The sequence below is a fragment of the Excalfactoria chinensis genome, chromosome 3 (assembly GCF_039878825.1).
Source record: "Excalfactoria chinensis isolate bCotChi1 chromosome 3, bCotChi1.hap2, whole genome shotgun sequence".
Taxonomy (NCBI): Eukaryota; Metazoa; Chordata; class Aves; order Galliformes; family Phasianidae; genus Excalfactoria; species Excalfactoria chinensis.
In genome coordinates, this window is record NC_092827.1 from 75,041,090 (window position 1) to 75,185,268 (window position 144,179).

The window sequence follows — 144,179 nt, forward strand, 5'->3', positions numbered from 1 at the left end:
TTGTTGTGTTTTTTTTTACTGCCTTTTATTCAATTGCTTTTTATAAATGTGAATACTCCTTTGGTCATCCACCCTGCAGACTAAACAAACCAAATTCCTCCATTTTTCACACACAAGACAACGTTGTCTAGCCCTCTCATCTCTCTTGTCTATCTCCACTGGACTCTTTCCAATTAGCCCCTAGCCTCCCTGAAGTGTGATGCATAAAACTACATAGTATTCCATCTCTGACCTCATTAGGCCTTATTAGTGGAAAAGGTTACTTCATGTTTGTTTAACGTGGAATTCTTATTTATTCACTTTATAAAGCAATCTGCTTTTCCACCAAAACATGACATTACTAACCCATGGTTAGCTGACCACTCACTGGAACTGGTACACAGAACTACTACCATTTACCAGATCTCCTCTAACAATGCAGACCTCCTACATCCCCATGAATAAAAAGACTCCTACTTATATCACCTAATTTCTCCAATTAATTTAAATAAATTTCTACTAATCTATTCCTTCAACACATTTTTAGGCTTAATCAGTAATTATTCCTCATAAATGAGGCATTTATTGCATAATCAAATCTATTTTTATATTTATAAAATCAAATTATATAAGCAAAGGCCCAATTTACTACATCCTCATAGGCAACAGTGACCGACTAACAACAGCTCTAAGCACCAATTGCTGTAATAGATCCACTTAGACTAGGCTTCCTGCTTTGGCTGTGATAATGTAAAATACAGATTTTATCCAAAGCCCCTTGCCAAACTCAAGATAAACCGCATTTACAGCTTCTCTTTTCACACGTCATTTATTAAGAAACAGAAGGAACTATTTGATAGAGTCTGAAATTGTATGAAAAAAAAATCAAAGAACTCTGTGATTGAAAAAGTAGTATAGTAAACAATTTCCCCTGTAATGAACAATGCAAATAACTAAAACGATTACGTCAATTTGTGAAGATCCTCAGGATAACAAAAACCATGAAGGTAACAGTGGCAACTCAGAAGCAGTTCCAAGCTTTCAGAATTGGTCCGGAGTTGCCACAGTAAGTCCTCCATTTTGGAAAATGTAGTTTTAATCAACATGCTTTTAAAAGGACAGCCCTGTTTTAGGAAAACCTTGTAAAACCTCTGTGCTTCATAAGGAGTCAAGCATTCAGGCTAAATTCAGTACAACTCTATATGGTCTTTTTCCAGGTTACTGCACCTATTACCCTCCAATTGTTAGAAGTTAGAGCTCACTCTATGAACTGACTACGAGATGCTTTGGTCATATGTATATACACATATTTCTTCACTCTTGCCTGATTTTTAGATCTTTGTGGATACCACTATAAGGTAATGTCACTGTCCTAAACTAACTGCCCGATTATTAATTCTATGTATCAGTGCCTTATCAGTCCTCCTTGTCTTAGCTATGAGATAGCCCATGTCATCTTACACATCAATGAAGTCAAGGGATTGTGAAGTTGTCCTTATTCAATTTTATTTCCTTCATTTCTGTTAACAGAAATACTTACTCCTTTCAGATAAACTTCCCACATCCAGTCCAAGCCTCTAAACTGAAAGCCAATGAAAGTTGGTCTTTTATTTTTCTTCACAGTTGGGTAAATCATGGATCAGTCCATTTGTGAACAAAATTATCTCCCTGTCTGATACATTTTATTGGAAACACTGTTGTCCTACATGCTCAAAGTGTGTGTTTTTATGTACAGGTTTTGTTATGCAGATGATACAAGGTTAATAGCAGTCACACACTAAGCTTTGTTTTCAGCACCACACTTGGCAGCTGTTCAAACAGAATGATCCAGGATTCACAAACATGATGGAGATCTTGTAATAAAGCCATTAAATATCACAGCTGTCATAGATGCATCTAAAACACTGGATTTCACCAGTCTGATTTTTAATATTGTACCCACTGATTTTACAAATAAAATACAGCTTTTATATTTAATTTATAAAGTTTTCACATTCCTGTGTAAAACCAGTAGGAGGTTTAAAGTAAGAAGTGTTTTGCGGAAGCAACAGCTTTCTCTTTAGCAAGATTCTAATTATTTAACAGTACCGTGTAAACATAAACATTTTTTATCTCCTTTTGTACGTACCTGCACATATATTAATTGATATAAATATAATTTACTATGGAAACATTTTTGCTTTCGACTTTGCTGCATGCAGTTTTATGCTGGCATCACATATTAGCTGATCAATCTTTCAGAGTAAGATTTATGTATTTTGCATTCTAATCCCCATTATGTCCATTGCCAGCAGTGGACTTATTGTTCAGAGAATTGAACTCACAGTGTCAGCAATCTAAAATTAATCTTCAATATTGGATTATAAATAATCAATCAAAAATGAAAGCATCATTTTCATGACATAATTGCCAGATGCCTGAAGGCCATTCCCACCCACTCAGCTGGAATTCACTTGCCATACACAACCACTTCCAGTGAACTTTAACATTTTCAGTTTTATCGCAGCATGAAGAGTTAAAAAGCGCACAGTATCACAGCTTCAGTGTGAGAAGTAAATCCTCTAAGTCTTTCTGGGCCTCTTTGTCCTGAAAGAAACAGACAATCATGCATCAACTTAGATAGGATAAATCCCTTGATTTGCTAAGACGTGCCTATCCACATTTCTTTACTAACAACAGACACAACACACAACTGTAATAGCCACAGAACGTACAAGACAGCATACAAAGTTAATTTATCAGTGATTGCAAAAATAAAGCATGGAGTGAAAACAAGAGCCAGATGGCAGCCCTCCCTTTATAGCTCTGCTAAAGCACTTAAATATTAGCCACAAATAGCCTTCTCAGCACACCAGCAAGCTTTCAGCTTAGGCCATAACTTTTATTGGTATGCCTTGCATAAAGTACTGCCTTGCCCTATACTTTAGGTAGGCTTGCAAATCAATTATGTGCAGTTTATCCAAGGATACTTCTGGAATACCTGGAAAGGAGTTAACAAAAGGAGACCAAAAAAAAAAAGGGAAATGTAATTAATGGCATAGGTTAAGATAGTGGTTTCAGCATACAGCCATACATACCAGTAATAACCACCACAGGCTCAGTAACCTCCATACCATGGTTGCTGGATGCTTACTATGCTACTGGGCTCACAGCAGAGCAGACAGTGAGCAAGAGGCGAGTAACCTATGATCAGAGCCAATACTATATTACAAATCCTAGGACAGAAGGGAATGGCTCCTTTTAGGCTGATGCTCATGTGTACTGTTTATGTGGTGCACTAAACCATGCCCAGCCCAACAAACTCAGGATTGGCCAGTGATGCATATTTTGGCTATTTCCATATAAAACCAATGAGAAAAGAGGTACAGCCAGTGCAAAAACCTCCACTATTCCATTTATTTTTGAAATGCCTCCTAATTATAATCCATTTGTTTTGCTTGCTGCTGCAAAACTTGCAAATGCACTTTTGTTTAAGTTTACATGGTTCTAAAAGTTCTAAAAAGCACCTCACACCCACAGTGTGGTAAGCCTTGGCCCAATTAACCAATAATGGCACTCACAGGTATTTAGTAATGCAAAGTCAAAAGCACATGCACATCACCAAATTTGTGTAAGTATTCCTAATGACAGAGACCAGTACTTCTCTCCCAGATAATGCCACAGGCAATTCTGAAAGAAAATACTACAGACAGACAGCGAAGTAATCACTGAATTTCAGGATCACTTCATTATCTAATCAACCAAGAAGTTGGAACAAAGTATAGGACATTTTAAAATACATTTTACGGGTGAAGAAATTCCTGCTTCTCTTTATTTTGGTTAGTTGTCCGTAATGTCATGGAGGAACAGAGAAGAATATTGAGATGATAGAAACCATATGCCAGACACGTCAAACTACATTATATTACTGGTCTGGATTAAGGCATTAATACATTAGCTGGATGCTTCTCTTGGAGTCACTGCCTTGCTCCCACTGGCAACAACAGGCTAAACTATCTGCCTAATCATTTATCAGAGGCCTCAAAAGGCACATACTGCAAAGCCAGTAAGCTCTTGCCAAAATACTCTAACAGAAGGAAATGTCACACTGAATTCAGCACCCCTTAAACTCCACGTCACTACAGGCTGCCTGGAGCACCAACCCACGGCTTTCATTACAAACTGAGAAACTCTAAATCTGTACCAATACATCGGTTAATTCAGAGAAGATACGCTCATTTCTGTACTGACCATAGTCAGCTTGTGAAAATTATTCTGTGCTCCATTAAGCAACAAAGTAAAAACATTGCCCCATGCTACAAAAAAAAAGATAAAGGTTTTGTTGTATCTGGTCCACCTCTTTTTACAGTTTTCTAAGCCAGAACCAATAAAGATGTATTTTTTTCACATCCAAGTAGCGCTCAGCATTTCATGAGTTTATAGATTTATTTACTCACTTTGAATGATGATTTAAAAGAAATAAAAATCTGTCTCCAATTAACTGTGTATAATTGTCTCCTTCCTTACAAGCAGAGGACAGCACTGGGCACGGAGGAGCTTTAGTGAGTTGCAAGGTACCAAAACCATTGGGCAATCTTTCCTGAATCTTCCTCACGGCTTAGGAAAAAGAATAAAACAAAACCACAATTGTTCTAAGAACTAGCTGGAGAAGAAACTGCAAATGTGCAGAACTTTATACCTCTGGGTTGCCAGTTCTAAACAAGACTATATCAGACACAGGAATTATTGTTAGAAACTATTTAATGGACTGTGCTAATTGAGCCAGTGACTTCCAGTTGATAATAATAACCCAAATGGTAATAACATGTTAAAAATCAGTAATGACATTTAAAAAACATAGCTGAGAATAGGCAGTGAAGGGAACTATTATGTCACACTTGGATAGGGTCCTTCTAGACCAAGAGTTGCATTACACTAGAAAAAAAGAGAATCCCAGAAGACTGTTCTTTGTGCCAGTCTCCATCTCAGGGATGAAAACGTCTTTAATGCCCAGACTTTACAGTTAATTGGAACAAACCCCTAAGTTGTACACCTGGAGAGCATTTCTCCTCACTGATTTCTGGATCTGCAGCTTTCTAAAAACAGTCAGGTTTTATTTATTTTATTTAAAGATAGTCGAGTTTAAACTCCCTCTAGAATGCAGTACGGAGATAAGGAGGTGCAAGTCATACTAGGAATGCAATTTATTTGCATCAGTCCCATTTGTTCACCACGAGGCTTAGCTCAGTGCCATTTTCAACTTTGATTTTCTACTGTCAAGGTTTACATTCATTAAACACTTTTTGTATCATTTTCAGAGTTGAACACAAGTTCAAATGTTCTGCAAACTGCTACACAAGTTAGAGAGTCAGTGACTGTATTTCCCCTACTCCTGCTTAGCTGCCTTTCTTTTCTGTTTCATCACTCACAGGGGATATGCACAGAAAAAAAAGATCCAGGAGGCCAGAGGCAGAACAAGGGAAGAGAGGGAGCTGAAAACAAGAGCAAGACAGAAGAAATAACTGATGGGAAAAAGGGAATGCTGGCCTAACTGGATATAGATCACATTTTTACAATTAATTTCTTCTAAAAGAAATTACCAATAAGCATACGTACAGACGCATACCTATAAATATGCATATAAAAATTAAATAGCAATTAGACATGGGAGAGAAATATAATGATTTTACCTTCCATCTAAGCTAATTATTCCCTTATGGGCTGAACGCTCTCAGCCCAGGCACAACACATGCGTGCACTTGCTGACAAAGTCCCAACTGTCAACAAAGAACAGATACATCCCCAAGACCACAGCCAAAATGGTAACTTCAGCCAACTACAACATAACTGTGCGCAAACAGTGCCAAATCCCAAGCTGACATGCATCCTGTAGGGTTTCACTGAAGTCAGTGTGGCTGCATGGTATATTAAATGAGCTTGGCTGCGAGGGTGGTCCCGAGCTGTACTCTGATAAGTGGTAACAGCTACGAGGTGCTGAGAGCCACTTCTGCTTTGGGTACAGCTGCATCATTCCTTCACAGCTCCAGGAGAAATCCTGGACTGTAAAAGAAAAGACTTCCAAACATGCACAAGGATTGTTAATGACAGTCATAGGTCTTGTGGACAATATAAATCACATAAAGATATATGCTATCCATTCTCCATTTCTTGACAGAGTCTCACAAATTATGTTACCGTAGTAGCTGTTAACTAGCACTCAACTGCATAGTTCTGTTTGTCCCCTTAAATATTTCTATAAACCAATGCAATCATCCACTTGTAGCTTTCTGTGTGACTGCTGTGTGTCCCAAGTCAGAGCACTTTATGTTCTTTTATATTTTTACTATCTTCCTCTGGGGATGAACCATAACTTCTCGAGGCTTTACAAATCAAGGTAAGCACAGCCCTGAAATACAAGGCCAATAATAATTCAACATGTCCTGATTATACTTTGAGCAGACAGAAGAAAACCCTTTCACACCCAGCTGACTGGGGATTAATAGTTTAGTTAGTTCTAGGATTAGTTTAATTAGTTCTAGGATTGCTGCTGAAAAGTTATTCAAAATCGAAATACGCTATTTTGTAACTGATGGCTGTATAAAATCTTTATCCACCAGCAGATTCTTTTGTGACTGAAATCCCAAATTGCACCCAAATTCTGGTTTCCTTTTATTATTGTACTCAGCATGGAGCATTTGGTCTCCAAGACTTTTCCCTTTTCTCTCCAGCTGCTGTACCCCTACTGTGGAACACACAGCCCCTTCAGAAGGGTGCCTGCTGAGGCTCTCCCTCCACCCTCTCTATTGGCTCTGAGACAATGTATTTCAAAGTCCTGGAAGCTTGACTTCCCTTGGCCACTTTTCCAAAACAGGAAACAAACTACACACCTCTTCATCTTGTAATGCTTCCGCGAATCCGCCTCCGTGAATCCTTCTCCTGCTCTCACCCGGCATCCCCAGAGGAGGAGACATGCTCCATGTGTTGAGAAACTGGCTGTCCATCAGCTGCTGCACTAACAATGCTGCTAAAACCATGCTGCCTTCCACAGCATTTTGTCACAGATACTGCAGTATCTGTATTTAATAACAAATACGATAAGCTCAGGACAGACTTAATCCTTGCCTGTGAAATTACTATACTTAAAACAAAACAAAACAAAAAAACAACAATAAAACACAACCCTTAGTATTTTGGGGGATAGTTTTTGGAGGGGGAAAAAGAATAAGCAGACAATGCAAACAATCCTTCTGACCATATCGCTAAGAGAAACACTGACAGCATCCTCCAAAGTGCAAGATAATTAAAGTAGGTCTCTACTTCTTTATGATGACCTTTTACAATTGTCTCATTTTTAGCACCATTTTACAGTCTGACGTGTGATCTCCTTATATTGTTTCTCAAAGGCTTGTTCTCTGGGCTTGAAGCACGCATGTTCAGTGTAAACAGAACCACAAATTAAGGAATAGTTTTTAATTTATTTATATATTTTTATCAGTTTGTGCAATTTTTGGCAAAATGTATATTCACAAGAGCCTCTAATTTTGGGCTGCTGGTAGCTGTCAAGAAGCTCTTGTTCAACTCCAGAAACAGCATTAGTAGGAAGACAATAGTCCTGCACTCAAATATGAAAGTTTCCATTCTTTTGTACATGAAATGTTATGGACTTTTGGACAAAAAAAAAAAAAGTACAAAAAATCTAAAGAAACAAGTATCCTCTGAGGATGATGTTTTGCATTGAACAATATGTGTCATTTGGCATATCTTGGAACAGGGGAAAAAGCAGAAAGATGCAGAGAAAAGGAATTTTTCATTTCATGAAAAAAAAACCACAAAACCATTTGTGTGATGTGACACATGGTTTAAATGGGTAGTTTTTCACAAATAGGTCATAATTTGTACCTAAAGCAGAAATAGATCACCCTCCCCAAATCTGTACTCGGAAGTACAGATTACAGCAGCAGCTTCAGATGAGTTCTATTGGAAATATCACAGCAACATCTGCTACACGGCGTCAATCAGTGGTGACTGGCTGAAATGGGAATTTCTTGGTAAACCTTTCTGGAAAGTTCAAGATATACAAATGGTCTGTTGCAACAGGAACCGGTAGGTGCTGAAGTTTATCCTCTGCCCTCTCTTCTACCTTCTTCTTTAAAAAAAAACTCCCACTCTTTCCTTTATCAACACAATCTGAAAACATAACTTATGAGCTGGCAGGTTAATCATGATAACGTAGAAGCCTCGTGAAACTTTCACGGGCATTATTTCTTCTCAGTAGCTGCCCTCTTGTTTAAACAGCCAGCCACTGTTCTTGCCCATTATTACATCTACCTCCACTTCCTTCTCCTCCACATGGGTTTTTCCTGCTTTTCAAGTGTCATTCTTGCTGAAAGCAGCCCTTGCCATCCATTACAATTCCTCCCATGCTTTGGCATTAAGCAACAAAGGTCACAATGAAAAATTTCTGTAATATCCAAAACTCTTCCTTGTTACTTCCAACTCTGAATTGCCTTCATTGGGAAAAAGGGATTCTTTTTTAAATTATTATTATTATTATTTTAAATCACTGATGTATTTATAAAGTACATTCTTGGCTTCAGGAAAGTTTTTACCTGCATTTAAGTGCAACTTTTCAGTGCAAATAAGAGTTGCTGCGCACTTTCTGCTTTTCTATCTTCAGCTCTTCCAAAATAGAATTTCTGGTAACATAACTGATGCGCTGCAGATTCATTTTCAGGAAGAAAAAAACAAATGTTGGAGACACGAGGACTTTGAGTTTTTAGTGAAGCAATCCACTACGCCTCTTACTCTGCCAGGCTGAGGTTAATACCTCTGTGGCAAGCTTACTGGTCCTAAAAGCACACAGGGAGGGTTAATCCCCACTTTCATGCTCACTTCCAGACAAGAAAAAATAATTTCATTTCTTTTATACTTTATAATTCTAACATTTATTCATAATTTTTCTACAAGTTTCTCCCTTGAAAGTGCCAAGCAATTTTTGTCATAAAAAAAGAAATTGATGTCTTCTGCATATCTAGCTCTGACAAATCACCCTATTCCCTGTAGGTAAAAAGCAATATGTGTTTGATCAAGCACACACATCTACACACTCATTTCATCTTTCTGAATGAAAGACGAAGGTTCATGTTTTCAAATTTGAATTATATTTTTTCTCCAAATTCAAAAAAGGCATTTTTTTCCATCACAGTAGTCCACCACATCTGGTTTCAACAGCCCTTTATGTAGCCACACTCAACACGGCTCTGAATGCTTTACAAATAATGAGTTTCAGTAAGGGTATTGCAAGTTCAATGAGATAAACAGAGCAGCTGTTATCCACTTTGTAATAACTCACAGCAGCTCTAACCATTAGGATCACTTTTCCTGAAGGGGTAAACGTTTCCCAGGACCTTGGGGTTATCCACCTGGACAGCAACCAGAGAAAAGCAGGACAATTTAATGTCCCCATGCACCTCCAGTCATGTAGTACCACTCCACAGTATGACAGTATTTATGGCCAAGGAAGGACCACACAATTCATCAGAGGTTTCTGTTTAGAGTACAGAGGATAGAGAGAAAGGTCTATAATATAGTACTGTAACACAAGTTTCATTTTCCAGACCTAATTTGCATTAAATCTACTGAATTCCCTTTCAAAAGGAAAAAATAAAAATAAAAAATAAAAAAATCTATGAGTGATTGGATGAAAATGAGCCAAATTGACAAAGGGGAAAAAATAAAAATAAAATAATAAAAAAAAAAAAAGAACATAAAAGCAAACAAAACCACATTCATTCTAGGATTTATAGGAATCATCAGCTTGGAAGCCCCTCTCACCCTTGAATTAAAACGATATTCTGTAAGTGGTAGAACAGACACAGATATTTGGATGTGATACAGCATTCAAGACAAAAATCATCTCACTTAACTTGAAATGCTACATGGAATGAATCCTAGACAAAGTGTCAAAGAAGTACCCTGAGTCAGACCAGCTGAGAGTTTGACTTCAGGGTCAAAATGAGTGATGGGCCATTTTGCTGATGCTGAGTACCTCTAGTTTCCACTCAGCTCAACAGAAATCAGGGATGCTCAAAAGAACTAACAAATTAAACCATTATCTACTATTACTTTTTCATAGTTATGCTGCAGGGTGATTTGTTACCATGAAATATTACACATTTCCTCAATGTGGCACCTTTCCAGCAAGTTTGTCTCATGGTCTACAACTGTTTTTATGCCTTTATACATATACATGTTTCTCAGCAGAAGCCAACATTTAGAAACAATAAAGGAATTTCCCTGCCTGAAGAAAGAAAGGTTTAAAGCTCCACATGAGAAACTATGATCACTGATGAGTTTCACATGACTGTGACAGCATCCTACACTGCTGACAACCATGAGATCCTGTGCTACGGCTAACTGAATGAAATCCTCAGACTGCTGCTGAGCTATTTTCTATTTTAGTCCATGAATCCTATCTTCTACAGGGCTTAGTCAATTCAATTTTTTCAGCTCCTCCCTTAAACTAACCTGACTAAAGATTATCCACACATATAGCTCTAAGCCCCGAACCACTTTAGTTCCAGCACATTTCCCCCAAAACTAGTAACAATTTTTTAGCACCATAACCACAACCCAAAATAAGACATAATAATTCAGATCGGACTTGAGGTAGCAGAGGTTGTGTTCAAGATCTCAATTTTATCATAATTATTTTCAGCATGAAGTTGGTGTTACCTTGTGCTTACTGATTTAGGGGAAGAAAAAAAGATTTACACATTATTACTCTCAGTCCTGTGTATTCCTTTATTGCTAAATCTAACTCAAATCACACTACAAGTGAATGTGCCAGAGCAGATAACTCCATTCCATCAGAAGAACTAGACTAAACAGAATAGGACTTGTCTTACCATCTTCTTCAGATGGACAAAAGATTTTTATGACTCACCTGCTGTTTTTCCTTCAGCTTACAAACCAATATAATTCTAATTTCATCACTACTCTGCTTGTCAGAATACACACACACACACCTCACATTACTCCCAAATTCCTGCTCTCAAGGTGCTGGCGCTTCAGAAACACACTGAAGCATTCCTGTTTGAAGGGGATAACCCCCAGTCCCCTGACGTGGCCCAGGACGCACTGAACTCTGAGGACTGCACTGAGCTCACCTTTAGAGTGATGACTCTGGCCTTTACAGGCAGAACTCACCTCACATTAACAATGCAATCTGGAGTACCAGATATGTGTTCTAGACTCATCTGCACACCCAGTCTTTCTCTGCCTCTCTCTTTCTCCACTGAGTGTATGGGGAGCCTCAACAACTACCTGTGACTTGACACCAAGACTTTCTCCAGCCCTTGCTGTGAAAGAGAAACCTCATCCTAGGTTATCTCTACACTTTTTTCAAAGGAGTCTCTATGAATATGCTGAATGACTTTTAATTTACTAAATACGCGTAGCCTTCTGTACACCAGAAATTTATGTGATATGCATGCTTTTTTGCAATTTTATTGGCTAGCTCAGAGTTCATTGCAATAAAACTTGTTGTGTAGTAGGTTGAATACAGAAAAATGAATAAATAAATAAATAAATAGATTAGGAGAAGACCCAAAGCAGACATAAATAAAACAAGCTGAGTTCAAGCAATTTCAGTTGCATGCCTATACTACTTGTCCTATGTTTCATGCAGCAGTTAATGTACAAAAAAAACCCCACAGTTAATGTATAGGAGACTTTCCATTGTTCCTTCAAAACAGGAAACCTGAAGGTACATTTCAACAATAAGTAAAGAATAAGGCAGAGTTAAGATATTATGTCATATCTGTATCAAGACATACTAAACGAAACACTGAACAGAAACACCGAACTTAAGCAATGACTGCTTAATTTATGTTTGATACATACTCTAATTTGGACTAAAAATAAGGCCACACAGGAGCAGCTGCTGGTGAGGCATGCAGTGGTCTTTCTTCTCAGTGAGAACTTCTGACATAAACATGTTAGTGCTCCACATACAGCGTTAGTTGTCAATCAAATTACAAAGCTATTGAATGGTCTTTTCCCTTAACTTCAAAGAATTAAATGGGATAGGGCCAATTTGTCACTGGAATCACCCCTCTCTTTCCTACCACATCTGCTGTGCTCAAAGGGGGTCCCTTAGGCTGACAAAGCTCAAGTTTGAACTTGTCATGCTCTAGATGGTAACATGTTTTCAGTCATAGGCCGGTAATTATGGAACTTGCTTCTACATGAGGTGAGATAGCAAGAGTGAACCTTCTTGCCATGACTAGGCTTACATTTGAGAAATCAGATTATGTAAAAATTTCACAAATATCTCTAGAGTTATTGCACCCACATACTAAAATACTCTAATGGGCCTAAAATAGAATCTAATTATCTCTTAGAATAAACAACATTATATCAGATGCAACAGAAATAAATGTGTCTCCGTAACCACACTGTGGTTGAAGACAAATACAAGCTTGAAACAGTTAATCCACCTCTGCTACAGCTAGCAACAGGCAGCGCCCTGGGGGCCTCTGCAGGGATCAGAAAACAGAGACTTTAAGGCAGGAGCAGAACAGGAACTTGAGACAAAAATCCCAAGTACTTTCAATTGAGAAAAAATAGGTAGAGACAAAATTTCAGAATATCGATGTGCACAACTGCTTATGCTTAAGATAGTCCAATGAAATGAACTGAATTATAAAGAGGACATTTTAATTTCTGACAGCCTCTGACACAAACTATTTCCTGATAATTGCTCAAATACACACACACACACACACACACACACACATATCTATATATACATATATATATACATGCAGAGGACACAAACAAATGCAATAAGTCAACCTACAGCGGAGGAAAAAGGAAGACTATGTGTTTAGACGAAAAAGCATAACGCTATATTATTACTGACAGAGCAATAATGGGTGCTAAAGCAGACAATGGTCATAAGAGAGCAAGTAATTAATCTCAGTACCCACCTCATTAGTAACTGGGAGAACTGACTGTGCAGATTCACAGTACTTCAGTGCATTGGTTTTCTGGCCAAGATCTTTATAGCACTGAGAAGAGAAAAACATTTTGTTTCCAATCATACCGCTGAAAGAATATCAGAATCTACAAATCATTATCCTTAAGAGAACTTGGTTACCTTTGCCAAATACACGTAGTTGCATTTAGAATATCCTGGATGCATTTCTTCTGCCTAAAGGAGAACAAAAAACAAGAAACAAAACATAAAGACAAACGTCACGTGAGGAGATTTATCTGGTCCATATATCACTTTCCACAACACAGTAAGCTTTCTAAAACAGACTGAATCATCCTCACAGTGTGCACCACAATGTTTAGCATTTCAAAATCAAACAAACAAGAAAACAAACTCTAATCCAGGCACACAAGTTGCTGACATGGAATACACTGAAACATTCTGTACTTCTTGTCTTCCTCTCTCACCAACTACTTAGAACAGATACCAGCTTATTCTATAGAACATCTACTGGATTTCTTCACTCCCACAATAGGCTGAAAGACACTTCTCTCACTAAATTATTAATATTTATTACCTATTTGCATGTTGAATAATGGATACTGAACTGTATTTGTCAATGTGATAACTGTTTGTCTTTCACATATTCATATTTTCCAGCTAGGCATTCACCCTTCTTTTCAGATTATTATCTTCTAAATTCAGGTAGTGTTAAAAATTCAAGATCATTGTCCTTTCAAAACATGTCAAGGATGTAAAACTTTGATTGCTGACTACAAATAGCTTTTGGGAAAGAAAGATTACATCCGTGAAACACACCGTAGCTGCAGTTCTTGAACCAAAGCAATGCTGCTGTCACTAGAACAGTATATTATCAAATAATTGAAAAATATACAGTTGTCTTTTAGAAGACAATTTAATTTTTGTTAAAGAATTTGACTTAAAATCACAGCTACTCTGCAGCCCCCTACAAAATGCCCTGAACCTGAAGTGAATATTTCAAATTATTTCTATCACCTCTGGATTTTAACCTTGCAGATAAAACTTAAGCACTGAGAAGATGGCAATGTATTGTATTCTCCAAAATTCCAAGAGTCATTCAACCTTTAAATAGACTAAGAACACAGAAAATAACTATTTTTGACAGTGAGAAAAATATACTTGTCCAATTCCTTTGGGAAACTATCTGAGAGGAACTGTAATGATGGAAGTTTATGCTTTGAATTCAGCCAAGTGAAAAACTTATATTTTCCAGTGCTAGAAGTAGAAATTTTTTCTATAAATGACACCAAAAGATAGCTTTATTTATTTATTTATTTGTTTTTGCATGTTGTATTCTCTAATAACTGCACTCTCAAGTAGAATGTCCAGGAACAAAGACTTATGTGACAGTCTTCTACTGCACTGTAAAGGCCTTTCCTTGGCATCAGGTTCACCTCCAGAAACAAGAAAGGCTTTTACTGAAATGTGAAGAGCTTGAGATAAGGAGAATGGAAGTGTCACAGTGTCAAAGGTTTCCTTGCCTATGTTAACCTTCTTGCAAAAGGGGTCAAATAACCATCATAGTTATACATACTTTACTAATCTGTATTTATTTCCCTTTAAATTCAGTAACTATTAACATGGCAAGTAATTAAAGATTTCTGCAGAATGAAGTGCAATTCGTTCATCTCCAACTATTTTTAAAATAGAGAAGAAAAAAACATTTTATTGTAGAGCTTTGAGGTATTTAGTAGATCCCTGGATTTACAGCTATAGAATACAATCTCTTCAGCAGACTTCCTGACTACAGTCACATACAGCAGCTGGTCAACAGTCAAGGAAAACCCTTGAGTAGGACCTACCTTAAGAAAATTCTGCAGTGCTTCTTCTACTGTTGAAGTTGGTGGAGTCCCAAAAAGAGCAGTAGCTACTTTCTTTTCAAGCCAAGACAATTGAGCTACCTATAATAAAAAAATACATACATAAAAATCAGAAATTTAGGATTGCTCCTCTGTTTTGCAGAAAATATTTCACTGTACTGCTGTACTACTTATGCAACTTATTTTTAGGGGAAAAAAAAACAACAAAAATAAACAAAAAAAAAACAACCAAACCAATCAAGACAGAAAAACCCACAACACAAAGGAATGTTGTCAGTTTTCCAACTCAATGAACAGTCATATCATATTCCACTAAGTGGGAAAAGTACACATTAAAAAACACACTACAAAACACCAACATTACGGATACGAGAGTCCTCCAATATATGAAGTTTAACGTACAGTTTGGTATCATAAGACCTTGCAATTTTTCTAAGGCTAGAAACCTAGTGCTTCAAGTCTGTTAATGTTTAATAACAGACAGTTTAATACTGTAGTGCACGTGCAGACTGCTTTTCAATATTATGAAAAGAAAGCTGTTGTTACAGTCAAACTGTCACTGCTTTTGGCCCCTGTAAAACAAATCCATTTACTGAAGCTGGTCACAATCACTGTTAAGAAAGTGCTTTCATTTTCTCTCTTCAGATCTGAAAAATAGCACTTAAAGACCTCTTTCAAGAAAGATAGGCAGCTATGAAAGGGGCTTTAGAGGACTGTCATACTGAAACACAATGGACATGACTGCTTCCCTTTGTTATACTGACACCTGACAGAAACTGCTCTGGTTACTGCCATAAAGTACTTTTCTCCACCACCCAACCTAGAGAAACACACTTCACATCTCTAATGAAGGACAGAGCTAAGAAGTGTAATGTAAGACTGGACCCTGTTCAAGCAGAGAAGTCAAGCCACCGTCATTTGGCCACATCTACTACGCCTCTAAAATAAAGTCAGAACTTTATTCCCTCCCATCTATACAAACAAAGAATTGATTGCTCCAGTCACAAAGTACGGTTGAGTTAAAAACAACAAAAACAACAAGGTTCTGTGTTTTCCTAACAACTCCTAGCCTGATCTATGCAGAAGCAATGTAGAGAAGGGTCACATGCAGTCAAAGAAAGAGAGCTTTCCATTGGAGAACCAGGAGGTGAAACACAAGTCACCCATGGACATCTCTGTTTCATTTGCAGATGCAGTTCACATCTTCACAAGAATCTGCCCTACTGCTGTAAAAACTGAAATTGTTTTGGATAGCTTCAGATTATTCCCACCTCATTCCCTGGCTTCCCAATCTCTTCAGGGCTATTGCTGCTTTCCCTTGTCCCTCTCCTGATGTGTTCAGCAATTATCCAGTACAACAGTTAATCACGGTAAAATATAAGAATCCACCTGCACCATAAGAAGTAGCTATTTAAAGCAGTCAATCAGAACATTACTCTTCTGAATGGGCAACAAGCTCTACGTATCTCTTGCTGCAAACTGCCTGAAAATACCATTTCAAAGAATACAAGCACAGACCAGCATGCAACAGGAAAACACATTTGACCATGCTTTCTTGTCTGGCCCCATTTACTCAGGCTCCACAACAGCAACATTTGAAGACAGAGGCATCCTGAACAAGACTTTCTAGTTGTTTGACGGGGCTCAACACCTTATTTGCTAAATAATATCAGTAAGTCTCACACAGACTCACTAAAATATTTCAGAGAGAAGCAATAATAAGAAATTAAAGCTTTTTTCATTCTCCCTCTCTTATCTCTCACTCTTGAAGCATCTTCTAAAAGAATAAAAAAAGCTCTCTGGCAATCTCTGAGCTCTCATTCACCGAAACAACACGACATCTCTCCCATCTTTACTGCAGAGCTTTTACACTGTTAGAAACTGCAGCATGCTGGTTAAAACTTCACGTTGTAGGCATGTGTATAATTCTTTCCCACACTACACTTTCCTGGCAGCTCTCTAGTTTCTAAATCATATTCTGTGAGAAGCAGTAATATGATTTCTTGCACATATATATTTTTTCTTCTGTTGCAGAGTTCTGTATTCTCTTGGAGGAGGAAGGGGTTTTTCTATATGTCTAAGTTCTTCTTACCAAGGAGTGAGCTACAGAGGGCTGATAAGTGGAAAACAATAAAGCAAACGATGCTCATGCTGCTCTCTGCAAGACTACCCAACACCCTAGAGGTATATATACAACACACAGGCACAACTACCACGCATGTGTCTGCTGTTATGCAATAACCAGGGAACAAAATTGCTGTTTTTACATGTGGATTTATAATTGCATATTGAAAACACAAGTCCTTCCTGGCAGTCGTTTTATTTTCTTAGAAGATTTCATCAGAACTGATCTACTGAGGTTTTAGTCATTATTTTGTCTGGCCTGGGTGCTGCTTTGCACTATTCAAACTTCTAAAAAAACATACACTTGGCCATTTTTATATAATAACCTCCACCAACCTAAGGCCATCTTGAAAAGCACAATGCACATGTGCACAACAGTGATTTATATTCCATGCACACTGGAGTCAAAGTTATCCTTTTTGACTATTAAATGGATAGACTGATAGTTGTGTAATGCTTGGAGTATCCTGATTGGTAAGCTGCAGGCTTGATAAACTCATTACAGCTAGCTATAGCCATCTATGAATGAACTGTCTGGTTTACACCTGCTGTCCACACTCCTCGCACAGTCAATAGCAGCATCTCTATTAGGCATCTGCTCTTATATCAACTACAGTACTCCTGGATGAACAGTCCCCTCTTTCCCTTCATTCTTTCCTTCACCTACAGAAGGAGCACAGACAACCATGACTTGTGGATTGTTAAAGATAGGTGGATGGATTCCATCAGGACACCCTAACCTCATCCCACCCGAGTCAGTCAGTACCCCCATGTGACTGAGGTGGTTAAAGAGCTGTTTTATGCAAGACACAGAATTGTGTCATGGAGTAATAACTATGAACAGGAAATACTACTCTTTCTCTAGCCAAAAAAAAAAGCACAGTTTCTAATTTGAAATAACTTTATTAAAGTAAAGCTTCATGCCATGTTCAGTGAAATGGAAACATTACTCTTAGTACATCAATTAACTTTATTAAGTATTCTCTTTGCGTAAGCAAGCACAGGCAACAGATACTCTGGTGGAACAAGCCCTAGTGTGGAGAAAATTTAACTTCTACAGTCAAAGTTATTCCATATAGTGCAGTGCATATCTAAAGGTCCACAGAAAATGAAGTACAAAGAGACTGTAAGGAGTGAGATCATAACTATCATCAATTTCAGCTTTATTTAATATGTGTCACAAGACTGGTAATAGACAGAAGAAAGTAATAAGAAAAACAGCTACTGCAGCAAGTAATTACTAGTAAAACAACAGTAAAACAAATTAAAGAAGGAAATGTCCTACAGATGATTTCCATATCTTAAGAGAGCCCTGACGTAAGTCCCATTCCAGCAGCCTGAAAAGTCTCAAAAGCGCTGCAAGAACACTGGGCTTCCAAAGAATATTTCATTTTGATGTATCAGGTTACTCTGAAGAGGAATACTGCTCCCCTGCTGCCCTACACAAGGAGAGCTAGTCCTACTCACTCATAAAGAGAAGAAAAAGAAAAAAAAGAAGGGGCATGAGGGACCAGCAGCCACTCCCTGAACTTCCCTAGGGTAGGAGGAGTGTGAGTCACCACAACAGCCTGGTTGCTGGCAAAGAGGGAAGGCCATTCTCCTGTTCCAAAGCTTAGAGAGGTGACCATTTTGAAAGACCTCTCCTATAGATGTGTCAAAAGAACAACTTCTTATCAGCTTATTCTACCCAGATCTCTCCTAATACTGAGAAGGGAGCTGCCCATGGAGTTAAACTACAGCTGACTGTAAAGCTGCACTTTCTGATCAGACCTCTAATTCCACTGAAGATTAAGGCAGAAAATATGGTTCTCTCCTAAATACTCTGTAAAGGAATTCCTTAACGTCTTTCTCCTCCATAGAAAAGATTCAGCAAAACTCACATAGAAACTAAAGCACTTACTCACTGAAGCTCATTTTTTTTGTTTTGTTTTTTGCCTCCTGCTTGGTTTTGAGAAGCAAACCCTTTCCTTTCACATCTCTTAACAAACTCCAGAATGTTGGCACCAATAAAATTAATTCTTTTGGATTGAAAATTCAGCCAGGACTGACCCATGACCTTAAACATTTTCCTCCTCCAATGTTAAATGGTAACAGCTCACTGATGACAAATCACACAGTTGTCCTCCACAAAGGAAAACAATCCCATTGATCCAGCTTCAATAAAATATCGATGGAATCTACTAAAATATCCCCAGAGGATTTTATTTTTTTTAAATGATGATATATTAATATGAAATTGCATGAAATAATTGTACAATGTTTTTATTTCTGGAAGAAATTAAATAACTAAACAGCAGTTTTAAAATACTGGCTTCCAACACAAATATTCTCCTTCTCTCCAGCTGAGGATCCACTACAGTTTGTACAGTCATTTAGTCAATTATCCAACTTCAATTCCCTGGGCTTTCACTTTCCTGTAAGAGGAGCATACTCACAGAGCACTCATACAGATGAACTCGATCTGTTTGTTCCCCAGCGTAACCCAAACAGATTACACTGGGATACACCACATGAGTCTAACACATTGCATCTAACCTGCAAAAACAAACTTCCAAGAAATCCAGTTTTTAACACCTCACTAGCATTTACCAAAGGCTCCAATACAGTTTCACAAGCATATACTAACCACCCTGAGTCTGTTCTGCCATGGCAAGTAAGTAGCCATAAATCTTAACTAGATATGATAGATCTGCTCTAAATGCTAGCATAAATTAAAATGAAACATTGAATTATTAAGGGTTATCGGATAACTGCTTGCAAAACTCCAGTCACAAGTCACAAGAAAATAATTCCTCTACTGCATGTATCACAGATAAGTTAACTTCCAATAGATGCTTCTTGTTGACCTGAAGGTCAAAGGTAATTTTCACTCTCTTAATAAGAAGAAAGCTATAACTTAGTGGGCTCTAAACACTGTATTTACTTTAAATAACATTCATCTACTCAAGCAGATATTTAAAAGATCTAAACAGTGTTCTTGTGTTCTTTGTAGCTGTTGTAGTTTCCATAGAAACAAACAAGAGGCACTACTTTCAGAGTGACCTACATAATATGGATTTCAGCAAGTTCTAGTTGGGGTGAGCTAGGATTAAGTTCCTTAATAGACCCATGTGTAGAAACCCAAACTACGGTCTCATCCTGCTACTGAAATCATGCAAATTACAGACAGTATTTAAGAGCTGACTGCAGTAGAATTTATCACCCAATGTTACTCTGTCCTGTACTCACATTTATCCGAGCTATATAAATCTATCCTTAGTCCATCAGGTTAGTATTTTGTCATGGCCAGCAAGGAAGTCACAGAAGAGTTAAAAAAGAAAATATATATATATGTCAACCCTGGGTATTACAGTGGCTAAATCAGTTTAGGTGGATAGTTTCACTTAACAGAAGGCAGGTCAGGTCACACCCTAAGGCAATGCTCATCTGTGGATTTATTGTTCCTGAAGGGAGCACTGCATAGATGCTACAAGTGTGGAACTTTAATTTGTAATGATACAGTGTAACAAACCACATGCATCAGCCAGTAAGTGGTAATTACCACTTTAAAAACCCCAGCACAGCATAAACGAAATGAGGTATATTTAGATCACACTTAAAGCTTCCAAAAGCAATAGTTCAAGTGAGAAATAAGCCACAAGAAACATCTGGGAGTGTTTGACATAAATGGGAGCTACAGTCAGTTGTTGGTCATAGCATGGTATAAAAATGCTTAAGGAATGACTGACAAGAGAGATACTCTTCAAAGGCAGAAGGACAGAAAACATGCTAATGGGCAATCTTTAGCAATTCGCTTTTTCATGGCCAGTGCTGACATTAAAGAACAACTGTGATGAAAAGCAAAATGAAAAGCTATTTTAAAAAGTTGCTGTCATTCTTTATTTTGATCAAGGGAGAAAAAAAAACAACTAGTTATGTATCTGATCTGAAAGTACTGCTGAAAGATTACCTGGCATTAAGCCTTGCTGTACATAAAGTCAGTGGCTGTGGTTCACAGCAACTCCCTCCTTCCAGTTCGCAGGCACTACACAGTAACAAGCGCTGAAGAAGACTCTGAGAAGTCTCTCAATGGTCTTTTACATCCTGCCCTTTGCAAGAACATTTCCTTTTGACAAAAGATCCAGGTTCTAGCTGGACTTGATGATCTTTAAGGTCTCTTCCTACCTGAGCAACACTATGATTCTAATATTCCTCACAGCACAGAAGGTGAGCCACAAAACAGGTGGCCCTAAGAATAAAGCAACTCTTTACTATAAGCACAAGAATATGCTAAAAATTTATATATAAATAAAAATACATAAAAACGATCAGCAACTAAACTGTCAAACCAGTGAATTCTTTTTTTTTCATATGAGTACTTAAAACTATATAATTAACACAATTTTTACAAGCTCTTGTATTGGCATAATTGTATTGGCATATTCTTGCAAAACATTTTAGTGAATAACAGATTTTATATCTGAATCTTTGTTGTGACATTCTCCAGGAACTTCCCAAGCCATTATGACAGCCCAGGAACATCACACGTGGAAGGTAATTCAGAAAACATACGTGCCTTGCTTCATTTCGCTCAAAATAGCTTCTTCAAGAAACACCTATTTTGTTTTAAGTCCCATTACTTGACTTTAAATGCATTTTCAATACAATAAATATTAGATTAAAAAAAAAACACCAAAAACCAAAAAACTTACTGAATAGCACCATCTTCCATTCAGGTAATATAACAGAGGATCTTGAGGCTTAAGTTCAATTGCTTTATCTAGATGCTCCTATTGGAAAGAAAATAACCAGTGTCACTTCAGACATCACATTCTAAGGAGCTTGATGCAAATCATATTAAGAAAAATCAGAAATTCTTCTCTGCTGTAATTATTTTCTATTGTCCTAAAAATATTAATGATTGAACCCCTTTCCTACAAAGGAAAATGACAATCAATGTTATGTAACAACTCTGCACACAATACAACAAGACCATGAATAAGCAGCTCAAAATCTCAAAGAGCTCAAGAACTTTTGTCTTAAAAAGGCAACAACTTCCATTATATTTTTAGATACAGCAAGCATTAAACTGACTCACATCAAATCAGTGGGAAAGCAACCACTCTTTTTGACAGCTCAGACATGTCAGTGCTCACCGCTGAAGTCTCTGTTACCCTGGAATATGACTGCCCCAATGAAATGACACAACAAAGTGCTATTGTAACATAAACTTCAGGAACAAAATGGTTGTGTTGCAGTGAAACAGTAGAAACTAGAAAGTTGCTAATCTGGTGATTCCTCTGATTCTGGTCTATTTATTTCTCTCTTTAGTTCACTGAAGAAAGCTCTAATTGCTCAACTTGAACTAAAAAAATAAATAGAAAACACATTATTTCACCCCAAGTGCTGCTTGCCTCTCAAAATAAATACATACAGGCTTTATTTTTTTTCTCCCAGATACCACTGTTCTTTTAATTAAACCAGTGACTAGGATTTCTGAATTACAAGGATATGTCAGTCTATTATTCTATCATTTTGTCCACAAAGTAATCAGGAAGGAGCTCTATTTTTATGCTATTATTTTCCTCAAATCCCTCATTTTCCCAATGATTCTCATGGGTTTCAGAAACTACCCCTGAAGAGGAAGGTACCTCACTTAAAGGGCTACTAATGCTATGTGGTCTTTTAAAACTCCATCCTTAACCAACCGCTGCACTCCTCTGTTGTCACCTTCCCCTTCTGACACAGCCTGTTGCTCAGCCGGGGCTTAGCTCACTTGGCACAACTCAGATGGATTCAGCGCTCATTCACAAGAAAGCCCTGCAACACTCTGCCATGTGTGGGATGTGACAGGGACCTGCCCCAGGTATTCTCTGGGAAGGGGAAGATGCCTGCTGCCTCCTGCTGGTACCCACAAAGGGGCACTGGGTTGGACAGCAGTGGGAGCACAGAGCCACAGCAGCGCTGAGGATGAGTGGGGAGGGAGCACATGTAACAGAACTGCTGACTCTGGAATACAGAGTTACCTTTGAGAGGACGTTGTTAAAACAAACATTGCTAATTACAGGTAGTGTGAAGCACGACTGCTCAAGGGTGTTAATTCATCAGCTCCCCTTTCTTATCTTTTTCTATTATCTAAACAGAATTGTTAGTCCTTTGACTACAAAATGAAACAGAAATCTTGATGCTGCTCCAGAACCCTTATCTCAACCTTTATTTTTCAAAAGCATATAATTTGCACACACAAAAACAGCTTCGCTTTAACATCAGCACCAAGATAAACCGTGAGGCTGAATTACTGCGCTCAAAAAATCTCTCTTTGACACTACGCAGGGAAATAATTCAAAGGAATAGCTTTAAAAAACGAAACAAAACCAAACAAAACCTACAAAACATACCTTAAAGAGATAACCATTCCTGATTTTGTTTTGTACACTGTCAAACTGAGACATATAGCCACACATAATTGCAAACCTGAGAGGGGAAAAGAAAAACACACACACATACTTTTGGTGATTTAAATAAACCTTTGATCAAATTACAAAATATTTCAGTATCTAATTCACAGACTAAACACCGCTTTTTTTCCATTTGGACAGCTGGAGCAAAGTTCAGCATGAGCTGTACAGATTCAGGAGCAGACAACAGAACGGTACAAAACAAAGCAATAAATGGAAACAAGAAGTTTAAGTGACGCTGTTGATAAAGTGAAAAAGCAGGGAGCTTTTTCCTCCAACGTTTCTACCACTCAGCTCACAGCTCAGTGCTTCCCCAACGGCCCCAACCCTACCAAGCAGCTCAGCCCAACCCGCTGCGCTCTGCACTGTGGTGCTCCTGTGAAGGCAAATCCCCTAGGTGTGCTCATAGGGAGCAGCAAGCCTCAGAAACAGCAGTTGTATTTTGCAAGCATCTCTGTGTGTTCCTGCACTTCCTGTAATCTTTTAACACCTTTACAATTATAGAATAAACACACGTGCGCATTTTGCTCTTACAAAATCATGACTGCTACTACAGCTGCCTATTACTAAGATTTCCTTTTTGAAAATCTCAGAAATCAGGTACTGTGCCCACAGATAGAAGAAATGTAAGGTTATTTCTATTACATTTATTTCACTTAGTGGGTAAATCTGAAAAGGTTTCCGAGCTCTCTCACTTTTTAGAGGCTGATTTTCTCAGTGATGCTTATCTGACACTTCACTCAACTTTCATTCCTTGGTCCTCATAAGTTCAACAGCAACTGCTGTTCATAAGGCAGCTTTCCTGCATATATCAGTCCAACCTTCCTTGGACCTATTCTCATTAAGACGACTTCACTTTTCTTCCTAAAAGCAATGGAATCACCTAAGCTACACTTGAGCACCACAAACTAATACTGATGACTCAACAATTTTTTTAGAATGATTTTTATTTCATATTAAATATTTTACAAGGTAATGCTGAATTAAAGCAAAGAATAATTCTAGAAGTGGGAAATCAAGTTGAAGAACAGAGCAAAAGATGGGAGTTGTGGAAGCAGCTTGTGAAGTCAGTGGTGGTAACACGACTGCAATCTGTATGGCACAGAGTTTTTAAAGGATTACTAAACCTCCTCAGCCTTCTTTAATTTCTTTATATAATGTAATTATTCAAGCTTCAATGAATCCTCATTAAAATGTCACTGCCAGCGTAACTAAATAAATCATTGTATCGCTTAGAGCCATACCGAGTGGTTTTAATTTAGCAATATTCATGCTGCAAGTTATTGCTCTTTTGGTCGGCTGACATTCCCAGGTACAGCACAGCAGTTAGCACAGAACAGGAATGATTTGTGAGAGCTCCAAGCAGCTGTCAAGCCCCTCTGAGAGGATATGTGCTGCCACTGGGGAGCACTGAGCAGAGCCTCGCTCATGGCACCACCGCCTCTGACAGCAGGAGCTGCACAGAGAGTGTTTCCTATGGGAAAGAGTGGGGAGGGTGGGAACCAGCAAGGCGGGGTCAGGAAAGTTCAGGTATTTAGAAAGAGGGGGAAGGTACCGAAACATTTATTAGGCTTAAGTAACTCGGGCAACATTTCCCCTATTCCCTTTACTCATTAAGTGCTAATCAGATAAACTCAGCATACCATAGCTAAACGGATTGCTGCTACAAAAGAAAACAATGAAAAGCGAACAGCTAATCCAGCACCTTGCAGTATTTCCCTGTCTGTGCGTGACAAGAAAGAGGGCCTTAGTTAAACCAGTTCAAAGAAAAACTTCTACTTACAGCTCAAATCTCCGGGGAGGGAAATCCATGGAACATTCACAGTGAATGAAAAATAAGCTGACCTACCCACATTAAAAGTGTAAAAATTTGTTTCACATATATTCGTGGCCTTTTTTTTTTCCTCTCATTTTTATCTATTGTATACTTTTAAACTGGAATAGACAATAAATTAGTATTAAACAATTATTAATTGTTTCGAGTTGAGATTTGACTGTATTTCAGAGATCCATTTTGGGAGGGGGGGGGAGGTCATTTTTTGCCGGGGAAGAATTCTTTTGGCACTTAAATAAATTTCAGAGTTTAAGAAAGCAAGCGTAGAGAAAGCAAAATTTTTATCTCACTGGTCCAACAAGCAATGACAGCACTAAGACACCGGCCAGTGAAAACTAGGAACTGACTACATTCGCATTGGTGTATTCCTTACCATTCAGCCCCGAGCATCGGCTTTCAGGCCCCCAGGAGCCGAGGCCCCCCGCTGCAGCCGATGGTCGCCGAGCCTTCAGCGCCGGCCCCACCTGGTGGAGACACGCGGAACAGCGCGCGGATAACACCAGGCCCGCGGGTACGACCAGCCCTGGGCATCCTGCCACGGCTGCTTTTGTAAGATTCACGGGGAAAAATAATACTAACTTCTTTTAAATCACATAATGATGAGCAAATATGATACGAAATGAACGAAACATGTCTTCTGCTAGCAAGTGCTGTTCTGTTTGCTGGCAATCACATGAACTTTAAGACGATTAAGGATGGGGCAACCATGAATCTATGCACAGACGGGGATGAGAGGTTGGAGAGCCCTCCAAAGGAGGGCTACAAAGATAGTGAAGGGTCTGGAGGGATAAGTGTGTGAGGAGAAGTTGGGTTTGCTCAGGCCAGAGCAGAGGAGCTGAGGGGAGGCCTCATGCAGCACCTCACAGGGAGCGTTGAGCTCTGCTCTGTGTGACAGCTGCGTCAGGGGAGTGTTCTCCACCAGTAGGTGGTGGGCATGTAACAGGCTGCCCGTGGCACTGGGCACAGCCAGATCAAGATGAATTTGCATTTTCCTTTCTATCATTCCAAAATTTCTATACCTACTCAGACAAAATAAAACTGTATAGTGCATGCCTGCTGCAAAAGGAGCAGCAGGAGGCAGATCCAGCAAGTTTTTTCAAGCATGTTTATAAAGATAATACAGAGAACTGATACCAGCAGTTTGGCTCTGGCAACCACTATTCCAAATGAAACAGATATACGTAGCAAAGGTTAAAGGTCTTGAGTCAAAAGGCACATCAGGGCACTCAAAGTCCTATCTTACTCCTTAGCCACAGTCTTCCTGCCACACTTGCTTTGCTCACTGACATACATACTCTGACCATCTGCAACCAAGCCAGACCCAAGGGCTAACTTTTTAATCTGACTTCAACATGGTATCACATCCCATTGAATTGCATGGCATTTTTCTGCAACTTTTATTACTGCTTGCCATTCCTGTTCTTCCATTACTCCTCCAGTGATCATAGCTTGGCATCACTTTCCTACAGTGATACATCATTGTAAAAATGTATATTTTCATCTTTAAAGGAAGAAAAAAAATATTTCAGTTTGCCTTCTGTTCCCTAATGGGAGAGGTAAAGATACAGAAGTAGAGTTAAGAATGTGAAAGACCAACGTACAAAGAAAAACGTTCCAAGGTAGTAAGTGAAGTGCTTAGGTTCTCAGTTGCTGGGTGTTGGGATTTTTGTACATTTTTTTTGGTTGCATTGTTGGTTGTTTTTGTGATTTTCTTTTCCCCCCATTTGTTTGTTTTTAACTTGGAATGCAACTAAGCCTTGCAAAAATTGGCAGAAACATAGTTTTCATATTAAAAATTTACCAGAGCATTGAAGCTGAGCTCCAGGAAAATATCAAATACTGCACATGCTGGGATAAAGTGGCACTTGAAAATACATGGGAAACAAATCTATGCTTTGGTAAAAGAAAAGGAAAAAAAATAATAAAGAGGAAAAAAAAAACACATGAACATAAGAATATTTAAGAATTCGGGCTTCATAAATTACCACAACACGTACAACATTATTCAAGCAAGGAAAAATGTTGCTGCCATGGGATATTTGCAGAAGTTCATCAATAGAACACGGCTATGCCATGCTTTGCATTTTTGAGGCTGCGGAACCCACAACTGAACCACGTTCCAGAAATTTAACTTCTGCTTTTGTAACTGACACTACTATTCCTTGTAGTTGCAAGTATGATCTTGAAAAAATCAGCAGGGTCTTCACGAGTCTGGAAATAAAGTGAAGCAATAGCTTTCTTGGGTAGTAATACAACCATCCTTGACAGAAAGGTAATAGGCATTGCTTAGTTGCCAGTATTATTTTCCCTCTGTCTGTTGGGGCAAGAAGCTTCCAGTAAATAGGCAGTTCAAGCTCACCTCATTTGCACTGGCTGCAGCATTTCACCTAGGCACCACTACTTCAAGACCCTTATCCCACGAGACTCATCACGCTCCTCCTCACAGGCTAGAGACTTAGGAAAAGACTCAGTGACCTGCAATGGGCCTGTGCCAACTTCTTCATTCACATTCCTCCACAACTTGAGTAATCAATACAGGCTGAACAACAAACAAGCCATGAACGATATTTACTCTATCTCTCTTTGGGGTGGTCAAACAAATACTAACACCTCACAGCTAGTTTTTCTTTTCCAGTGTAACTATTCAAGTTTTTTGTTGCTGTTTTGTTTTATTTATTAAGCAGTGACCATTTGAAAAAGGTTTTATGATCTCGCTAGCAACCACAATATGAAGAGTGATCACGTTTTCTAAAATCTGGACTCAGATATGAAAATTATTTGCATCTGGAGAAGTTCCTTACCTAAACTGACTGTTTAGAGATACGTTGCTCTTTTTGTTCTGCTAACGTTTTATAAAATCTAGTTTAAACATGATATTTGTCATTTGTCAGTGTTCTGATCAGCAAGCCGGATGTTCTAATTTCTGATATATTTTATGATATAGTTTCATGACACAATGCAGATGACCTGCTAAGAAGATAGACAACATTACCTATTTTTATCCAAAGCATGTCAGAAAAGTAAGGAGGGACAGCAGAACTCTGGGCAAACATGAGCAAGAGTTTATTGATAAAACCATTACAATAAATTTCCCTGGTAAAGACAAAAAAAAAGAGATATTTTGTTTTCCAGACAGTTGATAGCAGCTCCACAGCACAAGAAAAACCCTGCTCCAGATAAGGGATGCTTTTAGCAGCATAGCTCTGCCTACACTGGGTCTTTACTGAGCAGTTATGTCAGTCAGGGTGTGACTAAAACATCTTTATGCTGTAAAGGGAGCTTTCAAGCAACAGGAGCAAGTTTTCAAAACAAACCTTCTGAGAGGTCTATTGTCCTCCCTCTTGCTACAGCATAAAAAGAGTGCCACGCTATATGAATTTCTATGGAAGAGTTATTATGAAACGATGTTCAAGAGCACAGCAGATGATCCTTACTGATGTAGAGGAAAGGAAGGAAGTAATTTTAAGGACTAATTCAGTTCCAGCAAGATCTTCACTGAATTAAAAATCAAAAAGGAACTGGCCCTAGGAGTTAAAAGAGCTCACAGCTGAAGAGGGGATATGGGATGGGTATTAGAGAATAGCACACAATTACAGACATATATGAGAAATTCTGAATACAAACTGAATTTCAACTTGAAAGATACACAGAAAACAAAATAGCTGAAGGAAAAGAAACATAAGAAAGAAAATACAAAACAATTAGCAATGAGGAAAAAAAAAAAAAGACAAAAGATGAAACTAATATTGCTGAATTCAACAGCTTCTTTGCTCACATTCCACTCGCCCCTCCAGGAGTTAACTGTAAGCAGAGAACAGGACCAGGAGAAGAATAGGTCTAGCATTTAATTCTCATTTAGTGAGCCATAATATATTAAACAGTTTAAGAGAACGTCTGTAATAATGCATGAGTTAACGATTTGGAGATCATCTATACCAAACATGAATTGAAACCTCAGTTGTGCTGATAGAAAATATCAAAGCCCCTCAGAAGTAAGTATACATTAGTAAAGGATCAGTTAAAACTTTCCTTACGCAAAGTGAGGAACCCAGTTTCTGCACCAGCAGTCAATACAGAAACAAGGAACTTTACACAAAAAGGGAGAAAATTCTGTCTGACTAACAGATAGGCTCATCTTACACAGGCTAAGAAAATGTTACATTGCCAGTAAGATGAAAAGGAAGGGTTTTGGTCTGAGGCAGTATTGCTTTCACACTGAGTATTTATTTGTGCTGAGTTTCTCATCATGCAGACTGCCCAAGCTCTCCCTGTATATCTGATCTTCTGCTTCAGTCAACAGAGCCCCTGAATTGAATTGAGTTCAATTCACAGGATTCCTGCCTGGGCTCAAATACCTACTGCCACAGGAGATGCCCTAGGTTTTCCTATCACCTCCAGTTATTGGCTGAGAAAGGTACAGACTCCAGAAGACCACATGTATTACATACGACATCATACAAGTATCCTAGAATATCAAATGTATGCAATAGTTCTCCAACCCATATATGGGGAGGACAAGTCCCACACTCACCTGTAGACACATATAATGTACATACAAGTATAATACATCTGGAGATGAGTAGTGCCCTTCAAGAGTGAACCGGTAAGTACTTCCTAATTGACCACCTGTTAGTGATCCTAGTGCTTTTCTGTTAATATTTTTAAGATGTCACTTCCTTGTTATTTCTTCATACAGCCTTCAAGTATTTAAAAGGGGATTATAAAAAGGAGTGGAATCAAATTTTTACTCGGGTCGATAGTCACAGGACAAGGGGGATGGTTTTAAGCTCAAGGAGGGAAGGTTTAGATTGGATGTCAGAGGGCAGTTCTTTACCGAGAGAGTGGTGAGGTGCTGAATAGGCTGCCTAGAGGGGCTAGAGATGCTCTGTCCCTGGAGATGTTAAAGGCCAGGCTGGATGGGGCCCTGAGTAACGTGTTCTAGCACCAGATCTGAAGGTTGGTGGCCCTGCCTCTGGCAGCGGAGTTGGAACTTGAAGAGCCATGAGGTCTATTCCAACCTAAGCCATTTTATGACTCTACTGTCTTAATTGTACTGCAGTGTTTTCTGTTCATGCGTTGTCTTGCCTATTTATTATTTTAGGCAAAATTCTGTTTGCATACAATTTTGAGAGCCCAGTTCATTCTGGAAAGATTTCTTGAGCTCTCCTTTCCTGTTCATGGTGTTTAATGTGTAAAATGCTGTTTATATAAATTTGTATCAGCCAGATCCAACCAAAACAGAACTCACATGGCTGACAATTGAGTTCTCTTGAGTAATGAGGAAAATCCCAGCAGAAGGAAAAAAGGAAAATCAGTTCTTATTCAGAAAGAAGCGGACAGGACAGAGGTCACAAACAAGCAAGCAAACATACTAACTTTTTTCCATAAGTCAAAAGCACACAAAGCAGTAACACAAGTTTGTAATGAATAAAGAGTATTAAACAAAACCACTTCTATATTTTATTTTTTCCTGACAAGATAAACCATTCTTAGAGGAATGCAACAAATGGGATTTGGCTTCACCTCAGTATAGCCTTTGACTTTGTCCCACATGACATTCCTCACAATATGGCCATGGAAATATTGTTTAAATAGTTGCAGAATCATTGATTAAGTAGTTGCACAGTTATTAAAGCTGCTCCACAGGACTTTGTCCTGGACCCATTACCTTCCAATAATTTCATTCATGAAAAATATAACTTATTTTAAAAGTTTGTAATCTGAGAGAGGACGATGCAAGCATTTGCATCCCCAGCAGCTCAATAAAGCAGAGAAATGGGCTGAAATCAACATGAAATCTATGAAACTTGCTGAAAGCACTCTACTGAGGAAGAAAAGAAACACACGGTTACAAAACAAACTCATTGCTGGTTAAGTGGTGGCACAGAAGAGAATATACAGGGACCAGAGTCTGAGAGTTAGCAGGCTAGACAACAACATACAACTGTCTTTCTGGAACATATCAGCAGGAAAGTTCACACCATTCAGGGCTTCAACCAGAGCCATATATCCCGTATGGATACTACACTTTAAATATATATATATATTATGTCTCTAATCAGAGAGACTTCAGGAAACAAGAAATAAGCTGATAATGCGTGGGGGAAAGAAATTACACTAAGCTATTTAAATTTGCAATGTCCACATATCACTAAAACTACAAGTACTAAAATCTCCCCATCTATTTGCAATCTATGTACAAAAAGTATGATAACTTTAAACCATACCAAAATCCCTTGCCTCTAACAAAAAGCAGTAGTTTACAAAACAGAAAATACTCAAGTAAAGACTCTTAAATAGGCTTTCTCAACTAACCTCTGTAACATATCTCTTTACACTCATAATTCTTCCCTTGCTTGATGTGCCTGCCAGTACAGGATCTCACATCTGAAGTCAACGGACCACCTACATCTCTCTCAACAACATGCAAGCTTTTGTCAGCATAGTTTCTGCCAGTGAAGTTGAGTTTATACATCCTGTCAGTCCCTCAGTATGGTGGAGAGAAATGGGCAATCATACATTCATGAGATTTTATGGTTGTTTATATGCATAACTCTAGCTGAGAGGAGTACAGCATCGTTACTCTGAGCAAGTGTCCATGGCTGTGGTCAGCCTACCAGCAGAAATGGCTGAAAATTATTGTCAGCAGGTGTTCGAGCTACAGCAGCTTAGTATCACCTTGCGCTAAACAGTGATGCTCAAATTATACACCATGAAGGTGAAGCCTGCCCAGAATTCCCACAGCGCACCACTTCCAGCACCCCATTGTTACATAGCGGATATTTTGGTCACTAGTTGCTATAAATCAAAAGGGAGAAAAAAGAATCATAGAAATACAGCAGTGCTCACAGCAACACAGCACAGAGCCATAACACAGCCATCTCTGAAGCTCAGGGAGAATGAGACACCAAGCCCAAGAGTCACCTACTTAAATGAAACCATCTCTATCTAACCAAGTAGTTAACAACACGAGGAGAAATTAATGTCACTCTAACTCAGGTGGGTAAAAGGAACTCTGATAAACTGTGCTCCACAAGTGGCAACGTCTTTTTAGACAGCCAGATATAACAGGCTTAGGTTTAGATACTTGAAAGATAAGTGAATTCCCAAACTAAGTATGTGAGGATAGCATTAATTGCAAACATAGAAGCTAAAATGGAAAGGAAAGCTAAGAACACTAGAAAAGAAAGCAGGAGTTCAGGGAAACTGATTAACAAAACAGCAGTGTGAGACCTATTGTCAGAACTCAATAGAATAATCTTTTACCTGATAATGATGATCAGATAAGAATAATTCACATTTGCAAAGATTTTTTAATTACAGGAAAGGTCTTTGAAATTAATCCAAGTGCCCAGCTCGGAGGAAAATTATACAGTAAGGCAAAACTCTCATAATACTATTATTGTCTATTTCTAATTATTGGAGTTTAGCTTCTCGCAATTTTGGAGAATGCTTACTTTTCATAATGGCAAAGACTAAGGCCAAATGGCACTATTTGGAGGAATGCTGAGAAAGTAAATAGAAGACCATAGTTTTTCTGAGCAATAATATACTGACTGAAGCAAATACTCCCACCTACGTTTCACAGCAGCCATTAAAGAACAGTTAGTGAGTTGCCTCACATGCTATAATAAATGCTTCACGGAATATTTCAATGCAGTTATATAGCTACGCCTAATAATAAATGATTTCCATAGAACTATGAAAAATATTAAAGAATATTTTACGAAATTGATATCCAGCTCCATCATAATGTGGGCACTTCTTTATAGTGAAAGACAGCTGTCTCTTGTGTTGGATTTGATAAATGCATATAATGATGCAAAAATTAGTTTTCTAAACTTACCACTGGTGACTCTCGGCACTCATGGCATCCAACTGGACAGCCTTTTCAGCTTTAGCCTTTCCTGTAAAAGGAATACAACATATTGAAAGATGTATTATACCCTTCTACATCCTTGGCAAGTACTGAGAACTAAGCATTCAGATATATTCTGGCTGTAAGGAAATTCAAAATTCTCTTGCACATATAGATGGACAATCATGGCTTTACATCATTTGCATTTCTATACGTGCACTCAACCACAATAAAATGGATACAACTTATTTTTTCTTATTCCATTTTATCAAGTCTGATGCAACTGAATCCAAGGACTAGACTGGACTACTGAAGGAGGCAGTATTATTTGTAAGACCTTTAAAAGCAGGTTAGATAAGCACCTGTCAGAATAAGCAGCAGAGCTGCTTCCTTTCTTGGGTACTGGGATTAGCTAGTTGAAGTTCCTTTCCAGTACAGTCTTCCATTCGGTTCTGCTTTTAACTGAATAAAGATGACAGAAGGTGGCCTGATCAAACCCACGCACACAGATGAGATGCTTGCTGTTTGCACAGTTTCAGCTGCAACCAATTAAGCCACATTGACATTTCTGTATTACAAGTTAACTTCATAAAAACAAAGAGCAGCTTACACAGTCCTCTAACCCAATGGAATGAAGAAACACAAAACTACTGCCAGCTCTCCTGCAGTCTCAATCCCTATGCATCACTTCCAAAAACTGAGATGAAAAGGGCTGCTACCACCCACCCCTTCACAAGAATGAGCAGAAGGAGGCTGATTACCCAAGACCTAATCCCTCTGTCATTCCTTCTCACTCCCTGTCTTTTGCTATGCCATTATCTTCCATCAGGAGAGGCTACAACTAGACACTGCTAAAAGCAAAAATCCAACAACAGAGATGCCTGCTGTAAAGTAGTTTGTAATACAATCCTCGCAGAAATTCCCACATAATGAAGCCAAACTGCTACTAAACCAAAGACATTGACAATTAAGTAGTTCAGAAAGCACGAGTCTTTGTGATGAAATGACAGGAACAAACAGATAAGGTCAGGGACCTTGGCATATGCCTAAGTTGGCTACAGAGTAAGTAATAACAGCCCAGGAGCACGACACTGCCTTTAAGGATGACAAATTGCAGCCAAAGTTGTTTTTTCAGTGTTGTCCTTCCTTCTGACAGAAAAAAAAATTAAACCCCTACAAAATGTTATAAGAGTCACAAAATTACACAATTACATGAACTTGTAATACACTTACAAAACCTCACTTTGGTGCAGCAGAAAGGGAGGGGCAATGGAAAAATAAAGTATAGAGAGGCATTCCCAGATACAGACAAAGAGATTACCATGAGAACAATGTGTTTGGAAAGACTGGAGGAGGGTGATACAGGGAGAAAAGAAGTAGGTTTTATTATAGTCAAGAGAAGAATGTCCAAAACAAGAAGGGATACATATACTGTCCTTCTAGCCAATATGAAACTAGACTGTAAAAGAAAGGGAAATGCTCTTAAAAGCACTGAAGAAAAAGGAAAAAGCTGTGAAGAAGATCATTGGAACATTGGTAAGGCTAAGCTATCAAACAGGATACATGGGGAAAGATACCTGAAAGCAGCATCTTAAATTGTCATACGTGTGAATCTTGAAAAAACATCACAAGAAACAGTTCTATCCCCAGTAGAATCATAAAAGAAACTGCTGATTTGCAGGAGTGCTACTTTGCCTCAGAAACACAAATCTTCAGTTTGCTTTTCTTCTCTCTCTCCCAAAGGTGTAATTAAGAAACTGTGCTACAATATTTTTTATATTCTTTCATTTTAAAGTTATTATTTTATATTCTGTTTCCATCTGATTCTTATCAAAATGAAGATTTTTAAGGCATCATCCATAGCCAACAGACTTACATTGTGACCAACAAGACTTTTTAAAGACCACGTTTTTATATCTCCAGAGACGAAAAAATGGACTGGAGTTGTACAACATGATAGGTCTTGTGCAAAATATTACAGTACAAACACTCCCATTTACTAGATTGGATAGGAAAACCTTACCGAAGTTCAAAGCATGTTTCACTACATTCAGAAGACATAGTACATAAGCATTTTTCATCTACTTACCGTCAGAAACATATTTTTTCTTTTCCTCAGCATCAGTAGCCATCTCAAACATATCTCCATAAGCGCGTGCAAGTCTCCAAAGGAAGTCCACATGGTTTTCATACTGAAAGTAGAGAACAACTTAGAATCAGATCAGACTGTGATTTACACAGTTTGCTTTAATAATACTTAAACACGGCATAAATATTTGTTATTTTACATCCTTTTATACTACTTTAAATTCACATGAGAGCCAGATATCAATTTCTCACTGCCAAAGGAGAAAAATGGTTTGGAAATACCTCAGACAAGCTAAAGAGGCTTCATTTAAGAAATCGGTTTTAAAGATCCTTTTTTTTTTTTTTTTTTAAATTAAAAATATAAAGGTAACCCCATAAAATCCAACAGATTCCTGAATGATGTGATGTATACTTTCGTTAGATTTGAAACAAGCATCAAATTCACCTTGCAAGTAGCATTTCATCAAGTTGCCTGGGTATTCCAGTACATAAATGAAAATGTAATCAGAACTAATTATGTTTGTCAAAGAAGAAGAAACTGATCCACCGAATGGAGTGCTGACTGTCAAACACTTCAGAATTTTATCAAGAGTTAAACAAGTGCACAGTAAAATCATCAAAGAAAAAGTGCACATGAAGATTACCATAAAGGTATAAGCAGACTACAGGCTCATAGTTTGATTTCTTCAGAACACTTGGTCTGGTTAGTAACTTATTCTACTGGACTTTCTCATACAGGCCATTCTAAAACCAGCAAAATAAGTTTCATTTACTTAGGAAAAAAAGCCCACAGTATCTTTCTTTATTGCACACAAAAATACAAAACCAAACAAAATCTCTAAATTTTTGAGTCTAGATGGGATATAATAGAACAAACTTTCACACCCACCCAACGTGAATAGTGGTGCCACCTTGAGATATTTATTTTCCAATATATTTTAAAAATGAGTATGAAATTGCACTTTCATACTGTGTTCCTGTGTGCATCTTAATGCTTATATTGTTCACAGAGGTGGTGATAAACGTTAATAGCAACACAATACTAATACCTTGGCTTCTTTCTCAAGTAGCAGTTTGAAGCTCTCCTGTTTATCATCCTCTGAACCCTTGTGCAAACTGTCCACCTCCTGTAGAAGATTAAATAATTCATCTTCTGGCTGCACAGTGGTATCAGGTGACTTCTTGCACCCCTTCTCTTCCTCAGAGTCTCCTTCAGTATCAGTATGAGCTGTAAGGTAACTAAAAATCACAGAAAACAATAACTATCTTTTCTAAAAATACTGGCAAATCACCGCGAAATTAAAATGCAAAAAATTCAGCGCAGTTTATTCCTTTTATCCAAACCGAAAAGGTTTTATTTCTGAAATCAAGCTTATCATTATTACAGAACCTTTATCTTCAAAAGGATAGCACAACTATAATTTCAAACTGTCCTGCCTAATCCCACATCCAAAAAATTTAGAGACATATTAGAAATGTGTGTCCTTGTGCTTCAAATGCAGAATACTTTAAAACACTAATGTGTACTAAGACATTCTCTGCAACCCTGAACACTTTGCAGACCTGAACTTTTTCAGCTCTTTACTTCAATTTCTCTACATTTTGAAATGGGAAAGAGCTTACTAACCACACCAGAAGTGCTGTAAGAATCACTTATACAATATTCTCTTAAACACTTTCAAGATCTAAGTGTAAGCGATAATACACGTAAACAAACTGATAACAGCGATCCTCTGTACATTCTGAAGGTTAGAATATCTGAAACTGGGAAAGATCTTATAGTAATTAATTACGCTCCATGCAGAAGTGCTCAGCACAAGGCAGTCAAGGACAAGGAAATATTTATGAAAGTCATAAATACCACACAGAGATAAGCAGTTGGCCTTACTGTCCGAAGAGCTGAGCATACATTAGGGTCCTCCAGTTTCACACTGGAGCAGTTGAATAGCATTATATTTTAAAAGTAACCATCTATTATGAGTCCCCACCTCACGAGTCAGGCAACCCAGGCAAACTCCTACATTGCTCAGGAGTCACAGGGATAAAATAAGAACAAGATAATTTAGTTAAGTATTAAACATCATTTCAGCATTTTGGCAAACAAGAAACAAGTAAATTATTTTCTGTTCTGCTTCTGATTGCATTAATTTTCTTACTAGATCTCTGTTCAATCCTTGTCATGGTTGAAATATTTTAAGCACAAAACCATAACACATTAAGAAGTCTATAGAGACCTCTGAAAAATAAATAGCTCGGATTTTCCCTATCAATGTGGGTAAACTGTTCGAACTGAAGGAAGTTTATTTTGAGACAGGAAGACCCTCCAGCCACTTATGTACAAAATAGGAGATACTACTGATATAAAACTTATAAAAAGAGCTTCATAACTGATTTCAAAAACCAGCTAGCAGATTTACACATCTGTTCATATCAGAAGAGCAAGCTGCATGTTATGAAGAGCTATACTAAGTGTATATAAATACAGAAGCAAAGCAAAGATTTATTTCAACACAGTCCAAAATCTCCTAGAGTTTAAGGGATAATGAAAGTAAACCAAGAAGGAAATTAAGAAAGAAAGGAAGAAGAGTCATTATGGCTTTCTTTTCAAATTTTTTCTGTAACTACTCTAACATCTGCTATTTCACCTGGTGTTTTACCAGATGATAAACAGAAAATGGTAAATGGCTGGATGTGATTGGATTGAGATCAGCCTTGAGGAGAAGGACTTTATAGTGTTGGTTGATAAGAAGTTCAACATGGGCCAAAAGTGTGGACTTGCAGCCCAGAAAGCCAAGTGTATCTTGTGGTACACCAAATAAGAGGTGGCCAGCAGGACAGGGGAGGTGATCGTGCCTCTGTACTTGTGAGGCCCCACCTAAAGTACTATACTATGTCCCGGCAAGGGCCCTCAGCACAACAAAGACATAGGGTTGCTGGAGTGGAGGAAGACCATGAAGATGATCAGAGGGCTGAAACACATCCCCTACAAAGACAGGCTGATGGAGCTGTGCTTGTTTGGTCTGGAGAAGAGAAGGCTCTGTGGAGATCCCACTTCCTTCCACTGCCACCTAGTGGTAGCCTTCCACTACCTAAAGAAGGCCTACAAGAAACTTGGAAAGAAACTCTTTGCCAGCAAGTGTAGCAATAGGTCAAGGAGTGATGGATTTAAACTGAAAGAGGGTAGGTTTAGATTAGACATTAAGAAGAAATCATTCATGATGAGGGTGGTGAGGCACCAGAACCGGCTGCCCAAAGAAGCTGTGGACACCTGATCTCTGGAAGTGTTCTCGTCCACAGAAAGAGAAGCTGGAACCAAATGACCTTTAGGGTCTCTTCCAACCCAAATCATTCTGTGGCTGTACAGCCTTGAAAGACTCTTCCAACCTAGATGATTCTATGAAAAGTGAATATTTACATGTGAAAAACACATTAACCAATACCTGAAAAACTGGAATAACTTTAAAAATATCTACACTCAATGCCAACTGTTTCAATCTTTACTACCAATAGTTCTTTTTTAGAAGAGAAGAACAGTGAGTGATAAAAATGTGAGGAGCAATGGTCTGTGAGCAGGACTCAGACCGCAGAAGGCTGTTTAAAGTCCAAAAAGCAAACAGAAACCATGCTGTAGACTCACCACACTGTGGTTAAGCTGTTATAAAATCTGGACACACGGTATCGCATTAAAAACAAAACAAAACATAAAAATAAAAATAGAAAAATGTGATTGAGCTATCCAGTATAAAACACTACTGCGGTGTAAACTCGCTCTGCTGCTTCAACAGACTGGATCAACTAGTTGGATTGCCCTCTGACCGAGCCCAACCAGGCACCATCTGTTTACAACACTCCAACTTTGAGATAGATCAAAAATGGTTTGTTATCTCCCTAGCAACTTGAAAAATATTCACCTGACACATATAATGCCCCATCTGCTCCAGCTAATTCAGTAGAATGGTGATTATATGCCACGGATTCATCTACATCGAATTGGCATGGACAAACAAGTAGAGTATACACAACCACCAGTAATGACAAACAGCCTTTGAGGAAACCTTTGCCAAACCTGAGTCAGGTCAGCTGAAGACTGCACTGGAAAGAAATGGGCAGCAATAATAGGTGAAGAAATAAGGGAAGTAATTCTTAGAAGCAGGCAAAGAAAATGTTTTAAGAAAGGAGTTATGCATAAGACATAGGAAGGAAAAGGATTTACTGATGTAAACCTTTCTGGTGACTGACATCAAATGTGATTTGAAAAGCCTGGGTGACAGGCTTGCTGAAGCCTGGTGCCAAACGTTACTCTGGTTTCAATGGTTCATCAACACTGCAAAAGGGATGAAACCTCATTAAAATGACAAGTGAGATAGGATTAGGGGAAATCTTCCAACATAGGTGATCATCTAGACACAGTGTGTTGTTATACTTCCTCAAATGGCAAAGACTAAGTCTTACTTAGTGAAAAATAGAAACTGAAACATTTAAAAACAGAATGTAGAACAGTCTAGAGGTGGTGAGCTCTTGAGTATTCAGTCAACATCTCATTAATTCAGCATATCTTCCAATCAGGGTAGCTTTTATTATGTGAAAATAAATACAATTTTCTTCATAGAAAGTGTTATTTTTCCATATATAATTTTTGAAAGGCAATAATGCAAAGCTTCTCTCTCCAAGGTGTTGAATATCAGCAGTGACATTGGGAACAGACCAGAATAGATCAAAGCAGTGAAGGCCACAGCAGGGACTGCCAGCATCAAATGTTTGGGGGGAGAGGGGGAAGAATAAAAAAAGAAAAAAAAAGTAATGTTAAAAGCTGGTGTAGTCATTTGGAACAATTCATGTATCATTTAAAACCAGAGTTGCTTAACACAAGCAAAACCCTATCTTCTGGATCATAAGAACATCGCTGGGGCTGTGAAACACGTTGCATGTACTTTATCCTAGATAGAAAACCAAAAGTGAAAAAAGGAAGTTTAATCTGTAACTAAGAACGTTATTTCTCTAGTGCACAAGCCAGTAGCTGAATGCATTGCCATGCACAGACTTACCACAGGACAGCATAAAGCAGAGCCCGTGGCATTTACACACTTAATGCACATGAAGGAGTGAAGCATATCAACTCAAAAAATTTATGTGTCCTACTGTTTCTTATAAAAAACACCCCTATAATGTGCATCACTGCCATTGAAGTTAGATATGACCTCAGAGAAACCTATATACATCTCAGCTGTATGCAAACCAAGACTATTAACCTATCTCTGTTTACAGGAAGAAAAAGAAACTTACTGAAATGAAATAAACTTATTTTAATTATAGAGAAGATACGTGAAACAAGCACATTGAGTGAAAGGTGTCAGGAAAAAAATATCTTCCTCTTTTCAAAATACATTAAAAAACATCATTGAAAAAATGACATACCCAAATGACTAATGCTATCTACAACCTTGAATTATCATCCTTCCATCCAGCTGTACGCAAATACTCATCAGAGAAGGCCTCTCCTAAGGACATACTCAGTACTCTTGCACACTATAATCACTTGTGTTGGATCATCTCATCAGTTCCTTCGTCACAAAGAACCTGAACAGACAAGTTTCCTTGGTTAGTTTCCTAACAGCAATGCATCACTCCTGACAAGAAGTGCCATGATCTCAGTGTCAGGTGTGGAATGACAACTGCACTGTGTGTGTGAACCTGACTGTTTGTTAACTGGTACTTTAGACTCATTTACAACTCCAAATATTTTATGCTCAGTATAAAGGCCTCTGCAAACCAAGCAAATTATCAAACAACATGAGAAACTCAGTTTATGGGCATCGTGCTGCCTATGCTACAGATGTTAAACACTGAGGAGATGTTAACCAGAAAACAGCTGCTATAAACACACTCTGAATATACTACATGTAAATTTCTAATCTATTATAGCAAAACAAAGATGTAATTACGGGGGAGTAATGTCATCACCGTTTCCACATTACTACTGTAGGGGGTATTAGGCAACAGATGAAATTACAGAACTACAGTTCATCTCCTGAACTCCAGGTACATCTCATCCTTCAGCATGTTCCCCAGCTGAAGCCTACAGAAGACTTCATTAGCAGCAATTGGACTATGAGCTGTGACCAAAACCAGGAACTTTGAACCTTAGTACCCTAAATCACTCATGGTTAATATTAAGGCACTGGGAACCATATACAGTAGCAAATATATATAAACAAGGCTGCCACGTGTACATGCCTTGCATTCAGAGATAACTTCCAAAGCATGCAGCACCTTTTGGCAGAGCACTGTAGTAACTCATCTTTAAAGCTCACAGGAAACAGTTACTAAAAGTATTCCTAAAGTCTGAACCAGCTCTGTCAGAGACTTAAATGAGCCTACTGCATTGCTGAAAGAGACTATAAATCACACCATTATCCTGAACTTTGCTTCTCACTGCACAGCTATGTAGCAATATTGCAGCAATCACAAGTGCAGCAGTCTGTACTGGACTTCATGTTGGACCAACTTCACCACAGTGCAGATTTACAGAGGGGTCACACAGAGTTTTCTCTGATCTGAAAACAACTAATCTGATCTTCTGAAAAGAGGAATATAAAATATACATGAAACTTTAAAAGGACTACTGTTTAGAATGCAAAGCTTCACTTACATAATGATGCAATTTGCACTGCATATGAACCATAGCAGAAACAAAATGTGACCAACTCACCCTCCTTCACTTTCCGCCTCCTCAGAGCTGGTAGCTTCCGTTGCACCAGGTGCTGCCTCCACTTTCCTCCGCCTTGCTGCTCTGTGTGATGGGCTAGCTCTCTGTGCATCCCCTCTCCCCTGCAGCTCATCTCGAACGAGATCTTCCAGCTTTGGAATAGCTTCTTTCAGAAATTTCACTTCTCTCTTCAGTTCATCCACACTCATTAGCAAACCGTTCAGTTTTTCAAGTATCTGTAGTTGCCTTCCATGTAAAACCATGACTGCTCCTTGTTCATTATGAGCTTCATGTTCCAAACCCACAGAATGAAGCTTGTTACCTACATCTGTGAATACGGGCATGTGCACAGCTGCACTGGGTTTTCGGGTCTTGTGGTACCAAACCAGGACCAGGCTTATTCCAGCAGTCCCTGCCATTATGCCCAGTATCAATCCTTTATTTTCAAAGTGAGACATTTCTGCGCTGTCCTAAGACTGTGAGACAACAATAACAGGCAGAGTTAAAGACGTTTTCCCACTCTACCCAAACCACCCACTTTGCTTTTAAATCACAAAATGTTAAGGCTACAATAATCGGTGCACACTGCAGACGTGAAGCCACAGCACAACTCCAGCAGCTCCTGCAATAGCAGGCGATGTGCAGCGACAGCCAAACCGAGACAGCTGTGATCTGTTGTTGGCGACAAGGACGCACTTTTGTACCTGCACAGCATCACAGCCTTCACTTACGACACTCCCCTCACTTTGCGTTGAGTATCGTACTGTTTTCAAAGGTGAGAAACTCGCGGCAACCCGGTTTCCCCCCCGCTCGGCGGCGGGCAGCTGTCAGGCCGCAGCGCAGCCCGCCCCGCCCGCCTCGGACCGAAGCCCCGCGCTCCTCACCGCCCCCCCGCCCCGCGGCCGCCCGACCCGGAAGGGGGAAAGCGTCAGTGGCAGCGCCAGCCCCGGGCCCGTCGCCCCGCTACGTACCGACGGGCCTCTCCGGCTGCGGGACCTCTCCCCGCAGCTCTCCCGCCGCGGCCCAGGGGGCGGCGATACCCGGATCGAGGGGGACGGGCCTCCGCCGCGAACGCCGGCCTGGCCGCCGGGGTGACAGCCGCTTCTCCGCGGAGGAAGGCGCCGGGCCCGCCCTGCGGCTTGCGGCGGCACCGGCACGGCGCGTAGGGAGACGGGCGGCTCTCCGTCCGGCCGAGGCCTCCCTGTGCGAACGCGGCCGAGCCGCTGCTGTCTGAGTGCCCCGAGGGGCGCTGGGGGAGAAGCCCGCTGCACCTGCTTTGGTGCTCAGGTGGGGCTGCTGGAGAGCAAACGTACCTGTGCGCGTGTCTCTGTCCGGTCTGCCGGCTGCTGATTGCTACTGAATTAACCTTTGTTACTTCTAGGAACTAGAGAGGCAGTATTTCCTCTGTGCCTAGCGCTGCAAATCACGGGGGAACCCTGACCAGCTGCGGCAAGAGGAGCGGCCCTGGCACAACAGCGTAATAGTAACTTGGCTGTCTGAGAGCCCAGAGCTGGCGCTGTAGTTTGCTTAGAATCACTGAAGAACTGGGATTTATTGGGGAGCACGATGTACTGCTCCTGTGGCCCATCTTTTATTTGTGACATAAGACCTTGGTTTCTCCCTCACGGCAATGTTTCTGGTTCTGCCTCCTGCTCCTGGTTTTGGAAGAAGACCTGCCGCAGACAGCCTGCTGTGCCCATACATCTTCCCCAGTGCCTCTGGAGGCCCTTGCACAACATCCTGCCGCAAGTGTGAAAACACAAAACTCCTGTTCTTCTGTGTGAGGGCCCTGGAAACCCTTAAGGAAACTATTAAGACTTGCACATAAGGAAAGTAACAGCTGGTCAACTGCTGGAATTTTCCTCAGTCCCATCACTCAGAAACAAAGGAATACAATGTAGTTCTGAAGAAAAAACCAACCCCCCAAAACATGCTAATACCTTCATAAGAATGAACAAGGGATTATATATAAAAAACAATAAAAAGCTCACCCATGCAAATACTGTAGTCTGATAGTCTTGTATCTATTTCTCTTTACAAAGATTGCCCTTAAAACAACCATACCTACTATCTAATTCTCCGTTTAGAGAAGACAAAACGAGCCTTCCGTGAGGCCAAACTACAACCCTGAAAAAGACAAGAGATCTTTTAAAGCAGAAATGTTAATCCTATTTCGATATTCTGCAATTTCCCAAGTTATAAACAAGTATAACCTGTTCATAAGTCTTGTAAACAGCTCAATTTTGTGAAATCCTTGCTAACATAATTTTCCAAAGCACGGCTTTCTTTGTGATGGGAATAGTAGTTTTGGGTTGTGTAAGCCATCAGTATTTAAAAATGGGACCAGATGACATGAACCTTCATGTTGATCATATTTCAGATGTTCGGGAATGGTCATAACGTTTTGTTGGATAACCTTTCTTTGTATTTTCTCTTCTCAACATCATTTTGCCAAAAATCTTTCTCTAAGCCAAGTAAAACAGGAAAGGTTATTATAAAGAGAATTAATGGGAGGACAAACACAGCTGAAGCAGATTATAGATGCAGAAAACAACACGAGTGTTTCCAAAGATTTTCTATCGTGGCTCTCTAAGGCCTGTGCCCCGTGTCCTTAGAGTAGTCCTTTTCTTTCCAAACACGGCAGCCAATAAGAGCTGCTGTCTACAGCTGCCATTAGTTTCTCTGGATGCATCATGACTGTCAAAATCGAGTCACGGATCATGTCCCAGATTCCTAAATTGCATTGCACCCGAGGCCACCTTACCCAGACATACCAATCAGAAATCATTGCACACGTGTAGAAGCCTGCCAGAATACAGCAGCTTTCCAAGCTAGGATCTAAACACTAATTTACTTAGATGTGGTATGTTAAATCAGACTAAATCATACAATTGGCCTTAGCAAATAGCAAGAAACTGATAGTAGAGAAGCGCTGTTCTTCTGCATGTGGATTTTTTCCCATCAGTCAAAATTTGCACCTGAAGTGCTAGTAAACATCCAAGTCCAGACCACAGCTCTTATAAAACGGCTACCCCATGGCAGTCAGTGTGTTTTTAGCCTTCCTAAGAAGTCAGAGCTTATGCTTCCAGCTTGTCTGTACACCGTCCTGTCCAGCAGTACTACGGTACTTTCTTCACACGGTAGTTCCTGAACCTGTATGTTTGCTTCAGCCAGTTTTGACAGAAGAAAGAAGTCACAATCCTGAAGTTTCAGCAATGTTAGAAGCTCAGAGGTGTAGAGAGCCTGTTACCATCCCACTTTCCTCCCACCTGCCCTGGGCAGATGTCCCTGGGTGAGCTCTGCACACCAGCACCCAGGCACACCTATATAAACAGAGCACTGTTAGTGTAAAACCAGGCCATGCAGCAGCCTGGTCTTTTGGGACATTTTGAGCTTGGACAGCATTTTCTGTGTGATATTAGAAAAGTTAGTTTATTATTGAGCAACTGCATCCAAAGGGTGAAAGAACCATTACGTCACAAGTAACCAGTGCACGCCATTTCCAGCTAAGATGTGTATTAATTGACCAGTGTTCTAACTTCGGTATAAAAGCCATTTGTATTTTCTTCATCACATTTGTGTGCTATTTCATGTTTGTGTTTGTTTCTTAAAGCTCTCTCCCCAACAGAGAATAACCCGCTGCTTGTAGCAAAGGCAGAAACTTGTAACGTGTTGGTGACATTACTCATTATTTCAGCAGTTGTAAGCACATAATGAAACCTTGTTAATAAATCACCAAATATTGTGAAAGCTTAAATACCTTTGACCAGTCTTGCCAGCAGCCTGGCAGAAATCCTGCTGCTCTGTTAACTTGTATTCAACTCTTCCCAAACCATTTGCTATAAGGAATAGCCAAAATTTTACCTTCCATCAAAGGGATGGGAAGCATTCATTGTCAGACTTCACAACATTCTCTGTTGCTCTTGCCATCAACAGTTGTCCAGTGCTCTCAATAAAAAATAATGAATTGGAGGTCAAAGGGGCTCAGAAATAGCACACTGCTATTTTCTGTTTTCTACAAATACAGATACAGTGCTTAGCATAGTTCCCAGAGGAGCCAAGATGTTGTAATTGCACTTTCTGAATGCCTCTGTGTTTTGCAGGCCTTTGTAAAAAGTCCCTCTTCAGCTTTCCTGTAGGTGTTCTCAGGTACTGTGAGGTTACTATAAGGGTTCCACTGGAGCTACCTCTTCTCCAGGCTGAAGGGCCCCAGTTCCCTCAGCCTGTCCCTGTAGAAGGGGTGTTCCAGCCCCCTTATCATCCTCATGGCCCACCTCCAGGCCCACTCCAACAGTTCAATGTCCTTCTTGTGCCGGGGGCTCCAGAACTGGACACAGTACTCCAAGTGGGGTCACATGAGAGCAGAGTAAAAGGGCAGAGTCACATCCCTCAACCTGCTAGTCACACTTCTCTTGATGCAACCCAGGATGTACTTGGCCTTCTGGGCTGCAAGCACACACTGCTGGCTCGTGTTGAGCCTTTCATCAGCTGACACTCTCCAATCCTTCTCCTCAGGGCTGTTCTCAAGCCATTCTCCTTCCCAGCTTGAGATTGCTGTGACCTAAGTGCAGGGCCTTACACTTAAGTATAAATATATACCTATGAGAATGAGGTTATTTTTCACAGTTAATTTGCTTCCTGTTCAAATGATTCTCCTTTAAGTCAGGATCTGTCCGCTCATGGAATAATTTACCTTTTGTTAACCCACATCATGTGTTGTGTCCTACGAGATGAGCACAACTTCATCCCAGATCAGGTACTCAGGCAGGACAGGGTGAGAACATTGTGAAGAGGTCACCTCTTCCATGTGCTGCTCTGTGACTGCAAATGGGATCCCTTTTCATCTTAGGATCCTGTTTGGACAGTGACAATGGATGAACGCAGCTAAAAGCGTGAGGAAAAATGCAGAAGACAGAGAGTTATGGCGAAGTGATTCCAGCTGTGGTTTGCACCCAATTCTGGCGTTTAAGAAGCTTTTCCCACACGAATCCGAGCTATAGGCTCCTAAGGACTAGAACGTGGCTCAGCTGGGCAGTGTTCCCGAGCGAGGTGAGGCGGCGGAGCGGCCTTGTGCTCATGCGGCGTTCTCGTGCTGCCACCGCGTGGGGAACAGCCCCGGCCCGTCACCCCGCGTGGAGGTGGGCGCTGAGGTCAGCTGTCCGGAGACGGGAAACGAGCCTTTCGTGTCCCCACGTTTCCTTTTGTTTGTTTGTATTTTTCTTCTAAACGTAGATATATTTCATCCAAGCGGGACGAGTGTGATTAAATCCGCAAGACATTATGGGGAGTCAGCGTTCCCACAGCTCCCTCCGAGGCTCTCCCCACACACAGCCCGCCGGTGCAAACAATCAGGACCCCGGCCCGGACATGGCGGCCGGGCCGCCCCTCACAGAACCGCGCTCCCCGCTCCTCCCTCAGAGCGACCCGGCCGCGCTCCAACGGCCCCACGCGGGGTCGCGCGAGAGCCGCAGCTCAACGTCTGTCGGTCGCGGCCGCGGGGAGCCTGGCTGGTTTCACACATCTAATAACAGCGGGGAGTTTAGTTTCAGCCTTTGGCACATTGTCCTGAAATCTATTTGGAACTGAAACAGGAGGATGAGCAGAAAATCGTGAAGCATAATTAGCGTTTAACGGTAAAGCATAAAAGCTAGCTCAGGCTAAGCTGCAAAATAGCATGATTATAGGCACTTCAGTAGAAAAAATCAAGTCACTGCTCTGGTCCCAGTTCATTTTCTTTGTATTACGTACTTTTAAGTACCATGAGAAGATGAAAAACAAGCATTTAACACAAGCTTCACATTTCCATTGTGTTTCACTTTCTAATACATGGAAAAGAATGACACATGGAGAGTGGCAGTGTAAAGAAATAGCACCAAAATGGATTTGTTGCTTAAGCTGAGAGAGCAAAGTCACTGTAATACTTCAACAATGCTACTTATCAGTGGCAACATCCTGATTCATTTCAAAAGCTCAGCTTCGATGGTAGCAATTTTGGTAGTTCTGTGCACTTCAGAGAGATACTATTGTTCATGTGTGCTATAAATGCATCTCGGTCAGCTCAGATAACAAGTGCAAGTTATTAAATGGCCGAGTGCTTAATAAAAGAAGCATATGCTTCTATTTGGGGAAAAAATAGCACAGTGGTGGCAACAAAGAGCAGAGCTGGCCGAAAATCTCTAACAGAGCGTATCTCTACCAGGGAAAATAACAAATTGTAATTGACAGGTTTCTGAGCAGTGCGTTGGCTCTGTCAGAAGCCAGGCAGGATCCCAAGCCGTGTTCTTCCCCTTCAGGCTTCCTTGGCTTTCTCTGTCAGCAGCTTGCACACTTTCTGGGCTCCTTGTCAGCTCTCTAAGGAAGCTGCCATGGGTCAGAAAGCCTGCAACCTGAGAGGTAGGACCAGGATCAAATGCACATTTCCATTGCTATCTCCCTTTCGAATATTTTCTGGAGAAGATAAAGAGAAATTCTAGTTCTCCAGTGCTCTGATGACTGAGGAGACAGACTCCTTTTTCAGAGTACTGGAGGTGATGACAGTAGCAGAAAGAGCATCTGTCCTCCCCCAGCTCAGAATCGGCAGCAACAGTAAGGGGCTACAAGAGAAAAGAGGTGACCCCTCATCCCTTTATGAGCTGCAGAGGTGGAAAGAACCTATCAGCTCCATGGGGCTCTGGCTGCTGTGCTTTTCCATTCCTGGCGTGTAACATTTTCTACGGAGACAGAGTTATTGAACATTATAGTCCATACCAGTGAGTGAGGGAAGTAGACATAGGGCAATTTATATCTCTCAGCTACTGTTTCCAGGTAGATAAAGGCACCAGCACACCTTGGCTGCTATGTCAGTGATGCTTGGATACCGTCTGAAACCCTCCTTCATAACTGCTGGGCAATTACAGTTTTTAAGCAAGCAGTGAAATGCTGAACAAATGAAAAGACATGAATGGCTTTAGGCTACCTGTAAGTAGCCATTCTTCAGTATAGCTCCAAGCATGTATATTTCCTTTGCAATAAATGCTATCTAATAAATTAGCCCAACAACATATGGCAATTCTGCTTCTCTTCATTGTAGGTCAGGGACTGTTCTATAGAAAGTTTAATTCAAACCCCAAACGCCCTGTGTCATGTAGACTCCAGAACTGTGCAAATCCTGATGTCTTTATTCAGGCTTTGTTTAAACTAAATGCACCAGCATAAATCCAACTAACATGACAGTTTGCTGAATCTAGGTCCCAAATCTAACTCAAGCAAATTATTCAAGGACGTCAAAACTGGGATGTAGCTTTTAATGTCATTCACATCTGAATCCTTACACCTGTGAATAAAGCCTATTATCACTTTCTGTTTCCATACCTTTCAGTTTTATTTAGCTTTTCGCAGTCATCTGTAAGTTATTTTCCCAGCTGGAGGTATCTGTAGAAGCAAATAGTGCAGGACAGTCTTGTAAGACATCTGGTCAAAAGGCAGCATTGAAATTATCACAACTAAGTGATTCGTCATAAAACACTGACAAGCATATTAATCTTTCACTGGTTCCATTTTAGGTTGTAAGAAGAGAGGTGAATATATATATATTTTAAATGTGTCTTCCGTACACAATTCCAGAAGTTTAAGTGTGTTTTATTCTTCATATGCAAGTCCATGCTTCTGGCTAAAGACCAGCAGACATTTCTCTTTGTCCATTAAGGCAATCTCCTACGCAGTTTACTAAGGGAGGATGAAATTCCTCAAGCTGTGTTATAAACATTCATCACTGAAGTCACACTACTAATAGCACAAACGAAACACAAAATTTAAGAGAGATCTGTGCTGGGTGTGTTTTACACAGACTGTTGAATCCGGGCTGAGCCAGTAAAACCAAAGACTGACCCGTGAAAAGCTTAAACAAGACAATTTCCACCACCAGGACTTTTGAGGTTCATTGAAAGTAGGAGTTGTTCTTTTCCCTTCCTCTTGCTCAAGTTCATTCCTCTTGAATAAGACTTCTTACAGATTAAATACGGGCCCTGTCAAAACTTCCCCTTCTATGAGCAGCACGGACTTTAACTTGGCCTGCCGTTCACCACGGGTCTGAAAGCAGTCAGCACTGACAGCACCACCCACAGGCTTCTGGCCAGAGAGATCTCTTTATCAGCTCACCTTCCTGTCTTCCTTTTCAGCTGCAATTCAACTCCCTTCTCTGCCAGCCTCACTAATTAGTTCAGGGGATTTGTTTGTGCATAGCCCTAATAAAGAGGAATCACCTCAGATACACAGCTTCCCCAGTCTCTGACCTTCTGCTCTTTGTGTATGTCCTGTGCCAAGTACTGGGTGGAAGGACTGGGCTAGGATTTCCTATGTACTTCCATTGCCAGCAACGGAGAACTCGGACTTTCCTCCCTCATTTAGCCTGTGCTAAAGGCTACCACCATTAACAAATGATTTCCTTTATGAAAGCATTTCACAAACCTGAAGTGGATAAAAACAAACAAACAAAAAAAAGCTATCAAGAAATTGAACAAACTACTACACGGCTTCTAAATCATTTTTAAAGATGAAAACTTCTTATGTCCATATTTTTGTGAAAAGAACTGTGCAACTCCATGAAAGGCATATTTTTCTAGAAAAGTAATGCATTGTAGGGGGCTTCAAAAAGGTCTGATAAGATGCTGATGGCAAGAGGCTGCTGGGGTGAGACATGCTGGTCATACTGTGAGTGTAGGAACACCAGCCTTCCTGTCGCAGCAGCCTGCACGTGGTTTTTGAGTTACATTTTCAATGATGCTGTTCTGGCAAGATTCTGATGCATGAACATAAAGAATCTGGGAGCCCCACTGGACTATAACTTACACAGAAGGCTGCACTGAAGCCTTACGAGCCTAGTTCTCTAGAATTCAATGGTGCAAAGGAAGGAAACATGCTAGACCATCTACCTGAACTACTATTCCCTCAACACATTCCTCCGTGGTGTATCTTGGCTGGCTGCTTGATTGTTCAGCTTTAGAACTATTAAAAAATCAGTGCTTAGAATTACATTCCTCACAATTCTTCACATAGATTACATGGCAGCAATACCCCAGAATACTATAAAAGCTCCATTTCCCAAAAGTAAACGCAAAGCCCAAGAAATAATGGTATGTTCCTAATACCATTAGGTAGGCAGACTTTCAGCTGATACTCAAAGGTAGCAAAGTAACTCTGATAAATTTAGATATAGGTCTACAAAAATGAGAGGTGCATCTGGAAACATATGGGTTTTCAAAATTAAAGTGGGGTATTGCAAAATCAAGAAGGGGAATGAATTGCATTTTAAAGAAATTTGAATTGAAAAATACTATTTGGGCTAACACTACGGTTTATCCTCTTTCATCACAACTGATCTCAGATCCGTCTTCTCTGTGGATGATTTGGCCAAAATTCCATTAGCTGCAATGTTCCCCTCTTCCTCTCCATGGCGGATAATTTAGGTACACAATAAGGGCAAAATGTGGCCCTATGGAAACAGAAGAGCTTAGTATAGGAAAAGATCTAGCATACAACTATTTAATTTGTGTTTTTATAGTTCACTTGTGTAGATGATTACAGTGTCTGCTGTAGAAATCAGCGAGGTTTCAGTGTTTGCCTGTCCTGCTGTACCACAAGGAGGCAATATGGGTTAGTTAGGTCATGAAAGTCAGTCATGTCAGTCAATAGGAAAACGCAGCTCAGCTTTCCTGGAAGTGGTGGATCTGATATTTTTTGTGGATTGTGGAGTACTTCAGGTTTAGAGTGTATGGAATTGTGGTGTATTTATAATTCTTTTATTAGTACCTACCACAGATACTGAAGATTGTTTCTAGCTGAAGTAATGCTTAATGTATTTCTCAGCTATATACTTGCTATATACAGAGCAGTGAGTTTTAACAGCACAGCAGTCACACTACAATGGCCTTTAGGCACAGTGTGCTGTTGTACTTTATGCACGTACTGTATAAAGAGCAGCTCAGTAAGCAAAGACAGGAATTTGGAGTAATTTTCTGCTGTATATTTGTGGTCACTTTCCGTTTTCTTGACCAGACGAAAAGAGCAAGGAATCTTATTAGCATTCAGATAATGAATGCCACTGGTCACTTATGCTGTGACACACATTTATGTGAAAACAGCCTCACATACACAAAATTCTGGCCCACTGTCATTGTTGTCTATACAGAGGATACTCCTTCCAAATGTCCTGTCTCCAAATGACCATGGTATGCTGTAAAATTTCAGTTACAATTCTCTATATTTCCCTCTGATACTGGGGAGTCCTATTGGAGTTCAGGAGTCCTTTTGCTGACTTCAACAAGCTTTGGACCAGACTCTGACTTGCTCAGCCCATTTCTGGGAGAATTCAGCAACTCTTCTTGACTTCACTTTCTCTTCCTTTTGGAACACAGCCTTGTGGAATCTCAGTTATTGCCTTAGGAGAGAGTTTGTTGTTTTTTGTTTGTTTGAAATGATGGTGTTAGACTGTGGGTTGGTCACAGACTAAGAAGAGCCTCATATTTATAGATCTCCTGAGAAAACTGAATCACAAGTACTCAATAAAAAAACAATCAGCAATTTAAATTACTCACAGATATAAAAGTTTAACTAAACACAGAAAATAGCCTGGTGTTCCACCCCACAGGTTCTTATTGTGGTCAGCTTGGCTTCTATACTACAAAAACATCCTCAGCACTTCAAATATGCCAGTAAACTTCCCCTGTAAGGTAGACCTCAGCAAATAAGGTACCCCGCTCATGCACCAGTGTTTGCTTGCTAGACTTAGGATAAAAGAATCAAAAATGTCTCCACTAAGCCAACAAGCTGCTGGAGGGGTTCAAATAAGACGGGAAAACAGAAAAGTTGAAACCATAGAGATAGGATTTGGGGCAAGGTGACGTCATCACCTAGAGTGCAACAATTTAGTACATGGACAGCAGAATGTTCAAACTTGAGAATCCTTCCAGTTCTGTAATATGGGTGCCACAGGAGAGGTTTTCAATGGGCTGCACTGAGCCAAACTGAGGTCTTCAGAAAGCTCTGGGAGAAGCGAAACATGCACATATGGGAAGTAAACCAAGCCAACACTGTACTTTAACAAGGCTTTTGCTTGCTATCACATATAAAGAAGGCTGAGCATTTAAAAAATTCTTTTTAAAAGTTCACATTGATTCTCCAGACAATCATATTATGAATGGATATATGAATAAAAAGCTTCATTGATGGCTATCAGATTATAACATCAATAACTAGAAGAAAAGAGAGTTATTTCCTGAGGTAAGATGTTATTTTACTTTGAATAAGAGTAAGTTAAAGAAAGCAGTGTGTTACCAACTGCAGTGATGAAAAGAGGATAGCCTACAACCCTAGAGATTGAATGCATCCACAGTGTAATGCTGTTCAGATGGGATGCTGGGAAGTGGGATTGGCCAGGAAGGAGCAATTAGTTCAAATAAAGGAAACATGAAATGATGTCAGATACACAGAGAACATTTTACAAACTGTATTTAAAAAAAGAAATTACCTTGAGAAAAAAAATGTTCTCATTTTCAAAGCAATTTATCCAGAACTGATTAAGCAACACTTCAGTCTAAGGACAGCAACTATTAACTTTCCAGGAAGGCATAGTAGCAAAGGCATATCTGCTATTAGATGCTATAGAAAAATAAGGGTATGGCAGTAGCAACCAACTGATGTTTCCAGGCAAGAAGAATGTGGGGTCCTCACAGTTCTGGGAGAACTTCTGAGACAAACTGTGCCCCCTGTGCTGGGCATGGCACAACTGACACGCTGCCATTACTTCCTGTTAATAAATAATCATTTAGAAATGAAACCATCTTTGGTTTATTATTCAAAATTAAAGTAGATGGTGTTTGAAGATCCCTCTCAGCCTAAATCTATAATTTCACAACAGATTTTAGTTATATAATATGAGGAATGTCTGTATCGGTGGTGTCAATGGAATAATGAGCTCAGGGCTGCATTTAGTGCAAGCACTTTGCTAAGGCTTCCCGGACAGCCTGTCACCAACACAGGCAGCTGCTTGTACGTGTGCACAGCTGTTCCTGAAGCACACAGCGTCACATCCCCAGGGAAGGGCCTCTCACAGTTCCTCCAGCCCAGGAGGAGCTGTAACAGTCAGTGCTAACACAGAGTTTAACACAGAAGTGTTTTCCCAGGCAGCAACAGAGAGAGGCAGCATATCACAGCTCTTCTGCTGTGGAGGAAAATCCTCACCTTTCTCATTGTCAAGATAAAATCAGGAGTTTCTTTCCTCCTCCTGTATCATCTTTTGGAACAAACTCAAGCATTTGAGATATTTGGGTCCTGAAGGATAGTTCGGGACATCCTGAGAGGATAATCTGCTTCTCATAGAAGAACTTGTTTAGCTGAGAGGGTATAAGGGCCAATTTCCTATCTCAGCTGAATTCTCCTCTGTCCGCTTCTGCATTCTGGAGTTATACCATTTTTCCTGAAAAGAAACTGTTTTCCTTCCAAGTGGCCTGCAATGCGTGTGACTTGAGTGTGCACAGCATTCAGCACTGACACACAAGTCAGGAGCCTCTGGTGGTTGCTTGAGCACACACTGAACCCATCCACACCTGGAGAGTATTTTTCATGCTCAGGATGGACATGTGTGTTTCTGCAAAACCTGGCCTTTCATCTTATTCAGACTAGCCAAACTAAGCATCAAAAGATTTAACCTGTGTTCACTGAGCTACCATCCCTCCCGCAAGTGATCTGTAGGTCAGTTTATATACCTTCCATGCAGTCTTTGGGCTTTACAGCTGGAAGTAACCCCGGCCCTGCCAACGGGTGTTATATTACCTGGTGGTTTTGTGATGTTGGATTAACCTTCAAAGAAACTGGACCGAAATCATGTAACTATTTTCATTACAGCCTACACCTGGACTGACATCACAGTCTCACATAATAAACAAGAGCCCTGTCCACTAAACCCTTTCAAGCTGTACTCTTTAATGAAGTTTTCAGTTTATGTAAAGATTTTGGTGAAAATCCCACTTTGAAAAAATGGCGCTGTGAGTGCCTTTATGTTTGTGGATTTCCCCTTCCCTTGATCCTATTTTATTTTCTTCTGTTTTCTTTACTAATTTTGCCAAAACCAACTTCTGCAGGCTGAGGTTTGCTTTACTCACAGCTTTCTACTTCCAACATTTGACTTCTAAAGGTTTTAAGATTTGGACTCAGTAATAAATGTTTCAGATTTCCAAAGCCAGAGTAATTTGCTTTAGCAAGCCGGTGTATTGCACCTGTATCAGCTTAGCGGCACAAAAACCTCTTCGGGGAATTTTTCATTAGAGATTTCTCATTTTATTTTCATTCAGACTTGAGAACAAGAGCCCAGCCAAGACTGATTAAACTTTAAATGGTTTTACTTGTAACAGGGAAAAGAAACGGGCTGCATAAAGAATTTGCTTGCTGTGCTCTTGGCCCGTGCAAATGCTATACCAGTATTGCTGAGATTATCCATACTTGTGTTCAGCACTGAGCATGTGCAGAAGAATAACATATCAGAAGTTTTAGCAGATAAGACGTGGGTTCAGACCGTGGCCTGAGGGGAATTATTTTGCTTTATTAAAGTTGCATAACTGGCTCATATGCCTGAGAATTGTAGACAATTACCAGCATTTTAAAACACAGCCATATTTGGCAATATGTGCCAATCCTGTTATGTGCAGTTTAGATGATTTACGTGCATTATTCTGTATGCCCATAGTGAGAGATCTGTCCTTCTTACTGCACTTCAGTTTCCGCTCATGGCCTCAGCGCTGTTTCATTCAGGCAAAGGTTAGTATTTGCCCTGTTGCTGCCCTTATACTTGTCTGAGGCTGGTTACAGGCATGTCTATTAATGGAAGCTGGGGTAAGTATGGAGAATGTGCCCAAGCACTGCACACCTTCTTGCTGGAGGTATACAGCTCTCAGCTAGTTAAGCTGGAAGCTGCAGATAGCTAGGTGTCTGGCAATGCAGTATCTCACACAGTTCTTTAAGCTGCCAAATGGGAAGGTCCTGTGGGTGATGTGTGTTAGCCCCATCTAGTCTTTTTTTCTGCAGACCTCTGTGGGGCTCTTTGCTGGCAGAGAGACCCAAAATAAACAAAGGAGATGGATTTACTTCAGTCTATTCTTCTGTCATCACTATGTTAAGTTGTATTTCATTCCAAAGCTACCCTTGCTGGATTCATACCAGGAGCAGGCATCTCTGTATACAACTGTGACAGAATGTAACACTTATTTATTCAACTTCTAAAAACCCCCCTGAATAGCACCAAAACCATCTGGAGTATCAAGCATCCCTTCCTCATACTGCACCATTTGCAAACCTGATGAGGGCACAGTGTGCTGCACTGTCTAGATCACTATTGTGCAAGTTCTCTAACTGAAGAGCAATCAGATACATCAAATGCTGCTGGCTTTTATCCACTGGCAGCTCACTTGCTCATTTTCTCACGTTATTTATGAACATTCTGAATATTCTGGAAAGTCCAACAATTCTTCAGTATTCACCTCCATATTTTTAAGTGGAACAGAAAGTCATGAGGTCATTAAGTGAATCTTAACATAATGAAATCTGTGACAGAGTACTTCCAGTAGTACAGTTTTGTTTTTCAGAATGAATCCAATAGAACAGCATTTAGAAGGCCACTGAAACCTATTTTTTACTAAGGATTTGGTACAGAAACTGTCAGTTTTCTAAGGAGGGTTTTGTGGTTAGAACACAGAACACATGCTGAAAAAGAACAAAGGGTACTTCCTCCCTAGCCCTGGTTAAAAGCTAAAAACACTTGAAAGAAGGTGTTCCTGTACAAAGCAAATAAGTACATAAATAAATCTATGTATATATGGATGGATATTCCTGTAAAACAAAACAACAAAAAACCCCAACCATATATATATATAATATATAATTCTAGTACATAAAAATGAAAGTTATATTTTCACTCTCCATCCAGCACAAACATAATCCGGATTTGACAGCAGCAGGATGTTGTACATGTTTTTATGCTAGCACAGGTTCCTTCTGTTACTGCAAGCTTGCATGCGAAAGACTAGACACAGATCTAAGTTGGGGAAGTTACAGATGCATATACAGCTTGTAAAGCTCTCCTATGTAAGAAGTGGAATGGCAGCCAGAATTTGCACAAGGTCAACAGTCCCCATCCTCTTTCCTAGCAATAAATAAAGCCCCACAATGTTTTTGATAAACTGATGTTTTCTTCTGTCCCAGAGCTGTGCCTTTCGTTTTTGTCCAGTGTGCTGCCACAGTAACCCTATCATTCTTTCTCCTGAGAGATAATGGGGCAAAACGTAACTGCTGTTTGTTCCTTTTGTGTTCTCAGGCTGTGTTCCTGTTTGATTAGTGGTGTTTCCTCTTTCCTGTTCTTTGTTTATTACTCTAACACAGTTCCTGTTTATCAGTTTACAGTAAGCAGACAAAAATAAAGTTGTTTAGAGCTTCATGAGACCTCTGTCTTGAAGTAATGGAGGTTCAGTCACACAATACATTTGATTACTCCACTCCTTCCTGATCTCTCAGCTTCTTTCTCTTCTCCTTCTCCCTTCTTTCTTATCTGTCCTCTCTTTGCTGTCTCTCAGAGTACTTTTTGCTCCCCACCAAATCCTTCACTCACCCATTCTTCTCATTTCAGATCCTGGAAACTTAAGTATTTGTCCAGAAAGAGGGTAAGAAACATGTAATGGGGCCACGGTGCAGCCAGTGTAAATGTGAGCTTTGCGATGCTGGTAAGAGAAACACGGTTGGATGCTGCTTGTCAGTGATAGGATGTGTGAAAGCCAAACAATTGAGTGAAACCAAGCCCATTGCTGAGCACCCAACCAAGGCCTGGATTAAAAATTCCAAATCTTAAAAAAACAAAATAGTGTTGCTTTTTATTTTTAATTCATGACCTGGGGATATTTAGGGCTTACATTCCCAAGCATCTCTCTACTGTATTGAAGACTATTGTTCTTATATTACTGTTTTCCTTTCTGACAAAAGCTCACGTTCACAGATAACAACCTGACAACAGCACCTAGAACTTTAAGAAGACAATACAGATACTACTCAAATATCATCATAAAGCCCTTCCAGCAGAGACCTCTTTGCCTGCTGACTGTATCTACAATCACAGTGATTTGCTAGCAATTTGGTAGCTTCCTTCATATATCAGCCTCTGCATCTGCCAGCTGCACCAACATGGCATCCCTTAAATGTACACATGCAGAGAAACTGGAGATGCTCATTGGAGATATCGTATACAAATATTTAGGGCACAGTTGCCTTAAGAGTGGCTGTAATCATGCAGATTACACCTTCATATCCAACCCCAACAGGACAGTGAATTACAGGAAAACAAATGTAACTCTTCATCCCCAACATGAGAGAGTTGCACCCCGGGGTGCATAGTGCAGAGAAGCAAGCTGGGGCATCACAGCTGCAGAGCTCTTGGTGATCCCTGACAAGTAGCTGTTCACTCCTCCTCACCTTCTCAGGCTGCTCCCAGCTGCTGTGGAGACCTGGAGAGCTGCCTCCAATATACCCCCTCTTGCTCCTACTTCCCTCCTGGCTCCTTCCTGATAGTGCAGTCCTACATGCTCTGGAAGTTTTACTGTGGGGTTTTGCAACTTTGAGGTTGGAACTGGAGGGTAATATAACATCTAGTTCGCTGCAATAAATAAGACCTCAAAATCAGGAGGCTTTGGTCACAAAGTGGTGTCAAGAGCCATAATTTTGATTTTTTGGTGGCTGTAAAACTAGCTCTGCTTGTTGGCCTCTCAAAGTCTGCATAAACAATCTTATTTGCAGCTGGGAGCTCCTTAATGAAAAGAAATAATGTCTGTCCAGAAGCTGGAGGAGATGCCCTAAAGAGTGAACTAGATCTTGTGAGACCCGGAATGACCATACCAAGGAAAAGACTCACCCTTCCAGGATGTTATTTAAACTACCAAGGAAATACTTAAAAAGAGCTTGGAGAAACAAACTGCTTGGAACAATGCTTGCTGCAAGTCCAATAGGGAAGTCACAGCAAAGGGCCAAAAACTATTTCTTAGTTAATAACCAGCCTACAGCACCCAGAGTTTTACTGTGACAAAAACATAACTGTAGCATGAGATATCACATAACTAATCAAATTTAACGCTCTGTCCTACTACGGTAACTGAAAGCAAGAGGCATTTATAGGCAGTAGATCAAGCCTTGGTGCTTGTAAATAATCAACACAAGCAACTTCACTAGCATTTCTAATGAAGTTTTCCATTCATATTTCCAGTTCATACCAGTGAAGATGATGATGCTGCCTGTTTAGATACTTAATAGGAGACTCAAGGGTCCTGTCTGAGGTACAAGTTTCAAAATGCTGCCCTGAGTTCCTCATCAGTGCTCACAGTCAATCACTGAAAGAAGGGTGACTGTGTTCCAGAGCGCTGCATTCCTACCACTTGACTGGATGTTGGACAACAGAATAAAAAAATACTTGTAGGGTAATAAATTCTTGCCTTGAATGTTTTCATTTTCATAGGCATTCTCATTTTGAGTGCTTTTGCAGGCATTGATTTCCCCCAGGTAAAAATACATGCACCAGAGTCGCATTTACATTTTTGTCTAAGTGTTGCCGCCCTCTGCTTTCCAATAAGTTTTTATGCCTATGTTTAAAGACATGTAATTTGTAACAAGTTTTATGCTGCAAGAGAAACACATAAAATTCTGTTTATTATCCCATTCTTTATTTGTCTCTGAGTTCAGCCTGTCCCCCTGTGGCACTGAACAGCCATTTGCTAACGACTTAGACAGTAGATAATCACCAGTTTTGTCTCCAGGGCTTAAAATAACTCAGGGTGGTGTTTGTGAGCTTTTGCGTACACACACGCACCCATCCCCTGCCCTCAACAGCCACAGCCAACCACAGACGTATTTCCAGATATCTAAATATCATTTTTCCTTGTGCAACAGTGGGAATATGTCCTGAGTCACCCCAGCTCACTCTTTTTCTTTGGAACCATACAATTAGCATCTGTTTTTAGTACTTTGTGTTCAGGCAGAAGGGGATAAGAGAGAAGTCCCTGTTGTTGTTGCCGCTGCTGCCCCAGTTGCTATGGTCTAGTTGGTAGCAGAGTGAAAAATTTTAGCAAGCAGAATGAGCCAGATCACTCTCCCAGGTGCATCCCCACACATTTTACCTATTAGCCTCCCTCTCCCTGTGCATTAATAAAATCTTTTGGAGACAAGAGGGTTAGGAGTCTCAGCAGAGGGCCGAGCAGTGCTGCTTCTGGGTACGTGATGAGCTGTGTTGGGAAGAGAGAATGGAGGAGATGTAAGAAGATACAATATTTATATGCAGCTCTCCTCCGTGGTCAGTTATTACAAACTCAAGACTTGGGTGCGCAGAATGGTGTTGCTCCATCCCGGCACACAGGAAATGCGCTTCACTGAAATACTCAGGTTTCTTTCTTAATATTTTCTTCTCCGCTCTCATTTGTAATGCACCTGAGCATCACTGCAGGCAGGGCAATGCAAGGGCTCTGATCTGGCAGTGTTTTGCTATTTGGATCCTAAATTCTTGTAAAAGTAGTTCATGGGGCACCACGGACGACACAGAGAAAGATAAGCAGAAAAACAGCAAGATGTTAAGAAGGAGAAACATCTCACCCCATTTAGCGTCAATAATTTGATGTTTGCCACAAAGGTCTCAAAAATAAAAGGTCTCTCTAACATTGCATCTAACTTCACTTAAAGCTCAAGTTTGTGGTGATCGTTAGTTGTAAGCACCAGATTAAACAGCTTAACTGCTGGTGTCCTCACTGCTTTACAGCTAGGTCCTTTGAACAAGTACAACTCAGACTGCTTCAACGTTTGTGTACCTCATTTCTTTACCAAATCAAGTATATCAAGCAAGCCGGAGACACGGTTACAAACACTGTGCAACCTGGATCACTGCAGCTCCACAGGCAGTTTCTGTGGAAAAAGGTGAAGAGTTGAGCCAAGCCCAGAAGGAAAGTGTGTGAGTATGGCTGTAAAAGGGGAGAGACAGCAGAGGTGTGGAGAGCAAGGAGCTGGATGTTACTCTGTGCAAAGTTTCCCTGGCGCTGCAGGCAGACACAGAAGTGCTTTGTAACATCATAACCTGGTTCTTTTCAGTTGTAGGCCTAAATCTCAGTTGCCTGTATTTTCAAAGACGTTATCAGCTATTTTGGGTATTACTTGTGTATTATGTCACTGCCCAGTCAGCCATTTTCTTATTGGCCATAAGATTTCATGTGAAGCTAAGTTTTTATTATCTCTGAATAATTTCTATCAAAGCAGTTACAGAGGCAGTGATAAATAGCCCAATATGTTACACATTTTTTTTCATGAGTGGAGAGCCAAATTCTTTCTCATTATATCAAGCATATGTTGGATTGTGCTAGCAGGAAGTGTTTGTGTATTTGCCTACACATCATTTTCAAGAGGATGAGCTCCTCCATTGCCAAACCACATTAGCAGTCAGACAAGATGTCTGTGATTTTCTGAATATTCGGCCCTGAAAACAATAAAACTGCAGTTCTAATCCTAATGACCTAATTCTAATCCCATGGACCATATATCAAATACATGTGCAAATTGACACAGTCTGTTCTTCTACATGCCTTGTAGCAGAGAGAGACACAGTCTCAGACCTGGAACTTCTAATGCTCGTTGCCATGTGACAATAAGGAGAAATCAAAGTAATTTCCCATTCCTTCTATGAATAGGTCACTTTGACTTTCAATTAAAAACCAGTGCATTTTTATATGATGTCAACAAAAGATGTTGCCTGTAAATCTTATGACCCACATTTAAATTAGAGGTGAGACTTGTTCCAGTTTACTGATGAATTCTGAGGAAGTGGAATCAGAAATGCTACTCTGGAAACTGATGAAAATCAGATCTAGAACATAACTGTGGGCCCAGTGTTTAACTCTTGCCATGTGGTTTGACATTAGGCTTTGGGATTTAGCCCCAAACCACTCTGGATTGGAGACCAGCCTCAGGGTCTGGTACTGCAAACCATCCTGGGGTACAACCACATGAGCACCACGGTAACACTTTACAGTTTATTCAGTGAGCTCACTGAAAGCTCTTCAATTCAAACCAATGGTACAAGACTGGAATGCTGTTTAACAGCAGTGTTTCAGCAGTCTTGGAGCTGTAACAGCATGGCTTTTATGTTGCAGATGGGATTTGACACGGCTGATAAACATTCACATGGCAATCAGTAACTGCAATCTCAGTTGCGATATCAGCCACCTCAGTATGACTCGAACCCATTTAATCTAAGATTTCAAACAATCCAGTCCTCGCGGTTGTCTATAAAATCTCTCCTCTATCTACCATGGGCATGGTCTAACTTCTAAACCATTTATACTAAGGTAATTTTGTTGTCCTATTTGTCTGAAGAATCCTTCCCAGAGATAGTTTGCAAAGCAGAACTACAACAAACTGTCTATTATCTGGGCGGTTCAGAAGAGCATTGTTTCCAATAGAAGGCTTGGCTTTGACAATTAATTAATAGCCATCTTTCAAAGATCAAAGAATAGAACCTGATCAGGACCAGATGCTGCCATGCGTGGTTATTTACATTTTCCTGTCTGGTATCCTAACAAGTTTTTCATTATTTTTCTCCCCTCTGCAATGGATAATTCCACAGTTTTATGAAATAAAATTGATGCATCTGTTCTTGGCAGATGACAGCATACCTAAGATTGCGCTGCCCTTGATCTGTACATGGAATATTTCCCAGCATGAATGGGAGTTTCACATACATGTGACCACAGTCCAGAAAGGGAAAAATCCTTCCATCCTCAGGGAGTTTTTCCTGGGAGTGATATTTTTTCCTAGCAGTGATATATCACTGAGCAAAAGGGCTGCAGGCTCAGATGTAAAGACTGGAGAGTGCTCATAACACACAGGCTTCTGTCTTTCCCTTCCTGTGAGGGTAAAGTCGTGGATATTAGCATGGTGCATCCCTACTCTGTACATTTGGGTGTCTGCAAAGAAATCGGGTATTCCAGGTGCTTCAAGGCAGTAGGTGCTATTGCTGACTCGGGTTGGACAGATGATGTGCCCGAGCAGTAAGATCTTCTTGTCACTGCTTCTGTCAGTAATTCAAGTTCAGACACTCAGATTCATTAAGGAAAAGTGAGCTCTACTTAAGCTGAAAGTGGACAAAAAGTGTGTGTTGGTTAAGTCTAATGATACCAAGATCAATTGCCATCTAGAGAAACTGGAAATAATGACCAGAAATGTAGTAAAAAGAAAAAAGAAAAACAAGAGAGATGGCAGTTGATTTGGAAATAGCTGAGAGAGAAGGGAGAAAGATGACAGAAATGATGGCAGGGCAGTAGGCAGCAGAGAACAGATGGGGAGAGAGGAAAAATCTCTTGCTCGAAGCGAGATTTTGTGAGCATGCATATCCTGTATATAGGCCACCCACCCATGACACATGGATATTGAAAGGGTGTTATTCTACCCCTTACACATAGCACTGGCTTTCCCTGTAACTAGGAAAACATTTATTTTAAAAATTGAATCAACCCTGACTAAAACATGGGTTTCAGTTACAGGAAGAATAGGTTCATGAACTCCAGCTCCATTTCTGAACCCTGCCATCTCAAATACAAAACCAAAAAATCTCATATCTGCAAAACTCAAGCTCCGGGAGGTTCACCTCTCCCTGGATCACCACGCAAACTACCCAGTAAGGGGTTTCAAACTGCACATGAGGCAAAATAGCTGCTAATACTCACTTTTAAGCCACTGAGAGAGAAGAAAAATATGAAAATGGGTACAGTGAGTGCCCTCGGTAGCAGAGCTACTTCATTCATTTGCTCAGAGGCAGTGTTCACAGTCACAGCACCCAAAAACTCACAGTAATCTAGACAACTATTAATGCCAAAGTGGGACAGATTCAGGTCTTTCAAAGTGTGATGGAGAGAGCTCTCCAAACCCTTCTGTTTCCTTGCAATTCCTAAAAGCTGGGTAGATTTGTAGAGCACTCCTCTCCTTCCTTTTCTAAATAAAAGGCTTTGCCAACCAGTGCAGCCTCACTGGCAACTGCTGAGGATCTGCAGCAGTGGAGGTATGATGTGAACTCATAGGCCACATGAGGAAGAATTTGGCCCCTCCAGGATACCTGTGTGGTCCTACCCCAGTAGGACAAGCAGTGCTAGCAAAATAGGCATTAGACAAGCAATGGGCATATCCTCAGGAGTATCCAGGACCTTGATATTATCCCTTGACAAAGGTAGTCCCTGATTCATGGGGGAGAAAGATTGAGCTCATATAAGCATTTTAGTTCTGCCAAATATTTTGCAGCTTTCTGAAGACACATATCTACACAGCCAACTGCTATTAGACATGGTGTGGCATATAAACCTTCTTTTGATCTCATACCACTTCTACATCACCACAGACTCATAAATTCAAGGCTCTGTAAGTGACACGATCTGTAAATGGAATCCAACCTGTTGCTTTAACTTCATGTAAATTAAAAGGTAGCTTTAATAACTGATCTTCATGCAATTACTTTGGATTGCACCTGAGGATAACAAAGGTCAGAAACTCGCAAACTTTCACTTGTCACAGGGGGGTTTTTAGTGTTCCCAAAAACATCAAGCTATTACTTTTGACAGGTTCCCCCATTCCATCTCCTACATGTCCAGAGCCATTCATTTCATAAGTAACTGGACTGTATAATGGTTTGACTAGCATGTGAGCAAGCAAAGGCTCAACTGGTTGCATCTGAAAAGATCCGGCATTCCGGCCATAGCTTTCAGTGTTGTTTGCTCCTATCACCGTGAATTCAGCAGCTGTGTCTTCCCTGCATATTGAGACCCATCTCTTGCTTGTATAGGAGGACTTAGGAAGTTTGCCACGTTCAAGAACAAGGCTGTTCTGTTTGTTGTGGATGTTTACGTGACCAGATATACTCTGCTGAACAGTACTTGAAAAATATCTGTGGCATGTGCTTCATCCCAACCACTCATTCCCTTTTCTTGACCTGCCCTTTGTGGAGAGTGTGGAATGTTAAACATTTCTTGTTGGTCTGCCCAGCCTCCTGCTCTATTTACACTTACTCTCCCATTCCCTTATCCTGGGGCACCTTTCAGGATATTTTCTTTCCTGCTCATAGTAATAGTGTTGGTAGGGCCAGATTCTTCAGCAATTAGGAAGTGGAGCTTGCTATGAAAGCTGGAGTCTGTATCCATTGAAGCTGCATGTGGAATCTGAAATGAAAAGCAGTATAAAAAAAAAGGAAGGATTTAAATACTGCGTTGAATCTTACCAAGACCTCCTTTAAATCATTCCTTTTTTCTGCTGCCCCAAGAAAAAGTATTTTTGAAACAGCAAGGAAAAATCCATTCTGCAGAAACATTTCTTCTCAACATAAACAAGTTTTGGGCTCTTGAAACCCACTAGATCAGTAACAACAAAGCCGTCTCTGCTGCACTGAACAGACTATGCAGAGAATGAGCCTCAGAGCAGAACAGCCCAGAGCCTGCACTTTCATTCAACCTAATTTACAGATTTTATTGTCAACTATTATAACAAAACCAAGCAATGTGAACACTTACTTAACACTTAGTCAGGTTTGTTTCTGTTTCACTAAAACCACTTAGAAGCTGCTTTAAAACAAAACAAAACAAAACAAAACAAAACAAAACAAAACAAAACAAAACGTCATTTTGTTTTGTTCTGATTTTTGTGTAGATGTTTGTGTATGTTAAGAAGTGAGGGAAGCAGATGGACAAGAAATACTTGGTCAGCCACTCAGAAATTTGAAGTGAATAAGAATTCATCTCTCCCCCCAGACTTCAGCTTCTGCCCGAGAATTCAGCTACTTTCAGAGCTTTATGTCGCCTCCTGAAGAGGTGTTGTAATGCTACAGCTCCCATATCTGCTATTTAATTTCTTATTTTAGTTTCACTTGCTATTTTAAAAACATGGTGCCACCCGCTTTCTTCTGAGTTATCCTTTGCACTAAGAACAAGCTATGAAAGATAAAAAAGATGCTTTCATTAACGAGGTTGCACATTTTGAGGACATTCCTCAAAAGCCATGTTAGATCTGAGCTCCTATAATCCCACCATAATGGTGCAAAATATATAATATACAACATCAGAAACATTGGTGATGCAGGGATCTTAATCGCAGCTGGATTACTTCTGAAAGTTCATACTCTTATGTATTGATAAAATATAGTGCATAGTAAGGCCCCAGCCAAGATTCTGAAATGTGCCTGCTAAGCACAGGCACACTCACACTGAAGGCACTTTGCATGATCCAATTTATAGAACCTGCTGAAAATACTTGCAGCCATGTACTGGGGTGCTCAAAACCCAAAGGTGAGGCATTGGTTTAGCTGTGGAGTTTAACAGAAGATAAAGAGATACAACAGTATTCAGTGTCTTGGTATCAGTGATACCAAAAATAGTCACACGTGCCAGTGTCACAATGGCTTAGAGAGTTCCGGCTGAAGCACTGCCTGTCTGCCTCAAATGGTTGTGAGGTTCAGATCCAGCTGTTGGCTGCCTGCTGAGCTTTGACCTGAGCTACAGCGCAGTGATTTGGTCTGTGCCTAAAACTGTAGCCAGATCTTGGTGTGTTTGTGTGCTGGTGATACAGGGTGCCTTCAGTGAGAGATGCAAAGCAGACCCATGGATCCCTCATCCTTTCATCTACAAAGCAGGATAAAATGGATCTTGGCAATGGCAAAGGACTGCACAGTTCATTCATTCATGTATGCCAGAGGGAAGCCAGTAAGTTTCATAGTGAGATAAAAAATGTCTGAAAGGTCTGGCTGAAAAATCGCACTGTCATGCTTCTCTTTGCTGTTGAATGGGTGACCAACCACATCTTATCAATAAAGCTATTATTCATGATCTCATCTATCCGATGAAAAGATTCTTGGGGTATAACTGAAAATAACTTGGTTTGCAAGGATTTACAGGAGGAGAGGGTAGGAATTCCATGCAAAGCCCGTGTTCAAAGCATCTAGATTCCTTGTGGTTTCTCATCTTCCTGGAGGTAAAGTAATAAGGGAGAAAATGTGTACCGGCTTCTGTGTCATTGCACAAGAGCACCGTAAGATCGTCAGAGAGATTTACTCACTAAACACTGAGAAGTTTATTCAAAGGTATGTTTCTGCCTGCATGGAGATACACAGTGGTGAGGCTGTATGGAAAGAGCTGATGCAACACTGATTCCTTTACCTGCTTAAATGTGAGCATAGAAGTGAGGGAACATCCTGACCAGGCATGGAAGCAGCTTGGAATCTGGGAGTTAGGGGTTTAGGCCAGGGTAAATCTTTTAGCCGTTCTGTACATTTCTTCACACTCTGGGGAAAAAAAACAAAACAAAACAAACCAACAACAACAAAAAAACCCACTTCATATGGGTTTTCGTGGCAAAAACCAAACAAACAGGCAAGCAAAGAACAAAACAACCACAACAAAGTCAAAAGCTGAGAAATGCTGCATCTCCATAGAACAGAGGATGGGACAGTGCACATACTTAATATTGAAGCAGACACCGATCTCATACACATTGAGGACAAACAGAAAGGTTTTCCATGTGGGCAAGCTTGGATGAAAATGTAAGCCATAGCCCACAGTCCATGAGGTCAACAGAACAAAGATACTCAGAACTTGGAAAGATGTCCAATGCACATTGGCTCTACTGCATATGGACAGTAAGCTCAACACCTCCCAAAATACTCTGTGTGGTGTAATTGCTGGTGCTAAGACAAGTGCTCAGCACTGACAAAGGCTGGTGGTGGAAGTCCGGGTAAAGCCATCTCCACACCCTAAGGAGTAAGAGCGTAGGCAGCCCTACTCAGGGATGAGGGAAGCAGAGATATGTGACAACACAAAACATAATGCCTACTGCTGAAAAACCAAGTCACTCACTGCCCACCTCAGGCACGAGGAGGTTTGACTCCCTTGGAATTGACTCCAGTCACTTTCCCCAGAACACCGTCCCAGCCCCAGACCAGACATGGAGCTACCAGGTTCCACAACTTCCACACAGCCAGGTGGTGTCTTTTGAAGACATTGCCAGGAGGAAAAGAACGACTTGAAGATGGATGCGATAATGAGATTTAATTGGGATTACCTATCATGTGTTAGGATTCCCATAACTTCTGGCATCAGTGCTGAGAGACTGGGTAGGAAGTGTTTTCACTGACAGAGCTGATAGAAAAACTAAAATAAGAACTGAAGTGCGCAGGAAGTGAAAACAAGGAAGATCCAATTTTCCCCACTCCTGTCTGTATCAGGAAACAAACAGAAGCTTGCACAGAACGGGGAATCCCATTGTTTCCAGCATGGTCTTTCTCTTTGTTATCTGTAGCCTGAAGTTTTTGGAAGCCTGTGCTTAAAGAGTCACAGGGACGGGAGTGGGGCAGTCACCTTCACGGGTAGAAAATGCAGGTTTTGAAGCTGATTTGTTTATAAGCCTTGGAAAAGGAACTTCAGTAATCCAGATGTGAAATGCAGAGCATCCAGGTAGTCAACATGAAATTACAACAAGAAGTTCTCATTGTAAATAATTTTAAAAACCCAACAAAATAAACCTATAGCTTTGGAGATTTCTATTTGACAAAAAACTCTCGAAGCACATCTTGTTCCTTCTGTACTGACTTTAGTTCAAAGGACAGTCATTGTGAGATCTGAGATACACGACTTTGTTTACAGAATGAGAAAATTCTGATAAACCACTTCCATGTCACCACATGCCTGCCCTTTGGGCTAATCATGCTTCAGTACTGAACTTAATAACAACCTTCAAGAAATGGATTGGATCAGCGTTGTGCCCTATTACTATTCTTTATCTCCTGACAGTAACAAACTGTACAAATACATCAAAGCCCTGTTCAAACTCCCCCCGCCCCAAAAGCATATAAATTTTTCCTCAGACCTTTTGCTGATAACTTTACCTGCTGCAGTGCCCGGTGTAAGCTTCTGAGATATTTTCCTCCATTTTGCTTATTTGTATCATGGCACAAACAGCCTGCCGTCCTATGTTATATAATCTCACACTTCATAGCAAAAATAGTAACACCTGTTCTTTGCCTTTGCAGGCCCAACACTGCTCCAGAATGTTTGCAATGACATTAATCCCAGCATGAATTTACAGAGGAAGAGGTAAGGAGAGAAGAAGCAAATCTAGTCCTTCTTTCTGGGCATGATATGGGATTAGCCTGAAGACAAAAGCCTGTCTGAGCTACAGTTACCAGAGAAAGTGAACAGCTACCAGGAAAACAACAAACTGAGTTACTTTTAGCCACAGTTTTCTTTACTAAATCCTGCTAACTCACAGTTCAAGCAAAGCAAAGCAAAGTTTACATTAAGTGCAACGCATTGGTGTCAATAAATTGATGCTATGTTGAATTAAACCAATTGAAGATGAACTAAATTTCTTCATTTTTCTAGCAAGAATTTTTCACCGAATCAAACATTTATTATGGACTGTTGGTTATTCTCTTAAGTTCTTGATTCCTAAGAAAAATAAAAAGGGCTTCCTGTGATACTCAGACCCAGATCTGTGTCTTTGGCAGAACTTTCTTTCTGTCTAAAAGACTTGAACCAGACATGGATTTTAAATAAAAAAGATTCTACCCCTCTTCCTCAAAACTAAGAATAATATCACAATAACGATAATGGAATGATCAAAGATGGACTTTTTGCTCAGGGAAAAAAAAAGGGGGAATGGTATCCCATCAGAAAGAGAAACAAGACATGCCTATGAAGGAGGGAATTTGTTATTGGATGCATTTGAACTTAATTTCCAACATTAACAGCTTTTTCTCTGCATAAAACAGAAGCAGAAGTTAACCAAAGAAGGTCCATGTTAAATTCTCAGTTTTCCATATCAATAAGAGAAATTCCTCCGAACCCACAAACTCAGCCTTTTCGCTTTGTGCTAAAAGAGTGAAGCTGGTAGCCAAACCTCAGTATGCTACACATTCATCGGAGTAGCAGCCGTTACATGGGTAATAAATTGCCTCTGGAGGAAGAATTTTCCAGCTCCAATGAGCTTCCAATATCAAAGTGCAGGTGTTCCAAAGAAGTCCTTGGTTTAGATGTGGTGAAAGGATTTTAAGGGTGATGAATCAGGACTATTACTTTAGAACAAGTGCCTAGTTTTTATTTCTAAATTACTCATTTACATTACACCTCCTCATCTCTATATACCCAGCCTGAAATACTCCTTTTGTTTGCCAACATCACTGTCCACCCAGTGCTTTCAGACAGTGTGTTCTGAGAGAGAAACGGAAAGCTCAGGAGTGCTTGCAGCTGCCTACGGCCAGAATGAGCTCCCAAAAGTAAATTTCCAGGGTATGGCAGTCATTTTGGAATACCATAGAATGAAATGCAAAACCTTTTCCCTCTTTTGGATATCTAAATTTACATACTTTGATATCCTCACTGTGATACCATAGCATCACAGCAAAACGAGAGAGCACAGATGAAGGATGTGCTGGCATCAGCAGACAAGAACAGAAGATAGCCAAGTGCTAATATGTAGGACTTTCGGATCATCAAGCTTTTTGTCACTCATGCTGCTGGATTTGGTTGCTGTGGGAGGCTATCACACTTTTCCTGTGTACAGGTCAGAAACTGCCATAGCCAGAACCTGAAGCTGAATGCAGGAGTTTACTTTGAACACCTCAATCACATTCTTTAACTTTTGTGAGGTTTCCTGCCATTAATAGATGCCACAGTGTTTGAAAATAAATTTTTGTGGCACCTTGTTGCTGAGTTGGCATTTCAAGTCAGGTTATATTCTGAACCTTTTCTTTTTCTGCAGGAAAATGAATCTCTCTACATTTCTGCCACCTTAGATTCCACATGTCTTGTCAAATTACCTTCAAATTCACACGTTGGAACTGTCCAAGTCTCTAAGGTGTAATAATAGCTCAGTAAGAACAAAAATTTTCTCAGAAGACTGCCCTTTGAGTTCCCAGATCAGAAACAAAAACAGTTTAAATCAGCACTTTTTAAATGCACACAAATGCGTGTTTAGTTTTAAGAGAAAATAAGTTAATGCTACATGAAGCTTTTCAACTTGCAAGTTTGAAATGAACTTTTCATCCTCTCCACCACATCTGCAGTTCACCACATGCAGACAGGCAATCTATGTTTTTGTTGAAACAGAAAAATGCAGTAAAATAATATGAAAGTGGTCATAGCCACAAATGGCTTCTGTGGAGTCATTGAAATGTTTGAAAATAGCACTTCATGATGTTTTCTTCTAGGCAATTTTTGCTGTCTCCCACACAGAAGACTGCCAAAGACCCCACATTTACCAGGCAGCGCTCTTCACAACACCAAACTGCTGTTTGATGTGCCAGTGCCTCCCTGGATAATCACAGAATAGGTCAACATGTTTGCTGATGAATGTTTCACAGATATATTTTGATTCTATTATTTCCTGGTTTACACATCTTCCAAGACCTTGTATGACACTAAGCCACCAACTGCTGGAACTCAACTTTTACCTCTCCTGAGTGCTTGTGGCCAGTATCAGCCAAGCAGATGATATTACACTGAAATCCATCCTATTTATGTGTTTGAAATCAAGAGTTGCTACATTGCACAGGACAGCCTTTACATCTAGGCTACCTCAGTATTTCCTTTCACACTATTTCTGCCTTGCCCCTTCAATGAAATAATCGCTCTCAGCCTCAGATATAAGAGATATATTTCCATAAGCACTAATTCCCCCTTGCTTCTCATTCCCCCAGCCTACGACAAGCACTGGTGTGAATTCTGGTATTAATTAAGGATATGAAGGCAGGAGATTTTGACCCTTCCAACATTTTAAGGTCTCCTCTCTGTGAAGAATAACATTATTTTTGTCATTAGCCCAAGTCCCAGATTTTCCTTTTTGTCAATAGAAATTAATTTCCCCCAGTTACTGCTGCACACAGAACCACATAATCCCTGTTCTTATAGAGTTGTGCCATGCTTCCCTTTCAGCTTGCCTTCAGCCTGTCCTTGCTCCCCTGAGCACTCCACCAGACGCTGACTCTAGGAAGAAACAGGAATCAGCCATTTGGAAATGACACTGTGCTTGTGTCTGTAAAAGCCTGCATCCAAAAGCACCTTTTTAAAGCAAAACTTCTGGAAGAATGCAAAGTCAGAACATTTGCTTAGGATACTACAATGGATGGCTGCTCTTTCAAGGAGGGTGTCTACAAGTAAAATAGAAAGAAGACACCTTCACTTTAACAACACACTGATCTCCCTTTTACACAGACATTTCTCCACATCCATCCCAGGTAGAAAACCTGCCCAGACCTTTATGGTTTGTGGTTTAGATCCAGCCCTTCCAGTTTCTATCAGAGTACCTCACCAGTTACGTTCCCTGTCAAACCACAGTTGAGAAGATTTCTTTCTGTCTCCTATCTCAGGGAAGGTAGCGTTTTAAAACTGACTTTTAGTAATCCAGTCTGCATTTGAGATACATTGACTGTACCAAAAGTTACTTTCATAAGCCTGTGACATGCACAGAAGTAGCCTGGGGTTGAATGATGATCCTCTCCTCCCAGTGAAAAGTATGACTGAATTTTTGTTACCTGATTGTTTCAAGAGCACTCTTGCAATTGGTTTGCAGACTGCACACTGACATGCTCTTTTGACTAATAATCAGTCAGGAGCGTACTCTAGCAAGGTACATATCTTTAATCAAATGACTTCAGTACGTCATGAAGGTGAAAACATCTAACATTGTTAAAAATTACACAGAATCACAGAATCACAGAATGACCCGGGTTGGAAGGGACCTCAAGGATCATGTAGTTCCAACCCCCTTGCCTAGCAGGGCCACCAAACATACGTCTTTACTAGATCAGGTAATAATACCTGAATACCTGTGAAAGTCTTTCATTCTTCACCCTTAGCAAAGCCTGCAAGTAGCTTGCTATAGTAATTAGAATATTAAACAACTTAGTCTGCCAAAAGTGGTTTACTTGCCCATTCTGGTGGGCATCTCCAACTGTTTCGCTCATTTGTACAGGTCTCTATAAATACACAGAATTGAAAAAAATCACTCTTAAAAATGCCCAGATGAATGATGTAGTTGATAAGAAATTTTTTACTACTAATAAATTGGTATTTTTTTGAATAAATGCTTTTGGACTTTGCATTAATGCCATCAGACAACAACATGCTAGCTTTATTGTTTTGCTTTGTTTCCTAGGATAGTATCTGCATTTTATTTTAGTGCTTGCTAAGTGCTGGCTTGTCATCCCTTTGAGACTTAAAGCTCAGATCCATAGTTAATGAAGCATGGGCAATAAAGCTCCTATTCATAGCTAGTAGAGCACAGTCAAAAGCAAGGCAAAAATCCCAGTTTTTAGAGGTTGCTAGGAAATAACAGCAAAAAAACACTTCTCTGTGAATTCAGAACTCTTTAAAATTACTATAACCATCTGCTATGATATACTAAAGTATCAACATGCCCTAGTTGTACATTTTTCCCTCAAATATCATCTAAAATAGATCAAGCAATTACAGGTGAGACAAAGTTTCCATTAGGCAACTTATTTAATGGGTCTATTTTATGTGCCATACTCAAGAGAGATCATGGTGGTAGCTGCCAACATTGTACTGTGACTAAATTGTATATTACAGCACTGTTGCGATAACTGTAGGAGACTCCATTCTCTTTGTTCTGTGTGAAAAAATCCTCCAGGAGAAAATATTCTGTTCATTAAAACATAAATAGGCATCAGCTTCAGAAAATCACACTTAGTAGCACTGTGTCCACATGGCACTCCTGTGAGCTCCTCTGTTTTGAAGTGCTAGAGTGTGTGGGTCTGTTGAAAACTGAGGGGTAGATCTGCAGACTACAACAGATATGTAACTATGCTGAATGACTAAATTACTGGTTAGAACTCAATGAATGAACTACTTTATCGAATGCCAGCTAGTAGAGATTGTAGAACCACTTTATCAGCAGTGCAGACAGCCCTTTACCCATTACTCAAAGTACAAACTTCCAACTTGACCTTTCTTCCCAAAGGCAGTATTTCTTACTGTCTCCCAATAGGATCTTTTTAACCACTCCCTTACTAGTGCTGCTTACTAGAAAACTCTTCCATTTCCTCCCGTATCCTGTCCACCTACAATAAATAAATAAATAAATAAATAAATGCTTCTGTCACTAGGATGCATCTGAAATTACCTGATGTCATTATGCTGTATTCAGACATCTGGCAGCAAGATAGCTGGCTGGGCCCCTAGCATTGGATGAAGACAGGCTAGGGGTCCTTTTCTTTCTGCATATGCATCCTCTGGATACATGGACGTACCCAGTACACAAACTGGAGATAGGAGTCTCTGCACTGGATAATTTATAAAAACCCCTTATCATAAGTTTTTTGGCCTTATTAACATGAAGTTACAATCTTTTCATTGTAGTTTTTGGATGAACTTGATACACGTGGAGAAATAGTGTCCCTCACATATGCACATGGGAGGTAGACTTAGCTCTTCCTTAATTTTATCTTGGGTTTTGCTACTCTCCACTTGCATTACACAACATACTTTGCTTGCACTAGCAAGATATATATATACCATGTGCAATGTTCTGAACGCTCTAAGTGAATAAGAGCTGAAATCTGTTATTACCACAGGCCATCTGCTCAGGTAGTAATACTTAGTGCCCTACAAATCTGTCTGTGATTACTCTCAGATGAAGCAATGACACTTCCCTTTAATGTCAGGTTTTGACTTGTCTTCAGAGAGTAAAGGACATAGTAGTTTTGAACCAGTTAGCATACTGAATTGCTTTTAAAGACCAAATTGAAACAGTGACTGACACACTGATTTGTGGCTTTCAAGAGTTATAATATCGTTACATTTTCAACTCTTGGCCAAGTTCTAACCCAGCACTCCAGCTGCGGAGTTTCACTGTTTTATTTTTCTGTCCCTAAGTTGCAGGATTCACTTTACAAGGAAATGCTTTGGTGCGTGTTATGGTCTCTGTCATCAATGACAAACTCTTGTCTGTGCTTTCATTTCCTATAAAGGGGAACAAGTAGTTTGTGTTTTGCCAGAAGAGCGATGCTATCAATATCTTGCAAAATCTACAAGCAGCCCATTCATCCATATGTTCACCAAACGTTCTTCAGCTCTATCTGGGCATCCTAGATCTGTATAAAAGCCATCTGGAGCCATGTGCTGCCAACTTCTGATCTGAAGTACAGTAGCAAATTTCTGAGATCATACTCTTTAAAATGACTAAATTTGGAAACATCATAAAAGTGCACTGCAACAGAGGAGCCTGTTGGATGTTTCATATCCTCAAAGCATACTCCAGTGTTTTCTTTTAGTCTTTTTAAAGAAGTATAAAAATAGTAAACAGCTTGATCTGCATCAATTCCAGAATAAATTCTGGGGGCAATTTATCTATCATTTGTATTTTATCTAAATGTCTTTGTTCCTTCTTTATCAATTGTATTTGAGAGGAAAATTAATGGCATTTGTCATTTGAAGCCTTTGTCTCCTGCACTTGTCATTCAGTCTCGCTTTACCCTTGGTCTGTTTGCCCACTGGCATTTCCTGTGTGAAACTGTTGCCCACGCATTTTGCCATTTCTGTCAGAACTGGAGTCATTGACTGGGAGATATCTCAGGTTTTTGTGAGGACAGAAATAATATCTCTAAAAATATTTGCAAAACTCACAAGTCTATAGATGTCATGGGGAACTATAGCTTGCTGGAATCCCTGGGCAGAGCCAGATACCGAGTTGCTCTGTCTTTAGCAGATAGTACTGCCATTACAGCGATAGCATAGGCAGGTATTGATGCTAAATGAGATTTTACCTCAGTTGTGTTTTCATGAGTCTAAGCTGACAACTTTGAACAATCTTTCAGGTGTTGGTGCTGTTAAATTAGATATTCAAAACAATTCAATGTTCAATTTTTGACATCCTGCTGATGCTGCAAGTATAATACTTATTAGAGAGATTTTAAGAAGAGGAGGTTGTGAGGTATAGAATACTTATCAGAGGAATTTCAAGGAGAGCGAAAGGTTCACTCATTGAAGCAAATCAGTAAATACTTTTGATGTCAGTGATTTACGGTAGCTTACAGAAATGCTCCAAACTTTGTTTCCATTTTTGCTTTCATGTCACCATTTCTGAAGACAGTAAAGACTGCCAATAATCCCAGTACTGTATCTGTCCCACTGGATTACATAATGCTGCTCCAATCAGAGGGGTCAGACTTCATTTCATTTATCTAAAGATTTCTTGGGAAAACAAACAAATAAACAAAACCAACACAGTCATCCTTTCATCCTTCCCTCTTAATTAGTTTTATATTTAAATAGAAGTATTGAAAGATCTGGTAATAACAGTCAAAGTTTGTTCAAGAATGCCATTAAAAAAATGGGTCTCAGGTAACACACACTGATCCAGTCTCAGCTTCCAAAGGCCCTTTTCCAGGTTAATATCTTTATACATCTCCTGTACAGTTTTCCCTGCCCAGGGGTGCTCTCATCACCTCAGCAGTTATGTTTTGCTCTTATTTGTCTTTTTGTACCTTATCTCCATGACACTTTTGTCAGGGGACATTATTCATATTAAGTCAACTGTGTTGCTTGTAGGTAGGCTGATTTTTGCTACGTTTCATGTAGGAATCACTAAGCACTAGTTCAGCAAGACTAGTCTTTAGGTTTATTATGTGTGGACGGTGTCTTAGAGGATTTTACTTCGTTCCTTTGCTCTTGAAAGCTACTCAAGATGATGTAATGCCCAGGTGGTGACAAGGGAAGTGCCAGTAGATGGTGCTGAAGAACACACGGCAAGTTCCTGGACTGGTCATTCACAGCAAGTGACTGCTGGCGTTCAGAACACGTTCAAGAAAATAAAAAGAAAAGGAAGAAGAGAAAGAAAAAGTAAGAGAAAGAGAAAAAGAAAAAGTAAAAGTAAAAGAGAGAGGAACAGAAAAAGGAAAAGGAAAAGAGAAAGAGAAAGAAAAAGAGAAAGAAAAAGAGAAAGAAAAAGAAAAAGAAAAAGAAAAAGAAAAAGAAAAAGAAAAAGAAAAAGAAAAAGAAAAAGAAAAAGAAAAAGAAAAAGAAAAAGAAAAAGAAAAAGAAAAAGAAAAAGAAAAAGAAAAAGAAAAAGAAAAAGAAAAAGAAAAAAGAAAAAGAGAAAGAAAAAGAAGACTCTCCATATCTTTATTAGCTTTCTAGTTAAAGCAGATGAAAGTCATTTTCTTGCAATATTGAGCAAGGAATTCTTGGGGACAGTGTTTCAGCTCTGACATCAAAGACATGCTATTCTCTCTATTGTAGACCTTTTGTCAGAACCTTTCCCAAGCTCTTGTTCTAAAAAGCCCACGTTTTCATATTCAGTTATGTTCTCTACTCAAACACTGCTATTTTCTATTTCATTTCTTTATTCCTCAGTCCAGGCTAACTATGCAGCCACTCTGTACAAAATCATTTTAAGACATTCACTTCTGCAAGGCAGTCAGGAGATACAAATCCATGTTGGTCACATCTTCTCCCCTTTGGAATATTAGAAAGGAACAAGACAACATTTTACTTCAAAACAAGCAAGCAAAAATAACTTCCTTCCCCTCCCCCTGAAAGACCTTCCCACTACTAGATTAACACAAAGGATGTGATCTCCCATTTTTGTCTGACTTTCATTTTGTGACCTGCTCAAAGCTAGGAACAGCCAGTCTATAAGTCTTCATCTCGTATGAGTTGAAAGAGACCTTCAGGTTTCCTTCCAAAGAACAGGGAAAATCTGTCTTCTCCATCCAAAGCCTAGAAGATCTGAGGTAGGGGGGATAGATTTTAGGTTGAAGTGAGTGGGTGGGGAAGGAGCACATTTGAAATAGCATAGATTGGAGGTGGTGACAAGCACAAATATGGTGAATTTATTTGAGGCTGATTAAATTAGTGACTTCTTCCTTGTCTTTTATTGCATTGAATTTCACAAACAGGATTCAGGAGACCAATCTGTCTGCCTTTGTCTTCTTTTGTCCTCATAACTTGCAGCTTACAATCTTTCTTAAGTGATGGATGCCAGAAGTGCTGCCAATAAAGTGTTCATTTCCATGAGATCTTCCTGTTATCATTTAGGATATGGTCTCATTTGGCATATTGAGATGTTAATTTCAGAAAATTCTTCTGTGCCTGCCTGTCAGAGCCAGCCAGGGAGATGGCATAGGGGAAATCACATCATTACTTCAGTAAGAACTTACCCACTGGTTCAATAGCACAATTCCACCAGTGGTTTAAGGCATTACCTTGGTTTATGACATACTACCGCTGAAACCAAGGCACACTCTTATTCCTTTCTGCTCCAGGGGTGACGATATCAGGCAGATCCCCTTTGAAACTTTTTTTGTAATTTAAAAATCTCTAAAAAATGACAGTTTCTAAACAGTTTCTCAAATTGTCTTCAGTTCAAAAGGCATGTTAATCTCTACAAGTGAGAATTAAGATGACAGAGCAACATCCTCCTCTGAATAAGAAAGAATTAAACAGCCTCTGCCTGCACACAGAGCAGTGTATGGTTGCTTTTCTGCTCCTCCACATACTCTGAGCACACTGTGAAATATGGAAAGGTCTTACTCAGGCTTCAGAGATGCATTTGCACTGCTGCGTTAGAGGACTCCTGGATGCCAGGGCAGTAAGGGTATTAAATGTTGAGACACACAGCATTCAGCCTTCAGATCTTGAGGTAACTCTGGAGTGACTGGAGATGGCACATTTCCCATCCCAAGTGTCTGTAGCTCTCTTGGAAAGGCTCCACTAATGCTTGACAGTGGTTTGGCTGTACCACCCGCATCTAGTAACCCTTCTGTGTAGTTCTGCATCTGCCATATTCATAGTGTTACCTGCCATTCTACAGTCAAAAGGAGGGCTGTGTAGCCAAAAAGGCTAACAGCCTTCCACATTCCCTTCAATTTTGCAACTGGTAAAATGACTAGGACTTAAATATTTAATTCTTTCTTTAAATGGAGGAAATTTTTCTTTCAGCTTTTGTCTAAGGAAAGTGACTCAACTTTATCAAAAATAGTCCTTTATATGTATGCAAGTTCTTGTTTCTTCCACAGTTGGTAAGAAAATTTTGCAGTGGCATAAAACCTGGACTAGTCCTTACGCTAAGACCATTAGTAAAGCACAAAGATGCACTATATCATGCCAGGTAAAAACACCAGAAAAGCTGGAAGCCAATATGGAAACACTTAATGAATTTTTCAGTGCAGGCGCCAGCTACTGTATTTCATCAAAAGGGAGGAGGATCTGAAACTAAACAACACATAGGTTTTTTAAAATGTGTGTATCATAATTTACAGTGAAAATAATTGAGGTTTGGGGCACTGTGGTCACCAACACTGACCTTCAAATTTTATAATTTAAGTTCCAAATCAGGTAAAAACACGAGGAAGTTGGTATTATTTCAGAGAAAAAGGTATATTTGCTTGTTGTTGTTTTTTTCTGTTTGATGTTTGTTTTTTGTTTTTTGTTTTTTTAGTTCCTAGAATGAATTTCAGATGGTACTTTAGCTAGGAAGATCTACTGAGATCTTTGTCGGTAACAGGAGATACACAGAAACTGAGCCGATCCTGTAAGTGAGAATTACAATTGTAATCTGAGTCATTATAAACTGTACCAGATTGCCTGTGTTGTCATCAAAGAGATGCAGTTTAGAAGAGCAGAGCTGAAAGATCTATAGGAATTCCCTGGTAAGATCCCTCAACAATCAATCAGAAGTGATAAGAATATACTAACAAATCAAACCAACTGCAGCTCACATCATCTTTCCACTGGAAGCGATCAGACAATGCAGTGCAACAGCTACTGGAGTTTCAGAGTGAGAGATGTCTGGCTCTTAGAGTATTAAGGACACAGCTTTAGAACTTGAGCCCCAAATTCCAATTATACTTATGCATATAAGTCCACAAACACACCTTATGAAGTGTTTGTGCAAGTGGTCATATATCTCCATGTGTCTTCCCAACAGTATGTGGAATGATGCTGGCTGCATGAGCTGGCTTGAGTCATACTGCTGAGTGGTCTAATATTACATGAAAAAATAATCCATGTACCTTTCTTACTGATGGTAAGTATCACTAGAATGGAGAATAATTTTCTTTGCACGGATTCAGTGATATCCTACCTGTTATAATACAGGCTGAGTGAACTTTTTAGTTTTAAAATGATCTTCACTTATGTCTCAGAATGGCTCAAAATGAGACTCCTGAAGATGGTTTCAGTCCCCCTTTATTTCTCTCAGCAAGTTTATGATACCTTTTGCTCTTTGGAAAAAATCACTCCTGAAAACACTATGAAAGGCAAAAGTGATGGTTTCAGGTTAATATGTGTCAAACAGATTTGTCTACAAAAACAAAGTAAGTATATTCAATAAAGGAAGAGGATTTCCAGGTAACAAACTGTCATGATAACTCCATGACTTATTGCGTTATGCAATCTCAAGGGCACTAATGTACTGCAGGATAAAATTCTACCCTTCACAAGTCTCAGGAAATGCATATTTATGTGCTTCATCTTCTCTGTCTGATTTAGTGCTGACGTTGTAAAGTGCTCTGTAATCTACATCCAGGCTCCAACTGTACTTTAGGAGTACCACGAAGGAAATTAGCATTAATTAAATAGAGGAAAGATGAAAGACTCAAGGAAGCATTTAGGACTCAGTAATCGTGTTTTCTGAAGAAGGAGACTGAGTGTGGTCAAATAAAGCTGCTGAGTGATTAGGTCAGAGGTTCCTGCCTCACAATCCCTGGCCAAATTCAGTGAAAAATGCTGAGCAGCCAAAGCTGAGAGGGGAGGGCAGCTCTGCACTAGCTGTTTCCATCTGAATGTGTTCCCCTTTCCTTCCCTGCCTGTCCTTACCATATAGCCACCGGCTGTGAATCAGAGGTACCTCTCCAGCTCAGCTTGATGTTCCTAGGAGAAATGCTTCAATTATGCTTAAGCTGCCGGATGTCCAAAACTTGGAGACTAAATAGAAAAAGGGCTGAAATAATTGCTCATACAGGGGGGGTGTTGTAATGGTTTGAACTACAGAACCTCTGTGTTCAGTTCAGCCACAGCCATGGGGCTGTGTGAACAAACCAAACAGCAGTTCCTCAGAGCTGGGCCTGTGCTAAGAATGGGAGTAGTCACACAGATGAAGGAAGGTTTTGGTCAGCATCTAATGCTGTAGATTGTGCCTGAAGTAGCATACAAGCTCTCCTATCAGCATAGAAATAACCAGCAGGCTGGATGCATCCTGTGCAAAGGACTCAAGCTTAAATGAGGATAAAAGGAAGGCAGTAACCCAGAGGCAATATTCAGAGAAGAAGAAAGGGAAAAAAAAAAAAAAAAAAAAAAAAAAAAGCTATTTACAGATATTGAGATGGCTTGTGTGAAGTCTCTCCTGTCCTCTGTTATTGATCTGAGCTGGAGATTCTCCCCACCAAAGAGAAGAGATAAGTGGTAAGAGCTTAGCATTCAAAGCTGTGCCTTGGCATTGGTTTCCAAAGTGTTCCACACTGTCTGTGAAGCTGTTGTGTCTGTGCCTGAAAAAGGCAGAGGTAAGACTGTGGTGTAGAGACTAAGTGGGTCCTGGTTTCATGTCTTCTGTTTTCCAGGGGCTTTTGGAACAATGCAGTGTGTTCCATCTGCTTTACCAAGATGTATGACAGCACTATAACCTGAGATTGATGTCCAAAAACCCAGATTACTCATGGAATCACTTCCACTTGTCTGTAAGTGCATACTGAGCATAAAATGAACTTCAGCAGTTCTGTTTAGGAAGAAATTTATCTTCTTTTGGTGGAAGCAATCATGTAAATTATAAGTATGTGAAAATCCAAACTGCAGGCTTTAGGATCAGGTAGATCAAATTCAATCAGTAACTGACTAATTTAAAAATATCCTTTATAATGAAGACTGGCTAAATTTTTATTCGCATGTACTCAGTTATGCACATTTATCAAATTACTAACTGCCAACTTGAAGACAATGTGTTGAAGAATTTGAGGCCTGAACTTCATCGCTGAATCAGAATCTGCTATGAGGTAAATCTCACCCACTCAGATTTCTCCATCCATACAAGGGAAGTCATTACAATGTCAGAGAGGTGTGATCAGGATAAATTAGTTGATATTTGATAAGCAGTAGATAATAACCTAATAATTAGTTAACAGGAAAGCATGCTTTTAATGAAAAAAAAAAAAAAAAAGAAAAAAAAAAGAAAAAGTTAAGTATGCAGCCTTCAATTCCCAACACTTGATTTAACAAAATAATTTTATTGTAATATTTCAGTAAAATTTTCATTTTGTTTTTATATTGTATTATGACAAAATTAGAAGAGCCCTTTAGTGGACAGTCTCTTCTGTCTACATGTGACAGATGTATGTGACAGACTGGCTTCACTCTTCAGAAAAACTGTTCCCATTAGAACTTTAAGGTCTCCTTCCTCCCTCACTATGAGCGAGGTAACTTAAAATGCTGAGACTGAGGCTGGGTGTAGAACTGGGACAATGACTCTTAGGGTGGATTCAGTGGCATTCAGTGTGGTTTTAGATGTACCTTTGCTACTTGTGGGACTGCAGATTTAGGTAAGTATGAATGACTGTGGGATGGTGGCTGATGTGTCCGTATCAGTGCTTACACAGCATCTTCATCAGATCAGTAGTGGTTTATTTCCATGGCTCCCTGTGGGCCTTACCAACAAAAAGAAAATCTGTTGGACAGACTGTTTTATACTTTGATGTTTTACTGAGCATATCTTGTGCAACGTATTGATGTTCAAGGCTGCGTGTAGTTTGACAAAGATATTCAGCCAGCACAAATTAGCATCAACTTTTGCTGGAGAAAGCAGTCTTGCCTTGGCCTGAGCTATTCTTGCCCTTGCTCACATTGTCTCTTACTTGGGCAGCCATAGGGTGAGCTAGAGAACAGGTCTGCCTAAGAAACAATTACTCTGGCATGTGGGAAGGCAGTGAAGACATGAATGTGGGGTGGGCACAGAAGGAAAAACAGCAACAACACCTTCAAACATTTATCCAAGTAGAGCCGAAAAGATCTGGATCAAATTAGGAAAGTAGCAGAGCTGCAGTTACCACAGGGCTCTTTGAAAACCAATTTAACCTGCTGAGAGACATCATTAGACAGCTCCAGTTACAAAATATGTTATACTTAATATCAGAATCACCTTCACTTAACTGGTAAATACAGAGTAAACATGTATTCTGCCAGAGATACAGTGTCTGATTTGGGAGTTTTGCAAGGATCAGGTGCTCTCCAATCAGGAGTTCTGATTTCAGTACGTGGAAGGGTCTAACAATACTCAGTGCAAGGAATAAACAAATCTTATGTTACTGTAACATAAGATTTGTTTATTCATAACACTCATACATATATGTACACGTGTATATATATATATGTATATATATAAAAATATTTATATATATTATATATATACATTATATATAAATATATATATAATGTGTATATATATATATTTATGCACACACTCATACATATATGTACACGTGTATATATATACACATATATCTGTGTGTATATATATATATACACGTGTACATATATGTATGAGTGTGTGCATAAAAATATAAGTTAAAATAGTTTTTAAAATATATGTCTAGGGTCAAGCTTAAGGAAAGAATTGTTACAAGGAATTTCTGAAAATGAACATAAAACTTAATTATGATTCCACAAATCTGCATCCCCATAGGAGAAAGAAGGGAGTATAATGAGGGTTTGAATGACTTGCTTAGTTGCTGCCAACTTAATGCAAGTCTTAGTTCAGCGTGGAAATCCTTGGGCTGGTTCCAGCCAGCCTGGAATCAGGTCCTGAATTTTCAGTGGAGGAGTGGAGAATGGGACAAAACTCATTTCTGCTGCTGTTATTACTGAAACTTGCACTGATTTTGATTTATCAGAAGGATGCAACCAGTTGTTTAAGCACACGTTTGTTCATAATTCACTCAAAATATGCCTGAAACATGCAGACTACACCAGAGCAAATTTGCTTCAGGTATAGAATTTATGGCGAAGTCATAGGCTGGGCAATGGTTTTCGCATCTACTTTTGAGTTACTTTTCAAAAAAGCAACGTTTTTCAAAGCTGTTTACTGTGTTTAGATGTAACATAAAAGCATTGCAAATGCCTGTGTTTCTGGATTATACACAGTATGAGTCATCCTAGACTGGACCTCTGCTCAACTCCATGCTAAGCACAGTTTATTCTTCATTTGAGATGCAATGAACTGGAAATAGAAAAAATAACTTTTTACTTTTAAATCCTTCTTTCATTCCACTATTCATTCAGATTTCTTCTGTGTATTTAAAGTACGTGCAAAAATCTGGAATCTATACCTAAAATGACAAACTTCTTTTTGAAGACTAGACACTGATTTTGTAACAGTTTCTCAAGCCCTTTGTAGCCTGGCTGCTGGATCTTACCCTCTACATCATTTCTAGCATCATTTTATGTAGTTGTCAGCATGGAAATCATGAACTTTAAATGATGTTACAACTAAAACAGAGCTGCCAACATAGCCTATCGCTGCTATGATATTTACTGTGTTTCATAGAATAACTTAGTTCCTGTTCTGCAAAAAGCATGAAAACATGAAGCTAATAAATAAATTATGAAGACCCTCACAAAAGAAGTGAAACACACACCCAAAATACTATGAGTGAACTTTTGTTTGTTTTCTAATACTGTCATTTCTGAGGTGACCTGAAGGCTTGATTCCTCTTCTGCAAAATGCTGGGACTGGCAAGGCTAAACAAAGAAATACAGTACCTGGCTTACAGTGTTAAGCCTTTATAGTAATGTGCTTATTGTATAAATAGACATTGGCATATTTATAAGAAAAACTGCACTGAAATATCTTTTTTATTTGGGTAAAAGTGCATGGAAACTGATTATGTCACAGAGATCCGCTGAGTTTCCTGGGACACAGAGTTTTTTTTAAGGCAAGTGAAATACAATATCACAGGCTGTTTTTAGAGCAAGATACGACATACATAGACTAGGTAGAAGGTCACACCAAATGTTTATAGCATCAAGGAATAAGAAAAAGCATCAACATTCTTATTACTTAAAATCTCATGATTTGGGGAGAAAGTGATTATTTTTGAATGCCTGAACTTTGCAACTGCACAAAATAAACTGCATAACAAAAACAGCTCCTGGCAGGATTGTAGTTGGTATCATCTGTCTGTTACTCTGACTGCTTTTACAGATCCCAAAGTAGCTTGGTGAGGTGGGGGTGGGGGCAGCTGGAGGTTTTATAAATCCACTCATTATTCTAAATAAAACATTCTAGTCAAGCAATCCAACTAAATTCCTTACAGCTTATCATCTTGGAAAAAAGATGATTCTCCTCTTTAAGTATTAAAACTCAATCCTATATTATATTATCTCAGGAAAAGAATGGATAGGGATTGCCTTCTTGACTGAAAAATCAAAATGAAAATGTTGCTGGATCAAAACCATGCACCAATCCAATCATCATTAACAGGGAAACATATTCTTTGACATTCTTACTTGTATGTAAATGATACCAGTAGCCCTATCTATGTACTAATCTATCCTATACATTCTTAAGAGTGAAGGATGTGGTGATTCTTTTTTTCACCTGTATCTCACTGAGTACCAGACAAGCACAACTCCAGACATAAGAAAGCCACAGGACAGCGTGCTTATTCTGCATAGAGGGCTGCATTCCATGCATGCACTGAAATTATAGCTAAGTGGAAACCAGAGTTCCTCTGGGCAAGAGCCATAACTTCTAATTAACAAAGCTAGAAGATAAACTGGAAAAGAAAAAATTATTCTTTCAGATATGGCTAAAATTATGATGTGAGTCTTAGAAATATTTATCTTTCCTTCCATAAGTGAATGTTCTTCTGGTAAGCTGGAGTTTTTCTTGGACTGTTATTACTATTTCATAATGATATAAGGCTTTATTTGTAGTCTTAGCAGTGCTTATATAATTACGTAAATCTAAAAATATATAGTGTCTGATTATGCTAAATTCCAGCTAAAATGAATCAGTCGAGAAAGGAGCTATACCTCACCATTTCAGCTACCCTTCAGAGGTTCATACAGTCATGTGCTTGGTGGGATGAGGAATGACTGATCATGTCACAGGAGACGATAAAGATTTCTTTGAAATCCCAAATATGCTTAAAATATCTAAAATGTATTCACAGATACATTAAGCCACAGAAGGTAGCGGAGTTTAGAATCTCTAGTAGTCTTGCAAAAAGAAACCAAAACATGCAGTTGGGCCAAAGGTTTTGAGGAAGCACTGAAGAAAGCCAAGGCTAATGAACACTGAAAGTATGGAGTCAGAGTTGCTTACATATGTGTTCTGGTGCAGTGAGCAAAGAACCAGAAGAACTCTGTCACAGATGCTTCATCCTGGTGTGGCAACACCACACCTATCTCCAGGATTTCCCAGACATACTGACCAACCGCAGAGTAGTTATGCCCAGTAACCAGCCCACAAGTTGAATCTGACTCTCCCTAGCTGTGTCAAGCTGCTTTTACAGGTCTGATGTGGCTGCATAGTGCATGCAGGTCCTATCCCATGCTTGCTCTAGCAGCAGACATCATGTGAGCGGGATGTGAGCAGCAGACATCATGTGACATATATATATGTCCCCGCTCGCTACCATGTATCCACACACTCCTTCTCTATGACTCCTTTATGCATATCGGGCCTAAAACTGTCAGGTCACATGTCAGTACACTGCATTATGCTCAAGAAACATCCAGATGTTGTACTGAGGGGCATGGTTTGGTGGGAAATATTGGTGATAGGTGGATGGTTGGACAAGATCATCTTAGAGGACTTTACTAACCTTGATGATTCTATGATTCTATATGCAAAACAGGGCCTGACTTTTCACAGAGAACTGTCTCTATGAAGGCTGAAATCTCCCAGTGAGAATAGAAGGTGATCAAAATTTGTCCAGGCAAGAGAAGGGCAAATGCTGGGAAACAGCAAGCAAGAAGTCAGAGGATGTGCCAGAAATGGCAGTTCTGCTCCATCATACACAGATGCCAATGAATGCTATTGCAACTGGAAAGTATGTAAGTATAAAGTTAAAATGATTTTCTGCAGAAGCATGTCTCCCTACTAACTAATTAAATCATGAAATCAAGAGCCTGTCTAATATCAGCTACTAATGACTAGAACCGGATCAAATTCAATTCAGATTCATTGTATTATTTTCCTTAATCACAGTTCACATTTTTCTGTTGCACAGGTCAGAAAAATCTCACTAAAGACATCCAACAATAATTCCACTCTCTTAGAATGTACAAGAAACCTTAGCAGCAACAGGATAAGACATCTGAGATATTATCTTAGCAACAGTTCTGAATGCAAACCAAACACCTTACAAGGCACGTGACAAAAATATGAAACACTTAAGAGATGCACAATGTTTAAAAGGAAACATAATTTTCAATAATTTTCTCTAGAAGTGTGATGCATTTCCCATGGAGTAATGTGTTTCTGGATGTTGTAGGCAGAGACCTTTGCAGAGCTCAGCGTATCCAAGTCTAAACATTTCCAGATTTAAAAACAATACAAACAATAGCTCATATTTTTTGCATATGCTCTCCGCAAACTTCTGTAGGTGAGAAGTTCCCAAGCTTTGGCTACCTGCCAGTCCGAGACATTAACTTCCTCTTTCACTGTAAGTTAGAGGTAAAAATAGCAAAAAAAGCTCTTTAGAACTTGATCCTGCTCACTGTTGCATTACTACCTTTGGACTACCAAATAAAAGGAACTGAGATAGAAAATCAAAGCAGATCAGGAATCATTGTATTTCCATCAGTAGAATGTATTGTACGCTGCTGCCATGAGAAGTTTTTTTAGAAGGCTAACACGTCCTTCCTCATAGGAGAAAACATTGTCCATCTAGTAAGAATTTGTTGAATGTGTAATGCTTCCTTATTAATTCTGAACAAGAAATGCGCACCTGAGAATCCCGATATGCAGCTGGATCAACATTCCTGCACGCTCATGCAATGACTCATCAGGTCTGATCCAGTTCATCTCCCCAACTAATGAAAACAGCAGTACCTTCAAAGTCCAGCTTTAAGCCTTTTATCTAGAACCACTTGATCATTGCTAAAAATAATGAATAGCTTCCTGTGACATACAACGAGATTCAGGACATTTTGCAAAGGATACTTTAAAAAACATATTTGTCTTCACTTTGACGTTAACATTACATCTTTTCTTATAAATAAGTAAGGTTTAGTTTCACTGACAATTTAGCATCACAGCTACCTTAATTTCAGTGGAGTTTTACTCTGATTTGCACTACTCTTAACAACAGCAGAATCCGACCATTAAAAGACCTGCATTTTGTCAGAATTTGACCTGGCATTGTACCACCCTAATAGTAACAAATAGGCGTTCTGGGTAGAAGCCTCAAGCATCAGACTTTTAATTAGCAGGATGACAAAGTGGCAAATTATCTCAACCCTTCCTTTCCATCAATTAAGTGATACAAAATGAGGTATTATTTGATTACGCCATTTTCTTTATGAGACCTACATTATGGAAATGAATACTAATAGTCACTGTTTAGTTGCTGTCAAAAATAACATTAGCAAAAGACACAGTGGCTGCTGGAGTCTCTTGTCCTGAGAAACCACACAGAAGCCTCTTGGAAACTTGGAAAAACAAGCACTGTGAAAGCAAAGGATACAAGTGAACTGTAAGTAGGAATGAACAGCTCTTGATAAGAGTTATGCAATGACTGTGCAACCATGGAGATAGTCAAGAGAAGGCATATAAATCCATGCAATTAGCCACAGATTTAATGCTGATCCAGCTTTCCCCTCAGGGTGCCTGCAGCTGAGCCCCATAGCAGCTGAGCTACTCTGTGCTCCTGGCACTGCTCTTCCCAGGGCCAGAAGGACACCAGCACCCAAAGTGGGTCCTGGCCTGCTCAGAACTGCCAGTGCAAGGAGTCTCTGGGGCTGTCAGGCAATACCCCAGTCCTGCTTCCCAGCCACCTCACTTTGCTGACCTGACCCTGGTGACAGCTCATGTTGCTGGCCTTCCAGCCAGGAGTAAGGCTGAGTCTGGACTGTCAAGAAGCACCATGTAAATGCTTCTAGGTGTGATGTTAAAGAGTCCTGAGGTGTGGCTTGCATACTCTGAACTTAGAGAGGGGTGGCAGTCATGGTCAGTCCAGAATGTCACTGTAGAACAAGTCTGAGGGCCTGAGGGTGGACCCAGAAACACATTCAATTCCTGAGTATGGGCTGCCCATCACTTCCCAGCTTCACACTGGTCAGAAAGGCAGAGGCATGCTGCCTGGCCCCTGGCCAAGGAAGCCATACAGAAGCTCAGAAGAGAGCTACTCAATGGTAAAGGATCAGGTCCTGGCAGAGACAGGAGAAGCTCAGCATGCACACAAGAGCAGGCCTGTGCCCTTAGCCTCAGCACAGCCTGTGCCTACCTGCTGCACTAGGAATACCCCTGTTCCATAGGAAATGGGGCATATCCTCAAAAAACAACAGCGCAAGGTTGACTCACAGCAGCAGTTGGCCTACGGTGATCTAACTGTGTTGCAATTTCACATACTCACATTCCTTGATTCAAACCTACCATGAGCTAATCGATGATGCGTTTGCTTCCCCATTGGCCAGCAAATAATAGGGGCTTAGATACCAATCAGGAATGCAGCACAAGTGGGAAGCTGAAAGATCCTATTTATTTGGAACTTCCCTGTATTGAGACCAGCAGTGATAGGTCCAACTGAGCAGGAAGGATGTTATGAGCTACTATAGGCTCGTAATCAATTCCTTTCAAATCCATGCAGGATGTAGCCTTGTCATCCTGTCTGAAAAGACTCTTAACGTCTTACACTTCTCAATGACAAGAAAAAAGGTGGCTGAGAAGGTTTCTTCTGGCCACAGGGATCAAGAGATATATTGGTGAGGATGAGCGTCACTGAATAACTGTATCATCCTGTAGCTCACTGCACCTGTGCAAGCATTGTGTTTTTTAGGAAGTGTTTCAGTTTACAATATCCTGTACCAGTCAGCTTAAGCCACAGCTATTTACAGAAAATAGCAATATTACGCCAAAAGGAGAAATGGAACGTGGGGGAGTTCAGCTTTTCTTGATCCTGCTTTGGTCTCAACTACTGCATCCCCACCCCCTGGAAAGAGTTATTTAGGTGTGAGGTAATTCAGCACAGATGGGCACTTATCTCCCAGATCAATATTTGCCTTGCAGGTAATCTGTTGAGGACAGTGAAATGGCGGCCTTCTTACTTTCCAGAAAAGAAATCCTCCTAAATGCATAATGAGAATATTAATGTCATTGTCACTATGTCCTTATAAGTCAGTTGGAAGTCCAGACAGGATTTTCAGTTAAGGGCACACTTTGCCAAACCTCGTCAGATCAGTGCTAGCAAGTTCCTTGGGAGAAAAAAACAAATCCTAAAGCCTAGTTTTCTGTGGGCAGCAGTACTACTGTAACTTGCTTTTAACTCCATTTTTCTTCCTGCATATTTATTTCCATTTCACTTTAAGAGACTGCATACTTCTAAATGAATTACCCTAGGTGTTAATAATGTTAATTTTTTAACGCTGTTGGTAAAATAAATAATTTCCTTGATTCTAAATAACGGTGTAATTTAAATTCAGATCTAAATAGTATGCTAGCCAAAGACTCCAAACGTGTAAATCTCATTAGGCCTTTTGCCAGGCAGAGAGCTCTCCGAAGCCAGCAAACTTTCCTTTGGACTTGGGTGGGCTGTAAGATAACCTAGCCTGGCCTAGGCCCCTGGGGCTGCTCCACAGCAGGGAGCGGGGCCGTGCTGACTGGGTTTGCAGGCTAAACCTGTAATCTGGAAGCTCGTAGTTTAAATAATCCAACAGTTATTCAGATAATGCAGTATCATTGTGTGTAAGCTCTTTAATACCACCATCTTGCATCCTGCGGGGGCTGGTGTGTGTAGAAGGCTGGGCTCTGCGAGGCCTGTCAGCCAGCCACCAAGTGCTCTGGAAGCTGCTGGGGGTCGGCCTGTGCTCCAAAGGGCTGTACATCACGAAATGGGTTTTCACGAGAATTAGGTTGGAATGATTTGTCAGCACTTGTGATGTTTCACAGCTCAGAAATGCAGTTCTATACAGAGAGGGTATTATTAACCAGCGTGCAACTTCTGCAGGATGTCATGAATCACAGGTTACTGGACATCCTCCTGAAAGACTCCATAAATTCTGAATCACTTTTAAAACAAACACCACACAATGGCAAGCAAGGCCAAGCAGAGGTAAATATGAAAACACTGACATGCAGAAATCAGATTCCTTTCTCTGTCTCCTCCCAGCTGATACTTTCCTCCCTTATCCTGAGCACTGGACAATTTCCAAATGAGAGTCCCTTCAGGAAGAATTGCTTCTGCTTCTCCCCTCACACCCTGCCTAGTCACAGCCTAAGGAAATCTTTGTTAGAGACTTCAGGAACTGGTCAATTGTGCGCAAACTGAGTAAGGCTCTTCCCTTATTTGATGGAATCCACTAGAGAATTTATGGCAAGCTGCTCTGGCACTTTTTTTGATGACACATTTTTCATTTCATTTTCCCATAGTCAGGCATACCATGAGAGAGTTTTCCTATGATATCATTCCACAAAACCAGGATATTTTTTTAAACATATGGGAGCCTGTACAGCATAAAATATGTCCACCACTTCAGAGTCCAGTTGAAAATGGAATAGAGTAAATAGCAAAGTCATCTCTTCAAGCACAGATGTTCACACAGTGTTGGACTGTCTGAGTTGAGCACTGATTGGCTAGCTTCAGGCTGCTGTGGCTTCAGTGGTGCCATGAGCTTCACAATTTCAAACTGAAGACTGAATAATCTACATGGAGTGTTTATATAAGAAAAAAACAAAAATAAACAAACAACAACAACAACAACAAAAAACAACCACAAAACCAAAAACAGGACACTCCTGATTTTAAATAAGATTGAAATAGAGAAAAAGTAGATATATGAAAGCAATTCCAGATTTTTCTATTTCTTTCAGATTTACTTTTTACAGTATTGGGATGACAACTGGAAGTCACATAGGCTGAATAGGCAATTGATTCAAAAGTGGTGTATATTTCTGCTCATTATGACATAATAGCTCAAATCCAATGTGGTTTACTAGAGTTCATGTTGTCTGCATTTGCAGGAGGACTTGTGACAAACTTTCAGGCACTTTATTAACTCCATCATCAAAAGATATCAACTCAAAACGTGGCTAGGGTAACTCATACCTTTTTGTTGCAGTCTGAAAGACTAGGCCAAATAGAGGGAGCTGTTCTTAGCACTTTCAGCACTGTTTGCTGAAAGTAGTGGAAATCTTATAACAAAAACTCTCATTGTGTTTCTAGTAAATTGGTATTTGTTCTGCTCCAGTTGCCTCTGCAGACATCAGTGTAAGTGTAAATAATCGACAGTAAACTAAATTAAAAATAATAAAATTAAATAAAAACCACCTTCAAACATAACAGAATCCAAATAAAAAAGCCAAAGTACTGTCAGTGTCAAAAGACACAAAGGATTCAAGGGCCTGGTTCTGGACAGATTTATTCAGTGTAAAATTTCTAGAGGCCTCAGTAAGGGTTTTCCTATTCTAGGATTTATTGACACCAGTAGGGCACTTATTGGCTTTAATTAATTGTCAGTTTGTAGGCAGTTGCCACATTTCAAAAGATTAATCCACTTGTTTCCCAAATAATCTTCTAGGATGACAACATATTTACATATGTGTGGGAAGGTGAGGAGGAGAAGGAAGGAGTTAATGAAGGTTACATCCTTCAGATGAAAGTATTTTTATCTGGGCAAAAAATCCACAGCTATTTATTGTAAGCAAATGAAGTTTTCCACTACTGCCAAATTATTATCCTATGCAATTTGATCAGTGTTTTAATGACTTGCAATATGTTGGTTGTTTAGCCAGATGTCAGGTCATCTAATTATGTAACAGGAGTACTGGAATAAACACTACTGCAATTGATGTGAATGCTATGAAAATTAAAACATATAACATTAATATTTGTTATTAGGCTTTCAGAAATTTTTCTGCAAATCACTGGGTATCTTATGGAATGTATTTCAGATGCTATCAGTCTAATCATTTTTAAGCCTTCCATATATTTTGTTCCCACTAATACTTTTCAATCTAAAATAAACAGCTAAATCTTTTCCATGTGTAGCAAAAAGGTGTAAGTTTGCATTCTCTGGATTATATATTTCAATATTTCTCATTCTCCAGGCTTCTAAAAATTTTCCCGTGCAAATGCAAACCTCCTGATAATGCATGTGCTTTTCTTATAAAACCCCTTAGAAGTGGCACCCAGAGGCCTGCAGGCCACACATTAAAAACTATGGCTTAAAACCAGGAGTAGCAACTAGCTTCTTAGCTAAGATCTTAACTGATCTGGATAGAGTGTTCAAGCTAAACAAAACAAAACAGTACAAAAACCAACAACAAAAAGCAGACCCTTAAAATGCTGGGGAGGTTGGTGTTTTCAAGCTTGATTGGTGACTTGCCTGAGCTGTGGGATTTTACAAATGTTGCATTTTAAATGTTCATATAGATACAGAGCATAGGCATAGCTAGTCACATCTGTAAGAAGGGGCAACTCTCTAATGTTGGGGGAATATATAGCAGTGGCAGACGTGATCCTGATCTTCAGGGCACAAGGTAGGAGCTGCATAGATAGAGTAACAACGATAGGGAAGTGCACAAAGTAATTATATTCCTCTATGAAGTGTAGTGTCTATGCAGTCTTTAAGTGAGAAGCCTAATGGGGATTTCACACCAGCATTATGCCATTGATCTTAACAGTTATTTCTGACATATAGTAAAATTTGCTGCAAACCAATTCCATAGTGCTTAAACAAGGTACTGTGTGAAGACCAACAAAGAATGAGATGAATCACTCCTTTGTTTCCAGTGGGCATGTGGTCTCAAAAAGATCCTCATGGCAAAGAAAGCAGGTAATTATTGGTTTTTAGCTTGGGTCTAAGCATATGAATGGCACAGCTAATCTCCAGTGTATCTATCCTAATACTGTATTCAGCAATGTGACATACTGTGATGTCTGAGGTGATATTTACTGCTTTTAATGGCATAGTCAATTGCACCATTCTGTGGTATGCTGTGGGAAAACTGGTCTGTCCTCTGTGAGTGCCTGTACAGATGTGACTTTGTCCTGTAAACATAGTAAACTGCTTTCAGCTTGGCATGCTGATGTTTTCTCTCTGCAGCCTCTATTCCAGCAGTGGGAGGGCATGAATCCAGCTTGGAGCACTGATCTGTTCCAGCTGTTGGCATTACTGCTACTTTCAGTTTGGAACCAGGTGGTAAATGCAAGACAAGAGACATGTTTGAAGGCATTTTGTCAGTGACATCTTATTAGCCAGCAGTGTGCCTGGTTAACAACAATGCATAGATACAGAGGCAGCTGATAGAGACCTTTTATAGCTGTGAAATCTGTAGTGTTGAATAATGGTGCTGTGGTAAGGCTGCAAGCAGTGACACAGCTTTGTCCTGCAGATCAGAAGGGATGTTCAACCTATTAGAAGAGACAAGTCCTATGATGTCATTGGAAAAGCTTGCCCTTTCACTTGTCCAGTAAAGGAAAGATAAAGCCACTGAGAAATCTGTGAGGAAATGATACCTTCCATTCCCTTAGACACATCCTATCCAAATCCAAAACGGAGAACAAACTGAAGCAACATTACAGTAGGAATTGTCCCATCATCCAGGTAGGACTCTGCAGTCTTAAGGTATTTGCTGTATTTTGCTGTTGAATTAATATCAGAGAGTGTGCAAGAACCCAAATGAGACATCTGATCTGCTCTTACTTTTGCAAGCCAGTGGGGTTTGTGGTGAGGGCCAAGGACTCTTCTACAGGCAGTGCCAAAGAAGCACTTTGAGGGCTCACAGAGCTACTGCTTCTTAGGAGAACCCCTGGCAGCACTGAAACCCAGAAAGTAGCTCTAATTCTCATCTGGATTAAAAATAAGACTGTGACCAAATTTGGCTTGTCCTGCTGCTGGATTCCCAAAGTGTTTATGAAAGAGTTGCATGGAAAAGAAACTCAGAGAGCAATTGTTTAGCTTAGTGGCAACGGTACGAGGAATGTGAGATGCATAAGCGATATCTGGATTCAGGGACCGAAATCTGCAGTGTTACCTTTTGTTTTATCCTCTGCAAACTCTCATTTTCAGGTCATGTAAAATGACTCTTTACCAGCCCACACCCAGCAGACTTCAGCATTTCCTAATTAGGTTATATTCAATCTTTATAATGTGCTTGTAATAGATGTGGTACTGTAGCATAATCTCAACTGATATTATTCACTTCCCAGGAATGTACAGCTGAAGCTGCTCTGCAGGCTCTGACTGAAAACAATGGGTGTGCAGCTGACAAATAGAAGTAGCTATTTTACATACCCTGGTCTATTTGGATTCCATTGTTCAAGCGATGTCTGCTGAGCAGGTATTCACATTAGAAAAACAAGCACAATTACAATTTTCTGATGTGGCAGCTATTTTTGAAGCTCATTAAAGCTTACTAGTGCTTTTCCCATGCAAAGAAAAACTGGAATTGCCTGTTACAATATTGGCCGGCAGTTATGAATGGTTTCACCTCACATTTTATAATGAAGAAATGAGCTCATGCTATATAATTGCGGGCTATCCCCAAGAATATTTTTATTCAGCCTCATTGTCAGACTAAATTAAAACTGCCAAAGAGCCTGATTCCTTGGGATGCCAGGTGCTCTCAGCTCCCACAGCAGTTAATGGGAGACATGAGCACTCAGCAGTTTCAGAAGCAGTCCCTAAATGCTGAGAGCAAAGTGCCAGTTTTTGTATTAAGCAAGATAATAGTTGCAGAATTTTCACTGTTGGTTTTTTGCTTGTTTGTTTGTTTGTTTTGCTTTTTGAGAAATGAGCATTTTCTACTGAAATTAGTATTCATTCGATACCTTATCAATTTATTACATTTATACGAACTACTACAATATCCTTCCTAGTGACGTGTTTTACTCTTCCCTTCTAAGTTTAAAACAGCCATTGTCTTCCTTTTATTAAAAAAGTAACTGGTTGCCTATCTGAAGCCGTCAGTGACTGCAGCCATCAGGCTCCATCTGGCACTAGAGACCTGTTTGCATCCCCTCCCTCCAACCACGGGGGGGACTTTTGTCCTTTTCTTCCTGGGGAGATCTGCAGAGAAAAGCGGCCTGGATTTGGAGGACCCGGGGAGAGGGCGAAAGAAAAAAAAGCCTTTTTGGGGCAGGACACGAACTGCCATCTCCTTTCACCAGCTGAATCATGGCCTCACCCCACGCGCTGCCTCCAGGCACTGCCGGGCAGCCTGGGAATACTTGGGGGAAGGCCACAGCCTGCACACACACGTGCCTGCACACGGGGATTTTCATAAGGCGGGAGGAAAAGGCAAAACTTGTGCAGTGTTGGAATACCAAAAAAACTGCATGTCAGACATCCATCATTAATATGGAAAAGGTCACGCAAAAGCCTTGCTCAAACGGAAGGTCAATTAGTTCTTCTTTCTCCTCTGTGCCCAAAGTGTTATCACCGCAGAGGATAATGAGTCAAAGTGAAGTAAGGTCCTCGGGAGATCAGAGGTCACAGAACGAGAGGCTAAAAAATGGGATCCAAATATTATAAGTCTTTCATCGCTGTTTTCTAGGTATTCTGTTAAATATCCCACTGGGAGGCTTCTTTTCGTCAAAGCTAACCGCATTTCTTTGGACTTTTTTCTCTGAGTGATTTCAAATATATAAAGAATTTAGATGAAAAACAGATCCGTATTTTGTCATTGTTTAAAACATGGTAGAAAATGTTCGCTTCTCAGAAGAGTGATAGTGCTTTTATTTATAGAAATTCCCAATGTGACAGTTGTAGAAATAATCTGTGGCAAACACGCTGCAGAAGATTTTTCTTTCAGTCAGATCATATTGTTTCTTTCCAATGCTTCATAATAATTTCCATGAAATGAAGCTGCATTCTGTGGCCCTGATTGTTGTTTTGACTTGGTAAGAGAAATCAGGGAGAAGAAAACAGTATAAGGTTGGAGAGAAAAAAGCCTCCAAATAGAATTATTATAAGATGATGCTCCTGTTCTCCAGGCTCAGGGAGAGAAGAAAGTGGGCTACTTTGTAGCACAGAAAGTTCTCAGGTGTTCAGCTGCTGGGAAAAGAGAAAACAATAATGATAGTAAAGAGATAACACTGCCGAGCTATCTGCTGAGTGTTCTCCATTGGTGGATGATTTTAGGAACAGAGGACAGACACGCAGGACACAAAGGAATGGCCTGGGTGTGTGGTTTCCCAGCCTGTCCACAGTCCTATTGGGACCAATAGGGAACCACTAAAGGTGTTGGAGGGGGCTGCATCCCCCCTGGAAAAGAGAACTGAGAGGTCCAGAGATTTCTGTAAGGTTTTAAAAGCTAAGTGTGCTTAATCCTGCATCAAGGCTTAATGTGGAGATGACCATGAAGTCCCTCAGACCCTACAGTTCCATATCTCTGTAAAGCAAGTTACTGGAAATGCTGTATATTTGGATATGTGCATACTGGCAACCTGCACAGATTACTAAAAATGAGACAAAAAATTCCTATATATGATTGCTTAACCCCATTTAGCAATAGTACTTCAGAAAACAATCCTCAGGAACACTAGAAATTATATCAGTCAGAGTTTGAAAAAGTTTTTACCAACATTTTCTTGTTTGTGATTGCAGTGCGTAGAGTGGTTGTGCTCAACAGTTTAACATCTTAGCTTCCAGAGCTCATGGTAACAGCGCGTACTTTACACTTTGTTCCCCAAATATAGTTTTTGAACAGACAATTTCAAAGTGTAAGGCCTCTACTTAACAGTCCTCACTGAATTCATCATCTGGTTCCAGATGAAAGAAGTATAAAAGTGCCATATATAAATAAAAGCAATACTATGACAAATAGAAGTCATCCACATTCAGCAAGGCACTTAAATAGATACTTTAATACTTACATTCCCTGGATATCACAGGGACTTAAGTATTCAAGTATTCAAGTGTGTCTGTCATTTAGGAATCTTAAGACTATGCTTTAAACTCCAGTTTTAGCTTCTAATGACAGAGGTTTGAAATGATAGGAGAGCTAGTACAAGTCTGTGGTGGCAGGAGACCAAGTGGTGAAGATCCCATCACTCTCTACGATCAGTTCAAAATCTGCATACTATTAACAATGTTGATACTTTAACTGCTAAGAATTCAAGGACATTCAGAGTTCAGGATCTCATAGGAACCATGGTTCCCCCTCTGGCAAGCACAGCTCCATCCTCCAGGGTTTCCTGAAACACAGGAAGCCAAGGAATGGATTGGCAATTTTTTTTCTGCAGAGAAACTGAAACTTTTCTCTGCACTGTTACTGCCTCAAAACAGTCACTGTGTTTATTTGTATTCAGAACACATTCCTCTTAATACATCCTTTGGTTCTTCACAATAAAACAAAATTCAGGTTGGGTATCAGGAAAAGGCTCTTCAACAGGTGGTGGTCAGGCCTTGGAACAAGCTCCCCAGGGCAGTGGCCCCAAGCTATGGGAGTTCAAGAAGTGTTTGGACAATGATCTCCAATATAGAGTTTGAATTTTGGGTGGTCTTATGGGGAACCAGGAGTTGGACTCTATGGTCCTTGTGGCTCCCTTCCAATTTGTGAGGTTCTGTGATTCTATGAAGCATTATTGTGATCTATGGCTGTAAACTTGGTGCAGTGACACAACCAAAGTGTCATTGCTGCAGCTTTGGGCAGAATAGGCTTTTAGGACTAGAGAGAAGCTGGTTCTCTTCTCACCACAGTGGCACAAAGCACAACCGCGAATCTCAGAGTGCAGAAGACAGCAGCAAAACAAAGAGGAAAAGCTGGAACAGGTGCTGCAGGCCAGAGGCACAGAAGGTCACACTGCAGAAGAGTGGAAGAGAGAAACATGAGTTAAAACAACTGTGGCACAGTACAGAGATCTGCTGAAGTTTGAAACCCCAAAAAAGAAGAAGCAAAGAAAGTATTCAGAAGAGGCAGGGATGTGTGACATAGCTGGGACAAGATTTTTAGCTGTACAGTGCCAACAGCCTGTTATTATGGCAGATGAATCCGAGTGTCTGTTTTGTCCTCAGAAACGGCTGTGCAGATTGCCGTCGGCTCCGGCACACGAAGCCACACACATGCGTGCCCACACACATTTCCCTTCCCTTGAACTGAAAAGAAGCATGAGCAATGTCATCCCTCAAGTGTCCCTTTTCAAAAGCTCTAAACCACTTAAATTAGGTTCCTAAATGAAAAAGCAGTCCCAAGAATAGAGTCGGTAGATTAAAGGTAGCATGAAATGCATTCACGCAGAATAAATAATTGAATAATTGCTCAGCTGGAAATGTGTCCAAAGAAGCCAGCAGTTATTACAGAATTCTTTTTTTCTTTTGCTTACACAAACCTTATAATAGCTGTTTTCTCTGAATGTCCTTCTGCATAAACTAGGAGCAGCCTCTGGGCCGCTCTCAAATTTACTTTGGCTTTTGCAACAGCAATTAAGAATTACTGGAACCGCGCAGTCCCTGCCCGTGCCATTGGTACTGGAGGAGCCCCACAGAGCCCCGCTGTGGGCCGGGCTGTGAGCCCAAAGCCTTCCCGCAGGCAGCAACCGACTGACTGACAGAGGGCAAGTGCTGTGAATGGGATGGCTAAAAGGACTTTCGTGGAGGTTAAAGTATTTCAGATTTCATCTGCAAGGACTGAATTTCCTAAAGAAGTGAAGAAGTTGCCCTATCCCTGGAACTGCTCTAAGCTAGGTTGGATGGGCAGCCTCCTGGTGGTGGTGCTCCTGCCTGTGGCAGGGGTGGGAAATGGGTGGGCTTTAAGATCCCTTCCAACCCAAACCATTCCTTGATTCCAGTTGGGGACGGTTCAGTCAGCGGGATCGGGGAGCAATCAGTTCCATATCGTGTGATGCTTCTTGCCCACAGACACCGTGCATAAGGGTGTTGCAGGCTGAGAGCACACACCTAACATGGAAATGTTCTGTGCATCCTGGCACCGCATCTATGTAAAAGAAAATGCTCTTGTCCTGTGGTCAGGTGCATTTGCATTGAAGTGCTCCAACGCTAACAGTGCAAAGAGAGTAAAGGGAAATATTCTTTCACCCAGGTGAGAGTACATAAAAGTATTTTTAACTATGCATACAACTACATGCAATGCGCCTACAGTTCGCACTTCCTTAGAAATGCCATACATAATGAAAATTATGCAAATACTCAGAAAAACGCCCCAGCCGAAATCAGGCTCGTACCACATCACACGCTTCCACAAACGCACACGCGGTGCTTCGGGGCCCTGCCAAAGACGACCTTTCCAAAATCGCCCCTTCGGCAGCACCGCCGGGCTAGTACCTGCCCACGGACACCTGGGGATGGCATGCTTGCGGTAGGGCAACGACCTCGGCTCTTTACCAAGGAGCGTGTAAAAACGTTATCAAAGCCTCAGGAAGTACGCGCTCCCCATGCAACGACCCGCCGGTCGGCAGCCAGAGCCTGCGTGACGGCCACGGCCCTTCCGCTTGCCTTTCAGCTCTCCCAACCGCCAGGGCGAGCTCCTCTCGGCGAGCTCCTCGCACACGGCCCGCCCCGCGGCTGCCTCGCCCCGCTCCGCCGCGCCGGGATTTCCCTGCAGCCCGCCCCGCCGCCCGCCCTCCCCGCCGGCAGCGCCGCCCCCCGCGGCTCCCCGCGCCGCGCCCCCGGGACTCGGGGATCCGCCGCCGCCCGGCCGCGCGCTGACGGGCGCTCGCAGGTGCCGGTCACGGAGGGGCGGCCCCTCTGCCCGCCCGTCTCCGCGGCGAGGAGTGAGGAGCGAGGAGCGGCGGCTGCCGCCGGCAGAGCTGTGAGTCGGGGAGCGGGGAGGGAGGTTGCCGGTGCGGAGCTCCGAACCGGGGTGGCCTCTCTTGCGGGCGGCGGCGGCCCCGCAGCGAGCCGGGAGGGAGAGAGGGAAGGGAAGCGTTTCGGAAGCATTTATCAATGAATCCTCGTGTTGGGGTGCGGTTCTGTCTGATGGCTAGGGGTGTTTCTGCATCGCCGTAATTCAGAGCTTACATTCGTCCCCCGACAATGGGTTTACATTGTCTCTGCTGCGGGTTTCGCCGGTCCCTATTTCCCGTCCTGTGTCGTAGGCGCAGCCCGTACCGCGTCTGCGTTTTGTGCGGGGTGAACCCGCGCATCCCCCCGGCCCTCCATCCCTCCATCCGTCCGTCCGTGTGCACCTGAGCGGCGGTCGGGAGCGGTTCCCGCTGCCCGCAGACAAAGAGTCCCGGCCGGGAGGTGCGAGGCGGAGCGGGGTTCGGCCGCCGGTGGAGAGCAGTGGGAGCGGATTGAGGAGAGGGGCTCTTTTCGTCGTCGATGAAAACGTAAAAAAGAGTGAAGTAGAGGAAGCAATTAATTTAGGACTTGCGTCACCGTAGGCTGTTGTTATTCTTTAAAAATAGGAAGAGGGCTCATTATGAAATGTTTAATGAAACGAACACGATCCGGATCTTTTCCTTTGAGAAGCATCTGGGTGCGGTAGGCGGATAGAGTGCCCAGGAGTGAAACTGCTTATACACTGACCAGTATTTTCAGTTATGTATAGATCATAAATATGTAACGTGGTTCAGGGAAAACGGATGCTTTAAGGTACGAGGATCTGAAAGTGAGCAGTTGGTGAGGCGGGCGGCAGCAGAAATGCTGAAATCCACATGCGGTAGCTCAGATGTTTGGAGGAATGACAGAGCTACCAAAAAAGGCATCGTGATGCTCAGCAAAATGCCGGGAACAGAATTTTCTCCTTCCCTACAGAAAAGGAAAGCGTGATACTGGCAGCAAGAAGTGACAGATGTGGCATCTCAGCAGCTGGCTGAACATGAAAGCGTCTATCAGCAGGTGACTGCTGTTGCCAGGATTTATTTTAGTGTTTTGTTCTGAAAGGGTCCAGCCTTTGGTAACGTCAGCATTAAGCTTCACTTTAGCTCTTTGGCGTGTTAAAAATAGTTTTTCAGCAGAAGCATTCAGAAAAGTAACAAAAAATTCCTATGTTCAAGGCATTCCTTGCTTTGAACATTTGTTTTTTATTACAGCGTGCAGGGGAGAGGAACTGAGCAGGTTCTCCAGTCGGTAGAATAACACTGAAAGGAGTAATTTTTTTCCTGGCCTCAGCATAAGCCAGCAGTATCTGCAAAGGAAACAATGGGGCCCATCTCCTCCTTAGATGAAAGATAGTCCCAACTCTTGTTGTCTCAGCAGCACCTTGTGCGCTCGTAGGAGTGAAAATCAGGCTGCTGAAACTACCTATCCCTGTAGACCTGCCTTCTTCAGTGATGTGTCAAGCCAGCCAGCATCGCCAGGTGGTGGCCTGGGTGCCTTTGGAAAGGAAGGAGATGGTATCGCCTGACAGGCAGCCTGGAGCCACATGTTCCCTGGGGCAGCGTGGCTCTGCACTGCGCCGTTTGACTGCTGTCACACTGACTTCAAAGAGGTGTTTCAAACTGTTCCAAGCCACTGATAGAAGCTTTGCTGTAACCAGAGAAAGCCATGTTTCATGGCAAAACATGTCTTGTTCTCAGCTTTTCGTAATTACGTATGCTGCTTCGGTTTATAATCTTCTAAGCTAGGTGACTCCTTGTAGAAGAAATTCTGGTCCTCTGCCCAAGTCTTGAGAAATAGTTTAAGGTAGGGGAGGGAATTGTGCTGGTATTCAGAAAGAAATTTCCTTCTGCATGTAGAACTTGCCTTCAGGTTTTCTCTTCTTCTCCTGGCGCGGTATCCTGGGGGCTCAGAGGTGCTCATGTTCCTCACCCTCACAGAGAGAGTTGCCATAGATCCAATCCAAGTCACGTAGTGCTCCTTTTGGCTTTTGCATGCAAATACATGCATTTTTGCTAAAGCACACAAATGTAAGTTTGGAAAAACAAACAAAAAGCATCACTTCTCTACTTTTTTTTTTTTTTTTCCTCTCTTTTCTTATCTCAGTCACAGCAGAGTCAATATCTTTTGTCAAGACTGAAGCCATCTCAGAAGAGCTGTCTGGCTGTCCCTCCCAGCAGTACAAGGGAACTGACTGGGAGGGCTACGCATAACACAGCCCCACCAGTACAGCACTTACACGGGGGCATTTGACTGCAGGTACACCTTGATGGTTTTAGTGTGTGATAGAAAAGTACCTTTCCCAAGTGTCGATAAGAAGAGCACGGTATACAGGTGTTAGATGGTGAACTGTTTTTAAAGGACTTCTCACTGCAAAGCAGCTCAGTTACTAGCCAGTGAAAGCATGCAGGTGGTACTGATGGATATCACTGGGTAGATTATCAAGAGTGGATGTGAAGCACCACCAACCAGGGAAGGCTTTTTTGTGCATCTGGATGGCAGAACTAGGTGCTACAAGTGAGAAAAGCCTAGGTAATGCTCACGCTGAAGAGTAGGTATGTTTCCAGTGCTGTGCTAAATAAGAGAGTTCTGGATGACACTCCTGAATATAATTCTTACATACAATATTTTACAGTGTTCAGCATTCTTTTAGCCGTGATATTGATCCAGCATGGTGACAGCAGTGGGAAGAATGTAGTAGGAGTGGCTGGAACCAACTTCTTCATAGTTTAAGGGTTAAATCAAGATGCAGAGCTTCATAAATCACTCTGCCAAGATGAAGTGAGATGATTACAAGTAGACAGTGTTGGCCAAGGTGACAAGGTATATTTACACCATCACTTGGGTTTCACTGACGTTTATGGAATAGTCAGGTGTGGGAAGAAATGTTTATTCTGTGATTCAGCCACTAGTTAAGTGCACAGGAGCAAAGTTAATCAATGATTTTTATAATCGACTGTTTTTTCTTCTGAGAGCTTACTGAACTGTTGAGTGTGTTTTATTCCTTTTTTTGTGGGGGTGGTTTTTGTTTTTGAAGTGGGAGATAAGCCATGCACAGGCTATGCCCACATTAGAGTAGTGCAGTTTAATACCCAAAGATCTGAAAATGTGAAAATCATAAATTCTTAGAAAAAAACCCTGTCTTCTTGACTATAGCAATTTTTTATGTGAGACTCTTTTACTGAAGGTATGGTTAGCAAATTTAATGTGAAATATTGTTATATTTGGAATTATGCCAGTTGCACAATACTTTTAAAACATGATGACTCGTATCTCATTGGAGCCAAGGTGCCACATTATGGGTTTCAGTCTGCACCTTGTGTGGTTCAACAGCTTATAACTTAAGTATGTAAACGTTGTGTTAATGTTGTTCATTTTATAGTAGAAGAAAGCTCATCTGGTTTGATGTGCTGCTTTGATTTCCATCATAAAGGTCACCATGGAACAAGTTAGATAAGAAATTAAATGGGGTGATGCAGTGAGTTACTGTGTTGGGGTTCATTCATAATGATCCAAGCGAACTTCTCTGTAGTTATGTGCAAACAGCAGCTGGACTTCTGTAGAGATACAAGTGCTGATGACAAGCTGTGGTCACTGAAACTAGATACGACTTGCCTAGTCACGTCTCTGCAAAGTTGTCTAAATGTAGTTCCAAGGTAATTTTTATTTATTTTTCATTATTTGTTAGGGAAGCTTCTAGAAAAAAAGCCTTCTTGTCTTTGCTGGGGAAGTCTAAAATGTAGTGCTTGGTGTATTTTTAATTTATTATTATTTATTCTGCCCCTTTGAAATACCAGATGTTTTAAGTCTGGTTCTCACTGTTCCACTGTAGAAATTTTTGTGTATCTGAGTATTTGTATTGCGCCTTAAACAAAGGAAACAGGTGCTGAGTCTTCATTCCAAATGTTTGGGTTTTTGTTTTTTTTTTCCTTCTCTAAAATATTGGAACCTTTCATAAAAAATAGTGAACGAGCAAACTGCTAGTCCAAAAATTATTTTTTTCTCCAGTAAAAAATCTTCATAGTGTAACAGTGAATTGAAACAAACCCAGAAAGCCTATGCGAAAAGCTTGTTAGTGATGGCAAAAGCGAGCACACCTAAATGAAAAAATGAGGAATATGGTGATAGATATGTAAGGACGTTATTGTAAGGTGTTACTTTTCAAGCCCTCTTGCCTCAGATAATAACATGGTGTGGATGAGGTGAGAGGTAGCAAAAGAAAGGATGTGTCTGAAATGATGAACTAAGGCTGAAGGTCCTGCTCTGTCGTAGCCCTTTTGGTTGTGCTGGACAGTGTTCTAATGTAGACAGTGAAAGAATCAACTAATGGTTGCACAAGTAACATAATCTTGGGGTTTCCTAACTTTGCCTTCTTTGACTCTGTTCCTCCAGTTCTAGTGAAGCACCTCTTTGAGTTTTAAGAGCATGGTTCTCCCAAGCTGTATGACTGGGTCAGTTCCAGTATAGTAGACATTAGTAGACTTCTTTTTTTTATTAATGCTTGAGTGGTACACTAATACCAAGTGAGAACAAGAAGACAATGAACTTGCTGTTTTGTCTTTTTTTCTATCCCACATTTACATTCTTGTCTTTCTGTTTAATTTTTCCCATGTTTATCTTCATGAAGTGCTTAACAGCATTAATGGATTCTTTTCATTAAGAAAGCTTTTACATTTTAGAAAAAAAACAATACTTTAAGTTAGAACCTTAAAAAACCTTTGTGACAGCAACAATTTTTTTAATGTTCCTTTTGATTCTAATACTTGCTGAATCTAACTTTTTAAAGTTGTGTTCTTGAATCTGTTGTGATTAAAAAGTGATTCTGTTCATTCTTGTTTATCTCCAGCTCTAGTTAAGACCTAAGTTGTGTGTGTATAGATATGTATGCATCTTTTTCGTGAAGATTTTAAGTATATACTAGAAACCACAAACTTTACTTTTTATCTCAGTTAATCTGACTTGGTGTGTACTTTGATTTAGCTTTCATTCTGTGTACTCATCAGATTTGGATAAATTAGATCTGAAACTCGGCCAAAGGTTAGCCCAAGTTGTAGTGGGGCTGGAGGTGAATCTTTTGTTCTGCTTTTTCTCTTTCCTCTGTTTGAAATGTACACCACAAATACTCTGTCTTGCATGTTATGGACCAATGTTATGGAAAACCACCTTGTTCAGGTATTCTGACACTGTTTTTAATTAGGAATTCTGTTGGGAAATGGCCATCAGTATTGATTTTTCAGTCCTTATTTTTGGATTTGATTAAGCTGTCTTCTGGGAACTAAAGCATAATCTCAATTTGTTTAAAAATTATCCTGAGAAATCTGTTAGGTCTATCTTCTTAAGGCTCAGATATCAAATCATAGCTTAATCAATTTTGATTGTCATGCTCTGTGACATTTTAAAGCATTGATAGGACTCATTTTTTTGAGAGTACTATTTCTGTAAATGTAAAAAATAAAGCAGAAGCATCAGCATCACTGATGCCAAAAGCTGCATGTGTCACGGTGAGAGTGGTGGAAAAAGGAAATGCAGATCCTGCCTTTTGTAGTTTATTGCGAAGGCCAGCCATACTGTTCCTTTCCAGCACTGTGATCCTTGCAAAGGCCCTTCAGCTTTTGCATGACTTGTCTGTGTTCATTGGAAGGGATGGTATGTGGCTATGAAGATTTGTTGTCTCCCTTCTTTTGAGAATGCGTGGCTCCTATGAAGAATGCTAGGGATTACCCCAACTCAGGAAAGATGTAAACAGTAGGAGAGAGCTACATGGTGAGTGAAATGGGGAAAGGAAAGAATAGTGCTATTGATGGCCCTGCGTGTCAGATGCAGCTCACATGTTCCTTCTCAGATGCAAGAGATTGTTGCTCTTCATTAAGTTTAAGCCGGTCCTTTGCCTGCTCATTTCTCTCAGGCACATGACCTTGAAAAAACAGCCGCAGTTCATAAGAAGGTAAGATGCAGTGTGTCTGGGGGCAGTGCTTGCATTTTCTGCGAGCAGCATTTTTTTGCTTGGATATTTAAAAAACAGATGGGAATATGGCGAGCGAAGCAGCCTGTCCACACAGAGGTTATGTGGACATATGGAATTGGATTTCACTGCAGTCCAAGCAAACGTTTTGGGGTAAAAGATGGAAAGGGAAGGAGAGGTGATGCTTACAACAGTTACAAAATGAATGGTATTTTGTGCCCCAAAAGATACCACGACTGATCAGTTGTCTCTTGTAAGCTGTTTTATGTGTGCACAGTTTATAATGTACAAGACTCCTGGCTTGTCATTAGGACTCCTGTTGCCACAAAAGTGCAGATTTATAGTAATAAATTGCTCAGATTTTACTTCTTGCCTAGAATTAAGAGGATTCCAACATCACTTTGATGTCACTATTTTAGTCACTTTGAAAAAACCTGAACTCAATAGGTCGGTTTGTTAATGTTACCACATCTACTCTTCTTTGTTTCTTCTCAATGATAAGTGAAATAATTAGTGGTACAGAGAAGACAACATAGAAAATTGATTGTTAGGGACAAGATAGTTGACAGAGTAAGGGAGTAATTTGTATGGCAGCTCCTCTCTTCCTGTACGTCCTTTGCCACTTGCACAGTATGATTTTAGTTGAGGAGGGAGGCTGTTTTTCCTTTTGTTGTTCTCTACAGCTGTTTTTGTCTACACATACCCTCAGGCAGGGTGAAAACCCAGCTCAGTATCCAGAATCTTTAGATAAGATCCACTAAAGTCAGCAGCAAAGAAAACAAAGGCATCTGTTTTATGGCAGTGGCCTGTACAGCAGTTCTCTTAAAAATAGTCATTTCTGGTCCTGAAGAAGAAGAGTTACAACAGCAAGAGCCCAAGTAGGTTAGGAATCTGTAGGAGTTCCTAAAGGAATTTATGAGATAGATAAGAAGAAACATTACTTCTCCAAGTGAAAGTGATAATCAAGTAGCAAATGCTCCACGCAGCTTTCATGTTTTTCTCTGATAACTTCAATTTGCAATGTAGTTTTTTTTACTCTGAGACTACAACAATGCCTCTGCTTTGGCAGAAGAATATGCATTGTATGTGATGCATTTTGTGCTGTTGAATAACAGCTGGATTATTGGGATCTACTCTGATGACAGAGGAGAAGGAAACAGGAGTGGCAACTAATGAATTGATGAGAGAGAAGTTGGAAGTTTTTTGACACTGCCATTGGTGAGAAGCGTACCCATTAATAGTGTAAATCTTTCAAGTGTATTCATGTAACCTCTGAAAATACAAAGATTTTATCTTCATAAAGCTGGAAGAATTGTAAGAAAACAAGTTTCAATGCCCAAATAAGCAAGTTTGACATGGAATAAACTCATATTACTCAATTCCAGTTGATTTTCCTGTATCAAACCTGCTTGTATGTCTTTCTCCTTTGCATATCTCTGCATGACAGTTAATCTCTTCCCCGCTTTCATTATACTTTGTCTCCCGATTTTGCTTTTGTAGTTCTTCTGCACAGGTTCTGTCCTTTCCAGCTTCGGGCTGATTGTTCTTTCCTGTTGCCATCAGTAGTTACTGGGCTTCCTGAATTTCTAGCAGCTCTGTGGTGCAGTCGGCATGCTGAAGAGAAGGGGTGCTACCCAGAGGGACCTGGACAAGCTTTAGAACTGAGCCCATGTAAAACTCATGAATTTCAATCAAGCTTGAAAATGTTCAAGTGTTTCTAGTGTGTTGTCAAAATTCAAGCCTTAACTCAGTTTCTCTTGAGTAAAAGTAAGTGAAGCCATGTCTTATCTTTTGTTGTTCTTTACTCCAGAACTGGGTATTTCATACTGGACATTGAATGAATTCACTCAGTCATGGATTTGAGTTTTTTGTTTGTTTTTTTTTAAGTTGTACTTCTAAGATGTTGCCTTTTCCTTGTTCACATTGAATAGGTGAAGTTGTTGTGAAATGGGTGCCTTTCTGCTTGCATCAGAGGAGAAACAGCTTTTAAAGCTTGTAGAACTCAAACTGTTCGTGACAATTTGACAGCAAATAATTTATTCAATTTTCTGTGCAGGATTTGAAGCGGTGTCAAACATAGCTGGGTTTTTTTGTTTGTTTTGTTTGGTCGTTTTTTACTATTTAGTGCTGAAAGACCAGAACTTTCCAAGCACAGCAGTTTTGATGAGTATTCTATTTTGATAACTTTTAGGAAATTTACCCTTCCAGTCTTCTTAATTATCTTTATGGCCAAGAAAACATAACTTGTGGACAAAAGGGCTCTAAAAGAAATTAGTATGGCTTTTTCTAGATACAGCTACTTTCCAAAATATTTAATCCTTAAGAGAAAGGTCACATATTTTGTCAAGGGAAAATACTATTCATACCTTGAATTTTAAAGGCCTGAACAGGCAGTAGGGAACGTGTCTATCATAAGCTGTAGGCCTTTCCTGAATCATTACCAAGTTCTGTGTCAGTGAGACTCCTGAATTGTTTGGATTAGACCATGAGCAGTTTGTTTGTGGGGGGAAAAATGTTCAAGTTAATAAATAAATAAAAAGAGAATCCACTACAAGCCCTGGTAGAATGTTCTTATTGTTCAGAGAAAAATGTATTTTCTTTTTTTTCCTTTGCTTTCTCTAGCTGCATGCTAGCAAACATACGTAATAACATAATTCAGTGGCTGGGAGCTGGATGTACTCTCTTATTATATTTTTATTCCATATGAGTTAGTTATAGCCCATGATCAACTCATCATTTCGTTTTCGAAGTAGCTGAGCAAATTCAATTTTCCATGGGTCTGTTTCTGCAAATTATCTAGCGTCATGGCTCTTCTCTTTTGTGACATCCTCCTGGAATTTTGGCCACCAGGAACAGAAGCAACAATGGCCAAAAACAGAATTTTCCTTTCATTTGTCATTGCTCTGTTATGCAGTGGAGGATTGCAATAAACCTTCTGACCTCAGCACAAGAAGATCTGCTTCAGCTGCTTGTCTGTCCTGGCCTACAAAACTCTTGCTACTGCTTCTGAGCACGTATCTTCCATCATAAACGTGTGGCCTGTGTGATTTAGTCAAAATTTTATCTCGAATGTGTGAATTTGGCTACTCTTAAAGCTTGAGCAGCTTTCTGATGTTCACTTGCCATGCTGTTGATCATGTATCAGCAAATCCCACTTTTCCTCTTGTTTCCTGTCCTCTTTATGATCCTCAGCTTTCCATTGCAGGTTATTTTGGAGTATCCATCTCAATTGGAGAATTAAATTAAAAGCAAAGATTTAAAAAGCATCCATTGGGAAGGCAGCTTGAAAGTCCTTCTGCTGAGTAGAATGCCTACACAAGTCATATCTCATAGTAGAAAGGTATGCCACAACTTCTATATGGAACATCCTCAGTGTGACTGTGTCATCACTCTTTACTATGTACAGATAGGTAAATATTTCAGTGAAATCAGGCACATTAAGATGGTGTATAAGAAACTGTATTTGACCTGCTCTGAGATCCCACTGGATAGAAGAGGAAATGCCTTTGTTGGATGTTGTACAAACTGTCCCATTGCAGTTGAATAATTTTTGTTACCTTGTAATCTATTTAGTGAAGCAAAAGCCCTCATTCTAATTTGATTTAAAGTAGCTACAGCCTCTAACAATTACACTCATTTAATTACTGCTAACAGAGAGAGAGAGAGAAGATGGAAATTAAGTTTCTCAAAAAGTAAACCTGGTTGTACTCTTAAGCTATTTGAAGAGTTATCAGTGGCTACTATAAGGTGGTATGTATCAGAAAGCTAATTTAGTTTCAAGTTGTTTCTTTCTAAATGCAGCATGTGAACTGAGATGTTCATTATGTTGGTAAACTCTTCAGTGTTCTTCTGAGGATAAAGTCTGAACAAGGAGCCAATGGCAGCCTTTCAGTGGAGAGTCCAAGAAGAATATTTTTGGTGTCTGAAAAACACGCAGGAAATCTTTCTGTATCTTCTACATGAGAAAAGTAAACAGCAAGAGGTGCAAAGGGAATTTCTTTATTAGGTGTGGTCACGTTCTAAAACAACACTTAAATCATATTGTTGGAATATAAATGACCAGAAGCTTAACCACCAAAATTCAAGGCAGATTAAAGATTTGTCTGGATTTCCAGCTATTCTCAATTTTAGAAACAAAAATATTGTGGTTTCATTTTAAGAAGTAATGCCCTTTCAACCTGTGTTGACATGCTGGCTGATACTGCCTTCCCTGTTACAGACAGTGTGGAACACCTGGGAAGGTGTGAGCTTTCCTAATTGTGGCTGCAGAGATTAATCTGGAAGCTTAGATACTAATGAAAGTTAACTGTTCTACAGCAAGCTGGCAATAAGTTGAATCTGGAGTTTTGGTTTACTGGTGTAAATATTTCTTTATATTTTTTCCATGGTTGTTTGGGTGTCTTCACTTTGCATCCTAAATTGCTTTTACCTTCTCACTTTCATTCTCTAAAGTGAATGGATTATGGTGTTTTCTGGAATGGCAAAAGCTTAAAAGCAATGCCTGTAGCAGAATTTCTGTTTCAGGACATACATAAATTTGATTTACTGTAGGATAACCTGTATTTAGCATGTTTTGTATTTTGAGAGGATTTGAAGAAAACAAAAAGAAAATCACATTTCCCTAAAGCTTCACTGAGTTCTGAGCAAGGAAAATTCTGTTGCTATTAATTCACTCAAAGGCCATGTATGCAGTTAGATGGGTGCTGAATAACTGGAAAGCTATATTTTGACTCAAGTTGCAGAAGAGTACTTTCTCATAGTATGGAGAAATTGCTCATCTTTAGCTTCAAAACTGAATGTTTACAGAGATTTTGGCAAAAAAAAAAAAAAAAAAGTTTATTTGTGTAGAGTAGAAAATACTGTATAATGGTGGCAGGGGAGGCAGTAGGAAACAGGCATATGAAAGTTAAATAGTAATTTTAATAGCTGAAAACTGTATGTTCTCTGTGTTTCTACAGAGGCTATTTCTGTCATAAGAAACAGCATAGACTTTTATAAAAGAAGAGCCACGCTGTGCCTTAAATTAAGACAATCCTGTTGCATTAGTACAGTATTAAATGGAGGATATTATGCCTGGGTATGATTTCTATTTGCTCTCAGGCCCAAGAAATTGAGATTAATTTCTGCTCTACTTGCCTATACTAAGGACATCAGGAATACCAGGGCACACCCTGTTGTGGCTTAGGTTCTCACTGTCTTTACATCGCTTTTATTTTCTGAGGTTTGGTGTTTGTTTTTCCTCCCCAGTGTTTGAGCAGAGGTTGTTGTTAGTACTGTGGGTGTCTGTCCTGGGCTCTACCACATGTCACATTTCCTTAAACATCAGTTGGATAGTAAACCATACTGGATGACATACCACTCCTCCGGTGACTTGACTTTTGACTCCCTGGAGCTTGCAAGAGCCATTAGAAACGTCTTTTAAATAACTGTCAGTAAAAGCAGAAGTTCGTCTCACCTACCTATTAAAGGATTAAGCAAATAAATGTGCCCTCTACATGGTAAGGTAGGTCTCAGAATAACATTCTTTTATTTGTCTGCCTACACCCCAGTGTCTTCCATCCCAGGTGTGTGAATTGGTACAGGAGCTACTCAGAGCGTGTGGTAACAGCTTGGGCTTGGGTCAAGGGAGAGGTGCATCCGTGCCCACGGGGATTGCTGCACCTCATTTCTGTGCTGTTACAGCTGTGTAAATAAGATGTATGATGACCAAGCAGAGTTATAACAGTCTTGCAGCAAGTGTTGCAATGCCATGTAAAGGCCTTCATATGTGCATGGTTGGTTTCAGAATTAGTTTCTCTCAACCATGAAGTAATGAGTGCACCCAGATAAAGCATAGGCTTAGTGTAGTTAGCTGGTGTAAGTTTAGGCTGACCTAAGTGTACCTTCTGCCTTGTGTGATGGTTTCTCCTACTGGTCAGTGCAGTACTCTTTGTTGTGTGAGGGACAAAATGCTGTTTGTGAGAATCAAGCTGAGGCACTAATGAAAGCCAGGTTGTTGTTTCATTCAGGTGGAATTTGGCTATCAGAAATCCCATATAAGTCTTTTCAGTATGCTGGTTGTGGGATGCTTCTGTTGCTCACTGTAAATTGTATGGACAATGGTATGGTCAATGAGTGATAAAATTAATGGTCAGCTTCAGGCTTTCTCTTCCCTTTGATATCCCTTGTAGGAGGCTGCATGAGGAACATGGAGGTTGCTGCTGAAGAGCATAGTTAGCAGTTGGCACTTGTAAAGCAGAGTGAACCTCTCCCCTGAGGGTAGGAGGGAGGGAGAAGTGTGAACTCATCCCCTGCTTGGCCCCTGAGGACTGCAGATGTCATCATCTGCCTTACCTGAAGTCTAGCCCAGTTTCTGTGAAGCATCTGATTAATTTTTGGTTTTTCATTAATGTGGGTGTTGAACAAATTAAATGTGACCAACATCCCAAGAAGGATCTGAAATTTGTTTTCAGCTGAAGAGCTCTTTATACAAATGAACGTCAATTTGCATAATTAAGCGCACACTTTATTCCTGCTGAACGCAATTGAACCTTGAGACAGAAATTGCTTCTTGCAATGCGTCTCTTAGATGGTGAAAGCTACTTAGGCCCAGTTTGTGTGCTCTTTTCCAATCTTTCTGGTGAAGGGTTAGTTTTAGAGCAAGTTACTGTGATCTTCTTCAAAAGGTCCGTGTATCATGTATTTCCTTACAGACAAACTGCTGGGTGTTCCTCTCCCTTTGCATCCCAAGGATTTACAGTCTTTTAAGGTGTGTGAGATTTTATTTAGATAGGAGAACTCATCATGAAAAGTCGTAACTTGCTATTTTCACCAAGGGCGAGTTGTTGTTTTGGTTGACTATGGTATTGCACCACTGCATTTGTCATTGTCAATTTATGCTAGGCTTTAAATAGGATACTCTGCAATGAGTTTGTTTGCTGGTAGCCTGTAATGCTTTCAGGCTAGCTAACATTAACAAGCAGCAGCATTACTGTGGCTGGTGTTCTTTTGATCATGCACAACCCTGGTCAGGAAATGGGTGAGGAGCGTGAGTCATGATTACATTACCCTAATGTGACTGCCTACTAGAAGTTTTCTTTTGCCGCCAATATTCTTTCCTGTGACATTACTTCTAAAAACAAAATGTGCGTTTTGGAGCACTTTGAAATATTGACCTTTAAACACAGGGGTTTATGTTCTTTTACAGTCTCAAGGCAAAATCTTGAGCTGGAGCCCCTGTGGAGAGCAGGGAGAACAAGAAAGTGTGCAAAATGCCTTTTCAAAAAGCTTCTAAAGAGCAGGAGTTGCAGTACGTTAGGTCTTAACCTATGACAGTCTGCTTGGGTTCATTGGATTCAGCATCTTTTTTCTGACCCTTTTATTATTCTGTCATACTGCCTACACATGCAAGTGCAAGGTCTGATCTCTGTGTACAGATGCTGTCATCTCATATGCTGTTTGGCTTAAGCTGTGTCATACATACATGCTTTTCTTTGGAAATATGGCTGCAGTAATGGGAAGAAAGTAGCAGAGTACTGGCTGAACTGTAAAACCCTGAGTGTCAAGAGGGTGGCTTGCCTGGGACAGCAGTATTTCAGTCAGCTTAATTAGATGTGTGGGGTTTACAATTCGAAAGAAGTATCAGCTACTAATCAGTCAAACTAGTTTTAGCACTGAACTGGCACAGTGCCACTCTGAATATTCTGCCAGTATAACTCTGCAGTGCTTCCAAACATGGAAAGTACAAGTGCTGAGTATATTCAGTTCTTTCAAATTAGACTTGCTTAACTCTGCCTGGTTTTAAGAGCAGTATGTGAAATACAACTGTTGGCACAGAAAGCGTATGTAGTCCAATACTATCTGTTATATTCCAGGAAAAAAAGTCTGATTGATATAGTATGAGCAACTCAAGCTGACAGAACTGAGCATTGTCAAAAAGAGATGTGAAGAGGAAATGGGGAACGCTGAACTGCTGTCCAGCGTGATGCAGCCCTATCAGCTGGGGCAAGTCACAGGTGTTGCTGACATGCTGCAGAGCAGAGACAGAATATGATGTGTATTTCAGTTGTCACTTACTCTTATCTACCTTCAAATAGTGGTATTTTTTTTGTTAGAAGTAGAGCTTAAGTTTGTAGTAAAATGATTTCCACATTTTTCCTTATGTTTCATATAAGGGCAGTAAAGCAAAATCACTTTACTTGTGTTAACGATCTACTTTGCATTGCATATGGATGACCAGTTTTAGCTCTTAAAAGTCTTATTAGCTCTGTGATTTCATCCCCATTTCTTAAGGAGAGCATGATTTGGACTAAATAAGAAATTCACTGAAAGTTTTTGTAATTAATTCACTGAATAACTTCCTTCCTTCCTTTCTTCTACCCCATCCCCATACTCTTTGATCTCATTTTGATGGCCATTCTGCTCCTTGGAGAAGGCAGAACCACAGAGCAGAGGATGCATCCTTTGCAATGCAATACCTCAAGTATGTCCTGAGCAAATTTCCCCTGTGGTTCTGTACCTCTACTTCATAATTAACCTTTGTGTATAGAGGGTTCTCTGGCCCTCAAGTTTGGTTTAAATGAATTTATCAGCTGTTTTAAGATGGTAAATACTTCAAATGAAACACTTGAGGAATTGAATAAAAGCAGAACTGGTGACTATAATATGCCTTTGTCACTTGTGTGTTTCAAGGAGATGATAAAGAATATTTGACTTAGAGATGAAGAATATTTGAGAATTGGAAGGGAGGTGGGTATAGGGCTGGAGCTGGGTTGCATGGGATCATGCAAGATGATTTTATTTTTAGGTTGCCTTTTGTCAGGAGCTGGCAGTTAAGGAAATCTATTTAAAATCTATTTAAAAAAAATACAATAGTAATAATAAACCATTAAAAATATCTTGGAAAAAAAACAAAACAAAACAAAAAAAACTTTGTTTTTAGGTTATACCAGCTTTGGGAATCCTAAGACAGACACTAGTGGAAATAGCAAGTCATTTTTGCATCAGAGGTGAGTTAAAAAAAAAAAAGAATTTATGGACATTTTATCTTGCAGAAGTGTTGGTTAAGAACTGCTCATCCCTTCTGCCAGAACCTGTTGCTCTCTGAGCTGCTCAAATGACTTGCTGCAGCTGGAAGTAGCAGCCCCACTCCTAGCCAGGTGATCTTAAACCCCTTTCCTAGTTAGTTTTCACCCAGTTCAGTGAGCTGAACTGGCTTATAAGGGGTCAAGTGTGTGCACACGGATGGTGGGAGGAGAATGTCTTTGACAGCAAGTTATATTGGGCTTGAACTCTCTCTGGAAGTGTTACCAGCAGTCACACTGCAGCTGTTTATAAGCCTTTACTGTAAACTGAGTCAGTGGGGAGAACTGCTGCTGTGCCCAGTTTGCAGTGTGGCTTGTAGGTCTGCCTGCATGCTGAGAGTACAAGGAACTGTAGAGCAGATCTGGGAATAAACAGAGAGGAAACAAGGGCGGAAACTTAAACCAGCTTTGAGAGCTGAGCTTGGCTGGAGAACTGCACCCTCTGTGTTAAAGGAGAAAGCTATGTAGGTAAGATGCTCAGAATTACAAAGGGGCAATCCTGCCCCTTCTCATTCTTCTGTATGGCAATAACAGCACTCAGGTGAACATGTCTTGTGCATCAGGGACTTTCTCTATCTGAAGACTAAACCTTCCTTCTCCCTTCGCTGATGAAATTCCAGGCAGAGAGGTTATCCAATCTTCTAGGTGGCATGTGGGCTTGGGTTCTGGATGTGTGGGTTTTTTGTATCCCTTTTCACCAATTTTTTTTGTGGTGCAAAGGGAACTCGTGGTCAAGATGTTTACGTCTCTTCATCTTGTGGCCTGTGAGTTTATGATCCCTGTCTGTTTGTTCATCCGATGTGCTGGCTTTGTAGGAGGAAAGGTGACCATGCTTCAGTGTACAGCCTGGCTGATATAACATAATCCCACTTTCACAAGCTGCATGAGTTATGATGCTAGAACTTAGTGCTTTGTACAGACATGTACCTATGTCTAAATCGGTGTGGTCGCCCAATTTTTGAAAGCCAGTGCTATAATTGAACTATTATCTTATTAAATCTGTGTGTATGAATGTACCAGCTAGCAAAGCTAAGAAGAATATAATAGAGACCTGCTTCAGTCTATGGAGCAGACCAGAAGAATCCAGTGAGCTCATTACATGTCTGTCTCTACGGAAGAAAAGACAAGAGGTTTTTATTATTCCAGAAGAGATGCAAAGTTTTTAAACCTAGAAGGCTGTGGCCAAAGCCTGCTGGGTACTTTTTAGTGTGGATTTTAAAAAACATTTTAATGAGTCGTCAAAAGCACAACTGCAAAAAAACCAAACCAAACAAAAAAACCCCACCGCACTGTATAAGGCCTTTGACTCAGTATTGCCTCACAGCCAAATTTTTAAAACATTAGTTCTCTGTAGTGTCAACAAAGAACATATTAAACACATTGAGAATGGTAGAGTAAATGTCAGGAGGACACTGGCATCAGAGAGGAATGTATTTCATTTGAAATCATCCAAGAGTCTTATACAGCACTGGGGTTTATGGTGTTTTCTTGAGCAGTCTGCAAATAAAACTATTGCAGTACAAATGTGCAGATCATGGAGACTGAGAAAGTGTATTGATGAGGGAGGCAATTGAGCACATTCAAATAGAATGTTTTCTCTTTCTGAGCTACGGCCTTGCATTTTATTGTGAAGAACATAAATCCAGCTTACTTACTGGAGAACAATAGCTTGGAAAGCCTTGTTTTATTTCTAAAGAACAGAATCTTACTGGACAGATGACATGGGATGAGTGCTACCATTGGCTGAGCTGGCCAGATTTGTTGATTAGATGAATATATGCTTATCTCCATCCTGAAAAAAATGGATGGGGTAACTCACACTGGAGCTACAAGTGACTCTGGTAACAAACGGCTAACTTTGCTAATAGAATTCGTTCTGCTTAGAGAACTTTTTTTTGTTATATCAGCAGAAGAAATCTTAAAGGGTTTGTGATGCAGTACTACTATCAAAGAGCTTGTAAATACTGGAAAATTCCCATTGTAAGATGGTAAAGATAGACACAGAAATTTGATCTTGTTTATAAATGAGGAGGAATGATGGAAAGGAAGAAGTGATTTTATTTCTTTGTGTATGCTGTTAGGGAGTGTATGCTGTATGAGAATGTTGTCACTAATTCTGATCTGCTCTGAAAAGACTGTTGGAAAATTGGAGAGGGTTCAAAGGAGAGAAAGCAATATTTGAAGGCCTAAAATTACTCCCCCAACATCACCACATGAGGAATTCCCCCTGTTCACTTCGATCAAAAAAGACTACTGAGAAATGGCTTGGTTAATATTCAAGTACCTTAACAGGGGTGAAGGTTGCTGGTTGATAAAAGGCCTTTGTAATCTCACAGACTGATATAGAACAAAATAATAACCAGAGACTGGGGCCAGTTACTCAAATTAGAGAGCAGCCCCAAATTAGGTGACTTCAGCAGCCCCTTCTAGCTGTGCTGGTACAGCTGTTTGTTTTCACAGTTAATTTTATCCTCTAATTATTTATAATTAGGCTGGCTTTATTTCAGTATAATGCACACGTACTTTAATGGTTTATAGTTGGAGGAGTTTCCTTGTTAATATGATTTACTCTAGCTTGATCCATTTGACAAGACATTCTGCAGGGAAAGGTTGTCAAGCTTTAAGGCAGTCAACAACTGAAAATAATGTCAGGAATTTGGGTTCTTTCCATTCATAGACATGTTTGGGGCTGGGAGGTGCTGGACAAATGGATGATACCTAGAAGAAAAGACAATGTATTCAGTCTGCCTCTGTCTGTGCTTATATTAAATGACAACTAACGCCCCTTCAGGAATGCTCACTGCTAGTGTGTTATTTATCCATACAGTTTACATGGGAAAAAGTGTCTATAGCAAGGGAGTGAAAATGTATCCTCAGATTATTTTCTTATCTTGGGAAGGGAAAGTCCAAGGGAAATATAGCTGGCAGTCCTCTGCTTTTTATTTATTGTTTTATTTCTCCTCTGCCTGTGTTATGTATGGCTGGAGTGTTCCAAACTTTTCTTGTCATTCGACAATATATTATATATATTATGGAGTATATTCACATTTCCTTACTCCTTTTAGTTACCTCCAAGCACAAAATTGTTTCAAAATTCAAACTATTTCAAGTAGTAATAACTTGGAGTTTTTAACCTCTGTTAATCTGGAAAGACATAGCAGGAGGAATTCTAGGGCTACTGTCATCTCTGTTGCAACATGATGTTTTTATGAATGATTGAAATGTATGCTTATTATATCTGCAGATGATGATAAACCCACATTCACTATGTCTCAGATTAAAATTTAAAATTATCCTCACAATTTAAAGTGTCTGCAATTAATAGAATGCAATGCAGTGAGTTGGAACGCTTTGCTGCGGAGGCAGTAGTCATGAAGAAGATGTAGAATAACTGGCTAGGCAACTGTTCTTCACTGAAGAGGATAGGTCTACTAAAGTAGACCACATACTAAACATAACCCAACTATGTTGTGATACTAAAAGAAAAATGCAGATACACTGTTAAGAGAGAAAATGAGATCTCAGTTTGAAGATTGTCTACTTTGGGGCATAGTTAAAGAAAGATGAATGAGAGGGAGGAGGACCAGGAAAAGAGATTGTTGGGAAGTGATCTAAGTTCCAGAAAGCATGTTTTGTGTTGAGAGATTGGGATGTTTGTGTTATTTACTACATATAGAAGAAGGATGAATTTCAGAATATGTATTAAAAAACAAACACAAAACCTGTGTTTAGGGTACCTTTTCCCTGACGACTAGCCTATGCAGAGCAAATTACTGTGGGCAGTCTGCACATGTGGTGACTTGTAAGTGGAAAGTGAATGAACATCAGGGATTAGCAGGCCACTTGGACCTTTGAAGGAAAATGGAGACATGAATGAATGAAGTGTACTGTAGGGTCCCTCTTGACTTGTGTTTCTGTAAGTCTGGGAAGAACTTGGATTTTTCTGCTTATTGTTCTTGTTGTTAGCTTGTTGTTTAGTTTTTAGTGGGTTTTGTGTGTGTGTTTTCCCTTCATTTTCTAAAAGGCACGTGTAAAAATAGGATAAAATAGGAAACTAGGGTGAATACAGTTGGAGATTAGTTGCCCTGAAGTGTGATTAGCCTGATTGCTTTTATAGAGTAATTAAATCTGTAGCCTTAATCAGAAGGGTGCAAGCTCTTTGAAGAAGGGAGCAACAAAAGGGTAAGGGCTTTTAATCCAATCAGGGTGGTTGATTTTAATACAGATGAATTCAGAGGCTGGGCCTCTTGAAAACCAAGTAAACTTAGATGAACAATCTGTAGAGGAAGTGTTACTACCTGATTTGATTATGCTTACTCAGAAATTAGTGGCTGTATAAGCAAAGGTTCCCTAATGAATTGATCTAGAAGTAGATGGAGTTGTGGCCTCATTTGCAGAGGCTGCCAGTTGATAGACACCTACATCCACAGGAATGTGAGAGGTAAGCTCTGTTCTGCACAATCTGCTGATTTTCTTATATCTGTAGACTTAGTTATTTGTTCTGCCTAGTAAGTTTTACCCACATTCAGGAACTGTGGCTGTATGACTTCAAGCCTCTATTATAAAAACACTGTTTGTACTGATGTAGTTCCAGGCATATTGGAAGTATCAGCATGGACAAGGCAGGTCTCAACAGTTTGTGCTGGTGAGAACTACTGGTAACTAAATTCCAGAATGAACCTCTTAAAGCCTCAGAGGGCTATGCCTGCAGATATTTCATTAGATAGAGAAGCTTCACCAGCTTACTGCATAGCTTATCTCTGTCTTCTGCTGTATTATTGTCTTTTCATTTGGTTATGGAAATAATGTACACACTGTCTTTTTTTTTTTTTCCTAGTTACTTACTCTATAATTCCTGCTTTTTTTTTATGACGCTTTGGAAATGGGTTTCCCAGAAAACCCTGCTTCTTGTCCTGCTCTGTGGAAACAGGATTTTATTTCTATCATTAATTCACCTAGGACCCTGCCTGAGGACCTAGGCAGGTCCCTTTTGGGATCTGTGCACAAATAAATTTTCACATGAGGACCCTAATTTGTAAGCTTAGATGTCGAGATACTTGCTGACAGCCTGTGGAATAGACTGAGGCATTCATTGAAAAATTCAGGCTGCATTGAAGGTAGTTGCTGAGTGGACCAGAACATTCACGAGGCAATTTGAAAAGTGCCTCTGAAAATATTGGCCTTAGTTACCAAGCAAAACACTTACATGAGAGTGTGAAGTGATAGGAATGAAAATGAGCTGGAGTTACAGCCAAACTAAAACTCTAATTTTCACTGGGCTGAGATTTCTGTCTTAGCTCATGCTCAGATCTTGTTCAAAGAAGGAGATCCAGACATCTCCAAAACTGGTAGAAAAATTCTCTCAGATTTTAGTCCTAAGTGAAGTCTTCTACTGTAGGCTGGCAGTCTAAGACTGTAGATTTTTGGTTACGCATTTGGTTTTCTGTTAACCTCTCATTCTGCTTTTCAGTTTGGTTAAGTGAAATGTTAAGTTACTGGAATGACATTTATCAAAAAAGGCTCTTCTAAAACAGCCAGCACAACTTCACCGGTGTCCGGGTAGAGGCCAGTGACAATCGGTGTCTAAGGGTCTGTCCTGGGATTGGCAGTCTTTAACATCTTTATCAACAACAGAGATAATGGGATTGAATGTGCCCTCAGAAAGTCTGTTGATGGCATCAAGCTGAGTGGTGTAGCTGATACAGTAGAAGGAAGGGATGCCACCTGGAGGCACCTTGATAAACTCAAAAAGTGGGCCCATGTTAACCTAGAGAGGTTCAACAAAGCAAGGTACAAGGTTTTTCACTTGGGTGGAGGTAATCCTAGATATGCGTATAGGCTGGGAGATGAACTCTTTGAGAGAAGCCTTGCTGAGAAGGACTTAAGGGTCCTTGTCAATGAAGAGCTTAGCATGAGCCAGTAGTGTGTGCTTGCAGCCTGGAGGCCAGATGTGTCCTGGGTTGTGTTAGAAGGGGGGTGGCCAGCAGTGTAAGAGAGGTGATTGTCTTCCTCTGCTCTGCCTTCTTGAGGCCATATCTGGAGTCCTGTGTCCAAGTCAGGGGCCCACAGTACATGAGGGATGTCGAGCCTTTGGAGAGGGTCCAGAGGAGGGCCATGAAGATGATCAAAAGGCTGGAGCACCTCTCCTGTGAATGGGCAGTGAGGTGCTGGAATAGGTTGTCCAGAGAGATTATGGATGCCCCATCCCTGGAAGTGTTCAAGGCCAGGTTGGATGGGGCCCTGGGCAACCTGATCTCGTTCTTGATCTAGCAGCTGGCAATTCTGCCTGGGGCAGGGAAATTGGAACTTGATGATCCGTGAGATCCCTTCCAACCCAAGCCATTCTATGATTCTATGAAAACAGCTAGATCAGAAAAGGGTCTAATTTTAAGACACAATGAATTTTGCAGTGTAGCCTGATACTGAGACTATAGTGTGTTGTTTCCTTTATATATACTGGTATATACTGGTAATTTCATGGAATTTTGCTGGATGCAGGGAGCAAGTAAAGCTTCTTGTGGAAATTTTGTCAGTTATTCTTTTAGTTCTGCAAGAGTTGGGGTGGGAGGTTGGTCTTTCTGTGCCTTTCTTCACTTACCAAAGTCATATTTTTATTTGTTTTTACCAAAGACTACTTAAAAAATAAATAAATAAAATAAATAAAAAAAATCCACTTTATATACTGATAGAGGTTTTTCCTGATTTAATTACAAACTAAATAGGATTAAAAACAGTATTTTAAGATAAGTGCCTATTTCCAGATTGATTATATATTTCATATGGTCAGGGAGGCTAAAAGTCAGTTCTTTGAACAGTAGGTGACAAGGAGGGTAAATAGGCAGAAAAGCAGATGCTTTCAGTAAGTGTATAATTTTGAATGCTGTCTTCATATGCAAAATCTTTTTTGCACTGGCCATGTGGAAGGCAAGGCCTTCCCAAGCACAGAGGCTGCTGTGTAGGGAGGGATTATAATTCCTGGCACTGAAGTCTCTTGCAGCATCCTCTGAGGTACTGTAGTTTTACACTGCCCCTTACTGGACTTTCTTATAGTGCAAGAACTAACAGCTATCTTGACATCCAAAAATTTGCTCTGTTTCAGATTTTTGTGTGTTTGCATTTTTTTTCCTCTGACCTGTTATTTGAATAAAATATAGAACTGGTCTTTCACTTTGAAACTAGCAACAGCTAGGCTTCACTTTCAACTACATACAATCTCTGTAGAGTTGAGGATGTTGTGTTCCTAAATTGGCTGCAAGGGTAGAGTGATAACCAGGGCAAGGTGAGGCATGAACCAGTGGTGATTTGATTTTATTATTTTCTTTCATTTTTTAAATCTGAAAGGTAGCTGATTTGAGTAATCCGTTTTGTTCTATGATGTGTGGCACAAGCAGAGAAGAGATCTTATTTAGGACTTTATAGACTGCAAGATGCAAAATGGAGTTAGGTAGATGGAGTTTTGGTATGTAATGGGAATCTCCTAGTATTCTGTAGATCGTAATGAATTAACTTTTTGTTGTTTAGAGGAAAGCTGTGCAGGATTGCAAGCAATTGTATTTTGAGCTTAAAAGTATCAAACGTTCTCTGCATTCATAGAACACTGCGCTTAGTTTGTATGACAGTGTTTTCTGTTTATATCTGTTGTACCTCTGTGCAGAGTGATTTTCAGCAATGTCTGAAGTGCAGTAGATATTTGGTGGAAATCAAAAACCAAATGCTAACCTGGCAAGATTCCCAGCTCTCCTTGTGATGCACAGTTAAGCACCCTACTGAAGGAACTAATTACTCAGGTTAGAGGATTTGTGAAAATGCTTAAATACTTCTTGGCCATCTGGCTTTATTGCCAGTACAAAGCTTTAGAACTGATGATTCTTGCTGGGCTTAATTTGATGAACGAATATCTCTGCTGGGGCATGCGTGAAATGAAGCAAAAATATGGATGGCTTCTCTTCATGAATTGCACAGAGAGACATGTTTCTATGGAAAAAAACCCTGAAAGCTACTTCACAGAATTAGGATGGAAATGAACAGTGAAAGAGATTTAAGGCTGAGAATTTTAGTGAGGAATAGCCTGTAATGTTCTTCTCCCTGGACTGAATTGGGAAGTGTACAAAGACACCCAGGGTAAAAATGCTTTTATTCTGAGATTCTCACAGTATCCTTTCATGGTTCCTGAGCACACCATTAAAACATTAGTAAAGAGTATTTTTTCCAATAACTGGTGGACCCAATAGCCTGTTAACCCTTCTGGGAAGCTTTATCTGACTTTTCAGAGACAAGATTCTAGTAGGAAAATGATTTAGTTGTACAGAGCAGTTCTGAGTTACCAAAGCCTCATGGCCTACGTAACTCATGAGCTACTGTCTAAACCTAATTGCTGTGTAGAATTCCTGTAGTCTAAAGACTGCAGTCACAAGAATCAATCCCTTCTAAAACAATGTTTGAATATTTGTAACTGAGGACATGGACCAATATAGGCATTTCACCAGATGCCTATAAATTATCCTTTTAAATGAGTGTATTTATCAGAAAAGTTATTTGTGATGGTTTGTTCCAGTAGTAAATGAGGATATCAAAAGTTCTCAAATCCAAGGTGATCTACTCCCATTTAAAAAGATAAAATAAAATTGTTTGAGTGACTTTGTTAATCTTCCTGGGTCTACCAAAAGCTTGATCTTGTTGAATGTTATAAATCAGTTTCTGCATTTGCACCTGAAGGACAACATTTTGAATGCTGGAATGAGAAGAAGGATTCAGATAGTGATGTTTTCCAAATGAACTGTGCTCAGCAACCGTGTCTAAGAAACTCTGACTTCAAAACAAGTTATAAAGTCAGAGAAAGGTTAGCTAGCCGTTGTTAATCTTAAATCCTTTTATCCTGCCTAATGAAGGGAAGAAACATCATAATGTTAATCTGCAGACTGGAACTGTCAGTACCACTGCTGATTTTTGTGTGTGTGTGTGAAAACAGGACTGAATGAACCATGAAAAATTAACGATAACCTGATTTTGTATCCCATGCAGGTCTTCTCAAGTTCTCGAAGTAGGACATTTGGTTGCTAACTGGCCTGAAGCTTGTGCTCCATCTTGCAGAGTCTTCCAGCAGAAGACATTCACATACCCTGAAGTTCCCTGCCTCAGAAGAAGGGGACTTGATGTACAAGATTGGTACAAGATGATGATGTAACATAGGCCACACTGAAGGTCTCCTGAGAAGAACTGGCTTTGTAAGAGACTTCTCATTTTTCTGTTGGTTTTTTTTTTTTTTTTGGTTTGTTTTTGTTTTTCTTTCCTTTTTTTAAACAACTCTCCCTCTAGAATCTACAAGCAAGATGCCAGCCAAGACACCCATCTACTTGAAAGCTGCTAACAATAAGAAAGGGAAGAAATTCAAACTAAGGGATATCTTGTCTCCTGATATGATCAGTCCACCACTTGGAGATTTTCGTCACACCATACATATTGGAAAAGAGGGACAACATGATGTTTTTGGGGACATCTCCTTTTTGCAGGGAAACTATGAATTATTGCCTGGAAATGAAGGAGAAACTAGAGTTAGCCAGTCTGGTGGCCACAGTGAATTCTTAAGGGCAAACAGCACTTCTGAATCCATGTTTACAGAAACTCCATCACCAGTGCTCAAAAATGCTATTTCCCTTCCTGCCATTGGGGGTTCTCAAGCCCTTATGTTGCCCTTATTGTCACCAGTGACGTTTAACTCAAGGCAAGAATCCATCAGGTCATCAAGAAACCCACGGATTAGCTGTGAGCCAGTAATTGAAGAAAAGTTGCAGGAGAAAAGTAAACAGATGGAGAATGGAGAAACATACAAAGAGGATGTGTGGGAGCAAAATGGTTCTTCATCGCATTTTATTAATGGTAGAGACAGTAACTCATCCAGCTTTTCTGAACGATGCACTGATTGGCAAACAGTTGATTTGATTGAAGATAGCCGACTTTCGTGTGAACTAACCAAGACAAAGTCAGAAGAATCCCTTTCAGATCTTGCAGGCTCTCTTCTCTCATTACAGCTTGACTTGGGACCTTCACTTTTGGATGAGGTCCTCAATGTAATGGACAAGAATAAATCTTAGAGCTGGTACTCCTTGCTTTCTTATAAGTGATTCACTTAAACAAAAATAAACAGAAATGCAGTTGAAGAGAAGAGACACTTAAAAATCAGCTGTATTTGCAGCTTGTTTGACGGGTTTTCTAAAAATATTCATAAAGTACTATTTTTTTACCTATTGTTTTTCATAATTTTTATGACACTAAATTCTCATAACAGGAAGGTAAATTTTAATAACAGTTTTCAGCAAATATAAAATGTTTTTAAGTACCAGTATAATGATCAGGAACTTAAGAAACAGAATTTGAGGATGATACTGATCGTGGCATTTGGTTAGTTCACTTCTACAGGCTTCTGAATATATGAGACTCTGAAAGTGTCAGAAAGGAGATTGGTGTTAGTTATTCACTGTTATAAATTATTGCAACATCACTTTACATGTAGGCCTCTTTCAAGAACCTTGTGCTTGGGGTCTTGGTTGTGTTTTCCTTCATTTCTCGTACTACCATTTCTGTTATACCTTCACAGTAACTATTTCTGCATTCTTATACTGCTCTGTATCCAGATGTAAACAGTTGAGGGCTTTTTCAGCTTCAGAGTGCCAACTGTTCTGAGTATGCACGAACTTTCACAGTTTGAGGCTTTGGGCCTGATGTTGTATATGAAATAATGTGTTGTAAACAGGTGACACACGCAAAATATGATGGTTAAATTATTTTAGAAGTTGAAATATATTTTTGTGTGTATCTTGGCTTTTTAATGTGGAGCCTACACATACAGTATCTCATAAAAAATTGCTTGACATTATTGGTGCTCTTCTGAAAATTGTATATTTGTGTGTTTGAAAACAAATATGTATTGATACTCCTTGATTTTTATTTTTTTTTCTTCATTTATTGCCACACATGCTTAAACTTGCAACTGAAAACTTTGATTTTTCAAGAAGGCACTGGTTATTCACAATGCTTGTGATGTGTGCTGCAACAGGCAATGTTTTGGGAAACATGGATCCTTTAATACAGTATCTACATGGATTGCATAGATATCTTGTGCAATACAATAAAACAAATTAAATTACTATGTCTTTGTGATTCAGTACATAGCCTCACAAAAATAAAAAACTCTGTGTTCTTCTGTATTAAAACAGACTGCAGTAGAGTTGTGAAAATACTGGAGTGAGGGTCAGATCAGTTCAACTATCTCCATTAATTTGACATCTCCAACCCAATTTATTTCCTGGGGTAGTAAGGGCAAACTCCAAGCATGTAGGACCTTTTGGGATAACTGATTTTGTTATGTGGTAGGAGATCAAAGAGTATTAGTTTCCTCACAATGTGAAGTTAATGGTGAAGTTCCTGCAGCTTTCAGTGAAGACTAAAATCCTGATACAATCTGTAAACCAATCCTGGTCTTATAACTACTTTGCATCTGTATCTTCCTGCATCTGTATCATTCCAATCAGAACAGGTAAATCATCGAGGATTGAATATATGTCATCTTTATAATCAAAATTTCTAGGGAGGCAAGGCCATTTAATTCCATTCCTTCAGTGTGTTATAGGAGCAATTTTGCCCATGACAGACATTATTCTTTCCAGTCAAGCAGTTGTATTATCGTGTATTGATAAGACACAATTTCTTCCATGTTACTCTATTAAATGAGGAGCTGAGGTACAGAATGCCCAAGAACTGTTTTTATTTACAAGATAATGCTTAATTGCCTTCAACATCATATTCACTTTTTATAAGTCTGGATCTAATTTCCAGTGGATTCATGGAACAAGAACGGTGCTTCTGCTGCTGTAGTAATTTTGTATCTTGAAGAGCAAAAGAATCTGCTTAGCCATGTGTTTTTAATGGGATCTGCAGTTTTAGAACTTAATGAGACTTTAGGCCAAAACTTTTATTAGAAAAATCTGTCAGCATAGGGGAAATTTGGGTGAAGTACAGAATTAGACATTTTCCGTGTAGACCAGCTTCAGCTGTCATGAGGAGGACACAAAGTATTTACTGAATGATAAGTCAGTATCATACAGGAGTCCCCACTTAAGTATTCTCTGGATAGCAGAAAAAGATTGTTAAAAATGTTGTTGCAGTTGTGTTGTTTTTGCTTTGTGACATTGATTTCCTGGCTTAGTTCACTGAAAAATGTCTCACCATTTCAGGAGTTTTCAGTCTGTGTTATCTTTCCTATGATGTGATTGCATTTTTAAATTTGTGAATCCTTAGCTCTTACCATAAGGGTGGGTGGTCTGAGTTTAAAACACTTCAGGCAAAAAGATCCACCGTGTTGTAGAGGAGCCTGTGCTCAAGTCAAGAATAAAACTTTTACACTAGCAACGGTTCCTTCTTTCATATCACATTTCTGTCAGTGCCCTCAGGAGCTGCATTCCTGAATTTATCAGAACCGCTCAGCCGTACCTGCAAAGGTTTAGAAGATGCAACTTCAAAACATGGCTTCTATCCTGATATGGTCTTCTGTAAAATACTGCGCTATGTAATCTGATTTGACATCTTGTCTGTCACAACACTGGTTGTCAGCTTGAAGCCTTGGATATCGAGTTTGTGAGAAGTTTTCAGAGGAAAATTAAAAGCAAAATAAACTTCCAAAGCGAATGACAAATTAAGGGTAGGAAACAGCCTGTCGAGGGTTCCAGAAAACCTGAGATGAATTTGATGCAGTTCAGAGTTTCTTTTCAAAGTCTGCTATATAAGTACATCAAGAAACTGATGACTTCCAAAGCAGGCTTACTTTCTTCCCCACGCTGACAAAGCCATTTTATGTTGGAAAAATTTGCTTATTGATATTTGCTCGAATTCTTGCTCTTCAGACTTTGAATGCAGAGATGGTCTCCATTCATTTCGCTTGTTTATCCATATGACTAGAAAGTGTGTGTATAGGACGGAACCACTTGGATAACTAGCAATTGGATATAAATAGCCACACAGGATGCGAACATGACAGAAAGGGGCAGCAAATACAAATTAAAAACAAACAAACAAACAAACAAAAGCTTAAAGAGTGATAAACAATATATTGTTTAAGAGTGACTTCCTTCATAGTTCTTTTTCCTCTTTGCATTTCTTGGTGTTAGCAAGGAAGCTAGCAACCATGGTTAGGGATGTTCTCTAACTTGCGCAGGAAATTCTCAATGAGCAACAAGAATAGTATGAGGCCAATTTTCAGAAGGCCTTAACTCCTAGAAGACAGATAAGCTCGAGAAGTTTTCATTCCACTAAAACTGATGAGAGAAGGAGCACTTCAGACAGCTGTCTCTTTGAGAATGTTGGTCATGACCAGAATCAGAAGCAGCTTTTGATATGTCACATGTCAATAACTCATATGCAAACCTAGCAGGGAAGTTGTTGGACCCCACATAATAAGGCCAAATAAAGTTCGTGTAATGCAAGGGAAAGCTAAAAAGATACACATTAGACTTCACCCCAAGGAAAGAAATTACCAATTGGTATAAGATAATCAATCAAATGAACAGTGACCTAACTCTGTTCTGCTTGCATGTGTTTGCTTTTCATATAGGCACAAAGTACATTAGTACATCTGTTCCTATGAGTGCCTTCACTTTATGTGTTTTTAAGGAGGTTCCTGGGTCCAAACAGAAGGCTGAATTGAACACTGTTTCACTCTAGTTAGATTCTGCTAGTGCTAGAAAATCAATAATGCACCTAGTACTTTGTTTGCTTCCTAATATCCATAGCTTTTTATATAAGGACTGATTCTCTGTAAGTCAGCATAATTCTAATTATGAATTCAGTAAGTTGTGAATTCCAATATCCATCAGAGTATTTCCAGAGAGAAATAGATTTCCCAGAATATTTACACCTGAGAAAATATTAGTTTTCACAACTTTATTGCAGTTTGACCCTACTATTGGGTCAGACCCTACTACTTGGGCTATTTCTTTTCATCACTGTCTAAGACAGTCCTTTCTTAGTTTGTGTTCTGGGTAACTAGGACTAGAGCTTTGTGGATGGTCAACCATTAGTTTGAGCTATGTCTACTTAGCTCTGTTTCTTAAGAAATGTATACATGTAGGAACCTCTCTTCTGTTAGAACCTGCTGTCAGGATGCTGCAGGAGCTGTGGCGGAAGGCTGCATTTGCACAGTGTCACTGGACTGTGCTGAAACGGGGCCCTGAGACTCATGGGTAGGTGTGGGTGTTCTGCGTGAGGACCCTGACATATCTGGCAGATGTTTGTGGATAGTGCTTTTTACTTGAGGGATGCAGATTAACCTTTTCTTCAGTAAGTCATAAATAGCCATCAATAGAAGCCATCTAACATGCTATCTTGGCAGAGTACAAATGAAGAAGCCTTGGGATTTACTCTGCTACACTGGGTAGAACCATCAGGCAGAGAAAAGACAAATGACATTTACCCATTTAGCAGATTGCTAATGTTATGCCAGAGTGCCTACTGCCTTATTAAAAATGCTGTAGCTTTAAAGACAAAGTGCTAATCAATAGAAGCACTTATCCAGAAGCTGCCCCTATATTTTGCAGACATAGCTAGCTTTTGGCAAAAACTAATGAGTTCTATATGACATGTCAGCAGTTAGCCCAGTGGATTTTGCCCATTTCCTTCTTGCCTCCTTTCAACCCTAAGTGCTTGGAGTTCACAGTCTCCAGATATTCACAAGACACAATCACACTGTGTTATAAGATGCTGTCTCACACACTTTCAAAAAAATCAGTGATCCTTTCCTTGCTGCTTGCCATTCTGCCACAAGTCTAACCTTTTCCACATATCCCAAGTTAGTTTGCTCACACCAGATCAGAGCAGGTCAGGCTCAGACTCAAGCCAGAACCGGTGAGCTGTAGTGAAAAACAAGCACTCAGAAGTTACCATCCATGGGTACTACCTGTTGTAATCTCAGCTGGAGTCATACAGACCATCTGGGATTCCTGGGAGGAGGCACTCAGGAACAGGCCAGCTGCTGGGAATGTGAGGAATAATGCTGACTATCCTGCTGGACACATATCTTGGGCACCAAAGAAGATTCACTGCAGTAAAGCAATGGGGAGTAACAGCTGTCCTCAGTGCACGAGTGATTATTTCTACCATTAGCTGTGTTGCTCTGTTTTACTTTTGTTTTATTTTGTTTTCCCTCTAGACACCCTTATAAATCCCAGGTGCTTTGTCACAAGGGAAGTCTGGCTCTACGTACTGCACCTCTTGCCACACACTGAGTAGTTCTGCTTGTCATAATCTGATCAACACCAGGTTTCCACCTAGCACAGAGAAGTTCCACACAGCCAACAACTTTACACTGCCAGGGCCTTGTGCCCCCATCCTCCTCTTCCCAGGTTTATCTTTCCTGAATCCCATAGCAGAATTTGAAAAGCAAGTGGAGGCACATTCCTGGAAATGCAGGAAAGTTGTAGAAATGCAGGAACGCTCTGTCCCTCCACACAGCCCTACAAGAAGCTGTGTCAAATTTCAGCAAATCACTCGGGGGTTATAAAACTGAGCTGTATCTGAGGTCACGAAGTAATTTTGTGAGAAATATCTCCCAGGATAATAGATATTTCCACTGACCTTTCAGAGGTCCAGGGACTCAGTGTGTCTACAAACACAGCTTCAGAGTCATATTTAGCTTGGCTTCCCCCTTCCTCTTGGGGGAAGAGGTATTTTTCTAGGTCTGGAGTGACACAGATCAGTGTCACAAGAACATAAGAGCAGTACTGGATCATATCAAACTCCATCAAGCCAATGTTCTGTTACTTTAGAGTGTGTGCTCTGGGAGTAGTACAGGATAGGTGCGTCTGAATTGAATTTCTGAAAGTGTTCAACCTGCATCCAGTAATCTGGATCACAGGTTGGTTCACAGACAGAGATGTGTTTGTACTGAATAGTCCTAGATTGATTTCTCTCTTCAACAAAGCTCTATAAACTTTAACATCCAAATGTCTTCCTTCGGTGAGTAACATGGGTTGATTTCACTGCAGGTAGTCAGAGTGGTAACTAGTGGGACACTCATGTGTGACCCTGGTACACGAGTGCCTGGTCTGACTTGTTGTGATTTTTATTCTTGCTGAGTCAATATTCCCATAATCATTTGAGTCCCCAACCACAGCCATCAGCAGCAATAAGATTTCCTTCCCTCTTCTGTAACCTTATCAGCCTTATCTCCCATACTTGGATTTGATTAAGGCAAATCATCATCAGAAAAAAAAAGTTTGGTATTCACTCACAGCTTGAAATATGATTGATCATAAGGCAACGTGAATGCACAACTTTGAAAAGAGAGCAAGATGAAATAGTGACAGTTTCAGAAAATCAAATATTCAGGAATTACCACCATGACACCATGTTAGTTTTTTTGTTTGTTTGTTACTGTTTGTCTTCTTGGAACTGTGCTGCAGAGAAAGGACTGTCTTAAGTTTGGAAAGCTGTTAGAAAAACTTGGCTGCCACCACAGGTCAAGAAATAATGTAACACATGGCCAGCAACAGAGAGATATTCACTGCACCCTGACCTGGGAGGAGAGATGTCAGGGAGGGGTCAAATTTGTGGAGATACAGATAAGTGTGAACAGGTGTGTCCAGACCACCATGAAATAAGTCCTTCTGAGTGAGGCAGGAGACATTCAACTTTTGTGGTATCTGTAACATTAAACCATCCTGCAGCCACAAAGTATCTGATGCCATTCTTAGAGCAAGTAAAGAGAAATGGACATCCTTAATGAAGGCCGCTTGGTAGAAAATATGACCTGACCTTTCAAGACCCATCATCAAACATGTCCCTTAGTACCATGTCCACAGGTCTCTTAAATACCTCCAGGGATAGGGACTCCACCATTTCCTGGGGCAAACCTTTCCAATGTTTGACCACCACTCTCCTTGTACAAATTCTTCCCTATATCCAATCTAAATCTCACCTAGCACAACATGGGCCACATGTCCAGTTCCACCTCATGAAATTGAGCACAGCAATGGAAAATGGATGTGTGCTTGTGTCTTGCTCTGGTCTCAGACTGGATGCTGCCAGAGCACATCCTGACAGCCAGAAACTCACATGTATAGTCGTAGTTTCTACATAGTCCTAGATCTTTCCCCTACTGGAATTGCTCTTTACTATGCACCTTGCAAGATGTCACTGAAATGAGTAAGCCCACTGTGCCTTGTTTTCTGTGTATCGTACAACAAGACAGCAAGCCAAATATAAATGACACACTTTTCCATTTGCAGACCTCTACTTGCAGTTCTGAAAACTGAATATGGATTAAAATAATAATAATAAATAAATCCAAATGACTCTCCTCCCCTCTCCCTCCCCCCCTCCCCCCTGGTTTGATCTGAAATCTTTTAAATCTATTTTAAATCATAACCTAATAGCACTTGTCATCTTGGAAGATACATCAAGCCAGTGGGCAAATCTAAGAGAAGAATGTAAGTTAGTGGCTGACCCATGGAGTAATTTATCTTTTTGATATAGAATAAAGCTCATTCTATAACATCATTGGCATATTAAGACATAAATACTCACACTTTACAAATAAACCAGCAATGCTAACATGTCATCATTTCTAAAAACTTATATGTCCTTAGGAGAGGGGGAAATCCTTTTGTGTGGATTCTCTTGCATCTAAAAAAAGTTTCCATTCGTTCTACAGCCTTTCCTGCATTTAATGCAGACAAACATAATACAAGGGTCTTTTTCTACTCCTTAGTTACTTACTTTCATCAAATGTCTGGTAAACATTAAAAGAAACTGAGCTAATTGTGCACTGAGTTGTGTCTTACACTGCAGTAGTGTAAAGTAAATTGTGTAAACTGATGTTGCATTTGACCCTGTGTTTTGAGTTTCAGATGTGTGCTAAGTTCAGACAAATTTAAATTGCGATAAACACCATGCAGTCCAATTTTGGACTGTTTGTTCATTATCTCTTAACACATCTATTAATCTTCTGTGGACAGTTCTATCTCTTCCTTTTTAGGAAATGTCTTAAAGACATCACTTAAACTACCTCATAAAAAGTTTGTCATCATCAGGCAGAGATATGTAAAATTGGGCTTGTATATGGCTACTTTTTGATTTCCTTTTAGGGGAAAATCTATTGATAGGACAAACTTACATTAGTCTTCATTCAAAGGATGTATATATACACTGTAATTTGCTTTCTATACCTGCTCAATGATATATATGAATATGATATATTCATTGTATTTTCTACCAAAATTATTTTAAAATTATTATTATCTGATACATGCCAGCTTTTCAGATCAGCCAGATCTTTTTCTTTATGTATATAAAAGCCTGTACATGATGGAGTCAAAGTAGGAATGATGTGAATTAAACTGAAATATTGAATCTCAACATTTTCTTTCAAAGCTGAATGTTATGGCTCATACAAGCACAATTCCTTCCTTCTGAACTCGTTTTCCTGCACAGTTGAAGTGCTTTTCTAGTCACAAGTGTACATGTAATGTAAGAGTTCAAAAATGTACGATTTTTCTTCACAGTAGAAAACTGTGTCACTGGAAAATCCACTGAGATATTCTAACTGAATAAACAAACATTCATCACGTCATCTGTAGAAAAATATATTGGAAAACCAAAAAAATGACAGTTTTTGTGGGTTTCCCTCTTCCCTCAATATAAGATGTTGCTTTAAATAGGATTTTATATACATTTTGCATACTCCATAATGTGTGGGCTAGATAAAGAAAAGGAAAGAAAGAACCAAAGAGATATCTCAGATCCATTCATAGAACTGCAATAACTTACATATATTTTAGGGATTTACATACCACCAATTAGGCCTGATAAATTAAGGACTTCCAAACTGTAGAACTGTTTAATAAGCTGAAAACTTTAGAACTGACCTGAGGATAAGTGAAGTCCATGGTACTCCATGAAGCTTTCTTGTCAATATGTCTTCAAACCATTTTTATCGCGCAGTAGTTTAGTATCTGTAGAATGAAAGAAGAATATTCACATTAAAGTTATATTTTGATCCACGTGGTTGTCAGAAAACAAACAGAAAATAGAATATAGGAAGCTGTGTGAGTTTACAATGCCCCAGTAATTCTGGGTTTGGCTCCTTCCTCTTCCTCCCAGCCCTAGGCAAAAAGGCTCCATCAAAGTACCGAGAGTCTTTCTTTTGGCCATCACCTATTAACCATTCTAGAGGCAAAGAGATGTTTGCAAAAATGAAAAATGAGTTGGGAAATCCTCCACAGAAACAGCAGTTAAATTTCCACCAGTACATGACCTTAAATCTTCCCATTCAGCCCAGTTTAGACTGCAGATCTGAAATGTAACCATGACATATAACCAGTCTACATTGGAACAGTATAATTTGGTATCCCTCAGAAACAATCAGGTATCTATTGAACACATATTCACCCCTTGTTTTCTATGGTAACTTATTCCTCATGTTTTCCTGAGGGAATTTCAAGATGATCTCATAAATCTTTTCAATTTCATCCATTTATAGGTTTGTTTTCCCCTTCCCTTATTTGCAATGCTAGATCCAAATGGCCCAAATCCTCCCTACAGTAACTGCTTTACATCAGAGATCTCTCTTTTTATTGTCTTTTATAAACAAATCAGATCTTTGAATAAGATTACCCACAAGCTGAGTGTGCTAAAAGAGAGGATAACTGTCATTTCTATTGACTGCCTGCAAGTATTTACTAGATCAACAGTTTCTTCTCAGCAGGCAAAATACAGTGAGGAATTTGAAATCAGCAAATCTAAATCTGATTGTAAGGAGTCTAATGCTTTACTTCAGCTGTATGTTTAAAAACTCTGAAGATGTGTCAGCCATATTAAGAAAGAGCACACAGCCAAGGAAGGCCTCTCTGATTGTGTGGAGATGCTGTAACCCAGTTTGCACCTCTGAGTCTTTCTTCAGCAGCAGGGCAGGAAGGAGATATATCATCTTTAGACATTCTTTTCATCTCTTTCTAGTAGATACTCAGAATAAATTTAATGGGAATACAAGGCCATGAGAAGAGTCTGAATAGTTGTGTACTGCCTCTGTGTGCTGTATAACGAAAAGGAATTCTAGGAACATTCACTATCTTGTTTATCTGTAATGGCAAATTCTCTTTTTACCAAGTTCTTTATTAATGTGGCACAGCAAAACTTCAAGAAGCTCTGGAGTAAAGTCTCTGAGTTCCTAAAATGGACACGTCTTAGAAGAAACTGCTTGAAGGAAATGGTGAAGAATCCTGAATTAAATTCCTATATATTCCTATAGCAGAAATGAAAGTCTCAACCTCACTTTTTCCCTGCTTGCTCCCTTTCCCCATTTAAAGGAATAAATAAAAACTCGTTGAAATCTGAATGTGTCTATGCATCCATAAATCTTGCTGTAGGAAATCAGGAAAATTATTTTTATATTTAGTCATGAATGCAGTGAGATCTGAAAATTATCCATAGTTCTACAAGACACACATTCCAAATGCAGGAAAAGCCAAGTCCCTGTCTCTCTTGCTCGTGAGGGAGCCTGGACTTGTTTCATTGTTCTCATGGAATGCAGCTGCTGTGTTAAGGTCCTACTCACAGCTGGAGAGGCAAAGGATGGAGTTATTTCAGTACACTTTTGTTTGTAGACTAGGTCTTAAAAAGGTAAAACTGAATTGAGTATATCAAAACCAAACTCTCAGATCACAGCTTGTCACACTATACAGTCAGTTTTACAGATAAGTCAAAGTCCATCTTACATGCATTTGCCTCCTCTGCTACTGCCATAACCTCAGCAATCCTTTCTTGCAGCAGCCTTATTGTTTTCCCAGTCCAAAACCATTAAGGGTCACTTTGTACCCTTTTGCCAGTGTTGCTTTTTACCCTAAATGGCTTTTTCTCCTTGTGTTTATACTTTTTCACCGGTATATTTGTTGACAGCATTCATCTCATCTTCATTTTGGTAGACTAAACAAGCTACTCTATTTAAATCTCTTAAAAGGCCTTTCATTCCTTAATGATCCTTCCAGCTTTTTTCTGCAAACATTCAGTTCAAGTTCCTCCTTCCTGTATGTGGATGATTGTGCAGTTTCCACAAAGTGAGTTCACTAGAGCCTGAACTTTACAACTTGTTCTGGAAGAGCCTGCTAGAGTCTAAGGTCTTGATCAGCATTAAGGATTCCCCGTCCTGCATGGAATGGGAAGCTGCTACATGCAGGTTAAGTGAGATGCTTTGTTGCTAAGAAGCAGATCTTCCATGCTGTGAGCCTGTTAGAGGCTGCATTGCTGTGTGTGGTTTTATTCCTGGTTAAGTGTAACAGGAACATTGTCCTGAATTCCTGAACTTAGAGGTCACTGTGGTCAGAGACCTACTCCTGACAAGGAAGTTCAGTTTTTGGCATAAGCAGATGCTATTTGGGTACCTATTAGCACTGAAATACTTGAAAGAACCCAAGTGGGTCTGAACTGAATGTCTGTGGTGGCATGAAATCTCTACGTGAAGCTCCCATCTCACCCTATAATGATAATATGTGGGATCCAATGGGTCTGACAAGTCTGGAATCTGATACAGCTAAACCACCATGAGAGTCTTCTTCAGAACATGGAGAAATAGAAGCATCTCTCAGAGGTGGCCCTCACCGTCCTAGAATCAGTGACCATGAAACTATTGTAGGGATGCGCTGTTTTGAGTTGATTTTTGTTTTCTGAGAGTTTATTTATTTTTCTCATGCTGCTGTGAAGTGGAGAAACAAAAAACAACAACAAACCAGCCCTAGTTTCAAAACTAAAGTGAAGTCCTGCTGACATCAAAATCAATGGCAAAATGCCCATTGACTTTCCTGGGGCCCAGGATAGCCTGGATATTAAGCATAAGATATGCTATCATTGCTTCTGTTTATTACCCTTTTTAGTAAAGACAAAATTTTTGCACAGGGTCTGTTTTTTAATGTATTTTAATAGTTGTAATGCAAATATTATTGCAGGGAAGTTGAATTACAGCACTATGTGACAACTGAGCAAGAAGTCTTCAGCTGCTGAAAACTGTCACAGCTTTGCTGAAATCACATGTTAGTGAAGAATGCTCCCCACACATTTAGAATACAGAAATAGGTAAGGTGTTAGGAAATTTAAACGTGTGGGGAACAACTTAATGGTTCATTTTGATTTAGTAGTACTATATTAAAGGAACTGAATAACACACTCAGAATGTAAAACGTATCAACTTTGAAAGAAATGAAGCCATTGTTATATAGTACTGGCTGCAAGCACAGACCCACAAGGAAAGAGGTAATGTGGAAAAAAACTACTGGAAATGAGTATTTAAAATATGATACCTCCCAAAATAATTTTTACAAGCAGTGAGAATTAATGCATTGTGAACAAAACAGTGCTTTCACTATAAACATTTAAAAAGGAAAAAGGCTCAGCAAAAAAAAAAGTCTGCAGTTTAATCTCTGATGATTTAGGCTTTCTTCTTTGCTAAGTATTCATAATTCATCAGGAAGCTCAAGGGTTTTCAGAAGAACAACTCCATGCTCAGTCATTTTGAGACAACTTTGTGTTTTTCCCTTTTGTTTTCAATTTGTTATAGTTGCATTCTTTTGGAGTGGGAAAAATAAACCAAGTGTTTATAAGATATAAATAGTCTCGGATGAGATGAGTAATTAAGTGAGAAGAAACCAGAGCTGACTGGTGATAGATCTAAGTGACATTACAATGAAATTTCATTCTTTCCTCCTAACTCAGTCTTGAGGAGGTGATGATTTTACAAAACAATGCTCCATAAAAATACAATATACTGCAGAACGTGATTGTATCTTCCCCAAAATAAAAAGTAACGACAGAAAAGAAAGATGAAAATTACCTCTTGCTTTTCAAGAGACAAAAGACATGCAAACTTTGTCACATTAGGTCATTTGAAGGGTTCTTCCTGAGGCTCTTGCTGCAGTTCTGGAGCTTGGGAAACTAGCCACATCTACACTGGAAAATATAAGGCTTTTTCTGCTCTCACTCACCTGCCTACTTTGCAATTTGCTCCTCAGAGGGAAGAATGGGTAAGGAGAAGGCACATTTTTCACAGTTTGGCACCCTTCTTGTTCCATCTTTAACAGTTCTGTTCCCTTCCCCCAAGTTACAAGTGTGCAAAGGGAAAAAAAAAAAATCAAGGAAGCAAAACAAAATAAACCAACAAGGAATCAAAAAGCTTATGCTTCCTGTTTAGAGAAAAGATGAATAACGCCAACATTTCTCTACTAGAAGTAATAAACAGATGTAAATTTATGTAAGATGTAAACATGATGCAGGTACCTTCATCTCTCTTCAAAGAATTATAAATAGATGATTGAAATAAGCCACACTGGTTCTACGTCTTCTTGCCACACTTCTCTGTAGATTGAGTTTTGAAGAATAAATGAGTATTAATGTGTCAATTTTTATTTCTTCTCTCCTAGGATGGTGAAGCACTTGAACAGACTGCCCAGAGAAGCTGTTGTTGCCACACTCTTGAGAATGTTCAAGGCCAGATCTGATGGAGCTCTGAGCAACCTGATCTAGTGAAAGGGTTTCCCATTCATGGAAAGAGCATTGGAACTAAGTGATCTTTAAGGTCCTTTCCAACCCAAACTATTCTATGATTCTATGATTAAATGAAATAAAAGAGGTTAAATTAACTGAAAAGAAATAAATAAGAATTCGTGGATCCTCTTTTGATGTTCACCTACATAACATGCTTAGATTTTTCTTAAATGTGAAAGATTTATGACATTTCAGTATATATTGCAAGCCACTTTACATCACTGATTTAAAAGAGAAGGTGCCAAGTAATAAATACAACATACTACAGTTACACTGGGGAAGGCAGTCACCTTCACTTTGTCTGGTAAGAGAATGAAGATCACTGATGTCTGTCCCCTTCACTGTACTACTGTTTTGTAAAGTTAAGTTCAGAGAACAGTGGAAGGGACTTACAGTTTATTATCCCTAGATGAGCCATAGACTTCCTGAGGGGCCCATCTATACTAGTTTGACTGCTGCAAGGTTTTACAGAGTTCCCTTAGTGCAGCTGAATGTGCTTATCCAAATACAACTTCTTATTATAGAAGCTGTAATAGCTGTTTGAATGTCATGCATTTACATATGGGTGTTCACCCAACAGCCTTTCCTGTACGTTACTATTTTGGTAAAAAAAAGTACACCTTTAATCAAAACAGTAATGTAACAACAGCAAAACTCTTTATGTATATCAGATCTAAATGACCTTTTGATTTTAATAATCTTCCAGTGGAAATTTCTCTCTCTTCCTTTTTAACAAATGCCTTTCAAGATTAATTTATCTTGCAGAAAGATCATCAGAGGGAAACAACAGATTGGACAGCAGAGGTCTTGTGACCTCAGTTTTCCTGTTGCTGTTGCACAACTGACGTGAATATCAAATCCAATGCTACAAAAGTCACTATGAAGAAACTCAAAATAATCAAAGCTGGGAATGCTGAAAGGTTAAATGCAAAAATAGTAATTTAAAACTCTAAAACAAGCTAATTACTTGGAAATTCCATTGACGCTACTTAGTAATGCAGTAGCACTATTTAGGGTAAAGCAAACTCAGGTTCATCTCTACTACTAATGTTATTCTTAGAGAATACTGCTAGAGAATATACAGATGGTGCCAAGTTTAGAACTAAGTTTGCTGAAACTGAAATGGTGGGATTATGCCTAGGTAGAGAGATATTCCTCTGAGAAGCCTGTGCTTTCCTTGGATTTTTGCTGATAGGAAGGATTCATCTCCTTGTCAATTTCCTTCACATCTGCAATGAAGACGACTGTAAAGGAAATGGTGCAAAAATGGTGACGCTGTCAACTTTTGGCAGTAGGAGCAAGTACAGTAATTGAAAAGGATATCCTAAGTGGGTTTCTGTACTCTGTCCTGAAAAGACTCCACAGTTTGTGCTTCACTTTTGCCTTAGGAGCAGAAGCATTGCATACATATCAACAGGTCCATCCCACAGCCTCACTGAAGCAAAAGTGGTCTCCTTAGCAACAGCCTTAGAAAGACAAGAAGAAAATTCCCCAGTCTCTTTGACCTGGAGCCCTCCCTATGGGGACCAGCTGCTGTCTTTTGTCTCTAGCTTCAGTTTTAAAACATTTTAGCTTTGATCTGTGTTTATATTGACAAGAAGAATCTGTATAAAATAAATGAGGAAAGTTCAGCTGTATAAACCTGCAGGCTGCCTCAGCAAGAGCTGGAAGCAACAGCACTGAAGATAGAGATCTTCAGGATATTCCACTAACATATAGCATCAAGTAACTTGGTGTTATTGCTGTCTTTGGTGAAGCATGTGTTTCCACAAGGATAGAGAGCAGAGGCCACTTACATTCTTCTGTACAGAGCCTATAGCTTTATTGGACAACAGTCTTACATATATTTACACGTGTTTCATTTCAAATACATGAAAAATCTACTGATGATAGATAAAAATAAACATATCCATAAAACACTGAAGAGCAGGGTATCTGATATCTGTCTGCTACATCCATGCCAGCCTACTGCTGCAACATGACAAATTATGCAATAAATTGCTAGCTTTTTATGTGGAAAATATTAGTGGGTCGTTGAATTACAGCTTTTCTGCAGCTGCTGTGCAAAAAAAAAATGCAAGCATAAATCAAAAAATTCACACTTGTGCTCTGGGAAAACCTTTGAAGAACAGGGCTGAATGCTACCTGTAAATTTGTATATTTTTGGTAAATTCTCAGCTGGTTAAAGAAACAAAAGCTCCACAAGAAGCGACATTAAGAGCAATTGATGCTGTTGCTCATAGAACTGAGGAGTCCCAGTAATGCTATGGTCCTGGCCAAGTGATCAAATTGGCCAAGAGCACTTTCTAGCAAAGCAGGGGTAGAAATTTTGACACAGGGTCCTAGTTGTTGCCTTGTGCTGCAGTTTCCCTCAATGTGGTAATAAACGAGTACTTCAGAAAAGGAATGATAAGCTGTCTCTACACAGAGTTTTGATTATGCATGATACTGACTAGCTTACATGGTAGTGAGGGAGCCTGGTTCAATGCCAGGCTTAATGCAATGCTCTTCTGCATATGTATGCTTATACTCTGGCTCATTCTCTGCCCCAACAAGTGACTGAGTGATCCAGTGCCTAGGATCGGGTTTGTTTCACTTGGTGAGAGCACTGCATTAACACTCAGCATGATTCTCACCTCATTCTTCTATTGTGCCTCTTCCTGAGAAGTCCTACAGAACATTCAGGCTTTATAGACACAACTTTACCTCTGCTGTTCATGATGTGGGAACACAGGATAGCTTATGTAAATATGCCACTACGTAAATAAGTCTAGCCCTAAAACAAAACACTAACATTTAATTTGCAAGTAAACACCTCTAAAACTGATACCGAGATGGAATTTTTGCTTTGCTATAGAACAGGTTTGTTAAGAATGGAACCAAGATATACCTTGATATATTTTCATCAGTTAGTTACTATCTGAAAAAATGAAAATAAGCTAGTAGTGCTAGCAAACATCAGAGCTAAGCAACTTCATAAGATGGTTATAGGGCAGAGTTCTGGAAACCTTCTGTCTGCTGCAACTCCTAGATATTAAAACAAGCAGCAGACTAAACATTTGTACCCTGTTTGTACCGCCAGCTGACAAATGAATGTAATTAATGGGCAGCTATAAGGTGAAGGAGTCTGGAAAATAGCAAAACTTGTCATCTTGAAATGTATAGCACCGATGCCAGAATATTGATTTAACTGCATTACTGTTGCTAAGTAGTCTTGTAGTTTTACATTACACATTGCCATTTGCAGCTTATTATTTTCTTCTAATTCTCTTCTACCAAATTATCCTTCACAACATTTACTGTTAGCTGGGCTTTAAACAAAAGAAATAACCCATAACAAGTGCAGGTATTTAAGTCAGATGGTAATGGGATTCAACACTCCTAATTATTTTTTTTTTTAAGGTTAGGTTTCAATTCTCTTTTCTGTAATGTAGACTCTGCTAGGGGATAATCACAGTGAGCACACTTAGTGAAATTAAAATCAATGACGTCTGTTTCATTGCTCACTGGGGAAATCGCCAATATTGCAAAAAACATTTTCCAAATAACCTTTGTAAGTGGCTGATGCTAAATGAAATAGGAAAACAAAGATGCATGACTGCATAGCACTTGCCTTACTCTGGGTTCTTCATTTTCTCTAAAATCACTAGTTGTGTGAAATGAACAAGCTGTATGTGCCATGAAGTTTAAACTACAGAGTTCCTTTCAAACTCACAGCTCTCTGAAAAGTCTCAACTCATTTACATCTTTGAGTTATCAGGAAAGGAATACTCCAGCTTCAGGTTTCAAGTCAGCTTTGCTAGAATATATTCTGCTTGTCTGGAAGGCTATCAATCCATGGACTAGTAGTTACTGAGAAAAGCAATCACAGTTTGTAGTAAGAAAGGATGGTTTTAATGGCCTGGCCTGACCAGACTTCCTGTCTGCCCTGCGTAGCAATTTCCCCGATTACCTCAAAAACCTCCACCAGAAAATATATTTTTATAAAGACAGCTAATTCAGATTTAAAGAGTGCAAAACTTGCTGAATTATCCATACATCTGGTGGACTACTCTAGTAATTTCCATTGGTGTTAATTTTTTGTCCTGCTTAATATTGGCTGAAGTAATCTTCACCCTTTGAGTTTTCTGATGTCTTGATATTAGAAACTGTTCAATCTACCATCATCACTGACAAAATCCATTCTGTTTCTGGGTGGGAAGAGGGACAGGATTAAGGTTGGATTGTAATAGTTTGGCTCTCTCCAGTTTTCCAAGAGAAGCATACAAATATTTGCTTCGTTATTTCTAAATTTAATCACACTTTAGAGAACACTACAGAATTATGCCAACAGGAACATATTACTAGATCAATCTGTATGCAGATTATAATGTTTTCTTTTCAACAGCCTTTTCTCATGATTCTACATGTGATTTTTAAGGAATATATTTACATCCCACTTCAGAAACATTATAGGCATTTCTGTGAGCGCATTGGCTTGCACAGAAAAATGTTTTTGTCAAATAAAGGAGGAGACTTGCTGCTGATAGTCACTGTGAGAAGCAAGAGCGTCAGTGCTGGCTGCAGGAGGGTGTTAACAGGAGCTAGGCCCCAACATGGCGGCAGTGCTCCACAGGCACCTACCAGCAACATAGGGAACTGACTAACAGTGCCCTTCTGATATCCTTGGGTTTCTGAGGTTAAATAAAACAAAGACTGA

The 144,179-nt window shown here is 39.9% G+C and overlaps 2 protein-coding genes across 5 annotated transcripts; one reads left to right on the plus strand and one right to left on the minus strand.

Annotated features, from left to right (window-relative positions):
• Positions 1 to 1,462: 1,462 nt before the first annotated feature.
• Positions 1,463 to 43,341, minus strand: RMDN2 (regulator of microtubule dynamics 2). Of its 3 annotated transcripts, none has more exons than XM_072333439.1 (11): positions 43,181 to 43,341; positions 41,871 to 42,343; positions 36,211 to 36,400; positions 35,163 to 35,265; positions 33,062 to 33,122; positions 23,322 to 23,397; positions 21,636 to 21,713; positions 14,803 to 14,901; positions 13,121 to 13,174; positions 12,951 to 13,031; positions 1,463 to 2,565 (listed from the first exon to the last, which is right to left on the minus strand). In XM_072333439.1, exons 2-11 carry the CDS (start codon positions 42,323 to 42,325, stop codon positions 2,512 to 2,514), a joined length of 1,251 nt encoding a protein of 416 aa, XP_072189540.1. In that variant the 5' UTR covers positions 42,326 to 42,343; positions 43,181 to 43,341; the 3' UTR covers positions 1,463 to 2,511. The 3 variants fall into 3 exon arrangements, with proteins under 3 accessions (XP_072189540.1, XP_072189538.1, XP_072189539.1); XM_072333437.1 differs by lacking the exon at positions 43,181 to 43,341 and adding an exon at positions 42,839 to 42,962; XM_072333438.1 differs by lacking the exon at positions 43,181 to 43,341 and adding an exon at positions 42,779 to 42,805.
• A 57,393-nt stretch (positions 43,342 to 100,734) lies between these two features.
• Positions 100,735 to 127,045, plus strand: CDC42EP3 (CDC42 effector protein 3). 2 transcript variants are annotated; one of them, XM_072332354.1, is made up of 3 exons: positions 100,735 to 100,871; positions 124,928 to 125,130; positions 125,222 to 127,045. In XM_072332354.1, the coding sequence occupies exon 3, from the start codon at positions 125,236 to 125,238 to the stop codon at positions 125,995 to 125,997; it is 762 nt and encodes a 253-aa protein (XP_072188455.1). In that variant the 5' UTR covers positions 100,735 to 100,871; positions 124,928 to 125,130; positions 125,222 to 125,235; the 3' UTR covers positions 125,998 to 127,045. The 2 variants fall into 2 exon arrangements, with proteins under 2 accessions (XP_072188455.1, XP_072188454.1); XM_072332353.1 differs by having other exon boundaries at positions 124,928 to 127,045.
• The last annotated feature ends 17,134 nt before the right edge of the window (positions 127,046 to 144,179 follow it).

What these genes read in the sequence shown, in the direction of transcription:
- CDC42EP3 (XM_072332353.1), top strand. Translation starts at nt 125,236, where the DNA reads ATGCCAGCCAAGACACCCATCTACTTGAAAGCTGCTAACAATAAGAAA.
- RMDN2 (XM_072333439.1), bottom strand. Translation starts at nt 42,325, where the DNA reads ATGTCTCACTTTGAAAATAAAGGATTGATACTGGGCATAATGGCAGGG. An exon ending in GAAAAAATATGTTTCTGACG is followed by an intron (nt 33,123 to 35,162) that starts GTAAGTAGATGA and finishes TTCCTTTTACAG; the next exon opens with GAAAGGCTAAAGCTGAAAAG. An exon ending in GGAATGGTTATCTCTTTAAG is followed by an intron (nt 21,714 to 23,321) that starts GTATGTTTTGTA and finishes TCTTTCCAATAG; the next exon opens with GAGCATCTAGATAAAGCAAT.